The sequence below is a fragment of the Coregonus clupeaformis genome, chromosome 3, assembly GCF_020615455.1.
Source record: "Coregonus clupeaformis isolate EN_2021a chromosome 3, ASM2061545v1, whole genome shotgun sequence".
NCBI classification, from domain to species: Eukaryota; Metazoa; Chordata; class Actinopteri; order Salmoniformes; family Salmonidae; genus Coregonus; species Coregonus clupeaformis.
Window position 1 is genome coordinate 34,192,886 of NC_059194.1, and position 144,179 is coordinate 34,337,064.

The following is a 144,179-nucleotide window of genomic DNA, read 5'->3' on the forward strand; positions in this document are numbered from 1 at the left end:
CAGCATATGTGGGAACTCCTTCAAGACTGTTGGAAAATCATTCCTCATGAAGCTGGTTGAGGGAATGCAAGAGTGTGTAAAGCTGTCATCAAGGCAAAGGGTGGCTACTTTGAAGAATCTAAAATCTTTGTTTAACACTTTTTTGGTTACTACATAATTCCATATGTGTTATTTCATAGTTTTGATGTCTTCACTATTATTCTACAATGTAGAAAATAGTAAAAATAAAGAAAAATCCTGGAATAAGTAAGTGTGTCCAAACCTTTGACTGGTACTGTACAGTGGGGAAAAAAAGTATTTAGTCAGCCACCAATTGTGCAAGTACTCCCACTTAAAAAGATGAGAGAGGCCTGTAATTTTCATCATAGGTACACGTCAACTATGACAGACAAATTGAGAAAAAAAAATCCAGAAAATCACATTGTAGGATTTTTAATGAATTTATTTGCAAATTATGGTGGAAAATAAATGTTTGGTCACCTACAAACAAGCAAGATTTCTGGCTCTCACAGACCTGTAACTTCTTCTTTAAGAGGCTCCTCTGTCCTCCGCTCGTTAACTGTATTAATGGCACCTGTTTGAACTTGTTATCAGTATAAAAGACACCTGTCCACAACCTCAAACAGTCACACTCCAAACTCCACTATGGCCAAGACCAAAGAGCTGTCAAAGGACACCAGAAACAAAATTGTAGACCTGCACCAGGCTGGGAAGACTGAATCTGCAATAGGTAAGCAGCTTGGTTTGAAGAAATCAACTGTGGGAGCAATTATTAGGAAATGGAAGACATACAAGACCACTGATAATCTCCCTCGATCTGGGGCTCCACGCAAGATCTCACCCCGTGGGGTCAAAATGATCACAAGAACGGTGAGCAAAACTCCCAGAACCACACGGGGGGACCTAGTGAATGACCTGCAGAGAGCTGGGACCAAAGTAACAAAGCCTACCATCAGTAACACACTACGCCGCCAGGGACTCAAATCCTGCAGTGCAAGACGTGTCCCCCTGCTTAAGCCAGTACATGTCCAGGCCCGTCTGAAGTTTTCTAGAGTGCATTTGGATGATCCAGAAGAGGATTGGGAGAATGTCATATGGTCAGATGAAACCAAAATATAACTTTTTGGTAAAAACTCAACTGTCGTGTTTGGAGGACAAAGAATGCTGAGTTGCATCCAAAGAACACCATACCAACTGTGAAGCATGGGGGTGGAAACATCATGCTTTGGGGCTGTTTTTCTGCAAAGGGACCAGGACGACTGATCCGTGTAAAGGAAAGAATGAATGGGGCCATGTATCGTGAGATTTTGAGTGAAAACCTCCTTCCATCAGCAAGGGCATTGAAGATGAAACGTGGCTGGGTCTTTCAGCATGACAATGATCCCAAACACACCGCCCGGGCAACGAAGGAGTGGCTTCGTAAGAAGCATTTCAAGGTCCTGGAGTGGCCTAGCCAGTCTCCAGATCTCAACCCCATAGAAAATCTTTGGAGGGAGTTGAAAGTCTGTGTTGCCCAGCGACAGCCCCAAAACATCACTGCTCTAGAGGAGATCTGCATGGAGGAATGGGCCAAAATACCAGCAACAGTGTGTGAAAACCTTGTGAAGACTTACAGAAAACGTTTGACCTGTGTCATTGCCAACAAAGGGTATATAACAAAGTATTGAGAAACTTTTGTTATTGACCAAATACTTATTTTCCACCATAATTTGCAAATAAATTCATAAAAAATCCTACAATGTGATTTTCTGGATTTTTCTTTCTCATTTTGTCTGTCATAGTTGACGTGTACCTATGATGAAAATTACAGGCCTCTCTCATCTTTTTAAGTGGGAGAACTTGCACAATTGGTGGCTGCATTTCACTGTAATGTCTGCACCAATAAAATTTGATTTGATTTGATTTGACTAAATACTTTTTTCCCCCACTGTATATGACATTCCAGGCATTGTCAAAACATCACTTCCAGGTGCCACAACACCCACCAATGTACAGGCTTGGTTCAGGTGCACCAGCATTTGGACATACAACCCTGATATATTTCAGGAATGTGACTTTGCACCCTCACTAGTCACTGATCATCCTGCTCCAGCTGACACACTGTTCTTGCCAGCTGCCTCCCATGTCACCTCTTCAGCCACCAGTCAGGCCACTGTGCCAACTGTGCCCACTGCTATCCAGCCTACCTCTCCAACTGCCTCCCAGGCCTTCTCTCCAGCTGCCTCCCAGGCCACCTCTCAGGCCACCTCTCCAACTGCCTCCCAGGCCACCTCTCCAGCTGCCTTCCAGGCCACCTCTCCAGCCACTTCACAGGGCACCTCCCCACATGTATTAGGTTGTGGCTGGGTAACACCAGATTACTCTTCTGATTTCAACCCACTTGATGTACTCCCCTTCCCAAAAGCAGGACCCAGGAAAATTACAACAAGCGGTAGGAAGAGGAGAATTTATGTGATTTTGACGAATGCACCCTTCAAGCAGGCACTGGAAGAAGATCATCAAAAGTCAAGCACTCAGAAGGCAAAAATAAACATTGCCCTGCCTAAAAAAACAGCTGGAAAGAAGCAAGACAAGACAAAACCCACTGAACAACAACAAAAACCTGTCCTGCCTAAGAAAAAAGACAAAACGAAGCACATTGAACAAGAACTTTCAGATACCTCCAATGAGGAAAGCTTCTGCATTGTGTGCATAGAGCACTTTAACTATTCCAAGTCCAAGGAGGTCTGGGTGCAGTGCTGGCAATTCAAATGATGGACCCTCCAAGGCTGAACCCCAGGACATCCATACTACTCTCACAACTGTGAACATGTTCAACCTTCAGTCACTCACACACACACACACACACACACACACACACACACACACACACACACACACACACACACACACACACACACACACACCACAAACGTTCAGGTGTTTAGTTTAGCCTAGTTGTTGGTTGGTTGAGAAAGGCCATTTAGTGAAGGGTAAAATAATAAACATGTTATTATTTATATTTATTATTATTTCTGCCAAACAAAATGGCAATGTTGCTCTCATGGTCTCAATAAAGGCGTTCAATAATTTGTTGCATGTCATGATTTATGCACTTTTTCATTCTGTTACAATTCACCCCAATTACTGTTACAACTAATCCAGACCATGGGTTAAATTGTAACACTTCACTCCTTGTATTTAAGACAACACCATGCATTTGCAGTTTGATTTACATATATAATAACCACACCAATTTGTAAAGGACAGATGTAGGTTATTTGTATCAAGTTCTGAATACACTACCATAAACTATCTCTGAGAAACTAACAAAAAGGTCTCCCCTACGAGCAACGAGGATAAAGTCGGTGATTGCATTCCCTAAAATATTTTATTAAAAGTATGAATTACAGCACCCAGAGGAAGGACCGCAGTTGTACAGGACAAACGGGTACAAGTAAGCGTTTTCAGAATTGACATTTTTACAACAATCGACTGATGGTGACTCAATTTGTTGCTAGTAAATCCGCAACCAGTTCTCAAAACTCAACTCCGCCTCGATATAAGAGAACGGAATTGAGCGTTCTTCAGCTAGGCTATACCCAGTTTACAGCCGGTGTAGTGGTATAACTTGAGTTGTTGGAATACGACGATACCAGCCAGTGCTTATTTCAAAGATTGCTCAGTAAACCACACCCCAGTGGGCAGAGAGCTAGTCATGTTGCACTGAACACGCTTGTATATGGAGAAACGCCTCTCATTTTACAGTAGTTGGCCTAAACAGGGAAACAACAAGGAGTCCCAGACAGTTCGCAATATAACATACCAGGGGGGCATCGTTTACCTAAATTATTTGGGTCATCTGGTTACCACCAGTGTTTGGAATACATTAGAAATTTAATTGAATGGCGTTTTCTTTGAAGAGTTGAATTGGCTGAGAATAGAACATTCAGTTTTCTGCCTGAGTGTGGCGCTGTTTACCGCAGTTTTCTGGAAAAGTCCATGATTAACCTATACATTTACATTTACGTCATTTAGCAGACGCTCTTATCCAGAGCGACTTACAAATTGGTGCATTCACCCTATAGCCAGTGGGATAACCACTTTACAAATTCTCTAACAATGTCTTCATTGTGTCTTAATTGAAAATGAAAGCATCGTCTTCCTTTATTCATCTTTTCAGTAAGGAAAGTACAATCCCAGTATTAACAAATTGAGAAATCATGTGACTAAACTGAATAAAAATAAGAAGAAAATACACTATGAAACAAATATTAATGACATAACGAATGATAGTAAAAAGCTTTAGAGCACCTTAAATGAAATTTTGGGAAAAAAGGCAAACTCAGCTCCATCATTCATTGAATCAGATGGCTCATTCATCACAAAACCAACTGATATTGCCAACTACTATTTTTTCATTGGCAAGATTAGCAAACTTAGGCATGACATGCCAGCAACAATTGCTGACACTACACATCCAAGTATATCTGACCAAATTATGAAAGACAAGCACTGTAATATTGAATTCTGTAAAGTGAGTGTGGAAGAGGTGAAAAACGTATTGTTGTCTATCAACAATGACAAGCCACTGGGATCTGACAACTTGGATGGAAAATTACTGAGGATAATAGCGGATGATATTGCCACTCCTATTTGCCATATTTTCAATTTAAGCCTACTAGAATGTGTGTGCCCCCAGGCTTGGAGGGAAGCAAAAGTCATTCCGCTACCTAAGAATAGTAAAGCCCCCTTTACCGGCTCAAATAGCCGACCAATTAGCCTGTTACCAACCCTTAGTAAACTATTGGAAAAAATGGTGTTTCACCAGATACAATGCTATTTTACAGTAAACAAATTGACAACAAACTTTCAGCATGCTTATAGAGAAGGACATTCAACAAGCACAGCACTTACACAAATGACTGATGATTGGCTGAGAGAAATTGATGATAAAAGATTGTGGGGGCTGTTTTGTTAGACTTCAGTGTGGCTTTTGACATTATCGATCATAGTCTGCTGCTGGAAAAACGTATGTGTTATGGCTTTACTCCCCCTGCTATATTGTGGATACAGAGTTACCTGTCTAACAGAACACAGAGGGTGTTTTTTAATGGAAGCCTCTCCAACATAATCCAGGTAGAATCAGGAATTCCCCAGGGCAGCTGTCTAGGCCCATTACTTTTTTCAATCTTTACTAATGACATGCCACTGGCTTTGAGTAAAGCCAGAGTGTCTATGTATGCGGATTACTCAACACTATACATGTCAGCTACTACAGCGACTGAAATGACTGCAATACTTAATAAAGTGTTGCAGTTAGTTTCAGAGTGGGTGGCAAGGAATAAGTTAGTCCTAAATATTTCTAAAACTAAAAGCATTGTATTTGGGACAAATCATTCACTAAACCCTAAACCTCAACTAAATCTTGTAATAAATAATGTGTAAATTGAGCAAGTTGAGGTGACTAAACTGCTTGGAGTATCCCTGGATTGTAAACTGTCATGGTCAAAACATATTGATACAACACTAGCTAAGATGGGGAGAAGTATGTCCATAATAAAGTGCTGCTATACCTTCTTAACAGCACTATCAACAAGGCAGGTCCTACAGGCCCCAGAGAGCTAATATTAATAATATGCATGTCAATCTCTCCTGGCTCAAAGTGGAGGAGAGTGACTTCATCACTACTTTTATTTATGAGAGGTATTGACATGTTGAATTTACTGAGCTGTCTGTTTGAACTACTGGCACACAGCTTGGTCACCCATGCGTACCCTACAAGTCATGCCACCAGAGGTCTCTTCACAGTCCCCAAGTCCAGAACAGACTATGGGAGGCACACAGTACTACATAGAGCCATGACTACACTAAAATTGTATGAACTGCCTTCATTTTGCTGGACCCCAGGAATGGGGATCCATAATAAATACAAATACAAATGTCTATAGAGAAAGTACTAACACTTCAAGACCCTATGGTCAGATTGCTTTTCATAAAGACGTCATGGTAAGTAATGGAATCCAAGTTTCTGGGTGTATGGGGAGTGGGGGGGTCAGTGACTTTAAGGGGCGAAAGAACCAGTGAAGGCAGCAACAGGCAGGTAGCCAGGTACGTCCAGGTGTCAGGCCAGGGTGTCCTCATTCGTGGTCGTTGAGCCTCAGGCCCTCCGAAAGGAGAGAAAGAGAAAAGATTAGGGTTAGTTAGAGCATGGCTAAGACCATAGTACACCACATGCACTGGGGTAGAGAATAATCAGTAGTGTTGCTGTGGACACTGGATAATCTGACTAAGACACACACACCTGTTTGATCTCACTGTGATACTGTAGGCCTACTTAAATTACCTTTCTGAGTCAATTAAGGTAGCATTTAATGTTCTGTGTTTGTGTTAACCATGGAAGACAGCATTTCAAATAAAGAGATGTGCAGAAAGACAATCAGCCTCTGTGTCTTTTTTTAAATGTTTTATTTCACCTTTATTTAACCAGGTAAGCCAGTTGAGAACAAGTTCTCATTTACAACTGCGACCTGGCCAAGATAAAGCAAAGCAGTGCGATAAAAACAACAACACAGAGTTACATATGGGGTAAACAAAACATAAAGTCAAAAATACAAAAAGAATATATATATATACAGTGTGTGCGAATGTAGTAAATTATGGAGGTAAGGCAATAAATAGGCCATAGTGCAAAATAGTTACAATTTCGTATTAACACTGGAATGATAGATGTGCAAAAGATGATGTGCAAATAGAGATACTGGGGTGCAAATTAGCAAAATAAATAACAATATGGGGATGAGGTAGTTGTCCGTTTATCCTTTTCCCTTGATGTAGTGTTCATGTCTGCCAGGCCCATCTTTTAAAAAGAAACACCATTTATTTTAATCGCTAGTTGAGTAAAATAACTGGTTTTGTTCTAGTCACAAAATAATCCAGACAATTGCGGTAAACAGCATCACGCTCTGGCAGAAAACTGAATGTTTTATTCCGACACTGTCTAATCCCGAAATTTCCTCAGGCGGCAGACTGGCGGCTTCATGGATAGAAGTATATGTTTAATAACATTTACGTCTATTTGAACAGACTAACGTTTTCATAGCAGTAACAACACAGATATGCCGCCTGAAACACCTCAGCTAAAGGGTCGGCGTAGCGGTGACACAAACTGGTGTGAGTGCGGATGCTGCCAGATAATGGCTAGAGTGTGTGTGTGTGTGTGTTGTAGAGAGATGGTGGCGATACAGCACAAAATCCCAGCGGATGGTGCCTGTATTACATTCAGTCAGACGTTCCTGTCAGTCTGTCTAGATGGCGATGTATTTCAAATAAAATGTTATTGGTCACATACACATATTTAGCAGATGTTAATGCGGGTGTAGCGAAATGCGTGTATTTATTGGACGTGTCACTAATCCTTATGAAGGACTTCCTGGCAGAAGAGGTTACTCGACCAGTCAGCAGCCGATATGCCAGTTAAATAATTGCTGAAATGTAGCTTGATTATAAATTATTCCAAGATTAATATCAGTAGTGGGTAGGTGCTCAATATATAAAGACAGTATCCTATAACGCTGTTTATCACCGGTGCTGTTTGGCGCAATGGGAACACATTCACCTTTTGATTAGACGACCGGAGTTCGAATCGCAGACAGCATCTTGATTCATGAAATCTCATTCTAACCAATAATGGGTCGTGCTCATTATAAATACATTGTGTTTTAGTTTCGGTATCAGACTAACTTTTCTTATGATTTTGTTTGCAGAGCATACAGGCTAGCAGTTTATCGCCAGTTCACCCTATGGGCACAAGGGAGAATTGGACGAGGTGTAAAGCGTCTCATCCCTGCGTGTGTCGTTTCTTCCATAAAGCGCGCATACCCAGAAGCAGAGGCACTTTACATAGGATTTGAGTTTGAATAAAACCAGTTCATTTAGTAAATCTAGCCTGCTGTAATTTTTTCAAGACATAGACCTAATGCCTGCGCCTTATGTAAAAATAGTATTAGTTAGCTTGTCCACTATAACAACAGGTTCAAGCGTAACCAGATAAACTTGCTTTGAAGATAAAACTACTTTCAACGCGTACTACCCCGTGTCCCCTGTCGCTAGAGTAGTAACTTAGACTAGCTTTGGTTGCCATCTATTGGAAAGGAATGGTAACTACACTGGGCAGCTAGTTTGTAGAGTCAAAGGAGACTAATAATATATGCCATTTAGCAGACGCCTTTTTCCAAAGCGAACTGGGTAGATAGTAGTGGAAACAGATCATAGAAACAGGATTACAATTTTGATATCATGGATGGTCAGTCCTTGCATCTATAGCTCTGTCTATGATTTCGAGAGTGGTTACATTTCTCCAACCCCATCCCTCTGCTTTTTACCGAAAGAGGAGCAGGGAGTCACTTTGTTATTGTTTCTACTGCTGATTGCCACTTTAAAAAGTTAAAATGCAGATTAAATACACACCAAAATATGTTAGATAATATAAAAATGTCCCATCACTCAGACAGTTAGTGAATACACAGCATCCAGCACAGCAAACAATCAATCAAATGTATTTTACAAAAGCCCTTTTTACATCAAAATAATAACCACAGTGGTTATAGAGGGTGCAACAGTTCAGTTCAGTCTGGCTTTCGCTAGACTCGGAAGTCAGCGATGTTGATTATGATCGGTCGGTAACCCCTACACCAGGGTTCTTCAATTCTGGTCCTGGAGGGCCGAAACACCTCTGTTTTTCATCCTCTCCTTCTAATCAGGGGCTAATTCAGACCTGGACACCAGGTGAGTGCAATTAACTACCAGGTAGAAATAAAAAACTGAAGTGTTTCGGCCCTCCAGGACCAGAATTGAAGAACCCTGCCCTACACCAGAACATAACCCTCAACATGTAAAATGGAGGCGCAAGCAGAGGGCTTCAGAGGGCTTCAAATCCCCGCCTTATCTTAGCTCATTGGTCACCATAGCAGCACCCACCCGTAGTCTGCGCTCCAGCAGGTATATCTCACTGGTCATTCCCAAAGCCAACACCTCCTTTGGCCGCCATTCCTTCCAGTTCTCTGCTGCCAATGACTGGAACGAATTGCAAAAATCTCTGAAGCTGGAGACTCTTATCTCCCTCACTAACTTTAAGCATCAGTTGTCAGAGCAGCTTACCGATCACTGCACCTGTACACAGCCCATCTGAAATTAGCCCACCCAACTACCTCATCCCTATATTGTTATTTATTTTGCTCTTTTGCACCCCAGTATCTCTATTTGCACATAATCTCTTGCACATCTAGCATTCCAGTGTTAATACTATTGTAATTATTTTGCACTATAGCCTATTTATTGCCTTACCTCCATAACTTGCTACATTTGCACACACTGTATATATATTTTCTGTTCTATTTTTGACTTTATGTTTTTTTACCCCATATGTAACTCTGTGTTGTTTTTATCGTACTGCTTTGCTTTATCTTGGCCAGGTCGCAGTTGTAAATGAGAACTTGTTCTCAACTGGCTTACCTGGTTAAATAAAGGTGAAATAAAAAATAAAATAAAAAATAAAAACAACGTAGGCCTACGACTCCTTTCCATTCGGAAACTACATGTTGTTGCCATCTTCGATTCACTCTCCGCGCGAAAACTCAATACCACAGACAATTTTCTGATTCCTGCCAGTGACTCACTGGCGTCAGTCGTTACTATGGCAATTTAAAATGGCGCTGACCATCGCTCAAATAAACCTTGTCAACGATCAAAATACTAAATATAGAGATGTTTTTATGTTAAATGCACATGTTTAGTGTTAGTGGATTGAATACATCTCTTTGCTTCTATTAACTAATTTACCGCCTGGTGATGTCACCATGCAGGCCAAAACTCCATCCCACCAAAACAGGCTGATATGTCAGGCAGCCTTTTCAAACAGCTCTCACACTAAAGGAGCGTTATCATCATTTTCACAATTTCACAGTATTATTCAAACCTCATAGTGTGGAAATACATATAAAACACAGGAAAATCACGTTTTTGACTGCACTGGGACTTTAACCATTTTGACATCTCTTTGTCATTCCCAGCGGTGGTAATGCTATTGAGGGCAAGGACTGCAGAGAAGCAATGAAGTCTATTGCAGAAAATGCTGCCCTCCCTGAAGAGCGGTTGAGTTTGCACTTAGTGGGACTATCATTTGTTTTTCAACAGGACAATGACCCAAAACACACCTCCAGGCTGTGTAAGGGCTGATTGACCAAGAAGGAGAGTGATGGCGTGCTGCATCAGATGACCTGGCCTCCACAATCACCCGACCTCAACCCAAATGAGATGGTTTGGGATGAGTTGGACCACAGAGTGAAGGAAAAGCAGCCAGCAAGTGCTCAGCATATGTGGGAACTCCTTCAATACTGTTGGAAAAGCATTCCTCATGAAGCTGGTTGAGAGAATGCCAAGAGTGTGCAAAGCTGTCATCAAGACAAAGGGTGGGCACTTTGAAGAATCTCAAATATAAAATATATTTTGATTTGTTTAACACTTTTTTGGTTACTACGTGATTCCATACAGTGAGGGAAAAAAGTATTTGATCCCCTGCTGATTTTGTACATTTGCCCACTGACAAAGAAATGATCAGTCTATAATTTTAATGGTAGACTTATTTGAACAGTGAGAGACAGAATAACAACAACAAAAAACAAAAATGTTTTGAATTGATTTGCATTTTAATGAGGGAAATAAGTATTTGAACCCTCTGCAAAACATGACTTAGTACTTGGTGGCAAAACCTATGTTGGCAATCACAGAGGTCAGACGTTTCTTGTAGTTGGCCACCAGGTTTGCACACATCTCAGGAGGGATTTTGTCCCACTCCTCTTTGCAGATCTTCTCCAAGTCATTAAGGTTTCGAGCCTGACGTTTGGCAACTCAAACCTTCAGCTCCCTCCACAGATTTTCTATGGGATTAAGGTCTGGAGACTGGCTAGGCCACTCCAGGACCTTAATGTGCTTCTTCTTGAGCCACTCCTTTGTTGCCTTGGCTGTGTGTTTTGGGTCATTGTCATGGTGGAATACCCATCCACGACCCATTTACAATGCTCTGGCTGAGGGAAGGAGGTTCTCACCCAAGATTTGACGGTACATGGCCCCGTCCATCGTCCCTTTGATGCAGTGAAGTTGTCCTGTCCCCTTAGCAGAAAAATACCCCCAAAGCATAATGTTTCCACCTCCATGTTTGACGGTGGGGATGGTGTTCTTGGGGTCATAGGCAGCATTCCTCCTCCTCCAAACAAGGCGAGTTGAGTTGATGCCAAAGAGCTCAATTTTGGTCTCATCTGACCACAACACTTTCACCCAGTTCTCCTCTGAAACGTTCAGATGTTCATTGGCATACTTCAGACGGGCATGTATATGTGCTTTCTTGAGCAGCGGTACCTTGCGGGCGCTGCAGAATTTCAGTCCTTCACGGCGTAGTGGTGTTACCAATTGTTTTTTTGGTGACTATGGTCCCAGCTGCCTTGAGGTCATTGAAAAGATCCTCCCGGGTAGTTCTGGGCTGATTCCTCACCGTTCTCATGATCATTGCAACTCCACGAGGTGAGATCTTGCATGGAGCCCCAGGCCGAGGGAGATTGACAGGTCTTTTGTGTTTCTTCCATTTGCGAATAATCGCACCAACTGTTGTCACTTTCTCACCAAGCTGCTTGGCGATGGTCTTGTAGCCCATTCCAGCCTTGTGTAGGTCTACTATCTTGTCCCTGACATCCTTGGAGAGCTCTTTGGTCTTGGCCATGGTGGAGAGTTTGGAATCTGATTTATTGATTGCTTCTGTGGACAGGTCTCTTTTATACAGGAAACAAGCTGAGATTAGGAGCACTCCCTTTAAGAGTGTGCTCCTAATCTCAGCTCGTTACCTGTATAAAAGACACCTGGGAGCCAGAAATCTTTCTGATTGAGAGGGGGTCAAATACTTATTTCCCTCATTAAAATGCAAATCAATTTATAACGTTTTTGACATGGATGTGTTTGTTGTTATTCTGTCTCTCACTGTTCAAATAAACCTACCATTAAAATTATAGACTGATCATTTCTTTGTCAGTGGGCAAACGTACAAAATCAGCAGGGGATCTGTCACGCCCTGGCTCTGGGGACTCTTTAATGTTGAGCCAGGGTGTTAGTTTCTATGTTTTGTGTTTCTATGTTGGCCGGGGTGGTTCTCAATCAGAGGCAACATGAATCAGCTGTTGCTTGTTGTCTCTGATTGGGAACCATACTTAGGTAGTCGTTTGGCATTTGTGTGGTGTGGTATCTTGTTCCGTGTAGGTTTGTGTTGGTGAACCTGTGGACATCACGTATCGTTTGTTGTTTTTGTTCGTGTGTTGTACATCTAATAAATCATGTACGCTTATCACGCTGCGCCTTGGCCCGTTTCATCTAATGACGATCGTGACAGAAGATACCACCTCGACTGGGTCAAGCAGCGTGAAGAGGAGAGAGGTTGGACTTGGGAGCAGAGGATGGAGAGTCTGGCGAGAGCCATGGAGGCCATATCCACGGGGGAGAAACAAGCCCAATACATTTTTAGGGGGCTCACACCGTGGACCGACGGGGCTGCTGGAGGCAGATAAGGGCGAGTTTGTGGACAAGGAGAGAAGGCCACCGGGTTACGGGAGCCATTGGTGATTAGAGGGAAGGAAAGTGTAGAGGCACGGCGAGAGGTACTGAAGTGTGTTGCCAGTCCGGTCCGGCCCGTTCCTGTTCCCCGTATAAGGCCAGTGGTGTGTGTTCCCAGTGCGGTCCGGCCTGTTCCTGTCCCTCGCACCAAGCCTGTGATGCACGTCGCCAGCCCGGCCCGGCCTGTTCCTGCTCCCCGCACCAAGCCTATGGTGCGCGTCGCCAGCCCGGCCCGGCCTGTACCTGCTCCCCGCACCAAGCCTATGGTGCGCGTCGCCAGCCCGGCCCGGCCTGTTCCTGCTCCCCGCACCAAGCCTGTGGTGCGCGTCGTCAGCCCGGCCCGGCCTGTTCCTGCCCCTCGCACCAAGCCTATGGTGCGTGTCGCCAGCCCGGCCCGGCCTGTTCCTGCTCCCCGCACCAAGCCTGTGGTGCGCTTCGTCAGCCCGGTCCGACCTGTTCCTGCTCCCCGCACCAAGCCAGTGGTGCGCTTCGTCAGCCCGGCCCGGCCTGTTCCTGCCCCTCGCACCAAGCCTTTGGTGCGCGTCGCCAGCCCGGCCCGGCCTGTTCCTGCCCCTCGCACCAAGCCAATGGTGCGCGTCGCCAGTCCGGTCCGGCCTGTTCCTGCTCCCCGCACCAAGTCAATGGTGCGCGTAGCCAGCCCGGCCCGGCCTGTTCCTGCTCCCCGCACCAAGTCAATGGTGCGCGTCGCCAGCCCGGCCCGGCCTGTTCCTGCTCCCCGCACCAAGCCTATGGTGCGCGTCGCCAGCCCGGCCCGGCCTGTTCCTGCTCCCCGCAACAAGCCTGCGGTGCGCGTCGTCAGCCCGGTCCGGCCTGTTCCTGCTCCCCGCACCAAGCCAGTGGTGCGCTCTGTCCAGCCCGGTTCGGCCCGTCCCTGCACCAAGCCAATGGTGCGGCGTCGTCAACCGGTCCGGCCCGTCCCTGCTTCCCCGCACCAAGCCTGTGGTGCGCGTCGTCAGGCCAGCACAGCCCGTGCCCGTTTCACAGGTGCCTGGTCAGGTACCGGTCAGCTGCTCCACACCGGAGCCTAAGCAATCCGCTCCACCGATGTCCAGTCCAGCTCCAGCCAGCGGGGCCAGATCAGACCAGGGGCACTACGGGGGGGTTGTTAGAGGGTGGGGGTCACGCCCGGAGCCGGATCCGCCGCCGAGGTGGAATGCCCACCCGGTCCCTCCCCTGTGGTGTTTGGTTGGCGCGGTCGCAGTCCGCGCCTTTGGGGGGGGGGGGGTACTGTCACGCCCTGGCTCTGGGGACTCTTTAATGTTGAGCCAGGGTGTTAGTTTCTATGTTTTGTGTTTCTATGTTGGCCGGGGTGGTTCTCAATCAGAGGCAACGTGAATCAGCTGTTGCTTGTTGTCTCTGATTGGGAACCATACTTAGGTAGTCATTTGGCATTTGTGTGGTGTGGTATCTTGTTCCGTGTAGGTTTGTGTTGGTGAACCTGTGGACTTCACGTATCGTTTGTTGTTTTTGTTCATGTGTTGTACATCTAATAAATCATGTACGCTTATCACGCTGCGCCTTGGCCCGTTTCATCTAATGACGATCGTGACAGGATCAAATACTTTTTTCCCTCACTGTATGTGTTATTTTATAGTTTTGATGTCTTCACTATTATTCTACAATGTAGAAAATAGTAAAAATAAAGAAAAACCATTGAATGAGTAGGTGTGTCCAAACTTTTGACTGGTACTGTCACGATCGTTCATGAACGAGAAGGACCAAGGCGCAGCGTGATATGCATTCATATTTATTTCATGAATAAACGCACAACCAAAACAACAAACGAACGTGACGTCCAAGGTAGACAAATAACATACCTCACACGGAACAAGATCCCACAACTGACTGGTGCCAAAAGGCTGCCTAAGTATGGTCCCCAATCAGAGACAACGAGCTACAGCTGCCTCTGATTGGGAACCACCCTGGCCAACATAGATCTAAACGATCTAGAAACTAACATAGACAAACCCAACACAGAAAATACACACCCTGACTCAACAAATACAAGTCCCTAGAGTCAGGGCGTGACAGGTACTGTATATTGTGGTTGGAATGTACAGACTCCTAAAAGAGGCATTACGTATCCCCACATCATCTTTAAAACAAGAAATAGGGTATTTTTATGTTGTATTAAATCCATACTCTCATACATCATGCTCATGTCATATTTTTAGATGACGTCTGATTTCATGACTCCTTCATAAAACACAATAACATTGTTGTTTCCATCTTCTAGGTCTTCAAAGAAGATCTTAGGGAAGTAAGGCATGTTCTTTAATTTCCTTCATCACCTCATCATCACATCTCAAAGCTGTGAAGATGCACAGTTTTCTCCTGCCTATATCAAGGAATTGAACAATTGCTTACTATAGGCAGTCCAAGATCCCCAAAACGTGGCAACCACAGAAGGAGCAGGCGGTATATTAGCTTACATTGTAACAAAATATAACATTTATTCTCTCATTGTAGGATACCTGAGGAATTCATCACAGACTTTGCAAGTGTGGTGTTTGGCAATCAGTATGTTGACTGTTTGTTATGGCTTAACATTAGCCTATATTCCCACAATTATTTTTGTTGTTAAATAACGTTATTGACACAAACATAATGAAAAGGTATATGTCTTTCTTAAACTAAAATCCAGGTTTGCCAGCACTTTATTGTGCACAGAAACACCTTTGGTGCTCTCTCTGTGGCTGTGGCTCAGCTCACTGTCCCTTGCTTTCCCTGTGGTTGTTTTCAGATTAACAGCACTGGAGGCAGTGGCTACACAGCAAGGGCCTCGATTACCCTCCGTTGATGATCTCAGATGGAGAGTGGACATGGCCATTTCAACAAGGTACACTATACTTCATTCACTGTAACAGAGGCGGGTCAACTGTTTGTAATATAAATTTAACTGAGATAAAAAATACTTTGAGAACTGTAAATGTCCATGAAATGCATGCAGTGTTATCGTTTTACATTAGTACAATACATGGTTTGATAAATAGTAAACACTTTTCATTATTGTTTAATGAGGATTTAAAAACCAAACAGAATCAATTAGAAAACTGATTAATAATATCAATAGTATTAAAATATATTTTGTTTTATTGGAAGCTCCCTAGCTCGTGCCCTGCAACCTCCTTTTTAATGTCGATGAAGCTCTCTGATGGAAGTGCCCATCACTTTGAGGTAAAAACACTGTAACAACTTGCTGTATATGGCTTTGATATGCATGTCTCCTCACCAATGTATTACTACACTCTTACTTACAGTTGCACAAAAAGAGCTGGGAGGAAACCACACCCCAAAATATTATAATATGCCGTCATCCCTACATTTTTATTGAACACTTAAAGGGCTCCAAGGGTTCTTTGAGTCATTAAGGTTTCACATAGAAACATCACCCTTACCAATAACCCTATTTTCTAAGTGTGTAAGTGTAGGGTGAGGGAGGGGATGGTTGATTTAAGTTTGTCTAATGCATGTAAAGATTGATATGTGTAATTACACAGCCTGCAATTATGTATCACAGTTGTATGTAGGTTATTACTGTATGTAGCAGTGTGTACCTACACTGTTCCTGCTTATGCAACTGTAGCTACAACATGGTTTAGACTAGAGAATATGGGTTAAATCGTATGGTGAAGGATTATGAGATAACACAGTCTGGTATGCCCAACACTTTCCTCAAACATAAATATTGTACTGTGTTCACATGCTCCATTTCAATGCAGATTTGGAATGCTAATATTTTGTCATCATCAGGGCTCTCTCGGGTCAATCTGCTCCAGTTGCACAATCAGATCACAGGAAAGTTGGCCTAAATACTACACTAAGTGATCAGACATTGCATATGTTTATTTTAATCTCTAGGTGCCTGTTTCCACATTTATTTGATAACTGGAGGTATTAGGGAGGCAGAACAAATACAGTATTTAATTCAGGTGTTTACAGTAAATGTAATGTTTGTGTTTCATTATGGTACTTATAACCATGTGATTACCTATAGGACCATTAAAAAAAAGTTGCCAGAGAATTGCAAATGACATTGGAAAAAGGTCTAGACGAGCTGACTGGGTCACACCGATGGCCAACTTTCAGAGTCACTGCAATAATGTTGCCCTGGCCCTGATATTGAACCCTAGCTGCCTGAAAGTGGGATTGAGTTCATATGCAAGTTTAGAAGACCCATTTGTGGAGCAATTTGGGTAACCCCCTAGCTGTATTTAGTCCAGCGTTTCCCAAACTCGGTCCTCGGGAACCAAAGGGGTGCATGTTTTGTTTTTTTCCCTCACACTACACAGTTGATTCAAATTATCAAAGCTTGATGATTAGTTGATTATTTGAATCCACTGTGTAGTGCTAGGGCATAAATCTAAATCTAAACGAGTTTGGGAAACCCTGCTTTAGTGCTTGATTGATTGAAAACAAATGACTTATTCTTCAACTTCTTATTCACTGGCTCGAGTACATTGCCTAATTATGTGTCACAATTGGTAAAAAGACCTCAAGAATGTGTAATTATGGCTACTGTAGCCTATATATATATGTCACTTTACAGCTTACTGCGACATAGAATGTATGTGTCCATTGCATGCATAGAGATATGCTCTACTGTCCGAGCGTCCTGTTATGGAATGCCTTCTGCCTACATAAATCTATTACGCATTAGTCCCATTTCAGGACATTTACCGACTTCTATCCACAGTATAGACGCTTTCTGTTTTACAACTGAATTATTAGGTAACAGGGTTAAAAACCTGTCCAATTGGAACAGCTGGCCGTGGTCACATGACACTTTTGTTTACGTAATATATATATATTTTTTACAATGATTGTATCATTCATTGTGTTTTATGATATTGTCTCAAAGTAGTGAGTTGAACAGAGGGGAAAGACTTCAGAAAATAAGATAAATACAAATCGACCAGTTACTTCTAAAAAGGGAAGATTGATTTAGCGACTATACTACACAACCGCAGTCATTATGGGAACGGATAATACCGATTGTATGCTGCTTCTTGCGGCAGAAGCTTTTCAATCTAAAAACGTCGGGCTCGCCGCGGACATATACGAATGCCAACTGCTGAACCTCTGCGACCCAAGTACGCAGCAACATCTCTTGGTGAAACGGGCGGATGCCCTGGCATTTGCTGGCAAATTGACCGATGCCTTCGAGATCTACCGAAAAGCCGCTGAAATCGAGAGACTACGACCAGTCCATCTGGATAATCTTATTGAATATCTCTCTAACAGTATTAAAAGACAAGATGGGACAGACAGTCAAAACAACAAGCAGGAGACACGCTCTGATTGCGTTGGATATGATGCAATTACCTGCAAAATATGTTATGGATTTCTATACGAGCCAGTTACCTTGCCTTGTGGACACTGCTTTTGCAAAAAGTGCCTGGACAGAGAAAAAATGCCTGTCTGCTGCAAAGAATGTAATGACAGAAGGCACACCAAACTCAATGATGTGGACAATTATAGAGTAAATGTTGTTCTTAGTAACTTGTTGTCAAAGTGGTTTCCAATTCAATTACTTGCTGTTCAACTGAGACGTGAGGGGAATGGACTATATTCAGATAAAATAATGGATGCTACTTTGGAAAAATACAACGAAGCAATACAAATAGGTATGGTATTTTAACTTTTCATTTAAACTAATTCTAAATGCAATTAAACATCTGAAATGGATGGCCTATATCTTATGCAATGTTGCAACAGTATGTAGGCTTCTGTTTCCATGGGCTGGTTTAATTGACAGCTGAATCAGCAGGTGTGTGATGTAACGTCCGTGTGGTGTAAGCTGCTCTACATTTTAGAAATTCTGTGGGGAAATTATTATAACAATGTATCCTGTTTATTACTAGGCTATAAATGTCCCCTTAATTCAGAGACATTCATGCTTATGACATACATGGGAAGATGTATGGAGGGTGATTAGGGCCAGTTCGAAACTGCTAAATAGGAATGTGAAATAATAAATCCCTTTTTATTTTCATATCAGTGCGTATGATTCATGCTACAATTAAATTGCAAAGTTTTAAATGAAATCCAAAAAGGTTAAAGGAAAATTGTAAATGGTAAACATAAATTCTAAATAAAAATGGTAAACGGAAGAAGCCAAATGGTAAACAGAAATTCGTAAATGCAATGTGCATAGTGAGATTGAAATACCTATTTTCATTTTTCAACTACCCAATTCAGCATTCTCTTTTCAATTAATATTTTCAAAGTGTATGCACATTTCTTCTTGGAGGCGTGAACCAGGATAGCACCACCACACCCACATGTAGTAAGTAGTACATCCTAGCCATGCTGTGTTGTAGATTGATTTGAGACTAGTGTAACCAACACCCGGTGCGAACCCAGGTCTTTTGCGCACCAAAAAAAGCATAGGCGTACTAAGCTGAAGCCTAGGCATTGACTCTGGGAGCCAATGCAACTCTTCAGGTCTCAGGCAAGGTTAGGCCTACTCATCATGCATGTGTGGTAACTGAACCACCCCAGTTACCGATCACCATCCTTTGACCTCCTCCTCCTCCTCCTCACAGAGACCCATCTGAGTCACGGCACAAATATGATTGACAGGGTTCAAACAAGTGTCTTCTGCACATCAGAAGAGCACATTAGTACGCTAAACCAACGCTTATAGCCAAATCTTAAGGTATCAGGTAAGGTTACTCATCATGCGAACAACTAGGAAAAAAGTGGTTCGGTGACCACACACGTGATGAGTAACTTTGCAGAGTGTTGAGTAACTTTGCCTGAGACCAGAAAGATTGCTTTGCCTCCTAGGATTTGGCTTAGCAGGCTCATATGTTCTTCTGGTGTACAGGACACCAGGTTCGAACCCCGTCGGTTACACTAGTCTAAAATGAATGCACAGAGAGCGTGTCATGTTTCTCTCCTGGTTCACGCCTCCAGGAAGTAATTTGCATACATTTTACAAATTAAAAGAGAAAAGAGAATGCTCAATTGGGCAATTGGAAAATGAAAAAAGCCACTTTCCATTTCACTTTGAACATTGCATTTACCATTTTCTGTTGACCATTTTCATTTAGAATTTCTGTTTACCGTGTCATGAATCATGTGCACTGATATGAAAATATGAATGCATTTATCATTTCCACATTTCAATTGAGCATTTAAGCATTTTCAAACTGGCACTGATCACCCTACATACAGATGGGCGTGTGAAGGTTGAATAAGATGTTATGTAGGCTAGGGGACCAAACATTGCTTAAGGTAACAAACAGTAAAACAAATCTAGGTCAAGGGTAGTAAAAGTTAAACAGCAGACACAGTTGTATTGGTTTCACTCTCGTGTGCCGCACTGATATTGTTATTGATTAGAGATATACGCTACCGGTCAAAAGTTTTAGAACACCTACTCATTCAAGGGTTTTTATTTATTTTTACAATTTTCTACATTGTAGAATAATAGTGAAGACATCAAAACTATGAAATAACACATGGAATCATGTAGTAACCAAAAAAGTGTTAAACAAATCAAAATATATTTTATATTTGAGATTCTTCAAATATTCACCCTTTGCCGTGATGACAGCTTTGCAGACTCTTGGCATTCTCTCAACCAGCTTCATGAGGTAGTTACCTGGAATGAATTTCAATTAACAGGTGTGCCTTCTTAAAGGTTAATTTGTGGAATTTCTATCCATCTTAATGCGTTTCAGCCAATCAGTTGTGTTGTGACAAGGTAGGGGGAGTATACAGAAGAAATACCTATTTGGTAAAAGACCAAGTCCATATTATGGCAAGAACAGCTCAAATAAGCAAAGAGAAACGACAGTCCATCATTACTTTTTTATTTATATTTTTTGTACCTTTATTTAGCTAGGCAAGTCAGTTAAGAACAAATTCTTATTTACAATGACGGCCTACACCGGCCAAACCCGGACGACGCTGGGCCAATTGTGCGCCGCCCTATGGGACTCCCAAACACGGCCGGTTGTGATACAGCCTGGAATCGAACCAGGGGGTCTGTAGTGACGCCTCAAGCACTGAGATGCAGTGCTTTAGACCACTGCGCCACTTGGGAGCCCAAAACTTTAAAACATGAAGGTCAGTCAATACGGAACATTTCAAGAACTTCGTGCAGTCGCAAAAACCATCAAGCGCTATGATGAAACTGGCTCTCATGAGGACCGCCACAGGAATGGAAGACCCAGAGTTACCTCTGCTGCAGAGGATAGGTTCATTAGAGTTACCAGCCTCAGAAATTGCAGCCCAAAAAAATGCTTCACAGAGTTCAAGTAACAGACACATCTCAACATCAACTGTTCAGAGGGGACTGTATGAATCAGGCCTTCATGGTGAATTCCCGCAAAGAAACCACTACTAAAGGACACCAATAATAAGAAGAGACTTGCTTAGGCCAAGAAACACGATCAGGAAATGTGTATTTTGGTCTGGAGTCCAAATTTGAGATTTTTGGTTCCAACCGCCGTGTCTTTGTGAGACGCAGTGTGGGTGACCGGATGATCTCTGCATGTGTATTTCCCACCGTAAAGCATGGAGGAGGAGGTGTGATGGTGTGGGGTTGCTTTGCTGGTGACACTGTCTGTGATTTATTTAGAATTCAAGGCACACTTAACCAGCATGGCTACCACAGCATTCTGCAGCGATATGCCATCACATCTGGTTTGGGCTTAGTGGGACTATCATTTGTTTTTCAACAGGACAATGACCCAACACACCTCCAGGCTGTGTAAGGGCTATTTTACCAAGAAGGAGAGTGATGGAGTGCTGCATCAGATGACCTGGCCTCCACAATCTCCTGACCTCAACCAAATTGAGATGGATTGGGATGAGTCGGACCGCAGAGTGATGGAAAAGCAGCCAACAAGTGCTCAGCATATGTGGGAACTCCTTCAAGACTGTTGGAAAAACATTCCTCATGAAGCTGGTTGAGAGAATGCGAAGAGTGTGCAAAGCTGTCATCAAGGCAAAGGGTGGCTATTTGAAGAATTTCAAATATAAAATATATTTTGATTTGTTTAACACTTTTTTGGTTACTACATGATTCCATATGTGTTATTTCAATATGTTGTTGTCTTCACTATTATTCTACAATGTAGAAAATAGTACAAATAAAGAAAAACCCTTGAATGAGTAGGTGTTCTAAAACCTTTGACCGGTAGTGTACTTCTTCAAATGTTGAACAACAATTATCACTTTCAACAATAATCCAAAATCTGCACATTTTCACTGTGAACTAAAGAAAACTAGTCTTGTGTGACATAGAATGATGGTTTAATGAATAGATGATCAGTTTCAGCCCCTATTTCAATTTCTATTGAATTTGACCATGTACAGTTATAGTTCTGGTACAAAGTAAATCTCTGTCTATCCAAGTAAATATATGTTTTATTTATTTTCCAGCTCCACGGGACCATGTGCTGTACAGCAACCGATCACAGATCAATTCCAGTCTGAAGAATTACGAGGATGCACTTCATGATGCAGAGATGGCATGCAAACTCATGCCTCTTTGGTCAAAGGTGAGGGTTGGACTTTTTCCTCAATGTTTAATTTAGATCTACCATCAGAGCTTCACAATGCAATATAATGGTATGGTTGTTCTGATTACTAAACATGTGTTTATTTTTCTTCCAGGGACATATTAGAAAAGCACAAGCTTTAGTCAGTCTGGGAAAATGTGAAGAAGCGTTAAGAGAGTACCTGGTCGTCATTACATTAGATCCTGAAAGTAAACTGGCAAAAAAGGAAGCGGAAAAGCTTCTGAGTGATCTTCTGTCCCCTGTCACTGATCAAGTACACAACAGACTCCTGGACGGCACAAGTCTACTATCTTCCAGAAATAAAATTAAAGGTGGCATCCTGAACACCTCAACCTCAAGCTGCAACACCACCACTTCCTCCAAGTCTTACAAGGTAAGATAAATCCTCCATCTTTTAGGTTTTTAAATATAATAAAGTATTATCATCTAGTGCATTGAGTTGAAATCATGAACTAATTTAAATGTCCTATCATCACCTTTCTCACAGGATTACAAGAATATCATCGCCTCTGATGAGAAGTTGACATCGTATGTCTGCCATCCTACCGTCATCGACAGGAGCGTCTTCCTCAAACGCAAACGTAGCTCGTCCGAGGACAGCCAAGTGGATAGTAGTGACACCTGCAAGTGCTCCAAATCTGGTAAGTTTTAAGACTTTTTGTCTCGCTTTTTAAAATGCCCTTCAATTCAATGGAGCTTTATCGGCATGATATTTACTATAAGGGAAGCAGTTGTTGAGATTCACTATCTTAACTCAAATGTTTCTCCTCCTTAACAGAAGTGACCCAGAATGAAGAGGCGACTTCCTGGAGTACAGTGCTTTCTGACCTCATAGACCCGACTGACCTGGAGTGTTCTCTTTGTATGAGGTGAGAACATCTCCATGCAGCCATCCATCCGTGACAAAACTTGTAGCTGAATTGTAGTATTTTCCACTTTGCGAAGGATAGTAATATAGTATTCTGCTTTTGAATCAGATTTTCTATGATTACTGAAACTCATTTTCTCATAGCCTCACAAAAGTCATAGTTATTTTACAAGTGAACACAAGATATTCATCTTCCTTTCTGATAGTATGAAGCAATAAAGATTCAGTATGAACCAATAAAGATTAATAGGTAAACATTTAGCCTTTTTTTCACGCTTATAGCCTACATTTAATTATCAAACAATGTAATGAAAATGCAATGAGCTATATGTAAATAAGAACCTGAAAGTAATCAATAATAGAGTAGCGAGAGACATTGTACCACTCTATTGTACAATATTGTGTCCTTTCTCTCCATGGTATACCCTAGGCTCTTTTATGAACCAGTCACCACTCCTTGTGGCCACACCTTCTGTCTGAAATGCCTCGAGCGATGCCTGGACCACAACCCCAAGTGTCCCCTCTGCAAGATGGAGCTGGAAGAGTATCTGGCAGAAAGTAAATACAACAAGACTGTCTTGATGGAGAACCTCATCTGCAAGTATCTGCCAATCGAGCTCATGGACAGGCAGAAAGTCAACGCGGAGGAGATTGCAGATTTATCCAAGTAAGATTAAAAGCAGCATACAGACATTATCCGATTGCTTCCGTACTGTGTAACAATGACATCAGAAACTTTATAAAATGTTACTTCATCTGTAACTTTGGATGTATTAAATCCTCAAACCTTCTTCTTTTGCAGTCTAAACAAGAACGTGCCTATATTTGTTTGCACCATGGCCTTCCCCACCGTTCCATGCCCTCTTCACATCTTCGAGCCCTGCTACCGGCTGATGATCCGCAGGTGTATGGAGATGGGTACCAAGCAGTTTGGAATGTGCCTCGGCGATAACCTCAAAGGGTGAGTAAAGCCTGGAGAAAGCAGAGAAACATTGTGTTTTGTGTTCCTTAGTCAGGCAGGGGATATCGGTGCCACCTGGCAGTAAATTTGAATAGCTGTTTGAGGGCCTTAGGCTATTATCAGAGCTGAGCAGGTTTTACACGTTGTATTGCAGCGTATCCCAAACTCAGTCCTGGGGAGAGGTCTTCTCAAAAAGTTGTGCCCATTCAGAAATTGACCCGGGGCTTTCCTCCCAGGACCCTACCCGATACATTTATGTTTTAAATATGGAGACCCGGTCCGAATGGATCCGAGGACAACCAGACCCGGCCCCATATAGAGCCAGTCGGGTCCAGATCCAGTCCCGATCAGAGTCAGGGAAGCAGCAGAAGATATACATTTTTAGCTACGTTATTAACTGAAGCTGTTAATGCACACACTGAGGAATAGAGGAACAGAGCTATTATCAGGCGGGGGGCGGCACCATGCTGTGTGGACCGAGTTGTTTAAGCAGATAGTTTATATAGCCTACTTTGTTGTTTCTGTCCTCCTGTGAATGCCTTAGACACATTTTGGGTCTTATTTGCTTACCATATCTACTTATTTGCCTTCCCCATAGATTTGCAGATTACGGTAGCCTCCTGGAGATCCGAAACGTGGAATTCTTTGCAGATGGCCGCTCCATTGTGGACACCATTGGGATAAGAAGGTTCAAGGTCATTGAGCACAACCAGAGAGATGGATACAACACAGCAAACATTGAATACTTGGAAGACGTTAAGGTCATTATTAATCACAAACTAAAGGATTGCATGAATGTTGTCTGAATTTTTTTTTATGTGTATTAGTGTATCTCGTTGTGCTAATAAAGGCTTTTCTTGTTCTGTATAGGTGGAAGTTGTGGCAGAGAAGGAGCTTCAGAGTCTCCATGATGCAGTGTACGACCAGGCCTTAATCTGGGTCAACTCCCTCGAAGCAGAACAGAAGGAGAGGATTGTGGTGCACTTTGGGCGCATGCCAGAGAAAGACTCTGAGCCACAGGTAAATAAGTGAATCCTGGATATACAGTGCATTCGGAAAGTATTCAGACCCCTTGACTTTTTGCACATTTTATTACGTTACAGCCTTATTCTAAAATTGATTAAATACTTTTTTTCCCACATCAATCTACACACAATACCCCATAATGACAAAGCGAAAACAGGTTTTTAGAAATGTTTACAAATTTATTAAAAATAAAAACAGAAATACCTTATTTACATAATTATTCAGACCATTTGCTTGAGATGATCTGCACAGAAGAATGAGAGACACTCCCCAAATATGTGCCAAGCTTGTAGCATCATACCCAAGACTCGAGTCTGTAATCGTTGCCAAAGGTGCTTCAACAAAGTATTGAGTGAAGGGTCTGAATACTTATGTAAATGTCATATTTCTGTTTTTTTAATGAATTTGCAAAAATGTCTAAAAACCTGTTTTTGCTTTGTCATAATGGGGTATTGTGTGTAGATTGATGAGAAAAAAACACACAATTTAATCAATTTTAGAATAAGGCTGTAACCTAACAAAATGTGGAGGGGGGCTGAATACTTTCCAAATGCACTGTAGATCACACATATGTTAACTCTATTTTGATTTGACACAGTTTATGTTGAACAGGTTATGGCTGGATTCTTAAGGTTATTCTCCTGCTCTCTCCCCCTATAGGCCAGTCCCAATGGGCCGTCCTGGTGCTGGTGGCTGCTGGCAGTCCTGCCCCTGGCGGGTCGAGCCCAGCTGCCCTTCCTGGCCCTGACGTCTCTGAAGGACCGACTCAGTGGTATCCGCAGAGTACTCCTCTTCATGTCCCGCAACCGCTCTTCTCGGTGACTCCAACCCTCACACAACCATCCATCTCCTCCATGTGGGTTTCTGTTTTGTCTGTTTTTTGTTTTTATCTGAAAGACCACATTTTAACGAAAGCCTTTGTGTAAATGGGTTACTATTGGCAAGTGGGCTTTGAATAGATTACCAAAATGTGATGAAGATGATTTCTTCCTTCCAAGGATTAGAAGAGGCTGCTTATGGACTGAATCTTTTAAAGTGTGCTTTAAAGACGATAATGATTGATTTTGTGTTTTGACTTTGTTTTTGTTATTATTGTGAACGTCGCGTGTGCATGCAACATGTTTACACAACTGGGTGTACAATGATGACTTATTATTTCCAAAGGGTTTATTAACCACAAATTACATATTATAAAACCCAAAACCCCTTAGAATATGTAGAAAATTAGAGGGGAAAATTACAATACAGAACAGTACAAGTTCTGATGACACTTTAGCTGTATCATTCAAAGGATAATGCGATTTTCTCCCTGTTTTGGTGTATATGAGTGCAATACACCTTCAGTTAAAATGAACCATCTCCTATATGTATTGGTATTTATATGTTCTACTTAGCACTGTAGTTGCATCAACAGCATAACTGATACTCACTGTTTTCCATGCATGGTGAGCAAAGATAGGTTGTGAGCTTTGCCTTCAAGAAAGGAAAACATTTATAGTTTTGTTGGATTTGACATATTTCTTTGTCTGCCAGACTTTTTTCATAGTTTTCTACAGTTCTTTTTATGTTATAATGATCACATTTTTATACAGACGATATTGAACCAGGATGGTTATGCTGTGAAATCTTGGGCAAATGTGTTAATTAACAAACATTACATTTTTTATTGCAAGGGCCAATTTTAAGTTATTGCATTTATATAGGGCTTCCTTGGCTCTGCTATTATTTGCATCATAATGTAGGGACGACACAAGTGACAAACAAACAAAAAGTGATTGCAATAACGGTTACCACTTGTGCTGCGTGATTCCTGGCTATTATACAAAAGACAACGACGTGAATGTGAAAATGCAAATAATTGTAGACAAAGGAAATATAAACTTTTAGAGTGTAGAGAGTGCCGGATTTATCAGCCCTGCTGCTTTTACCACTTTCCAATATTCTCTGTTTGATTTGAGATGTTTTACATTTGGTTGTCTTGTCCTAAGCCAAAGACACTCTGAAATGATTTTCCTAACATGCATTACATTCAGTTTAAATAAGCAGCAATCAAACCATTCTAAAAACTCACGAAGGAGTTGGAAGACTGCTTTCTGTCATTTGAACCTCATCATGTTCTCTTTCAAGCTATTGTCCACTGGAATCATAAACTGTAGCATCAAACACTGTGATTTCTAATATTTTTCTACATTTAGTGCCTTTAGTTGGATTTCTTCCATGATGCCAGTACCATGAACTAAGTAGAAGAATTTAGACAAAGACATCATTCCAGCGAGGAAGACTTCAAAAGTTCAAACTATTTAGCTGAATATGTGGTCTTCTCTTTCGAGGACACAAACAGTAAATTAAAAACATTCCAGTCCTGGTTCATTGTATGACGAGTCTTACGGTTGTGGTTACAAATATTGGTAAAACTCCAATCCTGGTTCATTGTATGACGAGTCCTGCGGTTGTGGTTACAAATATTGGTACTATAGTTCTTATATCGTATCACAACTAAATGAAAGTCATCTCATTGCAAGAACACAATGTGAATATTTTCTATTGACTTTCATATACAACAACATTGAGACTTGGTTAAGTCCCGTGTAGCTCAGTTGGTAGAGCATGGCGTTTGCAATGCCAGGGTTGTGGGTTCGTTTCCCACGGGGGACCAGTATGAAAAAATAAATGTATGCACTCACTAACTGTAAGTCACTCTGGATAAGAGCGTCTGCTAAATGATTAAAATGTTAAGGGGATTTTTTTGGGATAAAAGTTAATTGATTGGCATGTCAATTCAAGTAGCTTATATTTCCTCACCAAAACCTCACACATTTACATGTATATTCGTTTGATCTGGCAGTTGCATGTTAGCCAAGTTGTCACTCATCAAAGGTAGTATCTTCCTGACCTTTTTGAATTCCACATTGAACCTTGCACTAGTGATCTAAGTCAATCTACCTCTGACACTCCGGTAGCTCTTCCACCACAGAACATGCTAATTTATTCATATTGACATGTCATTTGTTTCTATGGAGATGAAGTGACCATGTAGTCTTACTTTGGTGGTTGTGTAACACTTGTATAATTGCCTCTAACTGTATGTGTTTACAAAAATGAATGTATGTTGTTGGCATCTTATCCAATGTTATATTTCTGTTTTTATAGAAATGTAGTCATTGCAATGTTATACGAATAAAACTAATGAATAAAAAAGGTTATGCTCTTAATATGTGGAAATAAGAGCTAAACCGATGGTCTTTAATCTGAAGCGTCCCTAGTCCTTTGTTCTATATTTCTCTCCTTTGGTTGCGTGTATCAGTGTAGCTCTTTATAAACGTCTAGAATCTTGGGACATAACGAAAAGCTTATGAAGCGCTGCATTGAGTTTACGTAACACTGTGAATGTAGGTCACGGTTAGAAGGAAAGAAATGCTATTCCACTCCCCCTGCCCCACTGCCTCACATTCTGCAGCCCTGCCTTTTTTTCTGGAGGAGATGACCTGACCCATACCGCACCGAACCGCACCGGGAGGAATGATGGACTCGGAGGGAGGGGGGGACAAGTAGCACCAATGTAATTTGCAGGCTGTCTGTCTGATGGGAGTGAGGGAGAAGCCAGTGGGGATATGTTTAATAGGGCTTACATAACGGGGGCAGCGTCAGACGTTACGTAAACTTTAGGTTAGCGTCTGCAGAGTATCAGTGTATCTTGTTCTCCTGCCTTTGAGAGAGGGCATGTTTCAGCAGTAGGTCCAGGAATATTGCCAAAATGGGAAAGGGAAAGAAAATTCCCGGCATTGTTTTTGTATAAGGTGTCCTGCTCTGTTTATTCAGGACAGAAAAGAAAGTGGGATCTCAAAGGCATGAAGCAAGGTATTATTAAACTACCGGGGGTCCCACTGGAAATAGATAGTATAAAGATACTATTTTTCAGCATCTGCCTTAAATCAGATCCTTCATCAGTGTGCCCTGGCCAGAGACTGGCCACATAACACTAATCTAATGTTACACGCCAAGTAAGGTTATAACTGAAAGGTTAAGGTCACTAGATGAAGGGGTTGCTATGGGAACTTGGCAGATACACCTACCCCCGATTTTATAAAACGTAGCACACTGACAGAAGTAGGGCAAAGCAGTGCATTGTGGGAAAACTGGTTACCTAACTCACCCAGAAAAGGCATCTGGGAGGTTAAGTTCCCTGTGTTGATGTGATGACAGAACACCCGCTTAGTGCTAGTTAGCCCATCGTAAACCGTGTGGGAAACTGCGTGAGAAGGCTGTGTCAGAGGGCTTGAGTGTGCCCATGTGAGAAGTGCATGACTGTGTGTGCCACAAGCGTATGCTGCCTGTGGATGGATGGCACAGAGGTTGGGCTCTGGCTGCAGTACTGTCTCCTATCGCCTCACTTCTGCAAACACTTACATACTGTGAGACTAACTGTGCTGTGCTTGTGTAATGTGCAGACAGCCTGCCCTCATGTCTCAGCCTTAAGCTGCTGGCGAGGCTGAGGCATCATTGCGAATTAATGCATAATAATGTTAATGTGCTTGAAGTGTTGTATAATGGTTAGACATCACATTGCAGCAGATATTGCAGGGTTTGTCTTTGTAGTCCTCAATGGAAAAGAAAAGCACAAATCCTATAGACCTGCAGCTTGCTCCTCTAAAAATCTTTACACAATCATTGGGCGGTGTCTCCACGGCTGTGTAAACTTGTTGAGTGTACACTGAGTGTGTACAGGCCGGGCCCCTGTGGCGGTCATTATACAGTCATTATACACCTACTGTGTAAGGACCACCACAGGGGCCCGGCCTGCACACATTCAGTTTGTAAAACTGATGTACAACACATTTTTAGGGCAGTTGAATTGTGGGTACATACCACAATGTTGTTGTGTTGTAATTTTAATCACAGACAGATTCCCCACAATGTTGTTGTGTTGTAATTTTAATCACAGACAGATTCCCATTCTATGTTTGATTTTAATAAATACTTTAAGATCAGAAGGAGCGAGCTGCAAAGCGACAGTCACCTGCTCCTGCCACTAGCCTTGCCCCTGTCCAATGGATAGAGAGGGACAGCAGAGGGATCATAATTCACCAAAGACCTGGACAAGAAAGGTCTAAGAAGACCTCAAGACGTAGTACATGTTATGTACCTATTTAGTTTTGTCTGTTTGTTTACGCATGTAAAGTGTAACCACTTTTTCTAAATAGATAGCATTGCCAGCCCTGGCTGCCTCATGTTAATTGTATGTTATTGTCATCAAAAGTCACAGCGGAGGACATGGACCTTACCGGAACAGGTGACCATATTGCAGCTAATGTCGGGGGTGAGTATCACCCTAAATAGAGCTTGACTCTGGGGCATCTGACCCTAAAACTGTGTTTCCCAACCCTCTCCACCGCCCACCCCAGATGTTTCACATTTTAGTTTGAACCCAAAACTGCCACACCTGATTTAATTAGTCAAAGGCTTGATGATTATTTGACTAACTGAACAAGGTGTGCCAGTTAAGGGTTAAAACAAAAATGTGAAACGTCTGGAGGGGCCTGAGGAGAGGTTTTGGGGAAACCCTGCCCTAAAGGAACCCCAAGGGAGATGCCAAGAGCGAGATCTCCCATGGGGGATTTCTTAACAGACTTATCAAGGCTAGGATTGTTACACTACTCCCTTGGTTTAGAAAACACAACCTGTACTTCTCTATCACAAATCCCTCACGCCTTAACAGGACATGCTTTTGACCCTCATACACTATCCTACTTTTGCTCATCAGAGTAGCAAATGGTAGGAGGGGGTATCGACCCGAGGTAGGCTTGAAGCCAGGTCACTTGACCCTAAGGAAATCACGCTACAAACAACAACCCCAAGAGAGTAAGGGCCTCATCAAGGCTAGTGTCGTTGAACTTGTCATGCAGCATGACTACCTTGTTAGGAAATGTCTAACTAGTGCTAAATGCAGTTGCAATATACTGACCAATTTTAGCTGGCACGCTGGCTTTCATTTCAATGTGGGATTAAATACAAAGTAGTGCTATAAAACATTCAAATCCTCAGACCGATTGACTGTAACCTAAGCCTCTGTCTTGCAGGAATTAACTCTTAGGTTGCATGTATTGAAAATAGATTCAAAATATTATATTACTCTCAAAATAAGACGAACCACAACTAATGTACATTAAAACCACATAGTTATGCACATGTAATTTAATGACATACAGTGCCTTCGGAAAGCATTCAGACCCCTTGACTTTTGCCACATTTTGTTAGGTTACAGCCTTATTCTAAAATTGATTAAATCGTTTTTTTTCCCCTCTTCAATCTACACACACTACCCCATAATGACAAAGCATAAACAGGTTTTTAGAAACGTTCACTAATTTATTACAAATAAAAAAGAGAAATATTTCACATTTACATAAGTATTCAGACCCTTTATTCAGTACTTTGTTGAAGCACCTTTGGCAGCAATTACAGCCTCGAGTCTTATTGGGTATGACTCTACAAGCTTGGCACACCTGTATTTGGGGAGCAGCGTCGCTGCACAGATATTTTCAGGTCTCTCCAGAGATGTTCGATCGGGTTCAAGTCGGGGCTCTGGCTGGGCCACTCAAGGACATTCAGAGACTTGTCCCAAAGCCACACCTGCATTGTCTTGGCTGTGTGCTTAGGGTCATTGTCCTGTTGGAAGGTGAACCTTCGCCCCAGTCTGAGGTCCTGAACGCTCTGGAGCAGGTTTTCATCAAGGATCTCTCTGTAATAATAATAATAATAATATGCCATTTAGCAGACGCTTTTATCCAAAGCGACTTACAGTCATGCGTGCATACATTTTTGTGTATGGGTGGTCCCGGGGATCGAACCCACTACCTTGGCGTTACAAGTGCCGTGCTCTACCAGCTGAACTACAGAGGACCACACTGTACTTTGCTCCATTCATCTTTTCCTCGATCCTGACTAGTCTCCCAGTCCCTGCAGCTGAAAAACACCCCCACAGCATGATGCTGCCACCACCATGCTTCACCATAGGGATGGTGCCAGGTTTCCTCCAGACGTGACGCTTGGCATTCAGGCCAAAGAGTTGAATCTTGGTTTCATCAGACCAGAGAATCTTGTTTTCCATGGTATGAGAGTATTTAGGTGCCTTTTGGCAAACTCCAAGCGGCCTGTCATGTGCCTCTTACTAAGGAGTGGCTTCCGTCTGGCCACTCTACCATAAAGGCCTGATTGGGGGAGTGCTGCAGAGATGGTTGTCCTTCTGGAAGGTTCTCCCATCTCCAAAGAGGAACACTGGAGCTCTGTCAGAGTGACCATCGAGTTCTTGGTCACCTCCCTTTCCAAGGACCTTCTCCCCCGATGGCTCAGTTTGGCCGGGCGGCCAGCTCTAGGAAGAGTCTAGGTGTTTCCAAACTTCGTCCATTTAAGCATGATGGAGGCCATGGTGTTCCAGGGGACCTTCAATGCTGCAGAATTGTTTTTGGTACCCTTCCCCAGATCTGTGCATCGACACAATCCTGTCTCGGAGCTCTTCGGACAATTCCTTCGACCTCATGGCTTGGGTTTTGCTCTGACATGCACTGTCAACTGTGGGACCTTATATAGACAGGTGTGTGCCTTTCCAAATCATGTCCAATGAATTGAATTTCCCACAGGTGGACTCCAATCAAGTTGTAGAAACATTTCAAGGATGATCAATGGAAACAGGATGCACCTGAGCTTAATTTCGAGACTCATAGCAATGGGTCTGAATACTTATGTAAATAAGTTTTTATTTTTATTTTTTATAAATGTGCAAATAAAAATCATTATGGGTATTGTGTGTAGATTGCTGAGTATTTTTATTTTATTTAATCCATTTTAGAATAAGGCTGTAACGTAACAAAATGTGGAAAAAGTCAAGGGGTCTGAATACTTTCCAAATGCTCTGTATATGGTATGTGTCTTGTGCAATGCTGGACGGTTTTGTGCAATCACATACTCTGCTTTAAATTGAGGTAATAGCAATGTGAAACAAAACGTGGCAGGGTGTGCTTTAGGACCATGTGGATGCCTCCGAGCGGTCGGTTAGGCTGTTTAGAAGTCTGGATTTAGGACCCTGGGAACACCACAGAGCTGGCTGACAGGCTGTGTGAAGTCAAAGCTTCTGGATGGCTGGCTGGACCAGCATGGGAGAATTTAGCATAGTTCAGTCAGTGTGTACGTGTTGAGCTCTTTCACCGAGTTGTAAAAGGAAGCAGAACAGATAATTGTATTTTACCTTTATTTAACTAGGCAAGTCAGTTAAGAACAAATTCTTATTTACAATGACGGCCTACACCGGCCAAACCAGGACGACGCTGGGCCAATTGTGCGCCGCCCTATGGGACTCCCAATCACAGCCTGGAATCGAACCAGGGGGTCTATAGTGACGCCTCAAGCGCTGAGATGCAGTGCCTTAGACCACTGCACCACTCGGGAGCCCAATAATGGCTACTCTTTAGCTGACTGATGTAGCTGGCAAGGTAACTGCTGTTTAACTCAACAGAAAAAAAACGAAACTAGTGTTTATTCGCAGTGCTGAGCTAGTATTGTAACTGACATGTAACATTAGCTAATGTTTCATCCCCTCTTGACTGAGGTGTATGAATAAGCTACGCTAGCCAGTAGCTCCCACAGCCAGGTCAGCTCTAGCCTCTAGTTATCTGTCAGATAGTAATAATAGCCACCTCATATCGCTATCTAACAGCAGTTGTTTGTATGGAAATGTCTGTAGCCTTTGTTTTGTCCCGTTTCAAAAGTAAATGAAGAGTGAGCGAGAGAGAGAGCTAGCCAAAAGTTGGCTTACATTAGCTATTATTTTTGCCTCAATCAAACTAGACCTAAATCAAACGATGAAACAATCGGCCAACTCACAGGCAGATTAAGGTATAAGCACATGCTGGCTTTCTGTCTGACTCCCACCCGCTAACACAAGAACTGGTCCCAAACCCAACCACAGTCCCGCAATGTTATTTTAGGCGTATGTGACGCAGCTCACTTGCCAGCCATGGTCCCAGCAATTTTGTGCCCTATAGGCAATATCAAATGGTCAAAAATAACTTAAGAAATAGGTTAAATTACCAGAGATTCTCACATGGCCCTTACATTGTATTAATGGGCTATATCAGCCAAAATGCTAGATGTAGTTTGAAGAGAGCAGAGTTGGAGAGACTTGGATTTTCTCGAGCTATTTTTATAGCCTAACTTTTAGGAATTGGGAGATTTTCAGACGGAGAAATATGGGTGATCAATATTTAGGCCTATTTAGGCCTAAGTGCGTGGTCGAATGGCAGCCCGCTGTCTACCTTGGCAGGAATATGGTGTGGTTCGGACAAAAGTTTGATTCTGACATTTATTTGATAGCGAGGGACACATTTCACTTTACGTCTGGTAAGTAGAGTTCCTAGTGATTATACTATACATATGCTTTTGTTGACAGGAAACATTGTCGGGTGAAACTGGCTATATTGTGGTTTGGTTATTTTCCATCGCCAACCAGAATGACGCACAACTTAGGGAGTCCAACCAATACACAGACTCCCAATGTTGTGTCCCAAAGCTAGAAGAATGTATGAGAATTTAGCATAGACATTACCCCTACTTCTCATCATCATCAGATTTCTACAGTTTAGGCATATAGCTAGCTAGGCCTAGCTAGTTGTTGTGTTATCCAGCTAGCTTGTGTTGACACAAGTAGCTAGCTAGCTAATGTTAACATGCTGGGTGTGTCTCATGCAAAACCCTTGGGGAACGGATACCCTGAGAACAAGGTTCAGGGATGATAAGACCATCGAGCCCAGTTAACGTTAGCTAGCTAGCATCAACCATAGCATATTTGCCAGCTTTAGGTAGCTAGCTAGCTAGTCAAGGTTAGAAAACTAGCTAGCTAGCTAGAGTGCTAGCTAATCCATAAAACTGAACAGATTGCATAGAAAGTATATTCTGTTGATGGTAACTAGTTAGCTAGCCTAAATGGTAGGCTCAACAAAAATGCCAGCTAACGATAGCTAGCTAGCCAACACTAGGCTAGCTAGCTACAAAGATTGCAGATATACTGACAAGATACATGTCTTCTCCGCTCTAACAATGGGAGTAGTTGTCCACAAAGCGGCACCGCAAGCTGTTTAGCTCCTCCTGCCTATCCTTTCTTTGGATTGGTGGATACATCTCATTATTGTAATCCTTTTTTGAATATTCGATGAGGGTTGCTGACGTCAACGGCCTGTATTCAATGGAGATGCTATGCTTCTAGCCTCATACCATGAATATGCATAGCCATCTCGAGACAACGCCAATATAAAAGTGTTTTTTAATCAAAGTTGCCGGGATGACACGTGTCCTACTTATATCAGTACACTGGTAACAACTTAAACATTACGAAACTTCTGTTAGATCAAATAAACCTCACATAGTAAATAAGCCATTCATTTTTTTGTTGACCAAATTCAACACTCTCTCATTGACAATCATACAAAAACTCCTTGCTTGGTGGGCAAAACAATGAAAACCGTCCAGTAAAATTCATGTATCCAAAAAAGCAAAACAAATTGCATGGAAAACTTACTTTCTCTCTCCTGTGTTGACATTTCTGACCTATAACACTTTGTTTCATTCACGGCAAGCTTTCATGTCTGGATTTTGTGCAAGGCACTTTCCAAACTGTGATTTTGCTGCCTTTCACAGTTTGGAAAGTGCATTGCACATTTGTTCACAAAAAAAAGGAAATGGGGGAAAAAAGAAAATTGCACCGCCATCTAACAGAGCATTGGGAAAGTATTCAGACCCCTTGACCTTTTCCATATTTTCTTTTGTTACAGCCTTATTCCAAAATGGATTAAACACTTTTTTTTCTCATCAATCTACACACAATACCCCATAATGACAAAGCAAAAACAGGTTTTTAGAAATTGTTGCAAATGTATTACAAATAAAAAAAACTGAAATACCTTATTTACATAAGTATTCAGACCCTGCTATGAGACTCGAATTTGAGCTCAGGTGCATCCTGTTTCCATTGATCATCGATTAGATGTTTCTACAACTTGATTGAAGTCCACCTGTGGTAAATTCAATTGATTGGACATGATTTGGAAAGGCACACACCTGTCTATATAAGGTCCCACAGTTGACAGTTCATGTCAGAGCAAAACCCAAGCCATGAGGTCGAAGGAATTGTCCGTAGAACTCAGAGACAGGATTGTGTCGATGCACAGATCTGGGGAAGGGTACCAAAAAAAATTCTGCAGCATTGAAGGTCCCCAGGAACAGCCTCCATCATTCTTAAATGGAAGAAGTTTGGAACCATCAAGACTCTTCCTAGAGCTGGCCGCCCTGCCAAACTGAGCAATCGGGAGAGAAAGGCCTTGGTCAGGGAGGTGACCAAGAACCCGATGGTCACTCTGACAGAGCTCCAGAGTTCCTCTGTGGAGATGGGAGAACCTTCTAGAAGGACAACCATCTCTGCAGGACCCACCAATCAGGCCTTTATGGTAGAGTGGCCAGACAGAAGCCACTCCTCAGTAAAAGGCACATGACAGCCCGCTTGGAGTTTGCCAAAAGGCACCTAAAGGACTCTCAGACCATGAGAAACAAGATTTTCTGGTCTGAGGAAACCAAAATTGAACTCTTTGTCTTGAATGCCAAGCGTCACGTCTGGAGGAAACCTGGCACCATGCCTACGGTGAAGCATGGTGGTGGCAGCATCATGCTGTGGGGATGTTTTTCAGCGGCAGGGACTGAGAATCTAGTCAGGATCGAGGGAAAGATGAACAGAGCAAAGTACAGAGAGATCCTTGATGCTCCAGAGCGCTCAGGACCTCAGACGGGGGCGAAGGTTTACCTTCCAACAGGACAACGACACTAAGCACACAGACAAGACAATGCAGGAGTGGCTTTGGGACAAGTCCCAATGTCCTTGAGTGGTCCAGTCAGAGCCCGGACTTCAACCTGATCGAACATCTCTGGAGAAACCTGAAAATAGCTGTGCAGCGACGCCCCCCATCCAACCTGACAGAGCTTGAGAGGATCTACAGAGGAGAATGTGAGAAACTCCCTAAATACAGCTGTGCCAAGCTTGTAGCGTCATACCCAAGAAGACTCTAGGCTGTAATCACTGCCAAAGGTGCTTCGACAAAGTACTGAGTATAGGGTCTGAATACTTACGCAAATGTAATATTTCCGTCATGTAATATTTGGGGTATTGTGTGTAGATTGAGAATGGCAAAAAACAATTGAATCAATTTTAGAATACGGCTGTAACGTAGCAAAATGTGGAAAAAGTCAAGGGGTCTGAATACTTTACGAATGCACTGTACATACACCACTATCCCCAACACACCCCACCACCCCTTCCCAGTACTTTGGCCCCAACAGAACCTACTCCAGGCAGTCGGCCTGGGAGGCAGGAACCCCTTTTCTTTTTTGAACTGTGCCTTTATTACTCCTGTTTTTTTTGGAGAAAAAAAAGTCCTCTGCACCCCCCACCCCCACTCCACCAAGTCTGCGTCGCACCAAACAGCGTGCATCACAGACGCTGGGGATCCCCAACTTCAGTTGATCCACCTTAACACTCAACCCCACCCCAATTATCACTCCTTTCAGCGTCGCTCTGGTCCAGAGAGCAAAGCAGGCCACCGCTTTCGTCCTGACTCTCGAAAAGTGCAGTGCCCTCTCCCTCGCAGCAGAAGACAGAAAACAATCAAGCTCTGTCCACCTCTGGATACTTTGACCAAAAAGGCATGGATCTACTTCCTCCACAAATCGTACTCCCATTGGGTCAAAGTCATCTCGGAAGCCTTCACCTCACCTGATGACGCAGGTTCTTTCTCCTTACTTTTGTCAGGGTCAATTTCAAGTTCACTATCCATCGACTGCTCAGGGCCTTCAGGCACGTAACATGTATTTTTATCTCCTGTACTTGTCTCAAAGGAGAAGGTACCCGGCTTGTCGGTTTGGGTTTGCCTTAATTCCTGGGATAAATAAATAATTGCACTAATGCATCCCATCCAAAAGTGAGAATGTTCCTCAACAGTGAAACCCTTGCAAGGTTGTATGATGAAATAAGATTTTGTCTTGTGACCCTTTTAAGTGCATTTATAAACCATTACAATTTGGCAAGCACAAATGACTGTCTCACAATTTTAACCATAACTGTTTATTAATGTGTCTAAGAAAATGTAATTGATGGTTAAAGTAATTGACCCATTGTCAAATGCACCGTTAAATTATTTAACAATAAAAAATATAAAACATTATGTGAACCGTTTGTGAACTGATTTCTGCCATTGGGCCTGAGCATCAGACTCCAGATCTTTATGGCAGAGTTGTGTCAATGAGGTGGTCGGTTTTCAATTGGCTAACACTCATCACGTGGTTTGTGCATGCTGTAATATGGTGCGTTGGGATGCATATCGGAAACGTTAACATTTGTAACAAGCATAGTAACAAGCATTCGTTGTTACACCCCTGTAATTACAAACTGCAATTACCACCAGTTACATGTTCTTACAGTGTAAATATTAATTATTACAATTACAATACTTGTTAGTGTAATTACATATGTAATTGCAATGTAATAAGGAACCCTTAAAATTAAGTGTTACCACAAGTTCTAATTTTTCTGTGCCCACTATAACAAAAACAATACTTAAATACATGTAATTTTGTCCTTGAAACATTTCATTGAAATACTGTAGAATTCCATTCATTCCTATGGAGGACTGCTTCTTCTGAGGAGTGCCAATATGGCCGACCGGTGGCTTCAAAGCCTCTCATTGGCCAATACATAACATCAGCAATCCAGGGTTTATATAAATCAAAACACTCACTCAAAATAAAAAAGGTGCGTAAACACCGTTTGTGTGTTTACCCTCCACCACTCCACTGTACGAAGCACAGGTACGAGGCGGAGAACAACTGATCAAGGAGGAATTCAGTGGTATTTACCACCAGTGGAGTTTTGAGAAGGGTCCGACTGCTGCATGCATCTTTGCATGGGGGTTTCCTGCCATCTCTCATTGGCTATCCACAGGGCTGGCCTTGGCCAATAAGCGACACAAGCCGTCGTTGCTAGGTGCACCCCCCCCCCCATTAGCTAATGTTTACAGTTATCCTCACTAGGGCCATACACATTCAATTAACTGTTTAACAGATTTCATTTTAGAAAAGTGAGGCGAGTGAGAAAATAAAAAATAAAAAATAATAAGTATTTGAACCCCTTGTAAAAAATCCTAAGCGTACTGTTCGCAATCCACAAATGCTTATTTTGATTCCCATGATTCGATTCACTCGGATTGAACTGAATCCCAACTACTAAAATATATAATATATAAAAATATCAAAGTGATTTGTTCAATTCATCTAAAATAATTGTTTAAAAGGAATCGTTCATATGAATCAAATAATAAACATTTTTGGGGGTAGAAATGTGAAGCGGGGCATCTGTTTAACAGTAAAACAATATTATACGGCCTAAGTATGCCTATACCTTTCAGATTAAACAGATGGCTATGATTATATCTTTGGTGCACTATTGGCAGTAGGTACAAAGAAGAGTAACATTCACAGTTTTTTGTATCTTACTGTTCTTAAGGAGAGATGACAAAGAGAAACAACGATTACATTTGTTATTTTCTGCACATTTAATGTACACATGTTCAAAGGCCATACAAAAATAAAACAAAAATACATAAAACATACATGAAAGAGATTTAATAAATACAAAGAAAAAACCTTCAGTTCTTTCTCTCCATCTATGCTTTTTCATCCTCCAAATCAAAGATTAAGGCTAGGTTTAAAGATTTGACACACCGGACCCACACTCATACAAGGAATACTGACAATAACACTTAAGAAATTAAAACAAAAAACTATCATTCAATCATTGGTTGGTTTTACATAAAGATATATAATGTCAATGAATTCAATCTTATGCCATAACTTTTAATAATTTGGCCCATTTCCCAACTGACTCCTTTCACCGCGGCACGTGATTGGAGGGTTTCAGCATCTGTCCAATCAGAAACCCGAAGGTATTAGAAGACAAAAGATATACTCTGGTTGTGCAAATGCATTCTGATCCATCAGTGGACGGATGGTTCGGTTTGAGACGGCCCGTCTTTACTGCACTATCTGGGGCATCTCGCTCCAGGCTTTGGCTTTCTTTTTGGCCAGGGCCATCCATGGGGGCTCCTCCTGGGCCAAGGCTGTAGGTGCAGGGTGAGCCAGGGCTCTCTTCCCCTCATTCTCAACCACGGCAGGCTGGGAACACAACACTATGGACAACGAGCAGAGAACAACATCTTTAGTGACACAATCACTCCGCATTCTCCTAAAGAGACTGTAGGTGTGATAAAATGAAGTCTCAGATACAGAACATTTTAAACGGGAACATTCTATTCACACGTTTCATCCACATGGGGGCAGCAGTGTATCAATCGCACTCAGTACTTCGTGAGAACAATGAAAACACTCTTTATAAGAAAGAGATATATGTGTGGTAGCAGAGTGGGATACTGATGAGTCAAACCTTTTATAGGAGGTCCTGGAGGCTTGGCTTGGTCTTTGTTGACAGGACTCGTCAATGTAGGAATGGAACCTTTTCTGTTAGGCTCCTCCTGGAAAGAGATTGAATGAACTGCTTATTCATTCCAACATGTATAACATAAAGTAAATGGCACTTACACAACTTCACAGTCATATAAAATCTGGATATTGCGTCAAAAGGTGGATCCTGTTGTGATAGCAGAAGAAATGCTAACAAGAGCTGAGGACTGGATGAATAAATGGATGGATGGGTTGATGACAAGTCAACTGTTTTCCTCTCTGAAACAGTGGGCTTCTCGTTAAACAAAAGAACACATGAAACAATGTGCACCATCCCTACCTTCTCCGCAGGGACCTTCTTCTCCGTGGTTTCCTCCAATGAGTTCTCTTTGAAGATCCTTTGCTTTTGTCTGGCCACTGAGATCCAGCTTGGCGATTCAGATCCCCCACTAGGCACTCGACCCACAGACAGATCTGAAACAGAAGAACACAGGAGAATGTCTTCAAATGGTGTGGAATATGTTATGAGTGGCCTGGTAATTTAATTTGGCATAATGTTTTTGTTTAGAGTGGAAATGTAAGATAAAGAGGTGCGAACCAATGAAAGACCAATGCAGAGAATCAATAGCATTCGAATACAGCTAATTAGTTGATCGAAATAGTCATAGGGATTTAGAGGAATCTCTCCTTGGTGTTTATAGGTCTCTTTTTAGATAGCTCTCAATAAGTCTGCTCTCAACAGCACTCATGGACCTGTTTCAGTATGAATTGTTAGTCCAGCAGGAGTCCATATTCCTAAAACATACATACACAGACTAAATGTTTTGTCATCTGAAGTCTATTGAGCTCAACATTTTAAAAATAGATATAAACAAAGCTGACATTGCGAGTGAAGGATATGCCATATATCACGTGTGTCTGTAAACACTGTGACTGGAGTGATGGTGACTAAGATGGTTTTAGTACCTGGTGTTCTCTTGGGCTTGACGATACCGTCCAGCTCTGAGGGCTTTCTGAGCAGGGCAGGTTTGCTTTGTGGCTGTGGCTGTGGTTCAGTGAACGAGACCCTCTGTGGTTCTATGGGAAGTGAGTGTCCTGGGGATGAGGGGGGAGTTTCACTCTCTGATCCTAAGCGCAGCATACCCACAGAGGTCTTCCTCAGCCTAACACCAAACGGATTCTCAGGGGTCCCTTCCTCCTGGGCTGCAGGGGGAGTGTCTTTAGGGGGAATGATGGGTGCCGTGGTGCTCTGTGTTCCGCTGGGACTAGCAGGGACTTCAGCCACCACAGGGCTAAGTGGCTCCACTCTACTTGGGGGATCTGTCTTTGCTGTAACCCCCGCTTCCACAGCCCCAGGCACAGTGACAGAGGGGGAGGGAGCGGGGGAGGGAGATGGAGAAGGGGAGGTTGGCTCTTTGGTGGCCAACCTTTGCCAGGCGGGGGAAATGGTAAACCTGTGTCTACTCTGCTCAGAGCCACAAGATGGCTTCCCATGATCCTCTGTGGCAGTTGGTCCACTACAGGGCTCCTGGGGGCTCTGCTCTGGGCCAGCAGCTGCACTGGGACTGGTTATACTGGGCTGGTCAGTCGTTACACTGGGCTCTTCCTGGTCCTGTGTGGTGTGTGTAGGGGACTCAGGCTGGTCTAGGGACTCTGGAGAAGGTGTTCTGCTATTTGGCAGCTGGGAGACACAGGCTTGGTCCCTAACTGTTTGGTCAGGCAGCTCAGTGGGGCACTCAGAGCTCTCACAAGCTCTCTCAGGGTCTGTGTCATTGTCTGGAACCTGCTGTGCATCATCCTCCACAGAGGTTGGTGTTACATCCTCTTCCTCCAATAAGGCTCTCTGCACTGGCACCTCTGAGATTGGCTCTGTTTTTTCCTCCTTCTCCCTCCTCTCATCTTTCTTTTCCTCCTCTGCCTCCTCTTGCACAACCTCCTCTGCTTCCTCTACTACCTCCTCCTCTATTTCCTTTTCCTCTACGTCTGCCTCCTCCCTCTCCTCTTCCTTCTCTTCTTCTTTCTCTTCCTCACTATCTTCTTCTTCCTCATTTTTCATATAAACTGAAGGAATGTCCTGATCTTCTTTGGTTAAGTATTCAGGGTTGATTTTCTCTGCATCCTCCTCTTCCTCCTCCTCTGGTTTGAAATGTTGTACCACTAACTCCTCCTCAGACTCATAAGGCTCACCCTCCACCTCTTCTTGGGACTCTGCTGGGCAGTCAGGTCCATCACTGGGGAGACAGGCTTCTTCCTGTTGGTTTGGGTCTGAAGGAAGGGACGGATGCTCAGGCTCATCAGCCAGCTCATCCACCCGGATCTCAGGGTCTGAGCCCTTCGCATTCACCTCCACCTCCAGGGGCACAGCCTCCATCTCCAACCCCAGGACAGACGTCAAGGGACACTTGAGGGAGCTCAGCACCTCCTGGAGTAGAGAGCTACCCTCCTCAGCCGCCTCACACCCAGTAGGGGCCAGGAGGAAGTCATCGTAGTCTCTAGTAGGGGGCTCCAGAGAGTCCAGGGAGCCAGGCAGGGGGGCAGTCTGGGTCTGCAGCCGGGGCTGGGGAGTTGGAGCCTTAGCCAGGCCTGAGAGACATTCCTCAGAGTCAGACTCATTCTGTATGGAGGGGGATGGGGATGAGGAGGAGGCATCCTGAGACACTTCCTGTTGGTCCCCCTGCTCATCCTCCTCCTCCTTATCTGGGGCTGATCTCTCGGCCTGCTGGGATACCACGGCACCATCTGGCTGCTCCTTCTCCTCCTCGGCAGCACCAGCCTGCTCACGTTTCACATCTGGAACACACATAACTACGTCTGAGCAGGGCCACTATAAGCAAGTCACTATAGCATTTTATCACATCATTCATTGTATTGAGTAAGAATGGTTATCTTTCTGATATTTCACCAATATGTTGTGTAATGTTACTGTAATAAGGATAATTTATATTACCTTCCTCCTTGTCCTCCTCCACAGATTCTGGAATGACAAAACTCAGTCTTTCCTCTTGGAATGATTCTCCCTCAGCCCTGCGATCAACCCTCTGAGCAAAAGAAAGATGGCAGAGATGAGTCATAATGTAATCTTAACGATACAGTTCATTTAAAGATAATTAATCTTTCCAGCTTCATATGGGGCACATGTTTTACACAGATCTGGTAGACTCATCAGCCATGCATGTTGACGGCAGGCTGGCGCGTTGTGGTTGGGCTAGATGGGCTGGACACTTGGCTCATGGGATGGATTTTTATGGGGTTCTGCTCTGGTGATCAGAGGGGACTTGGGCTGGGTATGGAATAGAAGCGGGTGGGTTTGGTGTGTGTTGGCCAGGGGAGTCGGGAGAGGGGCTGGTTGTGCTGGAAAGGGATGGGTATGTATATCTTACAGTGGTGGGTTTCCTCATCTTGGAGCAGGCCTTGTGTCGGACGGCCAGGCGGTGGCGAGCAGCAGTGTTGTCCAGGCAGCCCATGGGACTTGCAGGCTGGCTGAAGTCTACAGGCAGGGAGACCAGGGGACTGACCGATCTGGAGCCCGCCTCACAGGACATCTACATATGAGGGGAGAGAGCGGCCATTTTAACACAGTAAATAATATAATTATTACAACCTCTTACAACTTACAACCTCAATGTCTTCAGACATCTCTGTCCACACACGTCATTTACTCTCTGCTGATGCCAGGTGCCAGCTAAACAGATTCAAGAATACTGTATTGTGGATCAAATATAGTTTATCTCCTGAAACGGATTAACCATATCCTAAGACATGGGTGAGTTTCCTACTCAAGACTAAGGAAAAGCATTAAGACACAGAGAAGAGGAGAGGAAAGGGAGGACTGACTGTCTGTCTGTACAGCTGGATAAACAATGTCAGGGACACCATTATCAAGACCTAGTAGTTTCGAGCGTCACAAAAAATTCCCAGCCTCTGAAGTCCCAGGCAGAGCTACATCCTGGCATGTTTCTGCCTGGCTCCCCCTGACATTAGCTGAACAAATACAGGCCTCTGCTCTCAGTGCTCTGGAATGTAGGTTTGCTCTACTGTTTCAGACAACAATTCACTCTGAAAGGTAAATAGATTGACAGAGGACTGGAGAGTGAATGGTCTTCAGTGACACCCTGATTTACTTTAAGTCACCTGTAATGACAACTTGTCTAACCTGAAGTGAGGAAGCTCAAAAGAAGACGCAAATGGGTCACCTCTGACCTAACATCTTGCTTTCATACTAGAAGTGGATTCTTACGATAAATAGCCATTTGTCATATACAATACAGATTTTACACAAACATGGAAATATTAGCAAATAGGATTGCTGCCATTATGGGCATCAAAGTATTTGTATTTGCCCTGTGTAACCAGAGACAGGTTGTCATAAGTGAAACTACCTATGTGTTTGTATTGTATCCAGCAGAGTGGATTAGATATACAGTCAATTAAATGTATTGTTTGCTCTATAGCCAGAGCTCGGCTTGGCAGGGCCTCCTGACTCTGTGAGTGGTGTAATATCCCCATTTGCAGCAGACAGCCTGACTGCCAGAGAAAACCAATGGAATGCATTCAGACCACACGGAAGACTCAATAGCAACCCCTTTCTCCGAGTCAAACAATACATCCTGTAGAAACAGACCAGCAGAATGACATGCAGCATTATTACTGTCAGGTCATCATCTTCAGCTGAAGATTTGTGGTGGGATTCTCAGTGGTGTTTGCGCAGGCAGACGAAGGGAGTGTACTGCCACCCCTTCCCATTTCAAAAGAGGTCAAACCAACAGCACGCTGCCTTTTATGGCTCGAAAAACAATCTTCTAGCTTGTTACAGCTCCGGGTCCAACTGAAGGCATCACAAGCGAGGCAAAACACAAGCGCATGACAACTATTTGGAATTCCGGGAACAAACAAGTGCATCTGTGTGTGTGTGCCTGCGTCATGTTTGTCATTCAGAACGAACAGTCAGCAACTACTGAAAATCACACATGGTAAGATAGTACACCAGTTCCTATGGGACTTTCCCCCCCCCCCATCTTCCTGTCATCCCACGAGGCAGCAATTGGAATGCTGAGTGGAGTGATTTACTCTGGAGGTTTTTCATTTTATTCTGACCCCTTTTTAAACTCGTGGAAAAGACAGCTCAAGAGAAAAATGGTCTACTATCGTATATACAAAAACAATAGAAGCTACTGTTGAATGTACTATTGGAGGTCTGTGTAAGTATTTTTAAGTCCATCAAATGCCAACTGTGGTCTTCCTTTTTAGGACATTCCTTTCACAACTTCAGAGGATTATTTGGAGTCCCTTGGCAGATTCCTTTCAATCAAATTCAATTGAGAAAGGATTAAAAGATTCAATCAACATTCATAGAAACTAGCCAAGTATCTATTCATCCCATTGGTCCCATTGTGCAGAGTGTGAGCGTGCCAGCTGAGATAATAACACCAGCTACACTTCACACAGCATTATACCACTGACTGTCTTGTTTACGCTAACTCATTAATAAGTTGCAGTAATTACATTTGATCATGAGACTCTTCTGCCAAATAATTCACAGACAGAGAGAGGCAGAAAAGAGCAGTATCTAAGGATCCTAAATTCTGATGTTTATAACAAACCATTGTGTACATGTATGGTGTAAATATGGCTTACACAACTCATGTAGCTGCTCTGAGCCTGTCGCATATGGTATACATATCATCGATGTATGAAGCTCAACAATGCCTCCATCCTGATTCACTCCTATTGCTTAACACTGCATCTGACATGGAAGCTTTCATTTCTCGAAGAGTACAAACTTCATCAAAAGACACACAGCTTTATACTTCATCAAAAGACGGATGTACTCTAAGACATCAACTTGTGTAATACATCTGGGGAACATTTATTCTTCTTAAAATCAAATGACAATACAACCCACTCATCTTGATCCACATCATGTCCTTTTACAGACGATAGAGGAGCCTCCTCTCCTCCTCTTTGGGCTAATGATGCATTCTGATTGGTCATGATGGTCAAATGACCAGGAGGATCCTTCACTGTGTCCACTGAATAGGAAGCGCATGACTAGATTAACAAAATAGCATACTGGAGACATGGATAACGGGTTATTACCTGGTCTTCATCGCTGTCTGTTCCCTCCAGACTCAGGGAGCTGTTCCTCTGCACCAGTTTGGAAGGAGAGACCGACAGGATGAGTGACAATGCACTTATAAAAGGGTGATAGACAGTAATAGATCTGTAGACGTAAGCATGAGTGCATGGAGTCATCCTCACGGTAGCTTTCATGAAACATGAATGTGTGGTATGTGCAGGTATGTATGGTATTGTACAGTGAAGGAAAAAAGAATTTGATCCCCTGCTGATTTTGTACGTTTGCCCACTGACAAAGAAATTGTCAGTCTATAATTTTAATGGTAGGTTTATTTGAACAGTGAGAGACAGAATAACAACAAAGAAATCCAGAACACCATCCCAAGAACACCATCCCCACCGTCAAACATGGAGGTGGAAACATTATGCTTTGGGGGTGTTTTTCTGCTAAGGGGACAGGACAACTTCACTGCATCAAAGGGACGATGGACAGGGTCACGTACCGTCAAACCTTGGGTGAGAACCTCCTTCCCTCAGCCAGGGCATTGAAAATGGGTCGTGGATGGGTATTCCAGCATGACAATGACCCAAAACACACGGCCAAGGCAACAAAGGAGTGGCTCAAGAAGAAGCACATTAAGGTCCTGGAGTGGCCTAGCCAGTCTCCAGACCTTAATCCCATAGAACATCTGTGGAGGGAGCTGAAGGTTCGAGTTGCCAAACGTCAGCCTCGAAACCTTAATGACTTGGTGAAGATCTGCAAAGAGGAGTGGGACAAAATCCCTCCTGAGACTACAAGAAACATCTGACCTCTGTGATTGCCAACAAGGGTTTTGCCACCAAGTACTAAGTCATGTTTTGCAGAGGGGTCAAATACTTATTTCCCATTTTATATATAACATGCGTTTTTCTGTATTTTTTTGTTGTTATTCTGTCTCTCACTGTTCAAATAAACCTACCATTAAAATTATAGACTGATCATTTCTTTGTCAGTGGGCAAACGTACAAAATCAGCAGGGGATCAAATACTTTTTTCTCTCACTGTATGTGACAGGTATCAAGTGACTGCAGTCACGTAGTACATACCACACAATTATAATCATAATAGGGACAGAAGACCAGAATTAGCTATGTAGCTAATCTGGTGCAATGATCGCTAACATGAAGTTGACCCCATGAATCCATGAAAACTATGCCAGTCCTGGCTGCATAATGATGCGTACCCTGTGGGACACCCCAGCCAGGACAGTGTGCAGGGTGGAGTACTCTGGTGGGCTGCAGGGAAGGCCGTCATCCTCAGACAGAGTCTCTGCGTCATCCCCCTTCTTCACACACAGAGACGGAGGAGAGCCTAGCCTGATTGCCTGTTTCAGCTGGAGCTGCAGGACAATAGCATACATATCAACCTTGATTTTGCAATGTGTTAATGGCAAACTCCTTTACAAATATGACCCATGTGCAGCAATAGTGTACTAAGATTGGCTTTTCCCTTTCAGATCACGTGTTTTCTGAGAGCATGCTACCCTACCTAGTGGTTAAGAACTCTTGTCAAAGTGGAATGATAAGTAAAGTGAAAGTGAGTTAAGCAGCAATAGGTCCATTCTAGCTGAAAAATAGACTTTGGGTGGTGAAAGAAAGCAGTATCACAGATACACACACTGAATGAACACTATCTGTATGAGCTCAGCTGCTCTCAAGGACACAGTCTCTGCTCTGTCTCCTTCCAAAAAAGGTTTTAGAATCCCTATCCTTCTCCAAATGGACTTATTATAGGCTGAACAACACCAGCCAAGTCGGTTTCTGTTCTCTCCTCTGTTTTAGCATGTTGTTGTGCCTAGCCAACACTAACTGTTGTGCATCAGACTGCTGTATGTATTAGCCTGCGCGTACACTCTGGCCCTCTGTGGGAGTCTGTCCAGAACACTCCAGGTAGTAAGACCTAAGGATGAGCCTTAGCTAGCTAGCGCCCAGTCTACCCGGCTTATGACCAGACTGGCACATTTTATACCCAGGTTCTACAGACAGAGTGCCTACGCTAATACCGATTAAGAGAGCTGAATATCGGATACTAACACGAGCCACGGAGACACATTGTTTTCACTTGTTGTGGGTGTATGATATAGGACTATAGGTACAACAGCCAGAATTCCAGTCAGTCCCAGTATGGAGGAATGGAACACAGGCTTAACTACCCACCTGTAGAGACTTGACTTTCCCATGGATGCTGTCCTGAGAGGCTCCCAGACCCTCGTTTACCTCTGACAGGGGCAAATCGGAGACAAAGACACTGTCATGTGACAGAGCCTTATTTCCCATGTAGATTTTTGACCTTGGAAAGAAAGAAATAGAGCAATTGAGTATGAGATTTCATGTTAAATGACAAATCAGACCATTTGGGGCCTCATTTACAAACGCTACCCCAAAACGTGCAGCGCAGGTTCACGCAAAATTTGGCATTTATAAACATTTTACTTGATGTGAGAATGTGCTTAACTTCCCACAAACATTAGACCATGCGTGCACACAATTCCTGATAGTTGAAGTATTGCCTTGCAAGCAGGCAAGTAGTATATTGTGCAAATGGGGGAAATGATGACATGCTTATTCATAAAAACCAAAAAACATGATGCAATCATTTGCCGTTAGTGAGAAGAGCGAAAATCGATTTATTTGTAATATAAAAATAAATAATGTATTTTCTGATTATTGCACAGAATAGGTTCCTCACCTTTTCTGACTGTGATGGTTTCATACTCCCGAAGTAGCTTATACAACAAATTAAGATACAATTCATCCCATCTCTCATTTAATTGGAACTACTTCACAGTAGTAAATAGATATGTTATTTTGGTTATGTTGGCTACATTAGTTAGCTACATTACAATGTTAAAAAAAGTTGGCTACTTTAGAACAGACAGTTCACCTTGTAATTTCAAATGCATCGAGTAGGCCTAGACAATGTTTCAGAATTTGCAGGCAGTGCACCATAGTTAGGTTGGGGGACATAGTCAATGCAAAACATTGTTAAATAAAATGTTCAGCAAATGTAAAAAGATTTCATTGATTTTTTATTTCAGAAATAGTCACAGTCCTTTGCTGAATACTACAGCGATAGTCTGAGTCACTGCAAAACATTGTTAAATAAAATGTTCAGAAACGTAACAACAATTTGTCATAGATTTTTAATTTCAGAAATAGTCACTGCCCTTTGCTGAATACTACAGCGATAGTCTGAGTCACTGCAAAACATTCTGGCAACACACCTTAGAAAATGCTGTGGCCTAATTCCAAAAGTTTCAAATCAAACTGCAAATAGGGCTGTTATTGTCAACATAAAAAGGTCAGCTGGCCGTTTTCCAGGCGGAATTATAATGCTCGTTCATGATGCACACAATTTACGACAGGTCTGATTTATAACAGGAAACATGCGCATGTATGGCGTGATCTCAATATTTGTTGACGTATGCAGTCTTTTCAGAAATGGCACACGCAGATATTTAGTGTGAAATTTACACAATGGTTATAAATGAGGCCCCAGAGCTCTCCTCTAAGTAGCAGGCAGGCCGTGGCTGGGTCATCTCCATTCAAACATGTAGGAATACATCGAATAACATTTGTAGAAAAACCTAAAGGAGCAGTAATGACAAGTCAATAGTTCTGCCTGTGTCCCAAATGGCACCCTACTCCCTGTATAGTGAAATACTTTTAAACCGGAACCCTATGGATCCTGATCAAAAGTAGTGCACTAAATAGGGAATAGGGTGCCATTTGGGACTTAGATCCTGTCTCTGGGCAAGATGTCTGCAGCAGGTAATTAAGGGAAATTCACTAAACTCTAAAATTAGCGGACAAGACTTGGTTTATTATTCAGGTGACTAAATGGTAGGCAGAATGTTAATTCCCAGCTTTCCACTCTATATTAGGACAAATATGTGCCTTTAAAGTAGTAAACATACTTAGAGGAGAAATTCAATGACACATTTGTACTTTGTTAAGGATTAAATGAAATTGCTTGTATTTTCTCATTTAACTGTAAGATGTGAACATTGTGTTTATTGTTTCTGGAGGCTGTTGCCATAGTGATAACCAAAAGATACCTGTGAGAAGAATATAATCTTACCCAGAGCCCTCGTCTTTCTCAGAGCGGATGAGGAGTGCTGGTTCAGGGGCATTGACATTGTCACTGGACTGGCTAGACTTCAACCCATTGTCCCCGGCAGGAGTGGCTCCCTCTTTTCTCTTCTTCTTAGCAAAAAAGTTCTTGAAGGTCTGGAACTTGGACTTCTTCTTGCCTACAATGGAGATAGATAACATCATGGTTAAAGCATGACAGAGGTTAAACATCTCCAGTTGACAATGGGAGCTATTCCTTCACTACCTTTGTCTTTTCACCACCAAACAAAGAAGACCACCTTATGAAAGCTTTTAAACGAACATCTATCATTATTTACATTTGAACTTCTCCCTCATGTGAGCTCAAGTAAAGTGAGAGTAATTTACCCTGTGTTGGTCAAAACCCATGTAGCATTACTGAGTGAGAGGGGTAGTAAAACACTTCAAGTGTTCCATTTAAATTTAGCACCACAGTGGAAAATCTCAACACCTCTTTTTAACTACTTATTTATTTTTCTTCTGTAAAAAAACTCTGTCCACTACCCCAAACCTTTGTTGAGAATAATAGCAGGCAGAGATCTTAAAACACGTTTGCTAGGGTGCCTGTGAACAATTCATAATACAACACATAATCACACACTATTTTAGAAAGAATATGACATTACGCCAAAATAGCAGCAGAAGGAGAAACAACGCTGCAGAAAGGCCAATTATCAAGGAGAAGGTCAAGTTAGTTGGATCCATAGAAATGTTGCCAATATTTGAGAGGAGATGACTGCAACATGAACAATCCTAGGATGGAGACCTTTAGCAGCCAGGAATGCAATTGTCTGATTAAAGAGCAAGCACTGCCTTGGAGGAGTGAAGGTTGGCAGTAGTGACAGACTATATTTATATATAAAGCCACACAATCCTGTGGCTCACATGCTCTGGAAAACACTTGAGATCCAATTACAGACAAGACCTTGAGCTGGCATGATCACACACTTTGAATTGGGCCATTCAGTATGGCTGAAGTCAACAATCAAGGGAAAACTCAATTCCTGTAGGAGAGGGACTACTACAGATTTATGGTTGCATATAGTAGATGAAAATGTTAAAAAAAAGTATCCTATAGCTGAGACCAAGATATTTTGTCCAGAGAGGGTATTTTTGACCAACAGGCCATATTTGGGCTTAGATGGGACATAAATAAACAGTCAGACACAATAAAAACTTCTCTCCCACTGAATATCCTCATTGATCTAGTGAGCACTGCTGTACCCAACAACAACTTACTCTCCTTGAGTTTATGTTAATTCTATTACAAACTGTAACCCTGGGAAGAGGCATGGCCAAGACCCCTCTAACACCATGGGCGTAGTACATACAGGGCTTCTATCTTGACTGCAGCTTAACCCCCTCCCCCTCTCTCCGACTATCAGGGCACGCCACATTATCCCCTGGCCCGCCGCCTGGCCAGCACACCTCCAGCCATTGACAAATTATTTACTTTAATGGACTTCGCCCTCCGCTTTAGAAGTTCAATCCAATAGAGGAGATTACCCCCCTTGTCAGTGTGATTTATTCCTGAAGGAAAGGGCTAATCCACGTCCTGGCTAGCCCTCCAGAGACAGGGCCGAGCCTGACCTTGCAGTCCCTGACTTCCTCGTTTCCAGAGCACATCACAGCAGGGGTGAAGGGTTGGCGGACGGACATTGGAAAAATATGTTCTTCAGGGGTGCTGAGATGTATCTTGTTGTACTTACTTTCCTGCCAATAAAACTGTAATAAAATATATTTCTTAAGCTTGGCCTGATCCTCCCTGAAGCCCAATGCTTTCTGAGAGAGCTTACAGCACATGGGTCTAGAAGAAACACTAATAATTTTGCATGGATCATGTGGAGGGATTCTCACCATGATAAAATTCTCTCACTTCAACTTGCAATGAACCCCAAGGCTTCTCAGACATAGATCCTCAGAGGAGGCATAGATCCATGTCAACTGTGTGGACAAGGAGTAGTGTTGCCATTCCCTCCCTACAGACTAGATACTGTAAATCTGATCAGATAGGATCTGCCGTAATGCAGTCATAGCACTACCAAAGACAGAGTTTCCTATTTACCAATGACAAGAGAAAAGTGAAGAGCCCCTTTAAAGGGATATCAAAGCCTGTTAAAGTGTGGGTTTACCTGTCCACTCTTCTGTGGTGTCTGCTGGATCCTGGTTGGGCATCACATCTGATGGTCCAGAGGCCATGATGCTGCAGTCACTGCTGCGAGGGAGAGGGAGAGACGGGCATTTACTATGGAGCAGAGGGAGAGACTGTTAACTATATTACAGAGGGAAGCCTTCCAGGGATTTGGGCAACTAATAAAATAGACCACAGTAGATTCAAATCAGGCACTGCATTTTATTCATCACTATTTACTGTAACTCAGCTGTGTGTATCTCCATCGATGGCAACAACCACTTACATAACCCTTTGCTCTATATAAGGAGAGATCAGGGAGGGTCTACCACAATGCCCTCCATGCCACCGCCCTGCCGTGGCACAGGAAGAGGCTGAGATAAGCAGCCTGTGCCTGGCTGGGGCAGATTACTGGAGGGGGCTGTCTGGAGGCTGGAGCTAGCTCTGGTCTGGAGCGCCCAGCAGGATAGCCTCAGACGCACCACGCCAACCCAGCAGGAGGAAGTCATCAGCGGGTCACTGACAGCCAGTCCCAGCCCCTGGCCCCACAGAATGACTAAACAGGATGTGGAGGCAATTTGGAGTTCGACCACACATGCAAAACTAGTTACTCCATTAATAAAGATGATTCAAATGCAATTACCTCCTCGGCATGTATGACTTCCTGCCAACCTTATTAAGGGCATGATGAGGGGTTAGAGCTTACGAGAGTGGCTATGCTTTGTGCAAATCAATATTCCTGGCTCGGGGGCAGTCTTAATAAAGTATTTTCAAATGCAATTACTTATGAGTGACTTGTTCATTTCCACATTATCTTAAGTCTGGATGTAACGATTATAAAAACAGGGAACATCAACAGAATGAGTGAACGAAAGGGAGAGAACTTACAATACTAACACTTTCAATCATCACACTCAGCAGCATAGTACAAATACCTGAGGCAGTCAGAGAATAAATGGGTGGTTGACGTGCCACTGCTTTTTTTCACTCCAATGTGTCAAAAACATGCATAACTTACTTTCATTTGTGAAAACTCTTTATTGTATGGTTAAGAAGATACTGCTTTGTTTGGATCATCTGCAGACTCATACAATGAATAACATTTGTATAATGTTATTTTCAACTAAATGTGTAAAGTGTTCCAGAAAATTCAAATATACATAAAAAAAACAAAAAATAAGCGAATCCCTTCTCTCCAATATGTAGCATGTTAACACAGATGTCGATTTGTGAGAATTATATTTCCCAAGTCCATCCATATAAAAATAAATAAATATTTATAATCAAATACATTTGTTCAGAGAAAGTTATGTCCACCGGTGTGGCGGAATATTGTGATATTAAAATGAGCTATTATCTGGAAACCATTGCGGTTGGAGGGTCCTTGCTCAACCAGGAAGTGCAGAAGACATGACTGGAGCACATGGCATGATCTGAGGGTGAGTTTTTGATTACGAATGTATCAATATATAGGACTTTTTCGACCCTCCCACATTAGTACCCATTTTATTTTCATTTGGTGCAACCCCTTTTACATGACAATGCTTGAAAGCGTTAATCTGTATGAAGTAATGTGAACATATTTTAGTGGGTACAGTAGTAGAATGCTAGCTAAACCCCTCACGGCTCCAGATTGCCCAAACTGCATGAAACATCCTTTCCTCTTTTCCCTTTCCACTTCACACTTGTTCTCATGTCACACTAGAAGGACACTACTGTCATTTCATGGACAGCTTTTTTCCATCTTCATAACATTGCTGAAATCAGAAACTTTTGCAGAAAAGCTAATTCATGCTTTTGTCACTTCTAAATTAGACTACCGCATTGTTCTACTCTCCAGCTACCTGGCTAAAGCACTAAATAAACTTCATTTAGTGCTAAACACGGCTGCTAGAATCCTGACTAGAACCAAAAAATTTGATCACATTACTCCAGTGCTAGCCTCTCTACATTGGCTTCCTGTTAAGGCTAGGGCTGATTTCAAGGTTTTACTGCTAACCTACAAAGCATTACATGGGCTTGCTCCTACCTATCTCTCCGATTTGCTACGGTCACAAGACGCAGGCCTCCTTATTGTCCCTATAATTTCTAAGCAAACACCTGGAGGCAGGGATTTCTCCTATAGAGCTGAATTTTTATGGAATGATCTGCCTATCCATGTGAGAGACGCTGACTCGGTATCGACCTTTAAGTCTTTACTGAAGACTCATTTCTTCAGTAGGTCCTATGATTGAGTGTAGTCTGGCCCAGGGGTGCGAAAATGAACGGCAACGCACTGTAGCGACGAACTGCCCTTGCTGTCTCTGCCTGGCCGGCTCCCCTCTCTCCACTGGGATTCTCTGCCTCTGACCCTATTATGGGGGCTGTGTCACTGGCTTACTAGTGCTCTTCCATGCCGTCCCTAGGAGGGGTGCATCACTTGAGTGGATTGAGTCACAGACGTGATCTTCCTGTCCGGTTTTGCATCCCCTCGGGCTTGTGCGGTGGAGGAGATCTTCGTGGGCTATACTCAGCCTTGTCTCAGGGTAGTAAGTTGGTGGTCTGTTGATATCCCTCTAGTGGTGTGAGGGCTGTGCTTTGGCAAAGTGGGTGGGGTTATATCCTGCCTGGTTGGCCCTGTCCGGGGGTATCGTCGGACGGGGCCACAGTGTCCCCCGACCCACCCGTCTCAGTGTCTGTATCTATGTATCTATGCTGCAATAGTCTATGTGCCGGCTAGGGTCAGTCTGTTATATCTGGTGTAATTCTCCTGTCTTATCTGGTGTCCTGTGTGAATTTAAGTATGCTCCCTCTAATTCTCTCTCTCTCCGTCCCCTCCCGGAGGACCTGAGCCCTAGGATCATGCCTCAGGACTACCTGGCCTGATGACTCCTGGCTGTGCCCAGTCCAACTGGTCGTGTTGCTGCTCCAGTTTCAACTGTTCTGCCTGCGGCTAGGGAACCCTGACCTGTTCACCGGACATGCTACCTTGTCCCGGACCTGCTGTTTTCGACTCCCTCGCTACCGCACCTGCTGTCTCGACCTCTGAATGCTCGGCTATGAAAAGCCAACTGACATTTACTCCAGAGGTACTGACCTGTTGCACCCTCTACAACCACTGTGATTATTTTTTGACCCTGCTTGTCGTCTATGAACATCTGAACATCTTGAAGAACAATCTGGCCTTAAATGGCCATGTACTCTTATAATCTCCACCCGGCACAGCCAGAAGAGGACGGGCCACCCCTCAGAGCCTGGTTCCTCTCTAGGTTTCTTCCTAGGTTCCTGCCTTTCTAGGGAGTTTTTCCTAGCCACCATGCTTCTACATCTGCATTGCTTGCTGTTTGGGGTTTTAGGCTGGGTTTCTGTATAGCACTTTGTGACATCTGCTGATGTAAAAAGGGCTTTATACAGTGAGGGAAAAAAGTATTTGATCCCGTGCTGATTTTGTACGTTTGCCCACTGACAAAGAAATTATCAGTCTATAAATTTAATGGTAGGTTTATTTGAACAGTGAGAGACAGAATAACAACAAAAATCCAGAAAAACGCATGTCAAAAATGTTATAAATTGATTTGCATTTTAATGAGGGAAATAAGTATTTGATCCCCTCTCAATCAGAAAGATTTCTGGCTCCCAGGTGTCTTTTATACAGGTAACGAGCTGAGATTAGGAGCACACTCTTAAAGGGAGTGCTCCTAATCTCAGCTTGTTACCTGTATAAAAGACACCTGTCCACAGAAGCAATCAATCAGATTCCAAACTCTCCACCATGGCCAAGACCAAAGAGCTCTCCAAGGATCTCAGGGACAAGATTGTAGACCTACACAAGGCTGGAATGGGCTACAAGACTATTGCCAAGCAGCTTGGTGAGAAGGTGACAACACAAAAGAACAGTCAATATCCCTTGGCCTGGGGCTCCATGCAATATCTCACCTCGTGGAGTTGCAATGATCATGAGAACGGTGAGGAATCAGCCCAGAACTACACGGGAGGATCTTGTCAATGATCTCAAGGCAGCTGGGACCATAGTCACCAAGAAAACAATTGGTAACACACTACGCCGTGAAGGACTGAAATCCTGCAGCGCCCGCAAGGTCCCCCTGCTCAAGAAAGCACATATACATTCCCGTCTGAAGTTTGCCAATGAACATCTGAATGATTCAGAGGAGAACTGGGTGAAAGTGTTGTGGTCAGATGAGACCAAAATTGAGCTTTTGGCATCAACTCAACTCGCCGTGTTTGGAGGAGGAGGAATGCTGCCTATGACCCCAAGAACACCATCCCCACCGTCAAACATGGAGGTGGATGGGTCGTGGATGGGTATTCCAGCATGACAATGAAACATTATGGTTTGGGGGTGTTTTTTCTGCTAAGGGGACAGGACAACTTCACCGCATCAAAGGGACGATGGACGGGGCCATGTACCACCAAATCTTGGGTGAGAACCTCCTTCCCTCAGCCAGGGCATTGAAAATGGGTCGTGGATGGGTATTCCAGCATGACAATGACCCAAAACACACGGCAAAGGCAACAAAGGAGTGGCTCAAGAAGAGGAACCAGTCTCCAGACCTTAATCTCATAGAAAATCTGTGGAGGGAGCTGAATGTTCGAGTTGCCAAACGTCAGCCTCGAAACCTTAATGACTTGGAGAAGATCTGCAAAGAGGAGTGGGACAAAATCCCTCCTGAGATGTGTGCAAACCTGGTGGCCAACTACAAGAAACGTCTGACCTCTGTGATTGCCAGCAAGGGTTTTGCCACCAAGTACTAAGTCATGTTTTGCAGAGGGGTCAAATACTTATTTCCCTCATTAAAATGCAAATCAATTTATAACATTTTTGACATGCATTTTTCTGGATTTTTTTGTTGTTATTCTGACTCTCACTGTTCAAATAAACCTACCATTAAAATTATAGACTGATCATTTCTTTGTCAGTGGGCAAATGTACAAAATCAGCAGGGGATCAAATACTTTTTTCCCCTCACTGTAAATACATTTGATTGATTGATTGATTGATTGACTTCATAAGTCATGATTTACTTTTCAGACATCTCCGTTCCCAAATGACTAGTTTGTTATTTTCGTAAGTAAGTTCATTATTAGCATTTTTTTCACAACATCCTAAAATAATAAAAGCATGCACGCACACACACACACATATTCTGAACAAAAATATAAACGCAGCATGCAACAATTTAAACCATTTTATTGAGTTACAGTTCATTTAAGGAAATCAGTTAATTGAAATAAATTCATTAGGATTTCTATGGATTTTACATGACTGGGAATGCAGATATGCATCTGTTGGTCACATATACCTGAAAAAAAAGGTAGGGGCATGGATCAGAAAACCAGTCAGTATCTGGTGTGACCACCATTTGCCTCATGCAAATGGTGGTCAACACATCTCTTTTGCATAGAGTTGATCAGGCTGTTGATTGTGGCCTGTGGAATGTTGTCCCACTCCTCTTCAATGGCGGTGCGAAGTTGCTGGATATTGGCGGGAACTGGAACACACTGTCGTACACATCAATCCAGAGCATCCCAAACATCCCAAACATACTCAACGGGTGACATGTCTGGTGAGTATGCAGGCAATGCATTTTCAGCTTCCAGGAATTGTGTACAGATCCTTGAGTGCATTATCATGCTGAAACATGAGGTGATTGCGGCAGATGAATGGCACAACAATGGGCCTCAGGATCTCGTCACGGTATCTCTGTGCATTCAAATTGCCATCGATGCAATTGTGCAATTGTGTTCGTTGTCCATAGCTTATGCCTGCCCATAACCCCACCGCCACCATGGGGCACTCTGTTCACAACGTTGACATCGGCAAACTGTTCACCCACACAACGCCATACACGTTGTGAGGCCGGTGGGACGTACTGCCAAATTCTCTAAAACGACGTTGAAGGCGGCTTATGGTAGAGAAATTACCATTCATTTCTCTGGCAACAGCTCTGGTGGACATTCCTGCAGTCAGCATGCCAATTGCACGCTCTCTCAAAACTTGAGACATCTGTGGCATTGTGCTGTGTGACAAAACTGCACATTTTAGAGTGTAATGATCATGCTATTTAATCAGCTTCTATATATTCCACATCTGTCAGGTCGATGGATTATCTTGGCAAAGGAGAAATGCTCACTAAAAGGGATGTAAACAAATTTGTGCACACAATTTGTGAGAAATTAGCTTTTTGTGCGTATGGAAAGTTTCTGGGATCTTTTATTTCAGCTCATGAAACATGGGACCAACACTTTACATGTTGCGTTTATATTTTTGTTCAGTACAAATCAAGATCCTGGGTACATTGTTAGATAGACTTGTTTTCTTTTTGCAAATTTTGTCTGCTTGAGACAGAGAGATGTGGAGTGCAGAGAAAACACGGAGATACAGGGAGCGACAATATAGTAAACAGAAAATATGAAAAACAGAAGCTTGATAGTTTAACATACTTGAAAGTTGTAATTCATTATGTGAATCTAAATGATTGTCCTAATCAGGGGTGAAAGTAAGTCGGAATGGTCCGGTAGGAAGTACTGTATGCTATTACACTATTTATCATTACCGCATGTCAGTCGCATTAGAAATGAGCAAAGACACTCCAAAATGTGGTGTGGTTCAATGATAATAAACATTTTGCTGAAATTCTGCCACTGCAGAGATGAGTGTCCGAGAGCGAAACACGCGTGGACAGCAGTGTATGCATCAATTCAGGTTACAAGACTTGTGTAGGCCTAATGAATGATGACAAATCACTGAATGTCATTCATAACACTTTTTGGTGTTTTGTAAGTAATGTCTCTTTTTATTTATCAAATGGCACTGTATGGATGCCGTACTTATTTTAAAGTGGAGTAGCCTAATAGTTGGAATAGTAACTCAAGTCTGGACACTGAATGTAGGCCTTACATGTAGCCTATTATAATATTAACTCCTGCAGAATTAAGTGTTCCTCGCAGTAAAATTATAGACCAAATGCTAATTTTGTCTCGCTAACAGGAGTGGAGCATCATGATTTATTTATTTCAGCATCTTGAGAGAATGCGAATGTGCACTTAAGCACCTGTTGTGTAGCATTAACATGCAATTTCATTCAGCGACATAAAAGCTGACAGTATTTCATTTTCAACCACAAAAACAATGCATCCAAGACGAACTGAAATACTATCAGAAACATGTTGGATCTATTTCCACAGCTTTTAATTTCCTTAAAACCGGTCAAACTGATGTCATTTGGAAATCTCCCTGGTCACTAAACGTCCTCGCTCTGTGAGAGAAGCAGAAATGAAAAGATAAAACTTTACCGATGTCAACTAGATTGTTGATGATGCATTGATCATTCTATCGATTTATGACATTCTGGTGAGCAAAGCTTTATTTAGTATTCTAGACAAGGATCAAGTAATGAGAGAAGAGAATAGAATATAATAATAATATGCCATTTAGCAGACGCTTTTATCCAAAGCGACTTACAGTCATGCGTGCATACATATTTTTTTTTTTGTGTATGGGTGGTCCCGGGGATCGAACCCACTACCTTGGCGTTACAAGCGCCGTGCTCTACCAGCTGAGCTGCATGTATCTAATTATAGACAAGTTGATCAATAAATAGCCTACCAAATGTCAGAAATTATGAGCAGAAAAATATCTACAGTGCATTCGGAAAGTATTCAGACTCCTTCACTTTTTCTAAATTTTGATATGTTACAGCCTTATTCTAAAAATGATTAAATTGTTTTTTCCCCCTCATCAATCTACACACAATACCCCATTATAAAAAAGCTTTTTTTTGTTGCTAAACCCACCCCCCCTCAGAAAACATAAATATTACATTTACATCAGTATTCAGACCCTTTACTCAGTACTTTGTTGAAGCACCTTTAGCAGCGATTACAGCCTCGATTCTTGTTGGGTATGACGCTAGAAGCTTGGCACACCTGTATTTGGGGAATTTCAACCAATCTTCTCGGCAGACCCTCACAAGCTCTGTCAGGTTGGATGGGGAGCGTTGCTGCACAGCTATTTTCAGGTCTCTCCAGAGATGTTCCATCAGGGTCAAGTCCGGGCTCTGGCTGGGCCACTCAAGGACATTCAGAGACTTGTCCTGAAGCCACTCCTGCGTTGTCTTGGCTGTGTGCTTAAGGTCATTGTCCTGTTGGAAGGTGAACCTTCACCCCAGTCTGAGGTCCTGAGCACTGAAAACCTGTTTTCCCTTTGTCATTATGGGGTATTGTGTGTAGATTGATGAGGATTATTATTTTTTAAATATCAATTTTAGAATAAGGCTGTAATGTAACAAAATGTGGAAAAATTGAAGGGGTCTGAATACTTTCCGAATGCACTGTAAATGAGGCTTAAAAACTATTTTTTTCTGAAACGGTCCTCTTTCCGCCGTCCCTGAGTAACATGTACAGGTAGCCTACATTATCCTTTTGAAGTAATTGTTTGACAATAAGTTGAAAATATCATGACTTGTTGTGTTAATACCACATTAAAAGGTAGGCTAATACATTTTAAAAGTTAAGACAAATCTTTACTATTAGGCCCATAGACATCCTATTAAACTAATAGGGATTATATATGTAATTCTATGATTAGGCCCATAAAAAAAGTGCCTGCACACATAGGAGGTCCCCATTCTGGGAAGAAATTAAATCTACTTTCACCCTTTATCCTAATTGAATATCAGGCCTACTTTTGAGACTGTAATTTTATTTTCTAGATATCAAGAGCAGAAATCCAGGGGGGAAATTGAAAGAATTAGAATGAAGCCTTTGTGACCGTCACAAAGAGAAAAGCTTCAGGAGAAATGGAGAAACTCAAAGAAGAGGAGAAACTCAAAGAAGAGGTGTAGAGAAAGTTTAGAACTGTTCAACTCATTCACTCACTACAGTAATGTTGTTTTAAGATGAACCAATTCAAGTGTTTTTTTTAAAACTCTGAACATGAGAATGATTTATATGTTCACTTTTTAGCATTGTTAACGGGTGATTGTATTAACACCAGAATGTTCTTCACTGGTGCTGTCTCCTTGATACCTATGAGCTTTAACATTTTACAGCACAATGCTGCTTAATGGAGCAATGTTCTTGTTTTTTTAAGTGTTTTATTTGAAGTATTTAATGTTGTTCTATAACAAATATTTTTTATTTTTTTTAGTTGATACAATATACTTTTTTAAACATAATCTGACTGCTTCTTTTATTTTGACCTATGTTAAGACATCATGTCCTTTGGTGTGATATTAGAAATGTTGAATGAAATGTTTTCCCTGCATGGCAAAACATAAAAATCACAAATGGAACATGTGGCAAGTGATCTCAGCATGCCCCACGAGCAGATTTGTGGATTCATAAAGTTTGTCAAAATTAATGTAACCCCCCCCCCTCATAATTGACTTTGCCTTATTTTACTGAATTTCCACAAGGTAATACATTATTGTGAGATCGGAATGACAGAGAATGATGACAAGCAATTTCTCATACAAATTACATCATTTTTTATATTTTAACCACCCAAATATAAACCATGCTGAGAAAATGCAGAGGCTGTACTGTCTCATGGGAATAAGCAGCTGCAGAGTGTACTGAACTCCACTTCCTGGTGTGACATAAGCTGCTGTGAGCATCCTGTGTGTCTGCTGTCACATCTACAATTACAGTTGAAGTCGGAAGTTTCAATACACCTTAGCCAAATACATTTAAACTCAGTTTTTCACATTTCCTGACATTTCATCCTAGTAAAAATGTCTTGTCTTAGGTCAGTTAGGATCACCACATTATTTTAAGAATGTGAAATGTCAGAATAATAGTAGAGAGAAATATTTATTTAAGCTTTTTTTCTTTCATCACATTCCCAGTGGGTCAGAAGTTTACATACACTCAATTAGTATTTGGTAGCATTGCCTTTAAATTGTTTAACTTGGGTCAAACATTTCAAGTAGCCTTCCACATAATTCCCACAATAAGTTGGGTGAATTTTGGCCCATTCCTCCTGACAGAGCTGGTGTAACTGAGTCAGGTTTGTAGGCCTCCTTGCTCGCACATGCTTTTTCAGTTCTGCCCACACATTTTCTATAGGATTGAGGTCAGCGATTTGTGATGGCCACTCCAATACCTTGACTTTTTTGCCCTTAAGCCATTTTGCCACAACTTTGGAAGTATGCTTGGGGTAATTGTCCATTTGGGAGACCCATTTGCGACCAAGCTTTAACTTCCTGACTGATGTCTTGAGATGTTGCTTCAATACAGTGAGGGAAAAAAGTATTTGATCCCCTGCTGATTTTGTACGTTTGCCCACTGACAAAGACATGTTCAGTCTATAATTTTAATGGTAGGTTTATTTGAACAGTGAGAGACAGAATAACAACACAATAATCCAGAAAAACGCATGTTAAAAATTGATTTGCATTTTAATGAGGGAAATAAGTATTTGACCCCTCTGCAAAACATTACTTTGCCACCAAGTACTGAGGTCAGACGTTTCTTGTAGTTGGCCACCAGGTTTGCACACATCTCAGGAGGGATTTTGTCCCACTCCTCTTTGCAGATCTTCTCCAAGTCATTAAGGTTTCGAGGCTGACGTTTGGCAACTCGAACCTTCAGCTCCCTCCACAGATTTTCTATGGGATTACGGTCTGGAGACTGGCTAGGCCACTCCAGGACCTTAATGTGCTTCTTCTTGAGCCACTCCTTTCTTAACTTGGCTGTGTGTTTTGGGTCATTGTCATGCTGGAATACCCATCCACGACCCATTTTCAATGCCCTGGCTGAGGGAAGGAGGTTCTCACCCAAGATTTGACGGTACATGGCCCCGTCCATCGTCCCTTTGATGCGGTGAAGTTGTCCTGTCCCCTTAGCAGAAAAAACACCCCCAAACCATAATGTTTCCACCTCCATGTTTGACGGTGGGGATGGTGTTCTTGGGGTCATAGGCAGCATTCCTCCTCCTCCAAACACGGCAAGTTGAGTTGATGCCAAAGAGCTCGATTTTGGTCTCATCTGACCACAACACTTTCACCCACTTCTCCTCTGAATCATTCAGATGTTCATTGGCAAACTTCAGATGGGCCTGTATACAGTATGTGCTTTCTTGAGCAGGGGGACCTTGCGGGCGCTGCAGGATTTCAGTCCTTCACGGCGTAGTGTGTTACCAATTGTTTTTTTGGTGACTATGGTCCCAGCTGCCTTGAGGTCATTGAAAAGATCCTCCCGTGTAATTCTGGGCTGATTCCTCACCGTTCACAATCATTGCAACTCAAATATTAAGTTATGCTTTTCTGATGTATCAAATACTTATGTCATGCAATAAAATGCAAATTAATTACTTAAAAATCATACAATGTGATTTTCTGGATTTCTGTTTTAGATTCTGTCTCTCACAGTTGCATTTTATTGCATGACATAAGTATTTGATACATCAGAAAAGCAGAACTTAATATTTGGTACAGAAACCTTTGTTTGCAATTACAGAGATCATACGTTTCCTGTAGGTCTTGACCAGGTTTGCACACACTGCAGCAGGGATTTTTGCCCACTCCTCCATACAGACCTTCTCCAGATCCTTCAGGTTTCGGGGCTGTTGCTGGGCAATACGGACTTTCAGCTCCCTCCAAAGATTTTCTATTGGGTTCAGGTCTGGAGACTGGCTAGGCCACTCCAGGACCTTGAGATGCTTCTTACGGAGCCACTCCTTAGTTGCCCTGGCTGTGTGTTTCGGGTCGTTGTCATGCTGGAAGACCCAGCCACGACCCATCTTCAATGCTCTTACTGAGTGAAGGAGGTTGTTGGCCAAGATCTCGTGATACATGGCCCCATCCATCCTCCCCTCAATACGGTGCAGTCGTCCTGTCCCCTTTGCAGAAAAGCATCCCCAAAGAATTATGTTTCCACCTCCATGCTTCACGGTTGGGATGGTGTTATTGGGGTTGTACTCATCCTTTTTCTTCCTCCAAACACGGCGAGTGAAGTTTAGACCAAAAAGCTCTATTTTTTTCTCATCAGACCACATGACCTTCTCCCATTCCTCCTCTGGATTATCCAGATGGTCATTGGCAAACTTCAGATGGGCCTGGACATGCGCTGGCTTGAGCAGGGGGACCTTGCGTGCGCTGCCGGATTTTAATCCATGACGGCGTAGTGTGTTACTAATAGTTTTCTTTGAGACTGTGGTCCCAGCTCTCTTCAGGTCATTGACCAGGTCCTGCCGTGTAGTTCTGGGCTGATCCCTCACCTTCCTCATTATCATTGATGCCCCACGAGGTGAGATCTTGCATGGAGCCCCAGACCGGGGGTGATTGACCGTCATCTTGAACTTCTTCCATTTTCTAGTAATTGCGCTAACAGTTGTTGCCTTCTCACCAAGCTGCTTGCCTATTGTCCTGTAGCCCATCCCAGCCTTGTGCAGGTCTACAATTGTATCCCTGATGTCCTTACACAGCTCTCTGGTCTTGGCCATTGTGGAGAGGTTGGAGTCTGTTTGATTGAGTGTGTGGACAGGTGTCTTTTATACAGGTAACGAGTTCAAACAGGTGCAGTTAATACAGGTAATGAGTGGAGAACAGGAGGGCTTCTTAAATAAAAACTAACAGGTCTGTGAGAGACTGAATTCTTACTGGTTGGTAGGTGATCAAATACTTATGTCATGCAATAAAATGCAAATTAATTACTTAAAAATCATACAATGTGATTTTCTGGATTTTTGTTTTAGATTCCGTCTCTCACAGTAGAAGTGTACCTATGATAAAAAATTACAGACCTCTACAAGCTTTGTAAATAGGAAAACCTGCAAAATCGCCAGTGTATCAAATACTTGTTCTCCCCACTGTGTGTGTGTGTGTGTGTGTGTGTGTGTATATATATATATATATATATATATATATATATATATATATATATATATATATATATATATATATATATATATATATATATACACATACACATACACACTACACACACACACACACACACACACACACACACACACACACACACACACACACATACATACATACAGTGGGGGAAAAAAGTATTTAGTCAGCCACCAATTGTGCAAGTTCTCCCACTTAAAAAGATGAGAGAGGCCTGTAATTTTCATCATAGGTACACGTCAACTATGACAGACAAATTGAGAAACAAAATTCCAGAAAATCACATTGTAGGATTTTTAATGAATTTATTTGCAAATTATGGTGGAAAATAAGTATTTGGTCACCTACAAACAAGCAAGATTTCTGGCTCTCACAGACCTGTAACTTCTTCTTTAAGAGGCTCCTCTGTCCTCCACTCGTTACCTGTATTAATGGCACCTGTTTGAACTTGTTATCAGTATAAAAGACACCTGTCCACAACCTCAAATAGTCACACTCCAAACTCCACTATGGCCAAGACCAAAGAGCTGTCAAAGGACACCAGAAACAAAATTGTAGACCTGCACCAGGCTGGGAAGACTGAATCTGCAATAGGTAAGCAGCTTGGTTTGAAGAAATCAACTGTGGGAGCAATTATTAGGAAATGGAAGACATACAAGACCACTGATAATCTCCCTCGATCTGGGGCTCCACGCAAGATCTCACCCCGTGGGGTCAAAATGATCACAAGAACGGTGAGCAAAAATCCCAGAACCACACGGGGGGACCTAGTGAATGACCTGCAGAGAGCTGGGACCAAAGTAACAAAGCCTACCATCAGTAACACACTACGCCGCCAGGGTCTCAAATCCTGCAGTGCCAGACGTGTCCCCCTGCTTAAGCCAGTACATGTCCAGGCCCGTCTGAAGTTTGCTAGAGTGCATTTGGATGATCAAGAAGAGGATTGGGAGAATGTCATATGGTCAGATGAAATCAAAATATAACTTTTTGGTAAAAACTCAACTCGTCATGTTTGGAGGACAAAGAATGCTGAGTTGCATCCAAAGAACACCATACCTACTGTGAAGCATGGGGGTGGAAACATCATGCTTTGGGGCTGTTTTTCTGCAAAGGGACCAGGACGACTGATCCGTGTAAAGGAAAGAATTAATGGGGCCATGTATCGTGAGATTTTGAGTGAAAACCTCCTTCCATCAGCAAGGGCATTGAAGATGAAACGTGGCTGGGTCTTTCAGCATGACAATGATCCCAAACACACCGCCCTGGCTACGAAGGAGTGGCTTCGTAAGAAGCATTTCAAGGTCCTGGAGAGGCCTAGCCAGTCTCCAGATCTCAACCCCATAGAAAATCTTTGGAGGGAGTTGAAAGTCCGTGTTGCCCAGCGACAGCCCCAAAACATCACTGCTCTAGAGGAGATCTGCATGGAGGAATGGGCCAAAATACCAGCAACAGTGTGTGAAAACCTTGTGAAGACTTACAGAAAACGTTTGACCTGTGTCATTGCCAACAAAGGGTATATAACAAAGTATTGAGAAACTTTTGTTATTGACCAAATACTTAATTTCCACCATAATTTGCAAATAAATTCATAAAAAATCCTACAATGTGATTTTCTGGATTTTTTTTCCTCATTTTGTCTGTCATAGTTGACGTGTACCTATGATGAAAATTACAGGCCTCTCTCATCTTTTTAAGTGGGAGAACTTGCACAATTGGTGGCTGACTAAATACTTTTTTCCCCCACTGTACATACATTTCCTTTTTTAAATGTTTTTCCCTTTATTACTTTTCAACCCCACCACCCCTTCCCCAATTGGAGTAAACTAGTGAACAACAATGCTTAGGCCTCTATGTCACACCCTGGCTCTGGGACTCTATATGTTGAGCCAGGGTGTGTTCATTCTATGTGTTCTATTTCTATGTTGGGGGTTCTAGGTTGTGTATTTCTATGTTGGCCTGAGTGACTCCCAATCAGAGGCAACGAGTGTCAGCTGTTGGCTGGTTGTCTCTGATTGGGAGCCATATTTATACTGTCTGTTTTCCTTTTGTGTTTGTGGGTTCTTGTTCCGTGTTCGGTCATTGTCACCGTGGACTTCACGAGTCGTTTCTTGTTTTGTTTATTGTGTATATTATCACTTAAGATAATAAAGTTCGCCATGTTCGTTCAACACGCTGCGCATTGGTCTACTTCTCTCCCTGACGATCGTGACAGAAGAACCCACCATAAAAGGACCAAGCAGCGTGTCCAGGAGCAGGCAGACTGGACATGGGAGGAAGCGCCGGGAAAAGAGATGGAGAGGTTGGCGATGGCCCAGGTGGGCAAATCGTGGTCCTGGGAGGACATGCTCGGGGGCAAGGGACCTTGGGCTAGGATTAAGGCCCTGGCGAGAGAGGAGCAGCGGCGTCAGCAGTGCCATCGTCGGACGGACGAGAGGCAACCCCAAAAAATTTTTAGGGGGGGGCACACGGCATGGGCGGCTGGGCAGCAGGAGGCTGCCACAGGGCGATTTGGAGAGGAGGCCACCGGGTTAGGGGGGCCAGAAGACAGGTTGGCGGAGCCTGGATGGAGAGCGGAACCAACTTCCCGTACTCAGGCATGGCAGCATGGGACGGGGCAGGTTCCGCGGTATGCGGAGCGGCGTACGGTGCCACGAGTGGTCCGGCATAGTCCTGTACGTCCTGTGCGAGCACCCCGCACGTGTCGTGCGAAGGGGGGTATGCAGCCAGGACGGAGTGTGCCGGCTCAACGCTCGTGGTCTCCAATAACTCTCTGCGGTCCCGGATATCCTGCTCCAGTGTCACGTGCTGTTATGCCAGTATGGGTACACAGCCCTGTACGTCCTGTGCGGATGCCTCACACAGAGTGTGTGAGGGTAGGCATTCAGCCGGGACGGGTTGTGGCCGCTCTTCACTCCAGGTCTCCTATCCGTCTCCACAGCCCGGTTCGGCCTGTCCCTGCTCCACGCACCAAGCCTACGGTGTGCGTCGCCAGCCCAGCCCGGCCTGTCCCTGCTCCACGCACCAAGCCTACGGGGTGCGTCGCCAGCCCAGCCCGGCCTGTCCCTGCTCCACGCACCAAGTCTACGGTGCGCGTCGCCAGCCCGGCCCGGCCTGTTCCTGCCACTCGCACCAAGCCTACGGTGTGCGTCGCCAGCCCGGCCCGGCCTGTTCCTGCCACTCGCACCAAGCCTACGGTGCGCGTCGCCAGCCCGGCCCGGCCTGTTCCTGCCACTCGCACCAAGCCAGGGGTGCGAGTCGCCAGCCCGGCCCGGCCTGTTCCTGCCACTCGCACCAAGCCAGGGGTGCGAGTCGTCAGCCTGGTCCAGCCCGTTCCTGCTACTCGCACCAAGCCAGGGGTGCGAGTCGTCAGCCCTGTAAAGCCCGTTCCGGCTCCACGCACCAAGCCAGGGGTGCGCGTCGTCAGTCCGGCACAACCCGTGCCTGGGTCATCGGTGCCAAATCAGGTACCGCTCAACTGCTCCACAACGGAGCTGAAGCTAGCCGTTCCTGCTACGTTCAGGTCAGCTCCAGCCAGCGGGGCCAGACCGGACCAGGGGCGCTATGGGGGGATTATTGGAGGGTGGTGGGCAAGGCCGGAGCCAGAACCGCCGCCGAGGAGGTATGCCCACCCAGCCCTCCCCTGTGTTGCTCTTATTGAGGCGCGGTCGCAGTCCGCGCCTTTAGGGGGGGGTACTGTCACACCCTGGCTCTGGGACTCTATATGTTGAGCCAGGGTGTGTTCATTCTATGTGTTCTATTTCTATGTTGGGGGTTCTAGGTTGTGTATTTCTATGTTGGCCTGAGTGACTCCCAATCAGAGGCAACGAGTGTCAGCTGTTGGCTGGTTGTCTCTGATTGGGAGCCATATTTATACTGTCTGTTTTCCTTTTGTGTTTGTGGGTTCTTGTTCCGTGTTCGGTCATTGTCACCGTGGACTTCACGAGTCGTTTCTTGTTTTGTTTATTGTGTATATTATCACTTAAGATAATAAAGTTCGCCATGTTCGTTCAACACGCTGCGCATTGGTCTACTTCTCTCCCTGACGATCGTGACACTCTACTTCCAGCTTATACATACTACCGGTATATACATTTAATGGACACAGTCAATTTTACAATAATTATATTTTGTTTGTTTTTACTCCTGAACTTCCTCTACCCTCAACCTCTCCGATAATTTTCATGATGTCCATCCGGTTTGCTTCTGTATGCCATATCTTTCTAACTGTGCTCTTTCACAAAAGCTCTCAACCTATAACATATATACTTATTATGGACACAGTATGCTTACATTATTAGTTATCTTGTTTTTGTTAGTTGTTGTTATTAGTCCCATCCTTCAACTCCATTTAATGACTCCATCATAAGTGTATGTAAACTTCCGACTTCAACTGTATATCCCTGCTGAATTCCAAGGCCCTGTCCCAATAGCTTGAAGAACAATCTGAGATACCAAAAATATTTTCCGCTCCCGCTGGCGTGAAATCGGCCAGTTGAAACATTCCACAGCGTTCGTCAGGCGACAAAAGCAGCACAGTCATTGACTTCAACACATGAGAGCAGAGAGAGAGAGAGAGAGAGAGAGAGCTCCGATCTAATGAGAGTCTGACTTCTCTGAACGACGGCCATCTTTACCATTACTCTCCCATCTGATACTGCCTATTCATTTCCTCTGTCATACTCGGAGAAAATGTTCCCAATCCCTGCTTCACAGAGAAATAAAGCTTCAAAAGATACAGAGGCATTATTACCTAGGTAGACAATGTGTGACTGACAAAAACCACCACCAATACAAAGAGATGTACATATACAACACAAACACACCACCCACAGTTGATTTAGACTACGGGATGATAAAAGAGATTGGGGACTGTGTGGATGTGGGGACCTGTATAGACTAGACCAAAGGGAAGCATACTAGTTTTACTTATGAACAACAGCATTCTGGGGGGAATATGCCACCTGGGGTTGCTGTCACAGTTAGCCTATGGACCATAACCTCCCAGGGTCTGACCACGTGACCAACCCGTCACACAGTTTTGCTTCCCCAGAGGAACATCCTCCAGAAAAGCAGAGAGCCCAACTGAGTACGCACTACTCAGTGGGGCAGCATGGTTCAGAGGCAGCAGATTTCAGCTGGGCTAACGGACTGACCTTGGACTGCCTCCAATACTGACCAGCAGCGATGACGTCCGCCGTTTCATGTCTTAACTTTTCAGGGGGGGTTGAAAGGGAGGAGAGAGAGTTGGTGGAAAGGAGCAGCATTAAATGATAGAAACAAAAGACTGTTAGATAAACATACAAACAAACCATTATTTAGAAGATGAGAAAGCATTTGAGCACAGGCAGTTGTAGGGAATTTAAACCGATGAGTCTGCCAGTTCCATATAAGGACACAGCCAGGTTTGAGTATTGTTTTTGAACTAGAGATCCCCTATTTCAAAGCCAGATGTGAGGAGTCACCTATGTTATGCAATCGAGGATTAAAGGATAGCAACTAGCAACGTGTACGAGACAAAGACAACACCTTGATTATAACTTTCACACACACTCTTCAGCTGAGTCAGTGGAGAGCCATCTGGTTTTCACAGCTGATGTTGACAAAACTGAGGCCCAAATCCAGACTCAAAATCCATATTTGCTGTGCTGAACATATTGTTCGATTGAACTTATAGTGTCCTTTGAGACTGTCTTCTTGTCAACATCCAGGATACTTCTAATATTTGTGGAATAGGAAGTAAAGGGCTCTATTTTAAAGGTCCAATGTAGCCATTTTTATCTCAATATCAAATCATTTCTGTATCTTACTGTGATTGTTTCCAATAAAAATGATTAAAAATAAACAAAAATAGCTTCTTAGCAAAGAGCAATTTCTCAAGTAAGAATTTTGCTACGACTGTCTGGGAGTGGTCTGAGTGGGGAAGGCAAAACGGAAAACTAGCTGTTATTGGCAGAGAGGTTTGGAACTCTCTTTTTTATTGGTCTATTAAATAATTTACCGGTGATGTCACCAGGCAGTCCAAAACTCCATCCCACCAAAACAGGCAGAAATTTCAGGCAGTCTTTTTAAACAGCTATATATATATATTAAAAAGGGCATTCCCACTGTGCACACACTGGTTGAATTAACATTGTTTCCACGTCATTTCAATGAAATTATGCTGAGCCAATGTGGAATAGACGTCGAATTGACGTCTGTGCCCAGGATTATCCTAATTGTCACAATTTCACAGTATTATTCGAAACCTCAGTGTGGAAATATATATAAAACACAGGAAAATCATGTTTTTGACAGCACTGGAACTTTAACAAATCTAACTCAATGGCAAATCTTAGCGCTCCTCAACTAGAAAATACTAGGCTCCCGTAAATTGTATTGTATCTGTGAGGCACGTTCTCAATAAGCAAGATATAGCCTAGGCCTACCGTTGATATGGCATTATAGGACTGAATAATTTGAATACGTTAGGAGGAGCGTGTCTTTGGTAAACAGACAAGAGGTGGTCTTTGAAAATGGGGATGGATACAAAACTAATGGAGTATGCATTGCAGGTAGGCCTATGTGAATTGTAAATAATGCAAAAGCATGACGGCAAAAGCCTCACGAGTAGACCATTTAGAAACCTTTTACAGTGGCTTGCGAAAGTACTCACCCCCTTGGAATTTTTCCTATTTTGTTGCCTTACAACCTGGAGTTAAATTTGATTTTTTTGGGGTTTGTATCATTTGATTTACACAACATGCCTACCACTTTGAAGATGCAAAATCATTTTTATTGTGAAACAAACAAGTAATAAGACAAAAAAACAGAAAACTTGAGCGTGCATAACTATTCACCCCCCCAAAGTCAATACTTTGTAGAGCCACCTTTTGCAGTTGGATTGAGGTCTGGGCTTTGACTAGGCCATTTCAAGACATTGAAATGTTTCCCCTTAAACCACTCGAGTGTTGCTTTAGCAGTATGCTTAGGGCCATTGTTCTGCTGGAAGGTGAACCTCCGTCCCAGTCTCAAATCTCTGGAAGACAGAAACAGGTTTCCCTCAAGAATTTCCCTGTATTTACATTTACATTTACATTTACGTCATTTAGCAGACGCTCTTATCCAGAGCGACTTACAAATTGGTGCATTCACCCTATAACCACTTTACATTTTTTTGTTTTTTTTTTGGGGGGGGGTAGAAGGATTACTTTATCCTATCCCAGGTATTCCTTAAAGAGGTGGGGTTTCAAATGTCTCCGGAAGGTGGTGAGTGACTCCGCTGTCCTGGCGTCGTGAGGGAGCTTGTTCCACCATTGGGGTGCCAGAGCAGCGAACAGTTTTGACTGGGCTGAGCGGGAACTATGCTTCCGCAGAGGAAGGGGAGCCAGCAGGCCATTTAGCGCCATCCATCATTCCTTCAATTCTGACCAGTTTCCCATTCCCTGCCAATGAAAAACATCCCCACAGCATGATGCTGCCACCACCATGCTTCACTGTGAAGATGGTGTTCTCAGGGTGATGAGAGGTGTTGGGTTTGCGCCAGACATAGTGTTTTCCTTGATGGCCAAAAAGCTCAATTTTAGTCTCATCTGACCAGAGTACCTTCTTCCATATGTTTGGGGAGTCTCCCACATGCCTTTTGGCGAACACCAAACGTGTTTGATACTTTTTTTCTTTAAGCAATGGCTTTTTTCTGGCCACTTCCGTAAAGCCCAGCTCTGTGGAGTGTACGGCTTAAAGTGGTCCTATGGACAGATAACCCTGAAGGAGCTGAGATTGGAGTATCTTTGGTCTCTTTGTTGCCTCTCTGATTAATGCCCTCCTTGCCTGGTCCGTGAGTTTTGGTGGGTGGCCCTCTCTTGGTAGGTTTGTTGTGGTGCCATATTCTTTCAATTTTTTTCATAATGGATTTAATGGTGCGCCGTGGGACGTTCAAAGTTTCAGATATTTTTTTATAACCCAACCCTGATCTGTACTTCTCCACAACTTTGTCCCTGACCTGTTTGGAGAGCCCCTTGCTTAGTGGTGTTGCAGACTCTGGGGCCTTTCAGAACAGGTGTATATATACTGAGATCATGTGACAGATCATGTGATACTTAGATTGCACACAGGTGGACTTTATTTAACTAATTATGTGACTTCTGAAGGTAACTGGTTGCACCAGATCTTATTTAGGGGCTTCATAGCAAAGGGGGTGAATACATATGCACACACCACTTTTCCATTATTTATTTTGTAGACATTTTTTAAACAAGTAATTTTTTTTGTTTAACTTCACCAATTTGGACTATGTTGTCCATTACATGAAATCCAAATAAATATCAATTTAAATTACAGGTTGTAATGCAAAAAAATTGGAAAAACGCCAAGGGGGATGAATACTCTTGCAAGGTACTGTACAGATAGGGGCAATTCCACGGTAACGGAATTGCGCTGAGACTCAGATTTTTCACTTAAAATGTATGCGAAACAAAAACCATTGATTTCAAAGTTTAACAAACCATCCAACAATTTTAACAATTTACACTAAACATTTGACAAAAACACATTTGCTGGAAGAACTGTGCAGATGTAAAGTTTGGTAACAGAATTACGGTAAAATATCCCTCAGTTTATATGCTCCGAATTAAGATTAAAAGATGTGTGCAGAAAGAATGGGGTGTTAGCTATGACATGACACAGTGAGTTTGAAAAAAATCTATTTTGGTTATTGAACTACAGTAAGTGAAGTGGATTTACACACGGTGACATAATTGCGGTATCGGAATTTCATCATGGGTCCCTGATCTCTACTACACAGAAATGTATAATGATGGATATGAATGTCATTCTCTTCATGGTGATGTACCCTAAATAGGTACACTAAGGTAGGAATATGCAATATCCTTTGCATATTTAGGTATTATTCCACACACTGGCTATTAATGCAATCAGTCACCAAACATGACCAAATGTTGATGGTCCGAACCAATCATAGACATCTATGTTTCACAAGTCTGGACATCAAAGTACAGCACAGAAGAGCTCAGTAGAGTACAGTACAGCACAGAACAGTCGAGTAGAGTACAGTGAGGTACAATAAAGTTCAGTACAGTACATTATAGTGTAGTCAAGTCTAGTGTGCTCTACTGTGTACTGTACTCTACTCCACTCTACTTTTATTTACTGTACTATACTGTAATTGACTGTACTGTGCTGTCCAAACTTGTGAAACACAGACATTATGATTGGTTTTATTTGGTCCGCAGATATGCCTCTTTTCTTATTTGTCGGAATACTTGGTGAACAGATTTCCCAAATGAAACAAATGTGTTGCTGAATTCCTGGTGATTTTAGTCTTTTTTTTAGCAAAAACTAAAATCAAATTTTTATTTTATATATTTTCTTGCAAAAAACTTTGGGGGGTCAAAAACAATCACTCGTGGGCTGGTTTTGGCCCACCAGCCTCCTGTTGCCAACCCCTGCAATATAGAGTTATCTGTCAATGGAACCAGTGCAAACCATCAACTGGGTTAAATAAGTGACTACATTATCTTAAGCCACAACAAATTTCAACAGTTATGTTGAACACAAGAATCCCCTGAAACTTCAAGGCCTTCATGCCTATTTTTTAAAGGTAAAAATAAAATGCTCCATGTGAATATTGTTACTGAACGGCAGTGCCAAGCAATGATACTGGGCATTTTGTTTAGTAGTTTATACTTTAATTTCAACTGGCAAGAGAGTCCTCTGACAGTCTAAATTATACACAGCCTGTGGAGCATGGAGCACTGAGGACAGATATAGATTGTGTGCAAGTCAATTGCCCACATTACTGAATGCAATGTGGGCAAACGGATCCCAATTATTTTCCTAGCGTCCATTTTCAGCCCCGTGCAGGAAACCATCACAGAACAGAACTATGTTTGTATCATATCAAGAGGGCCACAACAACCAAACAGGATATCCAATAAAACATAGTAAGAGAAGAACAGTAACCAGCCCATTCCAAACAAGGCTACTGCAGGGCAAAGCTGCCTGGAAGGAAGAACTACTTTAGTATTTACAATGGACAGTTGTCTATTTTTTGAACCCAACTTTATTTGCTATACTGAGTGAACACTTTTCAGTGGGTGGAGCCCCCATATGAGGCTACATTTCTAAAGTGGTTGGTCAGCTTGTCACAGCACAGTTCTTCTTTTCCAAAGTTATTTAAGCTGTTGAGTAAAACCTCACATACCTTAATGTTTGTCTAGAACCAGAGGCACAAAACCATGGAATTTCCTTAACTTCTGGTTTCTAAATGAAAGGAGTGACTAAGTCTGACTATGCAATAGGTATCATGCATTTACAAGTTGTATCAAGGGTGCATTCACACAAGTAGAAGCCTGTCAACAAAAGGGTTAGGCTGCACATCTGCCCCAAATACGAGGCGTATAGCAAGAAAGACATTCTGTGACAACATTGATGTTGTGTGCAACAGGGCATAACATGCTTCAATGCATTAAATCTAACTTGAACATGTTAATCCAACAAGGAAAAAACAAACATTAGGTGTTAGTATAGTACAGTTCAAAACAGCCCTTCTTACTGACTTGGAGGAGTATTAGCATTAAACCAGATCCATCTGGAAAAGGTAAGAAGGCTTCAACTGTCCAGAGAAGACTGCTTAAAAGAGCACCATGTGAAACAGTGCAGGTGTCCCACACATCTTAGCCGAGTTGTTTACTTTAGGATGGTATGTCTTGTACTCTACTGTGCTTGGCATCCATACTGTATATGGTCTCCATTTCTAACTTGGTCTGTGTACAAGATGTCACATGAAAGCCAGTTCTTAGCCAGACTGCTACTAAGAGGAACTTAGTTGGGACAGCTGACACATTTACATTTTAGTCATTTAGCAGACACTCTTATCCAGAGCGACTTTACAGTTAGTGAGTGCATACATTTTTTTTTTTCTTTCCATACTGGCCCCCCGTGGGAAATGAACCCACAACCCTGGCGTTGCAAGCGCCATGCTCTACCAACTGAGCTACACAGGGCCTGAAATGGGTGTTTGGGATGTGGGGGTGGGGGTGGGGGTGGATGGATGTGAATAAACCGTGGCAGTCAGGGGAGAATAACTGATCCCTTTCAGGCTGAGTTACTGTTAAGTGAGTCAGTTCACAGGGTTAACAAAAGGGCTGCCTGGCTCTCTCTCACATTTTTTCAACTAACTAAGTGAGGGGTTAATAAAGCTTTTATTGTCTTAAATGTCATGAGACCGAAGGATAAAGGGTTTCCACTAGATTCTACATCCACAAAGTCAAAACTGGCTATATCATACAAATTAATGAAAACAAAAATGTGCTTTTTGGTCTGAATTTAAGGTTAGGCATAACAGTGTGGTTAAGTTTAGGGTTAAAATAAAATTTTAAGAAGATACATTCTACAAATAGGCAGGGTTTATGACTTTGTGGATGTAGAAGCTAGTGACGACTAGGATAAAGGGGGAGATGGTTCTCTGACACTGCAAATAAACAGCCCATATACAGAGTATTCACAATCCAGTCCTCGCTACAGTTTCAAATGAACCATTTATTCACATGCTATGACTTGCAAAACCAATGCAGGCCTACTGTGTCCTAATATTAGGGTTAGTAACATAATTATAGCCCTTATCTAAGACATACATGTACACACACCATGTACTTTAAGCCGACTGCCAGAGACACATATCATAAATGAGTATGTTCCCTTGAGATAAATGCTCTGGTGATAGATATATTTCCTCAGACCCTGACAGGATATCAAACATCTCTAACCAGAAAAGCAGAGCACACTTACGTTTTCCCCCGCAAACAGCCGTAAAATCCAGCCATGGTTTCTAGATGGGAATACTCAAGCAATACAAATGGCAGCAGATTCCCTCTTTAGTACATCCTTTACCAGCTTGTCTGAGTGATGATGGCACGTTGAAGTCCCTGTGCAAGCCCCGACTGCAATGTTGAAGGCCAACAGTCCACTAAACATAAATACCCCTCTTCTTAATGCACATGAATTAAGACAGAAAGGGCAGCTGGTGGCAAGACAAAGATAAAGACAGAGCTAACTTTGAGTTGAGGCTGCCTGCCTGCCCTCCCAGTGACTAGCCTACAGTGGGAGGACATGAGTGTGAACTAACAGCCCGCCCCAAGCTGCTCTTCCCCACCCCCCTCCACCTCCCACTCCCTCCCCGTCACATAGCCTAATCCCAAGCGGTAGCCTGCAGCTATTGTCTCAACCAGGCAGCTTACTTCCAGCCGATCTGACCCGTGTCTCTGTGATAATTAGCTAGGGGCGTCGTGAGGAGATGTGGGGATTGTCCTGGCTGGGAACTCACTCATCTCATCCCCATCAGAAAAACAAAACACCCCAACAAACAGTGCCACCCTGCCATAGAGCCTGAGTCAACAGATGTCTAAATCTCAACCTCTAGGTTCAACCTTTGTGTCAGTCATGTTGGGATGTCAAGTCATATGACTAAGGATGACTAAGTAGAAAATCAATATGGTCTATTAATGTACAGGTTTGATAATAGGCCTAATTCTCAGATAACTATGTTATTGCAGAATGCCAACATGCAAAACAATACAAATGTGAATTGAACGACTACAACAATATATATTTTACTTATGGATAATTTAAGTCAGAGGAGCCTGAAAGTTTTTTAATAAATAAATATCTCTATGTGAGATTGGAGGCTGCAACTCCAGCTGACTAGTTTCATTTTCCGGTCTGTAAAGGATTTGGTAAAGCTCAATCAGAATACAACCATACAAAATGGCCAGATCTGCTCGGAGAACAATCCAAGTGGCCCATTTTCCTGGGAATAAAGAAAGTAAACAATCATCGACTCAAACTCTTTATTAACTCCAGACCTCTGAAGCTCCTTTTCAAAATGAAACATTTCCTTTGACCTAAAAGTGTAAACACATTAGAAGACTGTGGCCACAGAGCGTGATAACAGCACTTCTACCCAAATAACTTTTACTCTACTAAATGGCATTTCAAATAAATATGATTTGGGTGAATACAAACAATTGATTAAATACATCATTAGAATCAATACATTTAGCTTATCAACTCAATATATACAGTCTGGTATGACTATCAGTATGCTAAAGAGATTTTCCAGAGGATTGAAAACTAACTCGTTATTTTTAAAACCTCCAGTTTTGGACTCGACGTGTAAATAAAATAAAATCTATAGCTCATACATGCATAATAAATGATCTACAGTCCTCCCAGTGGGAAAAGGCACCGAATCCTTACATTCTATCATGCCATCATTTAGTGTATGAGACCTACGCGCTCGTTCTTGTCATGTAGTGAACATGCTCTCTGAAGCAAGTGGGATGAGTGGCTGCATGCGTTTACCATTATAAGAGCAACAAATACATTGAATGCGTCGATCAAATCCATGAATCAAATATTAGAAAGCATCTGAAATGAGAAGTTAGATCTATTAGACCTCGGTAGTAGCTGCATTTCTCTCTTTCAATGCATTTCTCTGCACACCAGAAAATATTGTGCGCTAAAGATGGCATCGTAGCCACACAAATACATTAGAAGATAATTGTCAACCTGATCAGAAACACTGTGCTGACAACCTTTAGCTCCTAAATGGTGTCGCTGGTGAATTTTGAAATATACAGTATTTCACAATAGGCTAAGGTTGTTACCAGGCGCGCCTCCATCCATTTATCCCGATCGCCATTCACGACACAACACACATATTGATGTGCTCATGAAATGCATACTGAAGTGTTACAGGAGGGGGTCGCAGTTCCGGACCAATCCACTAGGTGTCCTCCTCCGACAACCTTAGGCACCTCCTCACTTCCTCACTTACAGTCTGGACTAATCATGATCCTATTGGTGTCACCTGTGTCTACCTGTTCACCTGTGTCTACCTGTTCACCTGTGTATTTATGCCCTCACTTCCCAGTGTTCCATTGCTCAGTTTTCTCTGCTAGTTTCTCTATGCCCAGCAGTACTAATCAGTGTCTGATCGGAGACGTATGTACAGGTACTTGAGAAGTGTTCTCCCTGTTTCTTTATTTGTTTCAGTCGTAGTTAGTATTTCGTATTTTGGCTGTCAGCCTGTTTTTGGAGACTTATTTGTTCCACCTTTCTTTTATCGTGTTAAGTCCGTTATTTTGTATTTTGGCTTCGGGACCACCAGTAAAGATCCTTATTTCACCATCTCTGCCTACTGTCTATCCTGCACCGCACCTGGGTCACACCACACACCAACCCTTACACTAAAGCAAACTTTCATCAACTTTTTGTACAAGAAAATATTGGCCTACCTTTCTGTTGTGTCAACCATCAATCCAAATCAAATAATTTCATGTGTCCACCTTTTGTCCTTATATACGTTCACACAGATATTCCATGATATGGGGTAATCAAAAACTGCAGTTGATTGCCAGCGATCATTATTCATCACGTAGGCAAATGCTATATATAATCAATACACGACTTTCAAGGAGTAGGACATCTGACGCTAACATATACAGGTAACTGCCAAAAAAAGGAAACACTTAAGTAAATGAGGGATACAAAGTATATTGAGAGCAGGTGCTTCCACACAGGTGTGGTTCCTGAGTTAATTAAGCAATTAACATCCCATCAAGCTTAGGGTCATGTATAGAAATACCCAGTTGCCCATTATTTTGGCTACCATGGCTAGAAGAGATCTCTGTGACTTTGAAAGACGGGTCTCAAAGGAGCATAAGGGGTTTAAAGGGTGTGTGTGTGTGGACGTGTTTAGCTATTCCAGAAGTCCCCACAAGAATAGTAAACAAACTTAAATTTGACCAACTGGGGACATTTTGTTAGCATTTGACCTTGTGGGGATTATTTCCAGGGGGTTTAGAATTAGTGTTAGAATTACGTTAAGGGTTAGGGTTAGGAGCTAGGGTTAGTTTTAGGGTTAGGAGCTAGGGTTAGGTTTAGGGCTAGGGTTAAGGTTAGGTTTTTGGGTTAGGGTTAGGGTAAGAGTATGGGTTAGGGTTATGTTTAGGGTTAGGGATTAGGATTTTGAATGGGACTGAATTGTGTGTCCCCACAAGGTTAGCTGTACAAGACTGTGTGTGTCAGTCTCAACCCAAATGAACACTTGTAGGAGATTCTTAAGCAGCGCCTGAGACAGCATTTTCTACCATAATCAACAAAACACCAAATGATGGAATTTATTGTGGAAGAATGGTGTCACATCCCTTCAATTGAGTTCCAGACACTTGTAGAATCTATGCTAAGGTGCATTGAAGCTGTTCTGGCGGCTTGTGGTGGCCCAAAGCCCTATTATGTTGGTGTTTCTTTTATTTTGGCAGTTACCTGTAAGTATAACAATTATCACAATCACTTGCTTGCCATACTAGTCACGGAAACTAGCCACAACCGAACATTAGGGAAAATGTTGATTGGCAAGTGGAATGAAGATGTACAATGAGTTTGCAAGTTTAAAGTGGGAGGCGGAATCAGATCGGCACAGCATTGTCAAATTAGGTTGCGGGGTGAGCCCAAGCACACACACTCTGCAGGGGGCTCGAGAGCAATTAAGTTACGACATTGTACAAAATGTTGCACAATTTACTGGGACCCTTTTTGTCTATTGGGCGCTACTTTCAGAACTACTGGCTAAAAAGTATACAAAACTTCTGGAAAATCTCTTTAAAAAGGTCCAATGTAGCCTTCTTTATCTCAATATCAAATCATTTCTGGGTGACAATTAAGTACCTTACTGTGATTGTTTTAAATTAAAATTGTCAAAAAGAAACAAAAACAGCTTCTTAGCCTAACAGCAAATTATCAAGCAAGAATTGTGATAGGACTGTCTGGGAGTGGTCTGAGTGGGGAGGGGAAAATAAAACAATTAGCCTTTATTGGCAAATAGGTTTGGAACTCTTTCTTATTGGTGTATTAACTAATTTACCACCTGGTGATGTCACCAGGCAGGCCAAAACTCCATCCCACCAAAACAGGCTGAAATTTCAGGCTGTCTTTTCAAACAGCTCTCACATTAAAAGGGCATTATCATTTTCACAGTATTGTTCCAACCTTAGTGTGGAAATATATATACACTATATAAAACACAGGAAAATCATGTTTTTGACTGCACTGGGCCTTTAAGATGTCTACTATACACCAATAGCAATCACAAGTAGCTTTCATCTTAGTATTCAAACATCCAGACAGACTACATCAGAGTAGAATCTCACGCATGGGAAATCTCCATTCATACAAACTATGTGGACCCATTTGAAAAACACATCTATCCCTGTTTTTAAAGCTATGAGGAATGTCGGTCAGTTTTCCTCCTTGAAAAAAATGTTGGTATTTCCTGAAACATTTTTTCACTGCCCCCACAGAATCCCATGCTTGCTTGGGTCATAACTGAGAAAGTATAGAAACTCCTGATAAGGAGAATATGTACAATGACGGTTAGTGTATGAGATAACTTGCAAAACACATGTAAGCATTGCTCAATCCTTAAAACACACCGATTGTCATAAACTTTGTGGTTCACCAAAATACTGTAGGGTAAAAGAACATGCTGTTTTCAACTCTAGATAGTTACTAATATAAAGCTGAATTCTGAAGAGTTAAATCTGTGCCCATGATTGAGCAAGAGGCCCCTTTCCCCCTGCTCTCTCGAATCCCTCGTCCCCTCAACAGTTTGCTCTGACTCGAGTTTCTTTAGTCAACTCCTGCAGAGTACGGTTTCTTTTCTTTACAAAGCGCTTGGAATTCCTACTCACATCTGGAACACATCTTCTGTGAGCAGCGAGCTCTCTGGTCCAAACTCTTATTAAGACCATGTATGCAGAACTGTAAATAACAAAACAATTATACCCCAGAGCTGAGCTAGGGAGCTTGCCATGCTGGGTGGGAGGGTGAGGCTGAATGTGTCACGGATAGACAGGGATGTGTATACAGCAAAAACAACACACAGTCCTCCTCTCCTCTCTGCCTGCCTGCCTGTGGTTATCTTCTCATGGTGCTGGAAACCTGTCAGAGCTGACCCTTGAAATGACCCACTCTGTTCTCCCGCTCTCCATATGAAAAGGGATCCTGCTGGGTTTTACTGCTTGATAAACTGCTAAAAGGCCCTCTAGTCTGCCATTTACCTACAGTTGGGACCCTTTTCACAAGGCATTCCTTATACTACAAATCATTTGCTGCACTGTATGTGTGGGCCGTGAGGGCATGCGAGAAGTGATTTATCTGAAGGATTTAAATGCATGGTGATAATCAAATAATTGTGACACATTTTTTAAGTGTTTTGCTCTTCGCTGTATCCTAAATTCCCAGTTGGCCCATTTAGAACATGTAATTAGTGCTATGGCTCAATCTGGTTGGTCCTACTGGTCAGCTGTGTGTGGTTTACAAGGCTAAGGACAGCTGTGACCACTATACTGACCCCTGTTCAACTTTGTGACATTATGCTCAGATATAATGCTATGCATCATTGTAAAAAAAAAACACTCACGGTCAAGAACAATCCAGATTAAACTTGTTGCATTCAATTTGTACAATAAACTGCTACAATAATCCAGATGGCACAGGGAGACTATACTTGAGCACGTTTATCCTTTGATGTCACTATATAATTCCATCATTATAAAGAGATATACAATGGGATATTTCTTCAAGATTTGCCGATATTCGTAATAATAACAAAACTGGACTGGACACACCATGCATCATCAGATGGCCACGGGAGACTTTCTAAAAGCCCTATGATGGAATTTCAATGTATTTGCCATAAATGTGCCACCCAGTTCTGCTGACATAAGTACAGTAATTAGGTATTATATATGTATAGATATTTCCTTTATAATGGAAAATTCTAGGTTGGAGCTCCTGCATTTGCATGCCTGGAACATCTGCAGACAGATTTGACAATATTCTTTGTTTTTATTCCACACAGTGGCTCAAGTCAACACCTTTCTGCCCTGCACCAAACCAGGGACATAAAGTATATTGATTTATGTGCATCAAATAAGGAATTATGTAGTTATTGATGGACATATCATACCAGATAGCTGCTGGGAATATGCAACTGAGGTGGACAAAATATTGACTATCTAGTATCTTAACCATAGCCTATTGAAACCGTGTAAAAACAACAATCACCATTATCCTTCTGTGTTGTCAAAGAGGAGCAGACAATTATAGCCTACAGGCCATTGAAAATCGGACTAAATTTTTAAGAAAGCAATAGCTAATTGTCTTTAAAAAGTAAATATAAGTCAAATATATTTGTAACCAAAATCAACTCAAGAGGATGACGAGTCACATTATGCTAAAGATAACACATCAGATTATGTGGGAGTTACTTCAAGTGAGAGGTATAATTCAACAACATCGCATCCGTAATAAAGAAGAGCGCAGTTTATGGTAACAATCTTCCAAGAAAGGTTGGACCCCACCACCAACTGAATTCAACAGTTTTTTTTTTGCGAATCCTACAAGCAAAATAGAAAAAGCAACTGGTGCGAACCATATTCAATCTTATCAAACAATATGTCTCTGTAAGTTCGTCATGAAAGAAAATGTTACTTACAAACTGAGTTAGGCGCTATATTTTAAAGTATGCAGTCATCCATCAAAAAAGTCAAAAAGACGTCGGTGATTTGTGATGATTAGATCTGGCCCATTGAGGTCTCGTGTCTTTCTTCAACTAGCCAGCAGAAGCACTAGAGTACCGCGCATGCTTTCTCTTCGAGGAAGTAACTTAATTGTGTGCAGGAGTTGACTCACTGAGACTTTGCTCTCAAAGGTCTATAGATAAAGATCAACTTTAAAACCAAGCTAACATTGATGGTGTATTTTTAACAACTCCATTTAGGTCTGCTTTATATGCTCAGTGTATGGTGTAGGAGAATTTGATCATGCTGAAAAATGAACCACCTGATTGGAAACAATATTGCTGTTAGTCCTTGACCAAAACCCCTAAAATAATGAAACTATATTTTAGGACTATTGTAGTCGGCTCAAATATTATACACCATTTGTAATCTCTGTAACAACAGGTATCTTTCAAAATGATTTTATGGTCAAATACCCTCATTTTATGTCCATAGAAAAAGTCAAATAGTTTTTGGGGAAATCTGAGAATTGAGGGGTAAATCTGTGGGCAGCTATGCTCTCTAGTGGTAGCTTTTTTGTATGCATTAGAGGATGTTTGCTTAAAATAGGAAACGTCTATGAATTATAAAAGTTGACCAGTGACCACACAATGACATTTCCAGTTGATGTATTCAGAAAATAGAATGTATTTCACAGCTTTGATTTATTCAGAGAAGTAATTTTACTGCTTTGATTTATTCAGAAAATAGAAGACATGTACTGAATATTTTCACCATAGGTAGAATCAAAGACTGGTGTATATAATGAAGAGACTCTTCAATAACCCTGGCTTTTGAACCATTGAGATCTGGCAACAACATCATTGGAATAGTCACCCCCAGTGGTGCCCACGTCCATTCGCTCATAGGTGCGGACATTTTTGTCCCCAGCATTGTAGGCTGAAATTCCCCCTGAAAAGATATACAATAGGTTTTTGCCATGGTATCCATGCATTTGCATACACAACAAACATGTAACTCCTCACTTCTATCAAACTACAGAGCAAAAAGGTGGGTGAGCAATATGGTACCTTTAAGCTGGTGCTCCTTGGGCCACGCAGGGAATTTAGCCTGGATCCTTTGGATAAACTCAATTAGAATCTCAGTGCCTTGACTGATATGCTCCTCACTGTCCCATGCCCCCACTATCTTGTGGTAGCGCTTGTCAACCTATGAAAATAAAATATTTAGAAATAAATCACGGCACTTTTATTGCATTACAAAAATATCCTATAGTACAATCTAAAAGAGGAAGAGAAAGATGCTATCAAACTTCTCAGATTTCAAGAGAAATCCCCTTGGTAAGTTCTGCTTCCTCATTCTCACACACAATCAACGACACATGTACACAAATGTTGTGCCAACTGCCAACCAACCTGCATGAGCCCAAAGCCGTTCCCATGATCTCCCCAGCCATGGTCAAGCACTGCCCCCGCCCGGGACTCTCTGGAGATGATGCCAGCAATGATAGCTGGGTCCAGGCCATGCTTCTGCCCCACCCTGGTGATGAGCTCCTTGTACTGCTTCATCCTCACCAGGTCATGCTCAGCCAGTTTATGAGAGGCATCCACCCCTTTAGAGAATTAGGATTGATAGTAAAATAAATATAAAATATTAACTTTGTATGTAATTTGTTTCCTATAAAATTATATAGATTCGATGGATGGACTATTATTGATTATTGGAAGGTTCTGAATTCCAGTCACTCACATACCTTGGACAGTTAGCTTGTCTTGTCTAGCGGTTATCTCTGAAGCCCCACTGGTGTCAACCTTTGTAATGTCTCCAAAACGAGAGGCTAAAGTCAAGAAAGTAATGAATCCACCAATTCCAACTCCTATCCAAATTAGAGAAATACAGATACAATAGGTTGTTTTAGCTGGTGCCCTTTTTAAAATAGTTTATGTTAAATAAATATAGTTATATGATTACAAATGATCATACAGTTGAACAGAGCTCACCCATGTTGCTGTCTTTCTCTTGGTGATTTCCTGTAAATGAAAGTTCCTCAGATTGATCTATTGCACGTGACAGTTGTGGTTGAGCCTGCCAAGCAGCTCCCCCGGGACTGCGGAGCAGAGTGCAAAATAAATATCAGCCTATGGAGAGAAGAACGAGATTTAACTTCTCAACTTTCCTTTACAGTGGCAATTGTGATGAATCAACGCGATACGATCCAATGAAACATACCGAAACAAAACGAACTATGCAAGAGATGTTGTTGTAGGCAGAACGCATCGGAGTAGGATTCTATTGTGCATGACTCAGCCTGTACTCTACACAGACCGGTGCAGCATAACCAGTTAGAGCTGCAGTAGGCCTATATGCAAATAGACAATTTCCTATTATGGATCTGTCTCATTTACTTTGAACTGGACAGTGTTTACAGCTGTGGTCATGAGTAGATGTGCTTGTTTTGAAATCAAAGCAAGAGCTCCATGTAGCCATGTGTGGACATTTTGTTCAAATCCTTTGCTAGTTAGTGAGTTATTAGCCCAGTTATAGATAATTTGTAGTCAGCAATAGGGGAGTGATTGCTTCCTACAAGAGCACAAAATGTGTACATTTCTAGACATCTTTGAAAAGCAAGTCAGATAAAGAGCTTTTTTTGTGTCTTAAAGGGGCACTGTTGTATTTTGACACAGGCCTGAATAAGCTAAGTAGCCAATAGGCAGAGGGTAGCATTTTTTTCAGATTCTCAAATAATGGTATGGGAATAATAATGCATTTTATTTTGTAAAGTGGTTTCTTGCATCAAACAACACAATAACCATTCAGTCACCTCCTTATCTGAAGGACAAGTGGATAAACAGGTTAATGTCAAGGCCTGCATATTTTTTTCAAAAGTCTCATGGAATGTAAGCCTACATTGAACACCACACATTGGCTGCTGCTGTAGTCCGAGCTTTGACTGGACCACTCAAGGACATTCAGAGACTTGTCCTGAAGCCACTCCTGCATTGTCTTGGCTGTGTGCTTAGGGTCGTGGTCCTGTTGGAAGGTGAACCTTCGTCCCAGTCTGAGTTCCTGAGCACTCTGGAGCAGGTTTTCATTAAGGATCAATCTGTACTTTGCTCAGTTCATCTTTCCCTCGATCCACCACCATGCTTCACCGTAGGGATGGTATTGGCCAGGTGATGAGCGGTGCCTGGTTTCCTCCAGACGTAACGCTTGGCGTTCAGGCCAAAGAGTTCAATCTTGGTTTCATCAGACCAGGGAATCTTGTTTCTCATGGTCTGACAGTCCTTTAGGTGCCTTTTGGCAAACTCCAAGCGGGCTGTCATGTGTCTTTTACTGAGTAGTGGCTTCCGTCTGGCCACTCTACCATAAAGGCCTGATTGGTGGAGTGCTGCAGAGATGGTTGTCCTTCTGGAAGTTTCTCCCATCTCCACAGAGGAACTCTGGAGTTCTGTCAGTGACCATCGGGTTCTTGGTCACCTCCCTGACCAAGGCCCTTCTCCCCCGATTGCTCAGTTTGTCCTGGCGGCCAGCTCTAGGAAGAGTTTGGTGGTTCCAAACTTCTTCCATTTAAGAATGATGGAGGCCACTGTGTTCTTGGGGACCAATGCTGCAGAAATGTTTTGGTACCCTTCCTTAGATTTGTGCCTCGACACAATCCTGTCTCGGAGCTCTACGGAATATTCCTTTGATCTCATGGCTTGGTTTTTGCTCTGACATGCACTGTCAACTATGGGACCTTATATTGACAGGTGTGTACCTTTCCAAATCATGTCCAATCAATTGAATTTACCACAGGTGGACTCCAATCAAGTTGTAGAAACATCTCAAGGATGATCAATGGAAACAGGATGCACCTGAGCTCAATTTCGAGTCTCATAGCAAAGGGTCTGAATACTTATGTAAATAATTAATAATTTCTGCTTTTAATTTGTAATACATTTGCAAACATTTCTAAAAACCTGCTTCCACTTTGTCATTATGGGGTATTGTGTGTAGATTGCTGAGGATGTTTGTTTATTTAATCAATTTTAGAATAAGGGTGTAACGTAACAAAATGTGGAAAAAGTCAAGGGGTCTGAATACTTTCCGAAGGCACTGTACAGGTATGAGCTCCCTATGAATAATGTAAATGATCAATAAGACATCAAAGGTGAAAATATTCTGAACATGGGAGTCTGGTACATCACAATCTTGTCATGTAATCAGACATTCATTTATGTTATTTGTAAATAATAATTTTGTGCATATTGAAAATGAAAGAAAGATGATAAACAGCAACATACACAAAGGAAGGCGGGGAGTCTGTATTTCAGAGCGTGACGTAGCCTTTCAAACGACCAATGGAAACAAAGTGTGTGGGGGGGGGGGGGGGACTTAACCTGACTAACAGGTTGTTACAATTTCAACATAATCATCAGAACTGTGTATACGTTGAAATTGCGTTAAATTCCAAGTGGAAATGAAACTAATATTTTTCATCCTATATTCAGTACTAAGTATAGTGGATTTAACAAGTGACAATCAATAAGGGATCATAGCTTTCACCTGGATTCACCTGGTCAGTCTATGTCATGGAAAGAGCAGGTGTTCCTAATGTTTTGTACCCTACTTTAGCAATGTCATCGTATTTCCATGTCACTCTAAGTTAGTGTAATTTAGACGAAACAGTCACATAAGCCTCCGAGGTGCAACCCAAGTCTAGGGCCCAAATATATATTGGATGCAGCTATGGTGGTATTAGCTAACTTATGTCGATCTACAACAGTGTACTAACTAGCAGCAACAAACTCAAACCAACCCAGGGCCATGGCAAAACATGTCACAGTTGGTTGAATAGTGTAACGGCGTCACCGGCCTGAATCTAATCAAATTTGGAGCCAGTCAGTCTGCAAAGCATAGAATTACCTTCCAAAATGAGAGTACGTTATTTCTCGAGCTACACTACATAACCAAAAGTTACACTACATAACCAAAAACCTGCTCATTCCAAAATCAGGGGCATTCATATGGAGCTGTCATGCTGAAACAGGAAAGGGCCTTCCACAAACTGTTGCCACAAAGTTGGAAGCACAGAATGGTCTAGAATGTCATTGTGTGCTGTAGCGTTAAGATTTCCCTTTACTGGAACTAAGGGGCCTAACCCGAACCATGAAAAACAGCCCCAGACCATTATTCCTCCTCCACCAAACTTTACAGTTGGCACTATGCATTCGGGCAGGTAGCGTTCTCCTGGCATCCGCCAAACCCAGATTTGTCCGTTTCCACTGCTCCAGAGTCCAATGGCGGCGAGCTTTACACCGCTCCCTTGTTGCTCCCAGACTTTTCCAATTCACAATAACAGCACTTACAGTTGACCAGGGAAGCTCTAACAGGGCAGAAAATTGACTAACTGACTTGTTGGAAAGCTGGCATCCTATAACGGTGCCACGTTGAAAGTCACTGAGCTCTTCAGGAAGGCCATTCTACTGCCAATGTTTGTCTATGGAGATTGCATGGCTGTTTGCTCGATTTTATACACCTGTCAGCAACGGGTGTGGCTGAAATAGCCAAATTCACTAATTTGAAGGGGTGTCCAAATACTTTTGTTTTATAAACAGTACCTTCGGAAAGTATTCTGACCCCTTGACTTTTTCCACATTTTGTTACGTTACAGACTTATTCTAAAATTGATTAAATAAATACAAATCCTCAGCAACTCAACTCGCCGTGTTTGGTGAAGGAGGAATGCTGCCTATGACCCCAAGAACACCATCCCCACCGTCAAACATGGAGGTGGAAACATTATGCTTTGGGGGTGTTTTTCTGCTAAGGAGACAGGACAACTTCACCGCATCAAAGGGACGATGGATGGGGCCATGTACCATCAAATCTTGTGTGAGAACCTCCTTCCCTCAGCCAGGGCATTGAAAATGGGTCGTGGATGGGTATTCCAGCATGACAATGACCCAAAACACACGGCCAAGGCAACAAAGGAGTGGCTCAAGAAGAAGCACATTAACGTCCTGGAGTGGCCTAGCCAGTGGAGGAAGCTGAAGGTTCGAGTTGCCAAACGTCAGCCTCGAAACCTTAATGACTTGGAGAAGATCTGCAATGAGGAGTGGGACAAAATCCCTCCTGAGACTAAAGGAGTGATATTAGTTTTTTTGTGTTTTTACAGTGTTCTTCCTGTACACCAAGTCAGAACCATAGAATAAATGAAGGGGGCATATAAGCAGACAATGAAAGCTCTTACAATATTCAATGATTACATTTCTCTAAAGGTTATAGGTTATAGGCTACATGTGCACCACCAAGTCAGAACAGTAGGTGAAATTAAGTGGGGAAAATAGACCAAATTACTAGGGTGAGGCACATGGGCTACTAACAGCTTACTACACAACATACACTTAGTATTACTTTCTTAGCTACAGTATACATATCTCCCTGACATATTACATAATTTATGCAGCAGCATACAATACATTTTTGGACTCACCTTGTTGTGCTGTGCTCACTTGAACAGGCAAATATCGTCATCAAACTTTGTCATCAAAGTCTGGCATTCTCTGGATTTATGGTGCTTTCAAGGCAACTGGGAACTCGGAAAAAAACAAGGTTGAATCATGATGACGTCAATGATCTTCAGTTTGTAGCTCTAGAAAGAGGCCCGATTTCCCGACTTACAATTCCGAGTTGGATGACCGTTCAAAGCATAGTTTTTTCTAGTTTTTTCCCGAGTTCACAGTTGGGTGTACTCACTGAAGTCAGATTTCCCAGTTCCGAATTAACAGTTGTGCTGCAGAAATCATGCTGGATTGACAGCATGGCCAATGTTGAAGGTTTATAATTTTAAGCTTGGAAAAGAGACCCTTAAACCCAGACTTGGGACCACACAGCCACTCCACTGAATAGCAGGCTAGTGATTGCTTTGCAAAGCTTGCAGTTAGCCACTGATTCCTTCCAAACCGCTCATTGTTGAATTTGCGATTTCCAACTTGTTGTGTAATGTTTATAATAATAATAATAATATGCCATTTAGCAGACGCTTTTATCCAAAGCGACTTACAGTCATGCGTGCATACATTTTTTTGTGTATATGTGGTCCCGGGGTTCGAACCCACTACCTTGGCGTTACAAGCACCGTGCTCTACCAGCTGAGCTACAGAGGACCACATAGAGTTACATGTGGTCCTCTGTAGCTTTATGTCCAATGGCCGATGAGCATTGATAGATTTTATCTATAATTTCTCTTAATTATTTATCTTCACATGACAAGGATTAAAAAGGATTTGCCAGTAGATTGTCGACTTGATTCCTGATGATGACTGCTAGCTAAGATTTTGAAAGGATGATGTTGACATGATCAGTCCAATCAAAGCTACTGTAGATATAATGTGATTTGACGTCATTTTATCTGTGGCCATTGACCTTGAGCCTTCTTGGATGGGCACTTCCAATGTAACTCTATGGCAGCACCCAAGGGGCTTGAATTTTCGAGGTCTACCCTTAGATTTGGCGGTGTAGCGTCCCAATGAGTGACAGAACACTGAGCCAATCACGGCGCAACTAGAGAACATTACCAACCCCTACGCGCCATATTTTCCACTGGCTGCCCCACCACCACCACAGAAAGCACTGAGCTAGGCTCAAACACCTGCATTTTGGAGCTGCCTTTCTCAAGAAAGCAAAAAATAGACCATGTTAGTATGCAGCTTTATTAACTCAATTACTTATTTTTATTTTTGACATTGTTTGCAAACAGATATGTGACACATATTAATGCCAAAATAACATGCCCTGAAAGACGGGTTGCCACTGGTGCTAGTACAGAGGGATAGGCCAACAAATGATATGTGCGTCAGTAAGGTTGGCTCTTAGCGTTCATAGCAATGGTTATCAATTGTACTGCAAAAATGGAATGTAAATCACAGAAAATAGATGTTGTGGTGCCAGCTGCAGAGAAGTACTTGGGTGTATGAGATTTAACTTCAGAAGAGTTACAGGGTGTGTTGAGTGGTAGTGTCCCATCCTACCAGGCCTCTGCCTGGTGTAGGATCAGATAGGGTCAAAGTAGTGAAGGTTTAGTTGGCAGGGTCATTTCTTTTTCCCCTTTTCCCCTTTCCCCTTTTTGTTTCAGCATAATGGATTTACACTCCAGTCCAGTTGGTGGCGGTAATGCACCTTTTTGGTTTTCAACTGCCATTTAAAAATCACAGAAAAAAATGTTTTTCAAGCAGACACGCTGCTATGTTTTGACAGAGAAACACCTTGAATACTTTGCGTCCTGAGTTTGTGTGTAATTTTCTCCTATCAAGTTGGTGCAAGAAGTAAGTAACTAACTTTTCACAAGCTTTCCTAACCCAACATCAACAACAATACATGTTTTGAAATACTTATTATTGCCTAATTCCTGCTCAGTAACACACTGTTGCAATTTAGCTATGTTGCTCAATGTCTGATGTGTGTTCAAGCTGCTTGCTACGTTTCTTCTTCGTCTTTGATGAGGTTTAACGGCGGTTAGCATCCAATATGTTGCATTACCGCACCCAACTGAACTATAGTATAAATCCATTACACTTGGGAAAAATGGGGAAACGGGAAAAATAAAATAATATTTTTAATTACCCTACCACCTAAACCTACACTCATTATTCCACTACTTTAACCCTATCTGATCCTACCCCAGGCCAACGACCTGAGAGGATGGGACATTACCACTCAACACACCCTGTAACTCTTCTGAAGTCAAATCTTGTACCCCAAAGTACTTCTTTGCAGCTGCCACCAATGTTCTGTGACTTATGTTCCATCTCTGCGTTACAGTTGATAACCATTGCTATGAATACTAAGAAGCCAACCTTACTGAAACATATCACTCATTGGCCTATCCCTCTGTTCTGGCACAGATCTACTATTCACAGGGATCCTCTCAGAATCCCTCACCCTTGATCCACCCTCCTCTACTTTCTTCACTGCCTCAGCATACAACATGTTCTGCACTACTCTGACCCTGTCCACCTCAACCTGCCTTTTTTCGCACCGGACACCTCCGATCCCCAGCAACATGGGCACCCCTACAGTTGACACACACATATTTTTCCACTGGAACTACACATTCCTCTGTCCCATGTGCTCCTGCACTCTTCCACATCTTGGATTCTTCCTCATATTCACTGCTGCAACATGCCCATAAACGTGACACCTATAATACAGCAGTGTATTCGGCACAAATAGACCCATCTGTCTATCTCCTCCTTTGAATTCCATGCTGTCACAGTCACTAGCCCATTCAAGCTTAACATCCTTGTCATTTATCGCCGTCCAGGTTCCCTTGGAGAGTTAATCAATGAGCTTGACGCCTTGATAAGTTCCTTTCCTGAGGATGGCTCACCCCTCACAGTTCGGGGTGACTTTAACCTCCCTACGTCTGCCTTTGACTCATTTCTCTCTGCCTCTTTTGACCTCACCCTCTCACCGTCCCCCCCTACTCACAAGGCAGGCAATACGCTTGACCTCATCTTTACTAGATGCTGTTCATCTATTAATCTCACTGCAACTCCACTCCAAGTCTCCGACCACTACTTTGTATCCTTTTCTCTCTCGCTCTCCTCCAACACTACTCACTCTGCCCCTACTCAGATGGTAATGTGCCGTCGCAACCTTCGCTCTCTCTCTCCCGCTACTCTCTCCTCTTCCATCCTATCATCTCTTCCCTCTGCTAAATCCTTCTCCCTCCGATCTCCTGATTATACCTCGTCAACCCTCCTCTCCTCCCTTTCTGCATCTTTTGACTCTCTATGTCCCCTATCCTCCCGTCCGGCTCGGTCCTCCCCTCCTGCTCCGTGGCTTGACAACTCATTGCGAGCTCACAGAAGAGGGCTCCGGACAGCCGAGCGGAAATGGAGGAAAACTAGACTCCCTGCGGACCTGTCATCTTTTCACTCCCTCCTCTCTACATTCTCTTCCTCTGTTTCCGCTGCTAAAGCCACTTTCTACCACTCTAAATTTCAAGCCTCTGCCTCTAACCCTAGGAAGCTCTTTGCCACCTTCTCCTACCTGCTGAATCCTCCTCCTCCTCCCCCTCCCTCCTCCCTCTCTGTGGATGACTTCGTCAACCATTTTGAAAAGAAGGTTGACGACATCCGATCCTCATTTATTAAGTAAAATGACACCGCTGGTCCTGCTCACACTGCCCTACCCTACGCTTTGACTTCTTTCTCCCCTCTCTCTCCAGATGAAAACTTGCGACTTGTGACGGCCGGCCGCCCAACATCCTGCCCGCTTGAACCTATACCCTCCTCTCTTCTCCAGACCATTTCCAGAGACCTTCTCCCTTACCTCACCTCGCTCATCAACTCATCCTTGACCGCTGGCCATGTCCCTTCCGTCATCAAGAGAGCGAGAGTTGCACCCCTCCTCAAAAAACCTACACTCGATCCCTCCAATGTCAACAACTACAGACCAGTATCCCTTCTTTCTTGACACCAATCTTCCTCGACATACCCTCTCCCTTGTTATTACTAGCTTCAACAGATACAAACCCATCCCCTCAGTCTTTTCAACCTCCTCTCTCTTTCCCTCCAATCCTCCTCCCTTAACCAATTACCCGACTCCTGAAAATATTCAACTTCTCCAAGTCAAAATCTATTTTTAGCCTCCTCTAGGGACATGCTAAGCCCTGTACTCCCTCCACTTCCGCTTGCTACATTTGTGTACGCTTGCTACATTTGTAGCTGATAAAGGTGGGGCAACATTGTACCACTAATTTGTTTTCCTTTAGACAGGCAAAATGTAAATTTTTTGGAGGTAGATCAGCTTTAATATTGCATATAGATTGTAACTTCCATCAATGTAATTGTCTGCATCACTTCCAATCCCCCATATGTTTTTTTTCTCTCGAAAAAAAATAAATAAATATATATATATATATACATACATACATATATACATACATACATACATACATACATACATATATATATATATACACATATCCTTTAAAAAAATATATTTCCCTTTATTACTTTCCAACCCCACCACCCCTTCCCTAATTGGAGTAAACTAGTGTACAACAATGCTTAGGCCTCTACTTCCAGCTTATAAATACTATTTTATGGACACAGTCAATTTTACAATAATTCTATTTAGTTTGATTTTACACCTGAACTTCCTCTACCCTCAACCTCTCCGATCATTTTCATGATGTCCATCCGGTTTGCATCTGTATGCCATATCTTTCTAACTGTGCTCTTTCACAAAAGCTCTCAACCTATAACCTATATACTTATTATGGACACAGTATGCTTTACATTAGGCAAAATGTTATTTCCATCATGGCTGATGATTCGAGACCAACATTAGGATACTACGGAGATCCTGTTGTGAAGTCACCAAACATTGATCAACTTTCTCTAAAAGCAATGTCTTTCTCAACGCATATGCCCAGGTAGGCCTACAGCAGATAAGTCATTTAATTCTGTAGCCCAAGCCAACTTAAATTGGCAATCCATTGTAATTGTATGATTTAATCTCCTATTTTTCTTCTTCACCTTTATATTTATCTTTCTGTCATTCAATTTGTAGCAAGCAGTGTGTGCACCAAGTCGGACCTCCTTACTAACAAGTCGTAGACTTGACACAACCAAGTTATATGACTTTAACTCCTACTGGAGGGCAGGTAACTACACAACTCTCCCCCAGTACTTCAAGTCAAAGGGCTACACCACTATGTCAGTTGGGAAGGTCTTTCATCCAGGTAAAATATCCTAGCCATTTGTCTCGACCAACTTAATGTTTTTAGTGGTTGGTGAATTTATTGCATCAGTCCACATTGAAACATTTGTAACAATTCTCTGGTTTTCTCCGCTTTGTTTAATATCCACTGTGTTCAATGTTTTAAAATATCTCCCTGCTTATTTTGTGCAGTATATCATGTGAGAGCTTCCAAATTGCCAGAGGCTGTTTCCTTTGTGTTGTTAATACTTGCCTCCTGCTAATATCACTGTTTTATGTGCTTATGTTGAAGGCATAGCCTCCAATCACTCAGATGATTACCCGTACAGCTGGTCTGTACCGCCTTATCATCCTCCATCTTTCAAATATGGAAATAGGAAGGTCAGTGGTTGCCTTGACTGCTGCCATGTCTCCCTAGTCTACAGATGCTCTGGTCATGTATAACTTCAATGAATGTTTGTATATTTAATGGGTTCTGTTTAGTATAGTGAATGGATTCCATTCAGCATACAAACATTCATTTAAAGCTGGAATCCTTAATTGTGAAACTGCCAAGTCCGTTTGCGATATTACTACAACAACAAAGAAGTTATTGCAAACAGTAGTTCATTGTGTAGTATACTCCTCTAAGAAAACCAAGGTTTCCGTTAGCCGGTAATAGCCAGGTTTTGGACAATATATTTTTTGCTTGTTGAAAAGCTGATAAATAAAATTGCTGGCAGCCAATTGTCTACCGGGAGAGAAAAAAGCCAATTGCGAAATAATGCTTTTTAGCCTATTAATTGATGGAAATACCAGTGGATGTAAATACATTTGACTGGTCATGCTTATCGGTCTATAGGTTAATTTGCATAATTTAGTGGAATTAAATTGGCGCATGTGTACAGCATATTCGTTATGTCTCTTATTTATCACGAGTACAGCATACAGATACAGAGCCTTTGAGCGGAATATCTGTCAGACAGAGCGAGAGCTGCTGCTACAGCATCTCAAACAGCAAATGCATATGCAACAGAAGGCAGGCTTCATCAGCGCACCAGCTTTTGAGGCAGTATGCATTTTGAAAACATATACTTAATTGTTTGAAACCTGAACATTTTACTACATATTATGAGGCATGTCTTACCTTGCTTCAAAGAAGCCTAGCCAAAATCTGACCATATCCGTGGAGGCAATTATATTATATCAACTTTCTTTCATTGTCCAGTAGCCAAAGGCACAATCCTAGTCATATTAGCAACCCATGCTACATCTTGCATATTAGATCTCCCCTCTTTCTAAATGTCTAACAGATATTTTCATCTCTGTCACATGAAACCTCTGTCATATGCGGTGTGGTTTTGACAACTGTCTTTTCCCCGCTAATTGCATTATGGTACGAACATTCACGTGAAGCCTACTGCCTTGTGCGCGTTGCTGCACTTATAATGTGAATAAATAATCGTTTATCAACATTTTGAGCAGAATTTTCTGATCTGTTGCATCAGACTCTTTGCTTTTTCAAGTTTTTTTTTGTATATGAAGCCTAGGCCTACTGGTTGTATGAATTTGGGATCTATCGTCCTACAGCTGTACCAGAGTCTGTTTGGAATAGGCTATTTCTTTCTCAACAATCACACCAATAGAATAGGTAAACTTTTCTACTATGGGGGATAGTAGATTGACATAGGCTAGTGATTTTGCTGTTCGTTATTCTTCTTGTTGGCTGAGGAAAAGTAAATGTGGACAGTTATTCTAACACCTTCAAAGTGCACGTCAGAATTTGGTAAGAAGGGCCGCACATCATTGCATCCTCCACTTGCATGTTCTGTTAATATGAATTACCTTCATCTAAATGTGATTTCTGTCATTCTGAGCACAATGGGTGGATGCCCTAATCAGGTTACTCATCCAATGCTTATGAGTCCGGTACATTTCTGAAATGTCTGCTAAATAAAAAATTCTGCTGGTCAAATATCCAGCGCCACATTTTCCCTAGTGGACACCGTAAAACAGCGAAGCACCGTTTTTTCCCTCTGATGTCATTGCACAGGGATAGAACAGCAGAGTAAGTACCGCAATAATTGTGTACCACATTGTGGGAGGCTTGTTACCTCTGCTTCTTCAACAAAACAAAAACAACATTGGTAGGGCGGACAGTGGCGCTGTTTCCCCCTACTGCGGATTCCATTTTTAAGATATAATGGCTAAAGATGCTTCTGCCTGTTGTCTGATTTGAGCCATATCTCTGTGTATTGCTCAAACTGCTTATCGTAAGATGTTTTTCTGCATTTTCACAAATTCAAAAACGTAAAATGTTGTTTAGCAAAATAAAATGTGTTGGTTTGTTTAGGTTTGCAAGGGAATTGATGGCCAACTGCATGTCAACCTGCTGTGCTCGATGAATGTGTCAGAAACCCCTCTGGAGACACTACCAGACATGGAGAGCACAGAGGAGGCCGTCAGACTGCTCAAGTCCACAAGGGATTTTGACTAGCACTTCTTTCTGGCTGTTGGATTCCACAAACCTCACATTCCCTTCAGAATCCCACAGGTACCGCACCTGAAGCTGCCCTTCTTATTTTCAGACACTGAGGGGTTTAACTGTGCAATCAGAAGACATAGATGAGCAAGTATGATTCACTCAATATAATTTATGATTCACTCAATAGAAAGTAGATCAGGCTCTCCAACCCTGTTCCCTTTACTCAGAGGGTTCTAAATTACATGGAACCCAAAAGAGTTCTACCTGGAACCGAAAAGGGTTATCCTGTGGGGACAGCCAAAGAACCCTTTTGGAACCATTTTTTGTAAGAGTAGTTCCATGATTGTAGGGGCAAATCTATATTTTTTATATGTGGCTCTAGACGCTTGAAGCACAAAGAAATCTACAAATAATCTGTTATGATTGGCTACATACATACCATTTAATATTTGGGATAGTGATTCAGCATCAGAAGTTATGTCATGACACTCTCTCATTATAAAAAATATATTGTTTATTATAAATTATAAATGACGTTTCGGTCAGAGACCTTCATCAGACAATGTTTGTGACTCAGCTCCAGATTCGACAGCACTATTATGTCTCTGTGAAGTACCTGGACTCCCAAGTGGGCAGGTTGTTAAATACTCTGGATGATCTGGGCCTGGCTGAAGACACTGTTGTGGTCTTTACTTCAGACCATGGTAAGACAACTCTACCCTTGGTCCTGTTTAAATATATTACGTACAAATTTGTAGATCTGTTGCATACATCTAACTGGTGTAGGCCTGGATGATATACCGTATTGTAAGGTATACCGGTATGGATCCACATAGGGGTAGGGATTTGAACTATGTTGTCTATAACTGTATTTTGATACAGTGCTAAATAAATGTCATTGACTGTCAGTTTTGTCCTAGTTTGGTTGAGAATTATAAAACAATCAGAATAGAGAAAGACCATTAAACCTCTTAGAATTCATTTGTTGCCTTCCTAGGGTCATTACTCATAAAAAATGTAGTACTTTTATTATTCGGAAACATAAAATACCATAAAAAATTTGAACAATATTGTGTTCTGATAGTTTGACCATATCGCCCAGTCTAAACTGGGCTGTGTTCAGTATGAAAAAATGGTGTGCAGCATTCAATTGAATGGAAACGATGCTGTTCTGCATGACAAGTTGAAAAACAGGGAGGGTTTGGGTTGTGGGTTGGTATGACGATTCAAAATACACCGCTGCCCTTTAAATACGTCATTCATTGCTCCAAGCCACACCCCACCACACCCACCAAACGGAGCAAACATACCTCAAAGTTTGTTCAAGAACGTGGGGAAACATGTCGTTCAGTACAAACCGTCACGCAATGTACCAAACGTTTAATTGAACTGAACGAACCCCTAGTGTCTGTAATGGTCTGTCAATGGCTTTGACTTTTCAACAGGCAAATTACTTGAGGTACTCTTTAGCCACTAGATGGGGGTGTGACAACATAAACATTCTGCCTTAACCTTCCTGAGTTGACAAAGACTTACTTCACCAGCCTCATGCTTGGATCTATTCATATCAAATATCAGTCCCTCCAGGATTCTGCGATCACATTTTTTTGGGTGCAAAATCAACAATTCCCTCCATATTATGCGAGGGCTTGCAAATTTGAACAATCACCGCACTATTTCTACATAAAACAAAGTGAAATCATCGCATAAAACTGACCCATCACTGCGGTAAAAAAAAGAGGGTTTGTATTTTCAACCAATCACCACACATTTACCACATAATATGGTTCAATCAAGCCACACGTCAACACATTTTTTCCCTCGTCAGCGCATTTCCACGACAAATTGGACAAAATCATTGCATATTACCGTGCAAAATGTCAGAATTTTGGCCTGCAAATGTCACATAAAATCCCTGCGAAATCCTGGAGGGACTGATATGTTGACTTGACTACGAATTGTCTGTTGATTTACAGGAGCATTGTATGTAAAATGAGTGATAGTTACAAATTTTTTATTCTATACCTGTATGTTGCATACCATGGCCAATATTAAATGTTATATTGTCTGATTGTTTAAATACATTGGCGTTTTTGTAAAATATTATTAATGTCTCTTACAGGATGGTCACTTGGGGAGCATGGGGAATGGGCCAAATACAGCAACTTTGAAGTGGCCACTCGCGTTCCCCTAATGTTCTATGTACCAGCTGTGAATGCAGTCTGTCCGTGGCCAGGGGATAAGGTCTTCCCCTACATAGATGTGTTTGGTCCAGCACAGCATCACTTTACACAGGGTTTTCACTCATATACAGTTGAAGTCGGAAGTTTCAATACACCTTAGCCAAATACATTTAAACTCAGTTTTTCACAATTCCTGACATTTAATCCTAGTAAAATGTCCCTGTTTTAGGTCAGTTAGGATCACCACTTTATTTTAAGAATGTGAAATGTCAGAATAATAGTAGAGAGAATGATTTATTTCAGCTTTTATTTCTTTCATCACATTCCCAGTGGTTCAGAAGTTTACATACACTCAATTAGTGTTTGGTAGCATTGCCTTTAAATTGTTTAACTTGGGTCAAACGGTTCGGGTAGCCTTCCACATGCTTCCCACAATAAGTTGGGTGAATTTTGGCCCATTCCTCCTGACAGAGCTGGTTTAACTGAGTCAGGTTTGTAGGCCTCCTTGCTCGCACATGCTTTTTCAGTTCTGCCCACACATTTTCTATAGGATTGAGGTCAGGGCTTTGTGATGGCCACTCCAATACCTTGACTTTGTTGTCCTTAAGCCATTTTGCCACAACTTTGGAAGTATGCTTGGGGTCATTGTCCATTTGGAAGACCCATTTGCGACCAAGCTTTAACTTCCTGACTGATGTCTTGAGATGTTGCTTCAATATATCCACATAATTTTCCTTCATCATGATGCCATCTATTTTGTGAAGTGCACCAGTCCCTCCTGAAGCAAAGCACCCCCACAGCATGATGCTGCCACCCCCGTGTTTCACGGTTGGGATGGTGTTCTTCGGCTTGCAAGCGACCCCCTTTTTCCTCCAAACATAACGATGGTCATTATGGCCAAACAGTTCTATATTTGTTTCATCAGACCAGAGGACATTTCTCCAAAAAGTACGATCTTTGTCCCCATGTGCAGTTGCAAACCGTAGTCTGGCTTTTTTATGGCGGTTTTGGAGCAGTGGCTTCTTCCTTGCTGAGCGGCCTTTCAGGTTATGACGATATAGGACTCGTTTTACTGTGGATATAGATACTTTTGTACCTGTTTCCTCCAGCATCTTCACAAGGTCCTTTGCTGTTGTTCTGGGATTGATTTGCACTTTTCGCACCGAAGTACGTTCATCTCTAGGAGACAGAACGTGTCTCCTTCCTGAGCGGTATGACGGCTGTGTGGTCCCATGGTGTTTATACTTGTGTACTATTGTTTGTACAGATGAACGTGGTACCTTCAGGCATTTGGAAATTTCTCCCAAGGATGAACCAGACTTGTGGAGGTCTACAATTTTTTTTCTGAGGTCTTGGCTGATTTATTTAGATTTTCCCATGATGTCAAGCAAAGAGGCACTGAGTTTGAAGGTACGCCTTGAAATACATCCACAGGTACACCTCCAATTGACTCAAATGATGTCAATTAGCCTATCAGAACCTTCTAAAGCCATGACATAATTTTCTGGAATTTTCCAAGCTGTTTAAAGGCACAGTCAACTTAGTGTATGTAAACTTCTGACCCACTGGAATTGTGGTACAGTGAATTATAAGTGAAATAATCTGTCTGTAAACAATTGTTGAAAAAATGACTTGTGTCATGCACAAAGCAGATGTCCTAACCGACTTGCCAAAACTATAGTTTGTTAACAAGAAATTTGTGGAGTGGTTGAAAAACGAATTTTAATCACTCCATCCTAAGTATATGTAAACTGTAGTTAGTAACTAGTTTTAATTCCTTGTGTGTACTTATCTTATACTTGTCTTTATTATATCATTATCACTGATCTGGCAAGGTGTGACAGATGAAAGCAGCATGGTGGAAACCTATCCAGTCTTTTTTCCCCCTATCTAACAGTGGTATCGTAAAGGAAAGAAAGCCATTGAGTAATTTGAGACACACTTTCGTATTCCTCTGGCTCCTTCCTGTCCCTGTGACAATCATTCTCCCACAGGACAGATTGGTGCAAGAGAAGTTTGTTCTCTACTATGTAACATTGTTATTCCCAGTGTAGTACATTATATGTTGATGGGTTGTGACTCTACCTTACTCTCCTCCACAGGAGGAACAGTGAGGAACGTGAATGAGCTGCTAGATGTCTTCCCCACAGTGTCCAACCTGGCTGGGCTGAAGCCCCCACACCCCTGTCTTGATGACTCCTTCGACGTGGAGCTCTGTACCGAGGGAGACAACCTGGCCTACACCTTCAAGCACCTAGATGACAGCATGGACTTGGAGTCCATCGCCTGCAGCCAGTACCCTCGGCCTGCAGACACCCCCCAGGAGAACTCTGACCTACACAACCTGAAGGACATTCGGGTGATGGGCTACTCTCTGACCTCCTGGGACTACCGCTTCACCCTGTGGGTGGGCTTCGACCCTGCTAGCTTCCAGACTGACCTGGTGGTCCACGCTGGGGAACTGTACCTCATGGAGAGAGACCCAGGCCAGGACCACAACCTGTACAACGGCTCTGAACACAGCCTTCGACTCCGCAAGCTGGGCCAGGGCTATCATCAGCTGCCCTGGGCCCAGACCCTCAAACAACACCTCTACCTCACTGCAGAGACTAAATCTAAAGGGATGGCATGATGATGCCTTGTTTGGATAATTAACTATTTAGAAGGGAATATCTGAATTGTTGCTATATTCATAAGGGACTCAACATTGTGTGTCCCATTATGTATCCCCTGTAGCTCAGTTGGTAGAGCATGGCGCTTGCAACGCCAGGGTTGTGGGTTTGTTTCCCACGGGGGGCCTGTATGTACTCTGGATAAGAGCGTCTGCTAAATGGCTAAAATGTAAATGTAAACATTTTCCTTCTAGGCAAGCGCCTGTAATTAAGATTTTGATTTTCCCACAGTTACTATAAAGGCACTTAATGTAGTTTGTAGTTAACCATTAGGATATTAGTTGCTGCTGTTATTGTTAAAACCTGTCGTATCTACAGTACGTAGGTTTTTAGGCACACGCATTGTCTTAGCGTTTCATCTTTCTGAATATGGGTGGTCAAATTCAGTGGCAAGAATTTGACTCCAGCTCTAAATAGAACCTAACTGAGCTCCATGGAAACCACTAAGGTGAAAAGGGATCTGTGGGAGTTATCAGTGTGCTAAGTTTGATCAAATCACAGATGAGACCAGTAAGGTTTGTTTTGCAAGCAGAAATATTTCTTACAGTACTGAAACAAAACCTAAGGTTATGTGACGAGGTGTGAATGAAGGAGTCAGGCGCAGGAGGTAAAATACCGAAGTCCAGAGTTTATTCCATTTACATAAATCAAACGTCCAAAGTGTCAAACGAAACTATTACAAGGGAAAACATCCACCTTGGCATAAACACAGTGAATAGTAGCTCAACCGAGCTACACGCTCTCACAACAAACAATCACTCACAAAGGCAAGGGGAACAGAGGGAACACTTATACACATACTAATTAGGGGAATGAGCACCAGGTGTGTGTGATTGACAAGACATGACAAGTGGAGTGATGAGAATGGGATCGGCAGTAGCTAGTACTCCGGTGACGACGAATGCTGAAGCCTGCCCGAACCAGGTTGGGGGGCAGCCTCGGTGGAAGTCGTGACAGGTTACTTGCGTAAACCCGGATCTCTGATAATATGAGTGAGATGTATCACAGTGAGATTCGCTAGGATCACCTATACTCTCGAAAGAACCTATCAAAAGCATCTGAGACCGACAGACAAGTAGAGTGGCGAAAAAGGTGAGCCCCTCATCTCCTTATAACGAGCCACTCTCCCGCCCTCTGGTTATTCTCAAGTATGCTTCTCTTCCTCGTGCTCTTCCTCACAGGGGAATACGGTGATACATCTCACTCATTATCAGAGAACCGGGGTTCCACAAGTAACCTTAAGTTGTCTTTCAAGTGCTCATTTCGCTGTAACACATGGGATATGGCCAACTCCCATATCGCAAAACATGGTCTCTGAAGCCAGGGTAGTCCCAACATCAGCAACCCTCAGAGGCTCCGAAACTGAGGGAGTACTCACCAAGAAGGTGCAGAAACAACCCGTCGGGAGAAACCTCATAACTAAGTGAGGGGAAGCCCAATTTGTGCCACACAAAATCTAAGTTCAGTGTGATATGTCCCAAAAACAGTGCCCAAGAGGTAAACTCCTCTGAAGGATGGGCCCTTTCAGACCCCTCCGAAGGCTGTCACCCTCGCAATTATAAATAAATGTAATAGTCCCCATGATCCGGCAGGATACCGTCGAAGATAGAAGGGTCCATTGGTTTCCCAATGAGTGAAGAGCATGATAACCTTGCCTGAGCTCTCATTCCATCCAAGTAGATGCACAACACGCATACTGGACAATGATAGGGACACCCTTCTGGGGAAGGCGACAGGCAACAAGCCATAGGCTCCAAGGTGTGACAAACAGAAAATCTCTTTAGGGACGCCAAGGGCATCTCCACGCTTCTCAGCGGCTAGTAACTGCTGTGAAAGCACAATACACACGTCCCAGGACGAGCTGAAGACTTAGAGTCTGGGCGTAAGCGACGTGCCCCCTTAGAAACGACAACAGTTTGGATAAACTGAATTCCAGTTGGGGCCCTCGCAGCCCAAGAAAGCGACCTTAACTATGATGAAACCTTTCCGTCCAAAAAAGTCCTGCATTTTTAGCAGCATAGGATGATGGAAAACCGAGTGTAGGAACGAACGCTCTGTTTAGTCATATCATTTTTCCAATAAAACGCATCAACTGTAAAACAGAGAGCATGCCTAAGGGGGCTGGCACTCTTTTCCAGAAGTCGCGGGCCTGCTATGCTCCGAGGGCTATAGCATCCGGGTGAGGGTATAGAATTGCTTTGTTTGCTAGGGTACAAATCCTGCATGATGATAGCAGCCTGGACTGGTCGTGAGCAGCGTGTAACTGCCAACCGGAATGTCTCTGGCCATCGAGGGGCTCGAAGATGAGGGGGAGGTCCAATTTCCTTGCTCCGTATTGACGGAGGAGGAAAAGCATATACGACCTCACCCTATTTCAAGGGTGTGTCAGCTCTCCCACCCCAAATGGCATGGTCACCGTTTTGAGGATGGGGTCTCCCAGGGCCCTCACAGGGTTGTAGCTTCTACCAGGCTGCAGCAAGTCAGGCCGGATAGATGTGGGAAGCGTGCTCTCTCGGTCCAGAGTCGCCGGTGGCATGATTTAAGACAGGGGTGTCAAACGTCCGGCCCGCGGGCCAGATCAGGACCGCAAATGGGTTTAATCCGGCCCGCGAGATGATTTTGTAAAGTATAAAAATGCGCTGCAATTTTTCAATAAAATAAGCTGCTGTTCCAATTGCGTCCACTGGATGGCGCAATAGCAATTGTGTTAAGCAAGCAAACTGTTTATACCGGGGCAGAGCAAGTAGGTCAAGTCTGTGTTTACTCACAGCCGAGACATCAGTGACGCTGCAGTGAAAGCTAGCTACCTCATTGCTAATGAAATCGCAGTGGCTTCAAAACCATTTAGTGAGGGTGAATTTGTAAAAACATGCATGATGAAGGCAGCGGAGATTGTGTGCCCTGAAAAGCGTCAGGCTTTTGTAAATATCAGCCTGACAAGAAACACAGTTGCAGACAGGATTTCCGATCTTTCAGTGGATTTGGACAGCCAGTTGAAGCAAAAAGTAAAGTCATTTATTGCGTTTTCGGTTGCAATTGATGAAAGCACGGATATTACAGATGTTGCACAACTGGCCATTTTCATCCGCGGAGTTGATGACACATTGACCGTCACCGAGGAGTTCGTGGAGTTGGTGCCGATGACAGATACAACGACAGCAGCTGATATTTTTACCGCACTCGTCGGCGCGCTGGACAGGGTCGGAGTGGACTGGTCCCGCGCTGTCAGCCTGGCTACAGATGGTGCGCCCTCAGGATGTGACGCCTGATATTGATGCGCTGGTGAAAGCTAAAAGATGCCAGGTATCAGGAGTCAAATAAACAATGCAACCCCACTTAAAGTGCTACATGAGACACCCTGATATAGTTCTGTGATCTGTGATATACTTCTGTGAATCACTGAGGCATTGTGTGTTTGTGTGTTCGTTGTCCTCAGAACTTTCAAATAACTTGAGGTGTTTTATGATTAATAGTGATGTTGTGCTTTTGGACACAGTGTCCTCAGGCTCCAGCTTTATGTTTATATGTTTTTATGTTGATGTACTATTGTTTTTAATTGTTTTTATTTTATTTGTATATTTAACCTATTCTTGACTCTGTGGTTCTTGCACTTGTTTGGGGAACAGGATTTCATTCTTTTTATCTACATTTCTGCCTGAGAAATGACCCCCTGATATAGTTCTGTGATCTGTGAAACAGTTCTGTTAATCACTGAGGCATTGTGTGTTTGTGTTCTTTTTCTTTAGAATTTTCAAATAAACTTGACGTGTTTTATGATTAATAGTGATGTTGTGCTTGTACTATTTTGGACACACTGTCCTCAGGCTCCAGCTTTATGTTGTATGTTGATCGTATTAAAACAAAGAAAACAATCTGAAGTTGTTGTTTTTAAGTTATATATGCCATGATTTTTCCGGTCCGGCCCACTTGGGAATAGATTTTCCTCCATGTGGCCCCTGAGCTAAAATGAGTTTGACACCCCTGATTTAAGATGTCAGGCAATGTAGCCGAAGGAAGAAGGAAATGACTGCAGTGCATTATTCCTAATACAGTATTCCTAATCCTGGGCAGTAGGATATGACTGGTATGTCTTGGCCCTGCTCCATTGAGGAGTTAGCGATCTAGGTAAGTGGTTAGCTTCTTTCAAAATCAAGCATTAACTTGGTAACAGCAGAGAATCCCCTCCTGGTTCAAGAGCCTTGCTGGCTAATTTTTGTTTTGTGAGTAGCATTTTTGAGTTACATGTATACTTGTATAGTTTAGGTCAGAAACTACAAAATGTTTGCAATGCGCACATTAGCATTTAGTTAGCATTCTCTATGGGATTGTACATGTACTTGTTGGCATTGCTAACCTTTGGATTACAGAGTATCAGTGGGGTTTGAAAACAGCGTCCCACTGTGTTCAGTGCCAGTATTGCAGAATATCCCATTATGGTACAAGGTCGGTATGAAGGTATGATGATCTGGATACCGCCCAAGCCTAATAGGTGAAACTTGTGAATCCCACGTGGTACATCAAAACAAGTATTTGAAAGAGAACCAACTACAATGGTGAAATGCATTCTGTAGCCTGTTCCTTCAGCTAGGGAAAAGAGATGGAAGAGAAAAGAGATGTTGCTGTTGTTGATCATTAGGGCCAACATATTAAGGGAAGATCTTGCAGCGCTGTACTGTAAAACTCTCTAGTTTCATGCTTTGCACAAAGATATGTTATATTTATTGATACACAATATATAGATCATTGTTTGAAGATAGATAATCTGTTATACAACTATGAATTTTTAAATAAATGTATATATCCAATTCAAATAAGCCTCTCTATCTCTCTCTTTTGGGAATATATTCTTGTCAATGTGCAGGAGAAGCGGATACTGAGGTGGATCCTTAGGGAGCACCAATGTATTCGGCTCCAGCAGACAGACTTCATTGCCAGCTGGGCCGGAAAATTCCACTGCCTTGTTTTTTGCCTTCTGAAAGCAAGGTCAGGCCAGTTGGAGATGGATCCATGGGCTAATTGAAGCTGATATTTTAATTGCTCGTGCCAAAGCAGGATTGCGTTTGTGCTCGCAAACTTTGTATCTTGGATTTGAACTCTCTTTCAACTCCTGTTTCCAAGTTCTGTAAATTTTTTCACCATGAGGCCAAACAGTTACAGAGTTTAATGGCTGTGATAGGAGAAAACTGAGGAGGATGGATCAACAACAATACTAACCTAAATGACAAAGTAAAGAGAAGGAAGCTTGTACAGAATTAAAAATATTCCAAAACATGCATCCTGTTTGCAATAAGGCACTAAAGTAACCTGCAAAAAATGTGGTAAAGAAATTAACATTATGCCCTGAATACAAAGCATTATGTTTGGGGCAAATTCAACACAACACATCAAATCACATTTTATTTGTCACATGCGCCGAATACAACAGGTGTAGACCTTACCATGAAACATGTAGTTACAAGCCCTTAACCAACAATGCAGTTCAAGAAATAGAGTTAAGAAAATATTTACTAAATAAACTAAAGTAAAAAAATAAAATACAAAAGTAACACAATAAAATAACAAGGCTATATACAGGGGGTACCGGTATCGAGTCGATGTGCGGGGGTACAGGTTAGTCGAGGTAATTTGTACATGTAGGTAGGGGTAAAGTGACTATGCATAGATAATAAACAGCGAGTAGCAGCAGTCTAAAACAAAGGGGGGGGGGGGGGTCAATGTAAATAGTCTGGGTGGCAATTTGATTAATTGTTCAGCAGTCTCCCTCGGCCTGGGGCTCCATGCAAGATCTCACCTCGTGGAGTTGCAATGATCATTTGCAATACTAAACAATAGCTGGAATGACCTAGCGAACAGACGCGAACTGGCTGAGTCAATTCAGTGGCTAGCTTTGCACTTGGCTAGCTAACAGTAGCTGCTAGGGGTAAGTTATAACCTACATTTGTGTTTTGTTTTTACATACTGGTAGCCAGAGTCGTTCATGGGAATTTGGGACATGGGTGACTAGTTAACGTTAGCTTGGCTCTCTCTGTGTGTTCGTGCCGTGGGAGGAGGGGTTTCTTCGTTGTCTGAAAGCAATGGCTAGCTAGTATGCTAACTATTCTAGCTAACTAACTGGCTGAATAAGTTGACGACGGACTCGCTCAAGCTGTCGGGACTAACCCACAACGTTAGACACGGACACAAATGATCTGCTTGGTGTGTTGACACACTGGTGGTTTGTTGTGGCCGATTATTGGTGCTAAACCGTGTTGTTGGAGTCCGGCATGCAAGTTGGCTGTGGCGTCATATGACTAGGTGCCCTGGACGATTTTCACGGAAGAATACTGTACCAAGTTAGCTAGCTGAATAAACTAAGTTAGTCTTTTCCTAGAAAACATTGAACCGCTGTAGTTTACAACAATTATAGTTTCTGAGGTGGAAGTTGGGAGAGTTATATTTGGGTGTTTCAGTGAAAGTAAGTGAGGGAGGCCCCGCTCTCTCCTTTCCCAGATGTTTAGTTCATTTCATTCCGATCTCCTTTGCATTATTGTAGCCATTTTCTGTAGCCTGTCAACTATGCCTCTGTCTATCCCTGTTCTCTCCTCTCCACACAGGCTATACAAATGCCTCACACCGCGTGGCTGCTGCCTCTCTAACATGGTGGTAACTGCACGCACCATCCACGTGGAGTTCCAGGTCTCAGGCAGCCTCTGGAACTGCCGTTCTGCTGCCAACAAGGCAGAGTTCATCTCAGCCTATGCTACTCTCCAGTTCCTCGACTTCTTGGCGCTGACGGAAACATGGATTACCACTGAAAACACTGCTACTCTTACTGCTCTCTCCTCGTCTGACCATGTGTTCTCGCATACCCCGAGAGCATCTGGTCAGCGGGGTGGTGGCACAGGAATCCTAATCTCTTCCAAGTGGACATTCTCTCTTTTTCCCCTGACCCATCTGTCTATCTCCTCATTTGAATTCCATGCTGTCACAGTCACTAGCCCATTCAAGCTTAACATCCTTGTCATTTATCGCCCTCCAGGTTACCTTGGAGAGTTCATCAAGGAGCTTGACGCCTTGATAAGTTCCTTTCCTGAGGATGGCTCACCCCTCACAGTTCTGGGTGACTTCAACCTCCCTACGTCTACCTTAGACTCATTTCTCTCTGCCTCCTTCTTTCCACTCCTCTCCTCTTTTGACCTCACCCTCTCACCGTCCCCCCCTACTCACAAGGCAGGCAATACGCTTGACCTCATCTTTACTAGATGCTGTTCTTCTACTAATCTCACTGCAACTCCCCTCCATGTCTCCGACCACGACTTTCTATCCTTTTCTCTCTCGCTCTCCTCCAACACTACTCACTCTGCCCTTACTCAGATGGTAATGCGCCGTCGCAACCTTCGCTCTCTCTCTCCCGCTACTCTCTCCTCTTCCATCCTATCATCTCTTCCCTCTGCAAAATCCTTCTCCCTCCAATTTCCTGATTCTGCCTCCTCAACCCTCCTCAACCCTCCTCTCCTCCCTTTCTGCATCCTTTGACTCTCTATGTCCCCTATCCTCCCGGCCGGCTCGGTCCTCCCCTCCTGCTCCGTGGCTTGATGACTCATTGCGAGCTCACAGAACAGGGCTCCGGGCAGCCGAGCGGAAATGGAGGAAAACTAGACTCCCTGTGGACCTGGCATCTTTTCACTCCCTCCTCTCTACATTTTCTTCATCTGTTTCTGCTGCTAAAGCCACTTTCTACCACTCTAAATTCCAAGCATCTGCCTCTAACCCTAGGAAGCTCTTTGCCACCTTCTCCTCCCTGCTGAATCCTCCTCCCCCTCCCCCCATCCTCCCTCTCTGTGGATGACTTCATCAACCATTTTGAAAATAAGGTTGACGACATCCGATTCTCGTTTGTTAAGTCAAATGACACTGCTGGTCCTGCTCACACTGCCCTACCCTATGCTTTGACTTCTTTCTCCCCTCTCTCTCCAGATAAAATCTTGCGACTTGTGACGGCCGGCCACCCAACAACCTGCCCGCTTGACCCTATCCCCTCCTCTCTTCTCCAGACCATCTCCGGTGACCTTCTCCCTTACCTCACCTCGCTCATCAACTCATCCTTGACCGCTGGCTATGTCCCTTCCGTCTTCAAGAGAGCGAGAGTTGCTCCCCTTCTCAAAAAACCAACACTCGATCCCTCTGATGTCAACAACTACAGACCAGTATCCCTTCTTTCTTTTCTCTCCAAAACTCTTGAGCGTGCCGTCTTTAGCCAACTCTCTTGCTATCTCTCTCAGAATGACCTTCTTGATCCAAACCAGTCAGGTTTCAAGACTGGTCATTCAACTGAGACTGCTCTTCTCTGTGTCACGGAGGCTCTCCGCACTGCTAAAGCTAACTCTCTCTCCTCTGCTCTTGTCCTTCTAGACCTGTCTGCTGCCTTTGATACTGTGAACCATCAGATCCTCCTCTCCACCCTCTCCGAACTGGGCGTCTCCGGCGCGGCTCACTCTTGGATTGCGTCCTACCTGACCGGTCGCTCCTACCAAGTGGCGTGGCGAGAATCTGTCTCCGCACCACGTGCTCTCACCACTGGTGTCCCCCAGGGCTCAGTTCTAGGCCCTCTCCTATTCTCGCTATACACCAAGTCACTTGGCTCTGTCATATCCTCACATGGCCTCTCCTATCATTGCTACGCAGACGACACACAACTAATCTTCTCCTTTCCCCCTTCTGATAACCAGGTGGCGAATCGCATCTCTGCATGTCTGGCAGAAATATCAGTGTGGATGACGGATCAGCACCTCAAGCTGAACCTCGGTAAGACGGAGCTGCTCTTCCTCCCGGAGAAGGACTGCCCATTCCATGATCTCGCCATCACGGTTGACAACTCCGTTGTGTCCTCCTCCCAGAGTGCGAAGAGCCTTGGCGTGACCCTGGACAACACCCTGTTGTTCTCCGCCAACATCAAGGCGGTGACCCGATCCTGTAGGTTCATGCTCTACAACATTCGGAGAGTACGACCCTGCCTTACACAGGAAGCAGCACAGGTCCTAATCCAGGCACTTGTCATCTCCTTTCTGGATTACTGCAACTCCCTGTTGTCTGGGCTCCCTGCCTGTGCCATTAAACCCCTACAACTCATCCAGAATGCCGCAGCCCGTCTGGTGTTCAACCTTCCCAAGTTCTCTCACGTCACCCCGCTCCTCCGCACACTCCACTGGCTTCCAGTTGAAGCTCGCATCTGCTACAAGACCATGGTGCTTGCCTACGGAGCTGTGAGGGGAACGGCACCTCCGTACCTTCAGGCTCTGATCAGTCCCTACACCCAAACGAGGGCATTGCGTTCATCCACATCTGGCCTGCTGGCCCCCCTACCTCTGCGGAAGCACAGTTCCCGCTCAGCCCAGTCAAAACTGTTCGCTGCTCTGGCACCCCAATTGTGGAATAAGCTCCCTCACGACGCCAGGACAGCGGAGTCACTCACCACATTTCGGAGACACTTGAAACCCCACCTCTTTAAGGAATACCTGGGATAGGATAAAGTAATCCTTCTACCCCCCCTTACCCCACCCCCAAAAAAAATAAATAATAATAATAAAACGTATTTTAAAGTGGTTCTCCCACTGGCTATAAGGTGAATGCACCAATTTGTAAGTCGCTCTGGATAAGAGCGTCTGCTAAATGGCGTAAATGTAAATGTAAATCATGAGAACGGTGAGGATTCAGCCCAGAACTACACGGGAGGATCTTGTCAATGATCTCAAGGCAGCTGGGACCATAGTCACCAAGAAAACAATTGGTAACACACTACGCCGTGAAGGACTGAAATCCTGCAGCGCCCGCAAGGTCCCCCTGCTCAAGAAAGCACATATACAGGGCCGTCTGAAGTTTGCCAATGAACATCTGAATGATTCAGAGGAGAACTGGGTGAAAGTGTTGTGGTCAGATGAGACCAAAATGGAGCTCTTTGGCATCAACTCAACTCGCCGTGTTTGGTGGAGGAGGAATGCTGCCTATGACCCCAAGAACACCATCCCCACCGTCAAACATGGAGGTGGAAACATTATGCTTTGGGGGTGTTTTTCTGCTAAGGGGACAGGACAACTTCACCGCATCAAAGGGACGATGGACGGGGCCATGTACTGTCAAATCTTGGGTGAGATTTTTCTAACATTTTTGACATGCGTTTTTCTGGATTCTTTTGTTGTTATTCTGCCTCTCACTGTTCAAATAAACCTACCATTAAAATTATAGACTGATCATTTCGTTGTCAGTGGACAAACGTACTAAATCAGCAGGGGATCAAATACTTTTTTACCTCACTGTAGGTCCTGGATGGCATGAAGCTTGGCCCAAGTGAAGTACTGGGCCGTACGCAGTACCTTACGGTCAGATGCCGAGCAGTTGCCATACCAGGCGGTGATGCAACCGATCAGAATGCTCTTGATGATGCAGCTGTATAACTTTTTGAGGATCTGGGGACCCATGTCAAATATTTTCAGTCTCCTGAGGGGGAAAATGTGTTGTCATGCGCCCTCTTCACGACTGTCTTGGAGTTTTTGGACCATTATAGTTTGTTGGTGATGTGGACACCAAGGAACTTGAAACTCTCGACCCGCTCCACTACAGCCCCATTGATGTTAATGGGGGCCTGTTCTGCCCGCCTTTTCCTGTAGTCCACAATCAGCTCTTTTGTCTCACATTGAGGGAGAGGTTGTTGTCCTGGCACCACACTGCCAGGTCTCTGACCTCCTCTCTATAGGCTGTCTCATCGTTGTCGGTGATCAGGCCTACCACTGTTGTGTCGTCAGCAAACTTAATGATGGTGTTGGAGTTGTGTTTGGCCACGCAGTCGTGGGTGAACAGGGAGTACAGGAGGGGACTAAGCACGCCCCTGGGGGGCGCCAGTGTTGAGGATCAGCGTGGCAGATGTGTTGTTGCCTACCCTTACCACCTGGGGGCGGACCGTCAGGAAGTCCAGGATCCAGTTGCAGAGGGAGGTGTTTAGTCCCAGGGTCCTTAGCTTAGTGATGAGCTTTGTGGGCACTATGGTGTTGAACGCTGAGCTGTAGTCAATGAAAAGCATTCTCACATAGGTGTTCCTTTTGTCCAGGTGGGAAAGGGCAATGTGGAGTGTGATTGAGATTGCGTCATCTGTGGATCTGTTAGGGCGGTATGCGAATTGGAGTGGGTCAAGAGTTTCCGGGATGATGCCTTTCTAAGCACTTCATGGCTACCGACGTGAGTGCTACGGGGCGGTAATCATTTAGGCAGGTTACCTTCACTTTCTTGGGCACAAGGTTGTCTGCTTGAAACATGTAGGTATTACAGACTCGGTCAGGGAGAGGTTGAAAATGTCAGTGAAGACACTTGCCAGTTGGTCCATGCATGGTTTGAGTACACGTCCTGGTAATCCGTCTGGCCCTGCGGCATTGTGAATGTTGACCTGTTTAAAGGGCTTGCTCACATCGGCTACGGAGAGCGTGATCACACAGTCGTACGGAACAGCTGGTGCTCTCATGCATGCTTCAGTGTTGCTTGCCTCAAAGCGAGCATAAAAGGCATTTAGCTCGTCTGGTAGGCTCACGTCACTGGGCAGCTCGCGGCTGGGTTTCCCTTTGTAGTCCGTAATAGTTTGCAAGCCCTGCCACATCCGACGAGCGTCACAGCCGGTGTAGTAGGATTCAATCTTAGTCCTGTATTGACGCTTTGCCTGTTTGTTGGTTCGTCTGATGGCAAGGCGGGATTTCTTATAAGCATCCGGATTAGTGTCCCGCTCTAGCCTTCAGCTCGGTGCGGATGTTGCCTGTAATCCATGGCTTCTGGGATATGTACGTATGGTCACTTTGGGGACGACGTAGTCGATGCACTTATTGATGAAGCCGGTGATTGAGGTGATATACTCCTCAATGCCATTGGATGAATCACGGAACATATTCCAGTCTGTGCTAGCAAAACAGTCCTGTAGCGTAGCATCCGCGTCATCTGACCACTTCCGTATTGAGCGAGTCACTGGTACTTCCTGCTTTAGTTTTTGCTTGTAAGCAGGAATCAGGAGGATATAATTATGGTCAGATTTGCCAAATGGGGGGCGAGGGAGAGCTTTGTATTTTTCTCAGTGTGTGGAGTAAAGGAGGTGTAGAGTTTTTTTCCCACTGGTTGCACGTGACATGCTGGTAGAAATGAGGTCAAACGGATTTAAGTTTGCCTGCAGTAAAGTCCCCGCCCACTTGGAGCTCCGCTTCAGGATGAGCATTTTCTTGTTTGCTTATGGCCTTATACAGGTAGTTGAGTGCGGTATTTGTGCCAGCATCGGTTTGTGATAGTAAATAGACGGCTACGAATAATATAGATGAGAACTCTCTTGGTAGATAGTGTGGTCCACAGCTTATCATGAGGTACTCTACCTCAGGCGATCAATACCTCGAGACTTCTTTAATATTAGACATCCCGCACCAGCTGTTACTGACAAATAGACACACACCTCCGCCTCTCGTCTTACCAGACGTAGCTGCTCTGTCCTGCCGATGCATGGAAAACCCAGCCAGCTCTATATTATCCGTGTCATCGTTCAGCCACGACTCGGTGAAACATAAGATATTACAGTTTTTAATGTCCCGTTGGTAGGATAGTCTTAATCATAGAACGTCCAGTTTATTTTCCAATGATTGCACGTTGGCCAATAGTACGGATGGTAGTGTAGGTTTACTCACTCGCCTACGAATTCTCACAAGGCACCCCGACCTCCGCCCCCTTTTTCTCCATCTTTTCTTCACGTGAATGACAGGGATTTGGGCCTGGTGTTGAGAAAGCAGTATTTCTTTCGTCGGACTCATTAAAGAAAACATCTTAATAAGAGATGATAGCAGCAACATTATGTACAAAATAAGTTACAAAAAATACGAAAAAACAAACAGGTGGTTAGGAGCCCGTAAAATGGCAGCCATCCCCTCCAGCGCCATCATCAGTTCACTGAGTACCACTCTTCATATTTTCAAGCATAGTGGTGGCTGCATCCTGTTATGGGTATGCTTGTCATCTGCAAAGACTAGGGATAAAAATAAACGCAATAGAGCTAAGCACAGGCAAAATCCTAGAGGAAAACCTGGGTCAGTCTGCTTTCCAACAGACACTGGGAGACATTCACTTTTCAGCAGGACAATAACCTAAAACACAAGCCCAAATATACAGTGGAGTTGCTTACCAGGACGACATTGAATGTTCCTGAGTGGCCTAGTTACAGTTTCGAATGAAATCTGCTTGAAAATCTATGGCAAGACTTGAAAATGGCTGTCTAGCAATGATCAACAACCAAATTGAAAGAGCTTGAAGAATTTTAAAAAGAATAATATTAAATATTGTAAAATCCAGGTGCACAAAGCACTTAGACACTTACCCAGAAAGACTCACAGCTGTAATCGTTGCCAAAGGTGATTCCAACATGTATTGACACAGGGGTGTGAATACTTATGTAAATGAGATATTTATGTATTTCATTTTCAATAAATGTGCAGAAAAATAAATAAAACATGTTTTCACTTTGTCATTATGGGGTATTGTGTGTACATTGATGAGAAAAAAATATATTTAATCCATTTTGATTTCAGGCTGTAACAACAAAATGTGGAATAAGTCAAGGTGTATGAATACGTTCTGAAGGGACTGTATGTTTCCTAAAACGATGTTGTTCCTTTTAGAATAGATCAAACCTTGAATGTAGTGTATGCACTATTTAAACAGGTTAATTTCACTTTTATCTGTCACATACTAACACTCAACCTTGAGTTGCACCACAGTCACAATGCAGGTGGACAGAACAGAGCTTTATTCACAGACGAAGGAATGTAATTACCCTTAAGTAGACAAACATGAACTGAAATACAATGTGTGACCTAACGCTGAAAGATGAGGAGTATTTACCATGTAAAACTTAATATGATTACAAACAGGTGATCAATGTAGAAGTGGTCAGGGATCACTGCTTCAGATAATAAATAGTGATCTGATACAACAACCATTAGGGATGAGCTATCAGTGTGTGGTGAGAAGAATAGCCCTTCTCACATCACATCCAGTTGGTTTTGAGAATCACATGCAGATAGGTTGGTTGTGTTTAGGCTTGAACAAATCCATATAAAATTAGTGTCACTTTATTATCTTGATTCAGATGCACCTTGTTAGAGTAACGGGTGTAGTCTTATGGTAATGGAAATGTATTCACATGCTCGACAATGATGATCAATAATTGATGGATTTAGAGGAAACTGCTTAAATCTTTGTTTTGGAAATTCCACTCCCAAGTTGCAGCAGCCAGCAACGTGCTGGAGGATATGTAGAGAGTAAAGATGTTATGTTTATATCAGCCCTAACGTTGGACCCATAAAAGACAGCTGGACTTTGATATGTACTAGTCTGCGGCCTGTTACACTGGCAATCAAAGAGACTTGGAGATTATGAGCACGCTCGCGCATCGTGAAGTGGAAATTGTTTTGAGTGCTGTCTGTCTGTCTCCACTGTCTGGTCTTGAGATTGGTTATGGCTCACAACAAAAATAGCCATTACACAGCCTGGAGGTGTGTTGGTTCATTGTCCTGTTGAAAAACAAATGATAGTCCCACCCACTAAGCCCAAACCAGATGGGATGGTGTATCGCTGCAGAATGCTGTGGTAGCCATGATGACTAAGTGTGCCTTGAATTCTAAATAAATCACACAGTGTCACCAGCAAAGCACCCCCACACCATAACACCTCCTCCTCCATGCTTTATGGTGGGAACTACACATGCGTAGATCATCCATTCACCCACACCGCGTCTCACAAAGACACTGCGTTTGGAACCATAAATCTCCAATTTGGACTCCAGACCAAACGACAAATTTCCACCAGTCTAATGTCCATTGCTCGTGTTTCTTGGCCCAAGCAGGTCTCTTCTTCTTATTGGTGTCCTTTAGTAGTGGTTTCTTTGCAGCAATTCAACCATGAAGGCCTGACTCACACAGTCCCCTCTGAACAGTTGATGTTGAGAGGTGTCTGTTACTTGAACTCTGTGAAGCATTTATTTGGGCTGCAATTTCTGAGGCTGGTAACTATAATGAACTTATCCTCTGCAGCAGAGGTAACTCTGGGTCTTCCATTCCTGTGGCAGTCCTCATGAGAGCCAGTTTCATCACAGCGCTTGATGGTTTTTGCGACTGCACTTGAAATGTGCCGTATTGACTGACCTTCATGTCTTAAAGTAATGATTGGCTGTCGTTTCTCTTTGCTTATTTGAGCTGTTCTTGCCATAATATGGAATTGGTCTTTTACCAAATAGGGCTATCTTCTGTATACCACCCCTACCTTCTCAACAAAACTGATTGGCTCAAACACATTAAGAAGGAAATAAATTCCTAAAATTAACCTTTAACAAGGCACACTTGTTAATTCAAGGTTACTACCTCATGAAGCTTGTCGAGAGAATGCCAAGAGTGTGCAAAGCTGTCATCAAAGCAAAGGGTGGCTACTTTGAAGAATCTCAAATCTCAAATATATTTTGATTTGTTTAACACTTTTTTGGTTACTACATGATTCTATATGTGTTATTTCATAGTTTTGTTGTCTTCACTATTATTCTACAATGTAGAAAATAGTAAAAAATTAAGAAAAACCCTGGAATGAGTAGGTATGTCCAAATTTTGACTGGTACTGTAAGTAATGGTGTCCTGCTTGTAAAGTACATATGTGTGTTCTATACAGAACCCTGACAAACAGCCTCATGTCAACGATGAATATGAAACGAAACAAAGGAAAGAGGGCCTTTGAGGTCTCCAATCTTTGCAACGTCATTATAGGTACAGTGGAGTCCAAATCATGACATTTTACATGACATTTGAATACCTTCTCTAGCTAATATTTGTTTTCCCCCTTTACAGCAGTTGTGAGTCTTGGCGAATCAAAGGCTACATAGGCAGAAATACTACAGGCCATGTCAACCTGCCTGAAATATGCACCTGACCACAAGGTGGGTGGTGGGAGGGCCAATGAGTAAGGTGATGAAAGTGTTCTTAAGATGTTAAACGCATCAAAGCCTGCTCTGACAGTGCCTTCTTTTAAAGCCTCTGCCAGAAAATATTATTTGTATTTAAAAAATAAAATAAAAATTGTGGTGCAATAAATGTTCTTGACTTTAACAAAAAATGTTTGCATAACAGTTTTTACATGGACATAGGTTTACACAATGCTGTTCCAAGTTCTAATTGTGTTACACAGAATGACAATAGCCAACATTAGTATACAGTGCATTCGGAACGTATTCAGACTCCTTCCCTTTTTCCATATTTTGTTACGTTACAGCCTTATTCTAAAAAGGATTAAAATAATTTTCCCCTCATCAATCTACACACAATACCCCATAATGGTTAAGCAAAAACAGGCCATGAGGTCGAAGGAATTGTCTGTAGAGCTCAGAGACAGGATTGTGTCAAGGGGGTAAGGGTACCAAAACATTTCTGCAGCATTGAAGGTCCCCAAGAACATAGTGGTCTCCATCATTCTTAAATGGAAGAAATTTGGAACCACCAAGACTCTTCCTAGAGCTGGCCGCCCGGCCAAACTGAGCGATCCGGGGAGAAGGGCCTTAGTCAGGGAGGTGACCAAGACCCCGATGGTCACTCTAACAGAGCTCCAGAGTTCCTCTGTGGAGATGGGAGAACCTTCCAGAAGGACAACCATCTCTGCAGCACTCCACCAATCAGGCCTTTATGGTAGAGTGGCCACACGGAAGCCACTCCTCAGTAAAAGGCACATGACAGCCCGCTTGGAGTTTATCAAAAGGCACCTAAAGGACTCTCAGACCATGAGAAACAAGATTCTCTGGTCTGATGAAACCAAGATTGAACTCTTTGGCCTGAATGCCAAGCGTCACGTCTGGAGAAACCTGTTCATCCACTGTGACGCAGTTGCTGTGGATGAACCTTCCTCTACAGTTTGCTAGGAGACATCGCAGCTTTTCTCCACGCCGGTGAGGAGGGTTAAATCAATAAAGGCCTTTAGTTCCTCTTTGTTGACCTCTCTGCACTCTTTCCCTTTTGCTGTCGCTGTTCTCCGTCCTTCTAAATTTGTACACTTTAGGACCTCCTCAATGATGATGTCATTAATGAACAGCTCCCAGGCATCTTTTGGTGACACAACTGTTGACCCCGGCACAGGCCCTGGGCAGCTCCTCAGGATGTTATGGCTTCTGGTCCTGCCTTTAGTGGGGGGGATGTTCACTCCAGTAAGACCCCTTTTTACTCAGTCTGTTTGACTGGTTTTCACTCTCCTCAGAGGAGGAGTCCTCCCCATCTGTAGAATCATCGAGGACAGCTGGACTACCAGGTGCATCCACAACTCCAACTTGACCCATAGACACAAAGTCTGTGTCATCTGAATTGGATACCTCAGATTCTGAGTCAGAGGCACCAATGGCTTCCTCATCCAGCATCTGTAAAACCATTTTGGTTGTATATCTGGCAACATTCACATGACCCTCCTTATGAAACTCCTTTTACTTAACGAGTTAAAAAGGAGAAATTAAAATGGTGATTAATGAACATTAAAAACAAGATATTTAATAAATACTTTATTAATTACATAGATTTTATTGTTGTAGCAAAAAGGTCAGTTTGACGAGTGCAATGCAGTGAATTCCATATGAAATACATACGGGTCATATTTGACCCACATATGAAAACTTGGGTTAGTGATGCAAAAACTATTTTTACTTAAAAAACAAGAAATTAAACAACAAAACTAGGATGTTGCAACATTAAAGACACATTATTTAAGGAATTCCTGGAATATTAGATTCAAAAAAATGTTTTTTGGAGGATCAATAAAGCAAAAAAACATTAGGCCGGGTCATTTTGACCCGGCATATGCATCCTATGGTCAATGTAAAGAAGCCTACATCACAAAATGTAACTACTTCTAAAACACACTTCATGGAGTGTTTTGTCAAATCAGATTACAATGTGTTCTCAACCTCACTCCAATATTTAAATGTAGTTGATTATTACTCAAGTATAGTTTTCAAACTCAATAGAACCGAAATTAAAAATAACTGTTGGCTGTCTTTTTGAGTGGGTGAATAAAGGTTGAAATCTCATTGACTAACGTCTCAACCAAATATTACTCACATTTCCACGTTGAAATGACATGATGTGCCTAGTGGGTTATTTGCCCTTGCATGCATAATATGGTAATTAGAAGCTACATTCCTCAAACTCAAGCCTGCATGATACCTATGGTATGTTTGTTTACATGGAATGCAACATTTCTCGAGGGCAAACGGAGGTCAGTGCCTGGTCCTTGTAGCTTGGCAGAGATGAGTGGCTGGTAGACTGCGTTTAGCTCCAGAGGGTGTTGTGTTGTAGGGCATGGCTGGCAGGCTGCACAGCTCCAGTGAATGGTGTGGCTGAACCCCAGTGTGGCAGATATTACAGCCCAGGATCTGATGCCCTCCATCTGGCCCAGTGAGGGAGAGGTGCCAGCCAGGCCAGCAGAGAAACTATGCCCCCCTCCTCCCCTCCCTGTTTCTCCATCACCCCCTATCTCCTGGCACACTGGTTAGTTACCCAGTCAGCCAGTGCAGCTGAGGTGGAGAGGATTAGTGTAGTGAAGCTGTTGCACTACAGCCAGAGGACTCAGTAGTGAACATGTTGACACACAGCTATGTTTATCAGAACAGTCTGGGATGGAGGAGACAAGTGGTCACTACTATGGTTTCAACATGCAGTAGGCTCAAAACGAGAAAAAAATATGGCAAAAGCCTCTGTAGCGAAAACGGTTACATTTTTGAGCATAGGCCTATTTCTTTTTGCAACAACACACTCACTCATCATCACAAATTGTAAGCAAGCTAGTTACAGTGCCTCCTAAAGACATGGAGCGGCAGGTAGCTTAGTGGTTAAGAGCGTTGTGCCAGTAACCGAAAGGTTGCTGGTTCTAATCCCCGAGCCGACTAGGTGAAAGATCTGTCGATGTGCACTTGAGCATATACACCTAATTGCTCCTGTAAGTCGCTCTGGATAAGAGCGTCTTCTAAATGATGTAAATTAAGTATGATTGACATCAAGAGAAGAGGGTGGGTTATCAGCTGATGATTTATGTAAATCTGCTAGTTATACAGCTTGATTTCTTTTACTGATTGTGATTTATGCCTCTCTCTACTGCGCGTATTAGCCAACCAGACGGAATATTGATGATGATGTAGGCTAAATCAAGTGTTATCAAGTGGTAATCATGCTGCTGTAAAAGTACTGATGATATTTAAACTATAGAAAACAAAAATATAAACGCAACATGTAATGTGTGGGTCCTATGTTTCATAAGCTGAAATAAAATATCCCAGAAATGTACCATACGTACAAAAAGCTTATTTCTCTCCAATTTTGTGCACAAATTAGTTTACATCCATGTTAGTGAGCATTTCTCCTTTGCCAAGATAATCCCACCCACCTGACTGGTGTTGTCACACCCTGATCTGTTTCCCCTGTCTTTGTGCTTGTCTCCACCCCTCACCAGGTGTCTCCCATCTTCCCCCATTATCCCCTGTGTATTTATACCTGATTTTTTCTGTTTATCTGTTGCCAGTTTGTCTTGTCAAGCCTACCAGCATGTTTTGCCATTCTCCTGATTTCGCTAGTCCCTGTTTTCTAGTCCTCCCGGTTCCGACCGTTTCTGCCTGCCCTGACCCTGAGCCCGCCTGCCATACCATTCTGCCTGTCCTGACCCCGAGCCTGCCTGCCGTCCTGTACCTATCTGACTCTGACCTGGTTATGAACCTCTGCCTGTCCTCGACCTGCCCTTTGCCTGCCTCCTGTGGTTTAATAAACTACTCTGTGTATTGAACCTTCCGTCTCCTGTGTCTGCATCTGGGTGATATCCTGAGTCATGTAAGGTGTGGCATGTCAAGAAGCTGATTAATCAGCATGATCATTACACAGGTGCACCTTGTGCTGGGAAAATAAAATGCCACTCTAAAATGTGCAGTTTTGTCTCAAGTTTTGAGGGAGCGTGCAATTTGCATGCTGACTGCAGAAATGTCCACCAGAGCTGTTGCCAGATAATTGAATTATCATTTCTCTACCAAAAGCCGCCTCCAACGTCGTTTTAGAGAATGTGGCAGTACGTCCAACCGTCCTCACAACCGCAGACCACGTGTAACCACGTCAGCCCAGGACCTCTACATCCGGCTTCTTCACCTGCGGGATCGCCTGAGACAAGCCACCCGAACAACTGATGAAAATGTGGGTTTGCACAACCGAAGACTTTCTGCACAAACTGTCAGAAACCGTCTCAGGATAGCTCATCTGTATAAGAGTGTCTGCTAAATGACTAAATCTCTGTGCTCGTCGTCCTCACCAGGGTCTTGACCTGACTGCAGTTCGGTGTCGTAACCGACTTCAGTGGGCAAATGGTCACCTTCGATGGCCACTGGCACACTGGAGAAGTGTGCTCTTCATGGATGAATCCTGGTTTCAACTGTACCGGGCAGATGACAGATCACTCTACTATGGCATTGTGTGGGCGAGCGGTTTGCTGATGTCAACGTTGTGTACAGTGCGCCCCATGGTGACAGTGGTGTTATGTTATGGGCAGGCATAAGTTATGGACAACGAACACAATTGTATTTTCTCGATGGCAATTTGAATGACGAGATCCTGAGGCCCATTGTCGTGCCATTCATCTGCCGACCATCACCTCATGTTTCAGCATGATAATGCACAGCTCCATGTTGCAAGGATCTGTACACAATTCCTGGAAGCTAAAAATATCCCAGTTCTTCCATGGCCTGCATACTCACCAGACATGTCACCCATTGAGCGTGTTTGGGATACTCTGTATCTACGTGTACAACAGGGTGTTCCAGTTCTCGCCAATATCCAGCAACTTCGCAGAGCCATTGAAGAGGAGTGGGACAACATCCCACAGGCCACAATCAACAGCCTGATCAACTCAGTGAGACAAATGATGGTCAGAACAGATACTGACTGGTTTTCTGATCCACACCCCTACCTTTTTTTTAAAGGTATCTGTGAACAACAGATGCATATCTGTATTCCCAGTCATGTGAAATCCATAGATTAAAGCCTCATTTAAATTGACTGATTTCCTTATATGAACTGTAACTCAGAAAAATCTTTGATATTGTTGCATGTTGCGTTTATATTTTTGTTCAGTGTAGGTAGCTAGCTCGACTGGTGTCCGCATCTCTCAAGCCATGCATGTTTGTATACCGGTAGCTGTGTAGGCAACAGGCGCAACCAACGGACGGGATGGCGAACTTCACACGACTTGCGGGCAGCGGATTCCGAACAACAATGACATTAAATGTATTAAAACATATATACCACCACCCAAAGGCCACTTTGGAGACCGGAAGGGCAAAGGGGATGTGCTCTGCAGTCTGCACAAGTAGAACCCTATCTGTGCAAGTGCATGAGCTACAGTAGCAGTAAGGGACATACAGTACCAGTCAAAACCTACTCATTCCAGGGTTTTTCTTTATTTGTACTATTTTCTACATTGTAGAATAAAAGTGAAGACATCAAAACTATGAAACAACACATATGGAATCATGTAGTAACTAAAAAAGTGTTAAACAAATCAACATTTATTTTATATTTGAGATTCTTCAAATAGCCACCCTTTGCCTTGATGACAGCTTTGCACACTCTTGCCATTCCATCAACCTGCTTCAACTGGAATCCTTTTCCAACAGTCTTGAAGGAGTTCCCACATATTCTGATCACTTGTTGACTACTTTTCCTTCACTCTGCCATCCGACTCATCCCAAACCATCTCAATTGGGTTGAGGTCGGGTGATTGTGGAGGCCAGGTCATCTGATGCAGCATACCATCTCTCTCCTTCTTGGTAAAATATCCCTTTACACAGCCTGGAGGTGTGTTGGGTCATTGTCCTGTTGAAAAACAAATGATAGTTCCACTAAACCCAAACCAGATGGGATGGTTTGCTGCAGAATGTTGTGGTAGCCATGCTGGTTAAGTGTGCCTTGAATTCTAAATAAATCACAGACAGTGTCACCAGCAAAGCACCCCCACACCATAACACCTCCTCCTCCGTGCTTTACAGTGGGAAATACACATGCGGAGATCCTCCGTTCACCCACACCGCGTCTCACAAAGCCACGGCGGTTGGAACCAAAATTCTCCAATTTGGACTCCAGACCAAAGGACAAATTTCCATCGGTCTAATGTCCATTGCTATTGTTTCTTGGCCCAAGCAAGTCTCTTCTTTTTATTGGTGTCCTTTAGTAGTGGTTTCTTTGCAGCAATTCGACCATGAAGGCCTGATTCACACAGTCTCCTCTGAACAGTTGATGTTGAGATGTGTCTGTTACTTGAACTCTGTGAAGCATTTATTTGGGCTGCAATTTCTGAGGCTGGTAGCTCTAATGAACTTATCCTCTGCAGCAGAGGTAACTCTGGGTTTTCCATTCCTGTGGCGGTCCTCATGAGAGCCAGTTTCATGATAGCCCTTGATGGTTTTTGCTACTGCACTTGAAGAAACTCAAAGTTCTTGAAATGTTCCGTATTGACTGACCTTCATGTCTTAAAGTAATGATGGACTGTTATTTCTCTTTGTTTATTTGAGCTGTTATTGCCATAATATGGACTTGGTATTTTACCTAATAGGCATATCCCCTACCTTGTCACAGCACAACTGATTGGTTCAAACGCTTTAAGGGGGGGGGGGGCTCCCGAGTGGCGCAGCGGTCTAATGCACTGCATCTCAGTGCTTGAGGCGTAACTACAGACCCCCTGGTTCAATTCCAGGCTGTATCACAACCGGCCGTTATTGGGAGTCCCATAGGGCGGTGCACAATTGGCCCAGCGTCGTCCGGTGTAGGCCGTCATTGTAAATAAGAATATGTTCTTAACTGACTTGCCTAGTTAAATAAAGGTAAAATAAAAAGAAGGAAAGAATTTCCACAAATTAACTTTTAAGAAGGCACTCCACGTGACTACCTCATGAAGCTGGTTGAGAGAATGCCAAGAGTGTGCAAATCCGTCATCAAGGTAAAGGGTGGCTATTTGAAAGATCTCAAATATAAAATATATTTTGATTTGTTTAACACTTGTTTGGTTGCTATATGATTCCATATGTGTTATTTCATAGTTTTGATGACTTCACCTATTATTCTACAATGTAATAAAAAAAAATAATAATTGAGAAATATCCTTGAATAAGTAGGTGTGTCCAAACTTTTGACTGGTAGTGTATATATTTCAGTTTTGATAATGATGTCTTCCGAAACACCTCACACATCTCAAGGAATACCATACTTTTGTTTGTAAGATTATCCACATTTCAAATTGATATGTGATATGACTGTATATACTGTAAATGCCAAGAAAGCTGGAAAGCTCTACTAACACTATTGTACTGGTCAGTCCTTTACATAGGCATATATACATTTGAAGTCGGAAGTTTACATACACTTAGGTTGGATTCATTAAAACTCGTTTTTCAACCACTCCACAAATTTCTTTTTAACAAACTATAGTTTTGGCAAGTCGGTTAGGACACCTACTTTGTGCATGACACAACTAATTTTTCCAACAATTGTTTAGAGACAGATTATTTCACTTATAATTCACTGTTTCACAATTCCAGTGGGTCAGAAGTTTACATACACTAAGTTGACTGTGCCTTTAAACAGCTTGGAAAATTCTGATAGGCTAATTTACATTATTTGAGTCAATTGGAGGTGTACCTGTGGATGTATTTCAAGGCCTACCTTCAAACTCAGTGCCTCTTTGCTTGACATCATGGGAAAATCAAAAGAAATCAGCCAATATTGTAGACCTCCACAAGTCTAGTTCATCCTTGGTAGCAATTTCCAAACACCTGAAGGTATCACGTTCATCTGTACAAACAATAGTACACAAGTATAAACACCATGGGACCACGCAGTCGTCATACCGCTCAGGAAGGAGACGCGTTCTGTCTCCTAGAGATGAACGTACTTTGGTGCGAAAAGTGCAAATCAATCCCAGAACAACAGCAAAGGACCTTGTGAAGATGCTGGAGGAAGCAGGTACAAAAGTATCTATATCCACAGTAAAACAAGTCCTATATCGACATAACCTGAAAGGCCGCTCAGCAAGGACGAAGCCACTGCTCCAAAACCGCCATAAAAAAAGCCAGACTACGGTTTGCAACTGCACATGGGGACAAAGATCGTACTTTTTGGAGAAATGTCCTCTGGTCTGATGAAACAAAAATAGAACTGTTTGGCCATAATGATCATCGTTATGTTTGGAGGAAAAAGGGCTTGCAAGCCGAAGAACACCATCCCAACCGTGAAGCACGGCGTGGCAGCATCATAATAATAATAAATAATAATATGCCATTTAGCAGACGCTTTTATCCAAAGCGACTTACAGTCATGCGTGCATACACTTTTGTGTACAGGTGGTCCCAGGGTTCGAACCCACTACCTTGGCGTTACAAGCGCCGTGCTCTACCAGCTGAGCTGAGCTGTGGGGGTGCTTTGCTGCAGGAGGGACTGATGCACTTCACAAAATAGATGGCATCATGAGGAAGGAAAATGATGTGGATATATTGAAGCAACATCTCAAGACATCAGTCAGGAAGTTAAAGTTTGGTCGCAAATGGGTCTTCCAAATGGACAATGACCCCAACATTCTTCCAAAGTTGTGTGAAAATGGCTTAAGGACAACAAAGTCAAGGTATTGGAGTGGCCATCACAAAGCCCTGACCTCAATCCTATAGAACATTTGTGGGCAGAACTGAAAAAGTGTGTGCGAGCAAGGAAGCCTACAAACCTGACTCAGTTACACCAGCTCTGTCAGGAGGAATGGGCCAAAATTTACCCAACTTATTGTTGGAAGCTTGTGGAAGGCTACCCAAAACATTTGACCCAAGTTAAACAATTTAAAGGCAATGATACCAAATACTAATTGAGTGTATGTAAACTTCTGACCCACTGGGAATGTGATGAAAGAAATAAAAGCGCTCTACTATTATTCTGACATTTCACATTCTTAAAATAAAGTGGTGATCCTAACTGACCTTAAGACAGGGAATGTTTACTAGGATTAAATGTCAGGAATTGTGAAAAACTGAGTTTAAATGTATTTGGCTAAGGTGTATGTAAACTTCCGACTTCAACTGTATATTATGTGTGCTTCTGCTTATCCTTACTCAAAGATGCATAATTAATCATTTTTGACCTCCTTTTCTAGTGACAGCTGCCATATGTTTACTTTCAGTCATAATCATCTCCATGGAGATGCATTAAAAAGTAAAACAGATCCAGAGTTGGCTCTCCATGTGAAAACATTCCATATCAGACAATGAAGTCAAGTTACTGCTAAAGCCCACTACAATGTTTATACAAATATAGAATTCCTGTTTGAAATTGTTATTCAAATGCTTAGGACAATATTGATTAATTATATGCAAAAAAAAAAATATATATATATTTTTTGTTTTATGCATAAAGATGAACACATTTTCTAAACCTGTCTAGCTACTTAGATTAATCCACTTAGTTTCCACTAGGGTACTATATGAGAGCATCCCTCTGGACCTTGGGGACACAGGGAGGAGAAGGACTGGAGGGTTAAGGTCATTACCACATTGTTCAGCCCCTGGCTCTGTTTCCACCCTCCTATATGACAAAAACACTATCCTCTCCTCCCTCTCTCCTAACCATGGTGATGTGGGGGCTTGTGCCCTTCAGACTGCCATCTGCTGTGATGGGCTGTCATCTCCAATGGTATAGGGCCATCTGTCTACGCTTTACCAAGTCAGGGAAGGAGGTACTGGTGGTGGCGCAGGCAGGGCGCTAAAACAGGAATCATAATGACCTCTGGGAGTTGGAGTTAGAATGAGGACACTACTTCTTTGCTCCCCTCTGAATAAACACTGCGGCTAATGATAATAATAAGAAGAAGCTGTTGAATTAGAGGGAAATGCATCCCAGGGGGATTGTTAGATTCCTTAATGCACTCATGCACATTAAGTGTAATGAAATAGCCATATATCACACTGCTGCTTTAAAGGACAACTGGCCGCTTCTGTCTTAAACATGCAATTAAAGGATATTTTGTGGTGGAGGAACTGTGAAAATGACAGCACAGCATTACAGCAAGTAGCCATGATGTAATTGGAGGAAATGCATCATCTATTTTTGCAGCATCAGAAGCAGCTAGAGCACTTATCATCAAGGGAAGACTATCCAATATATTATTGAAAGAAAGTATGGCTACCAAATATTATTTATACAATACACAGTTATTGTTAAGGAAAATAACACCCTAATCGGAGTAGTGAAATGTTTATATTAATTTGTCGCTTGTGCTAAATGTCATCCCCTAAAGCTAAACTAAGGAGACTGATTTGCTCCCCTTTAATTGTCCCAAACTAATATGCATTGTACAGCCAAACATAAATATGTATTTTCTAATTCAAGAAGAACCTTTTTCCATAGTTTTGTGTCTTAACCACTGAATTAGGGTACAGATGAGTGTTTTGTGACACATATAGATAATGCTCCTATCTGTACAGTCTATAATCACATTATGATAGATAAGAGAACGCTTCATTCTTCCCTGCCAGGTAGATGAGATAACGCAGTTATGAGTGATGGGAGTGTTAATCTTCAGTAAACAGTGATTGAAAGTGAATAAAGGTTGATTGTGACTCATTAGTGATGGTAAGAGAAGTGTCTATACCGTGACAGTAACATAGCAACACAGGGACACCACTCTGAGAAGGACATAAGGGACCTGGAGTGACTGGGGAATGACCATCTAATTGATGGTGTTCATTTCGACTAATTATCTGTTCCTCTGAGTGGATGCTATTTGATCTGCTGTGATTTCTATCTCATATATACATGCCATTGGTGCAACAGGACCTTGTGTTCATCCATTTAGGCCTGTTCCCCTTTTAATCTTTTGAGTCCCTTTTTAGAACATCCCACTGGATGTTGTTTCCACGTTATTTCAATTTAATTGACTTCTGTGCCCAGTGGGATATTATCTTGCTTGACGCTGAAGTATACCAGAGTTCATCCTCTAAACAGGCTTGCCCAAAGGGGACAACATTTGACATTTTCTCTTCTTCTGTGCTGGAGGTCTCCCCGTTTCATCTTGTAATAATCCGGATAGATTTTTGATTTACTTTTCCTACGACTGCTCTCCTTTTTGTTCAACTGGAAATTCCTATTACACACTTCTTCTTCAACTGGGATACATTACACGGGGACATCACTCTGACGATGACATTGAGACCTGGAGTGACTGGGACAAGACTAGCTCATTGATGGTCTTAACTTGGATTAATTATCTGTTCCCTTTTAATCTTTCAGGAGTCTCTTAATAACATGTAATCCTGCTTGATCAGTCCATCATTTAAAAGCTCACCCTGAGGGGATGTTTCTAAAGGAAGGAAAAATAAGGAAACATTTGTATTTCTTCCTTAAGAAGTTAAATATACAGTGTATCAATTGGAAATACCCCCACTACTATTTCATGATCAGTGGAAAGGTTCATAATGAAATGTACAGTAGTTAGAAAATATTAAATCAATTATCAGGTAGACAATTATAAAGCATACATATGATGCACTTTTCAACTTGAATCTCTATAAATGACAGAATAGACAATGGGTTTAGTACGGATCTGGCTAGACTAACTACCAATCTGCTCAAACATTAAAATGTTAAAGTAGGGAAAGGCAAGTCTGTGACCATGTTGATGGAATTAATTTGGTTTGTAAATGCATTTGAGGATAATGTATTTGAGCTACCAACCAGCGTCCAATTCCCTTCACTCCCATGCCTGCCCATTTGAATTATGTTCTGTCCCCACGCTAGCACATCAGGATATGGCAAACATGCCGTCTGTGGCGTAAGTGAACCATAGTCCAGATTAGCAGGCTTGGAATGGTGTGACTGTGATCTAGGCCACCCTTTCTAATGGCACTTCAAAATGTTCCTGAATAGGGTCACTCCTCCGGCAGAGAGAGAGAGCAGAGAGAAGATAGTGTGATTGGTAAGTCCCTGAATCTGATTATGCCCTTCGCTCATTATCAACCTCTTTCCCAGCGCCAAGTGTGATCATTACAACTGAAAGCAATAAAAATGCAAATGACCCCAAAAACTATCACTTTTAAGACATTGGACTGTCTTTGGATATAGTGGCTAAGAGACTAGAGGGTCAGCCCTTTTCCCATGGGCAAGGGCCTCATATAAAAACAATGCAATAACTATTAGGAGCATTTTGCACATCACTCGAGGACTACATATTGCCTCCCAAATAGATTGCATACCTACCCCAACTCCCTATTCCCGCTTCAAACAAATTGAAATTGAGAGAGAGAGAGAGAGAGAGAGAGAGAGAGAGAGAGAGAGAGAGATCACCCAACATGGACCTGTTCCAACCTGCAGTGTGGACAAAGGGGGACATCGCTAATTGGACACCACAGATCCAGTTGCAAAGTGCAACACAGGTTTAATTGTTATTATCCAATTATGACAGTGTGTTGTTAACTAAGTGTGACTGGTAAGGTGAATAGGGGTGCCATTAGAACTTGTCAGGGGTTAAGCAGTACTGAGGGTTCCGCCAGAGGAATGCTGTCGGACGCACTCTCGCATGTCTCCCTAATAAAGCTGAACCCTTATTAATTGATGAACTGTCACAACAGCTATGAGGAGGATTTAATTGGGTGCAGGGATGCCATGCTGTAATGACCACTTCTGGGACCTGCTGGCAAAAAGTATTTGTTATTGGCAGGTGGTCGTTCAACATTGGTTACTTATTTCCTGTAAATAATTAGTCATCTGATTGATTAAAAGTGTGGGGTAAATAACCAAACGTATAAATGATACTTTATGGTAGCCTATATGTCTGGGGATTTCTCTGCTACCATCATTTTTGAATAGGTGATAATCATACTATCATAATCATAATGTATAGATAGAGAGGCTTGCGCTAAATCTGGTGCAAACCAATGCAATGCATATTAATAGACAATCCATAGATTATCTATAGTTGTGAAAGATGCTTTGAGCAACATATTGACATTGAGCTAAACATCAACATATCATCACCATATTATAAATAATTGCTTCCACTTCCCCTTTTCCTCAGTTTGACTCTTTTTGTTTGACTGTTCAAGAACATTGTTCTTGTTGTTTTGGAGGAGGTAGCTAATCTAGTTTCTGTGCATAAGTGTTGAGAGTGCAGTTTCATTAGGGCCTGCTAAATGAGCCCCATTATGATGGGCCCTAGGGCCCAGCCTGGGAGTCTAATCAGTCTGCAGCACCCGGCCCCTGGCCCCCGCCCACGGCCACAATGCGGTCTCCCTTCCCTTCTCTTCCCCGGTGTAATTAACCAAGTGGCACGTCATGGAGAGGAGGAGAGGAGGAGAGGAGAAAGCTGCTGTTCCAAAGCCCAGTAATGAGCCTCTGCTGCTCCCACAACACACATTAAACATTTACTGGCAGAGCAAAAACTTTCAGCTCCCTCTCCTCTCACACAAGAAGACGGCTGTGTTTTATATCTAGTGTTTATGTAGACAGGGACACATTATTTTAACAGGGACATTTCATCACAGTTTGTATGAGCGTATATGTGTGTATGGTCCGTTGTCATTGCTTTCAGTTCGGTTAGTGTTTATGGATACACTGTGTAGAGTCAACTCACTTTATGTCAAGGTCAGATGAGACACGTTTTCTTGAATAGCAACACTTGAGTGGTAACATCCTGTACTCACCTCTCACCTCAGCAACAGGTAAGGCTAATTCTAAGAAGATGGTCAATAACGATGTAGGACGGCTATAGTTTCCTACAAACCAGGTTCCCTGGTTTTGTCTCTGGTAACAAAATACCACTACTACTACATTTTTAACAAGGCAATAATGTTGTGCATTGCGTTACCAATACAAAAAACCTAGCTTAGGAGTGCAGTAGCAGGTCAGCCTGTTTTTTTTTAGGGGAGTAGAGAATATTGACTCGGCACCGCAGCAGACTTCTGTCTTGCTAAACTAGAGAAGAGAATAGGAAAGTGGTTTCCATGGCAACAACCCAGAAAGCATATCTGTTTTTCCAAGAGTTGCGAACCCTCCTTGTATTTCATTGTCTAAAGATGAGTGAGTAATGGAGCATCAGTTAATAGGGTGAAACAATGAGATATTTGCAGTTTCATATTCCTCAGTAGAATTTGGCCTAATTAACTGCACAGCCTCAATCAAAGTGTTTTTATCAGAAAACTGCTTTAGAGGGGGCAAAATAGAAATTATGAATGAATTACAGGTTGTCTGCCAGAATAATGTTTCACAGACTCTGGGCTCTACATTTTAGCAGACACTCTTATCCAGAGCGACTTACATTTAGTGAGTGCATACATTTTCATACTGGCCCCCCTGTGGGAAACGAGCCCACAACCCTGGCATTGCAAGCGCCATGCTCTACCAACTGAGCTACAGGGGACTACCCGCATTACAGTATTTGAATCAATGTGGTTTCCACCTCATTCCAACCCAAATAATCAATGTGATGACTTTAAATCAACATGGAAAACTGACTGGTTTTGCAAAAAGTCATCAATATGAGGGCATTTTGTATTTTTTTCACCCAACTTTTAACCTAAATCCAATGACATGGTACATGTTTTGTTTTTTTCATGATGAATGCACGTTAGTTGACAACTCAACCAAATGAAATTCAAAACTAGACGTTGAACTGACGTCTGTGCCCAGTGGGTAGTATTTTTTTTTAATGTTGCCTAGGGGTCTTGTTTTCGAGACTACTCAAATACTGTAGATTCACCTAGCAGGCAGATGTTGATAGTTTTCAGTGTAAGATACAGTACATGTGTGCACAAGCAGTAGTTTGTAAACAAAGATACTTCATAAACATTGCTAAGGCAGCTTTGATTGAATCCTGAAAGCCCTGTAACAACCATTAATACTGTCCATCAAGACATCAAAATAATTTGATGACCATTGTTATCTACATATTACTATTAATTTGACCGGGTAGGTACTTTACAACAACGACCCAGTGAACGTTTGATAAAGCACATTTCTATAACTGCAAAGTGTTTAGAGCTTCACCATTCCATTGTCATCGCTCAAAGCCCCTCTCTGCCAGTGTGTAGGCCTATCCCTCCAATGAGATGAGGAATGATAAAGAGCAGGATGATGTTAATGTAGGTCACCCTGTAGCGAGGAGCCGCTAGGAGCAGGGATACTGGCTAATGACATTACAGCAGGATAGGAGATGGTTATGATCAATACCAGCACTTCATCATCAGGCCTCTCTGCCTGCACACACACACACTCACACACCCACACACACGTAGACACACACACACACTGGGAAAAGGTCAGTGCACTGCAGGAGCTGTAGCAGAGATCAACCTTAGGGCTCTATTCAATCTGTATCACAGAAATTCAGCATTACAGCTCGCTAGAAATTTTAAGGTAATGTTCCCGCGTTGGCTGAGACGGCATTCACGGTAAACGCTGCATATGTCGGCTCAATCGGAAACGCTTCAGCGATACGGATTGAATAGAGCCCTTAGTCAAAGGACTCCATCTGAACAACTTAATCTCTCACCATGACTGGACTAGCAGATAACAACAGATATGATAAACAGCCAAGTAGGACAGACACTGTTACTAAAATAATACAAAAACATGATAATATTGTGTCATTTACGTTTTTTGGTCATAAAAAGGGGAGTGGACAGTGACAAAGAAGAGGGGATGGGAAAAGCAATGAAAGGAGAGACACGGGAGAGGAGGGAAATGGGGGTCTGAAATGTTTGCATGCAACTAATCGTGAATGGCATGGCAATTTTGTCAAGGGAGGGATTGGCACTGATGATGTCGGCTTCTCTCCCAAGATTGATTAGGCACATCAAGGGAGCCACTGCCTCACCAGAGCCGAGACAGAGACTAATATGGATTTGTCTCGACGCTCATATTTCTTCATTTGTTTCCATTACACCACGTCTACATGGAGCCCTACAAACAACAGTGGCCAGATATCATCCCGGCTGCGACCAAGATTGGCCCAGCTGATTAATCGTTTTTGGGAGGTTTCCTCTCTCCGAGGGGTTTGAGTCGCCCGTTTGTCCTGTGTCCCATCGGAGGGCGGTCCGGAGCAGCGATGGATTATGGGTCACAGCTCAGATACTCCATACTCCAATAAGACAGCAAGGACATCAATAAAAGCAAAATAAAACAAAAATCATATTTCATCCAAATCTGAGCATTGTCAATTTACACATTTTAAAGCCTGTCATTGTTTTGACTCAGAGTTCAGGTACAGATTGGCAAAAACAATAATATTGATTCTAACACAAGAACATTTAAAAACAACAGACCTCTTTTGTACAGAAAGCACTCATACTTCTGTGTTATTACGTTGTAATCCTCCATGATTAAAAATATAAACGCAACATGAAACAATTTCAACAAATTCATTAGGCCCTAATCTATGGATTTCACATGAATGGGCAGGGGCGCAGCCATGGGTGGGCCTGGGCCACTGGGGAGCCAGGACCAGCCAGTCAGAATTAGTTTTCCCCCACAAAAGTGCTTTATTACAGACATAAATACTCCTCAGTTTTATCAGCTGTCCGGGTGCCTCGTCTCAGACAATCCCTCAGGTGAAGAAGCTAGATGTGGAGGTCCTGGGCTGGCGTGGTTACACATGGTCTGCGGTTGTAAGGCCGGTTGGACGTACTGCCAAATTCTCTAAAACGACGTTGGAAGTGGCTTTTGGTAGAGAAATGATCATTCAATTCTCTGGCAACAGCTTTGGTGGACATTCCTGCAGTCAGCATGCCAATTGCATGCTCCCTCAAAACCTGAGACAACTTTGGCATTGTGTTGTGTGAAAAATCTGCACATATTAGAGTGGCCTTTTATTGTATAAGGTGCACCTGTGTAATGATCATGCTGTTTAATCAGCTTCTTGATATGCCACACCTGTCAGGTGGATGGATTATATTGGCAAAGGAGAAATGCTCACTAACAAGGATGTAAACAAATTTGTGCACAACATTTTAGAGAAATAAGCTTTTTGTGCTTCTGGAACATTTCTGGGATCTTTTTTTTCAGCTCATGAAACATGGGACCAACACTTTACATGTTGTGTTTATATTTTTGTTCAGTATATATAGTGCAATAACATTGAAACTCCCGTTTGATTTCAAATAGATGCAGAGAAACCAGAGATGCAATCTGTTTTTCTGATTCTCCACAGTTAGATGTAAAGGCCCATTTAGAAGCGAACAAAACGCACACTGCTGAACAGTCAATGGTTCCCTCCCTGCGCCTTGAAAATGGCATATCAGTAATACATTGCAAAATGCATAGTGCACAATGTTCCCTGCATTCAACATACTGTTTCAAAGAAAATGACTTCCCCAGGCAGCGCAATTGGTAATGTCTCATTGATCAAAGAATATAAGATATTAGGTAGACAACCCTTTCCATGTGAAGTGAAACTTCTCGCTCTCAGCCCATCCTAGAATCCACTTTGCAGAAACTCAATGAAAATCATGTTTCCATGTGGGTTTCACAAAGAAGGCCCTTGTACATAACCTGTTTTTACAACCAACTAACACCTTACTATATTTTTGGGACCATTACCTTATGTTTTAAGAAAAGTTGTATGATCAATGTGGTTTTTACAAAACATGATATCCAATCCAGTGGTTTTTGTTGTTGCCATGGTAGCCTGGGAAAGCAAGCGTGGGGTCCTGGGGGATGTGAGACGTGTGAGTTTGTAGGTGAGAACAAAGGAGGGAAGCATTGTAGAGTAATTACTCTGTGTTTTCATACCAGGAGGCTCAGAAGTGAAAAACTCTCCGCTGGATTATCTTTCAGCGCTCCGTTTTGGAATGAGTTTCAAGTCAGTGACCCCCAATTCAGATTTCTCTCCTGCAGACAGAAGACCTTGGGCTCTGGAGTTCTTTCAGGGAATTAAAAGGAAGGTGCCTCTTTGGTGCGAGCAACAGATTCACACACAGCCACATTTGTTCATGTTTTTTAAACATTGAATTTGTCTGGAAGCAACAAAGTTGTTTTCTCTATTTGTGTTTGTGGTACAAAGCAAAAATTCCTTCCAAAATAAGTAATTTTTCTCTCACTGTGAATGCCTAAACTTGTTTATGCTGGAGAAATGTCTAAGTCAAACAAAGATCAAACCATCAAGATTAGTGTTTTTTTATGTTCACAGTGAAACTTAAACATATTAATTCTGTAGACCAAAGACTAGTCTCAGAGTCCTTTGCTACAACCTCACTGTTCATGCCATGTCAGCTCACTCTCAGTGAATAGACTGTCGCAATGTAGCCACATTTTCTCAGATGCATTTTCACCCTTTTCCTTTGGGGCTTGTCACCATGAATGAGGTTACCATATCTCCGGTACAGTCCCATTAATCTCTGATAATGACTTCATTTTAGGCATGTCAATAGCGCCATTTATACCTGGTTCTAACATGTATCCTTTGTCCTGATCTTGTCAACATTCTGATTGTGCCCACATTTTCAGACAGGTGTAGACAATTAAAAGACACATTGTGATCTGATTGTGATCAGATCTTTCTGACCATCTCCGAAGGTAGTCAGGGACCCATTGTGTCTGGATATATTACAGGTGTAGACAGATCTAGACAGTAAAACCTTCTAAAATCATTGACAGGTGGCACCATTGACTTATGGCATCAATAAGTCTTAAAATAAATATACTGAACAAAAATATAAAAGCAACATGCAACAATTTCAACAATTGTACTAAGTTACAGTTCATATAAGGAAATCAGTCAATTGAAATAAATTAATTAGGCCCTAATCTATGGATTTCACATGACTGGGAAGGGCCGCAGCCATGGATGGGCCTGGGAGGGCATAGGCCTCCCCACTTGGGAGCTAGGCCCAGACAATCAGAATACATTTCCCCCCAACAAAGGGCTTTATTACAGACAGAAATACTCCTCAGTTTCATCAGCTGTCCGGGTGGCTGGTCTCAGATGATCCCACAGGTGAAGAAGCCGGATGTGGAAGTCCTGGGCTGGCGTGGTTACATATGGTCTGTGGTTGTGAGGCCGGTTGGACTTACTGCCAAATTCGCTAAAACGATGTTGGAGGCGGCTTATGGTAGAGAAATGGACATTCAATTCTCTGGCAACTGCTCTGGTAGACCTTCCTGCAGTCAGCATGCAAATTGCACGCTCGCTCAAAACTCGAGACATCTGTGGCATTGTGTTGTGTGACAAAACAGCACATTTTAGAGTGGCCTTTTATTGTCCCCAGCACAAGGTGGACCCGTGTAATGATCATGCTGTTTAATCAGCCTCTTGATATGCCACACCTGTCAGGTGGATGGATTATCTTGGCAAAGGTGAAATGCTCTTTAACAGGGATGTAAGCAAATTTGTGCAATCATTTTTGAGAAATAAGCTTTTTGTGCATATGCAACATTTCTGGGATCTTTTTTTTCAGCTCATGAAACGTGGGACATACACTTTATATTTTTGGTCAGTATACAGAAATAATATTTTGAAAATACAGCTGTCAAAATAATTTGCATACAGGGAGGGACCAGGAAATCTGGTCATAATGTGGACACAGTGGACGGATATGAGACACATTTGAACCTTTTCACACATGAGTTCTAAATATCTCTAACAGGCGCCCCAGCGTGATTTCAGAATGCACTCACTGTTCCAAAACATGATTGTTACGCAACAAGACATTAATCCACGCTGCCCTCAAACCAAGGCAAGCTGCCTCCTAATTATGTATCGGCTATGTCTCAAAAATATCTAACAAGTTTGATTTTCTAACAACAGTGTGAATTGAGGTGTGTTCCGTCTCCCATTTCACTGTTGCAGACTATTTATGTTTGAGGCTTTACTGAGCCAGACAAACTTCTCTCTTTAACAAGAGCCCAAGCACTTTCCCAGTGTTTCTCCAGATGAAGACTATGAAGACATTGCGCATCTCTAGTCAAAACAGGCCTTGCACAAACCTTTTCCCCCTGGTACATTTTCTGGCTGGCGACCGCATTGCCTTCATTGTTGTTTTCCTTACAAATAATAACTTTGGACATGTGTGCGTTCCTATCAAAGTAAGTGCCTTATTTTCTGTATATTGTGTTGTCGTTTCTACTGTAGCATACCGTATGTACAGTACCAGTCAAAAGTTTGGACACACCTACTCATTCAAGAGTTTTTCTTTATTTTTTAATATTTTCCACATTGTAGAATAATGGTACTGTATGTCTGGAGCATAATGTATTTACTGTTTTATTCACATGCTTACAAGTACTGGTGACAAATCATGCATTTCGAGTCTTGCATAGATTGTAATGGACACATATTATGTGTGTAAAATACTTTTTTGCAGGTTGTAATAATTAAGATTAGCTAACGGTAAGCTATTTGACAGCTATGTGTGGCGCCATGTTTGTTGACCTCATACAATGCATTTTGGTTGTCACATATGTGTCTGTCAGACCAAGGATGTCATAAAAAATTAGGTAAAGGGATAGTTCACTCATTGACTTATGGTGCATTCAAGACAACTGGGAACTCAGAAAAATACTAGTTCAAATGATGTCAGTGATCTTCAGGTCGGAAAGTCGGAGCTCTAGAAAGAGGCCTGAGTTCCTGAGTTGGAATTCTGAGTTGGATGACCTTTCAAAAATGTGTTGAACTCACTGAAGTCGGAAGTTGGAGATATCCGAGTTCCCAGTTCGCAGTTGATTTGAACGCGGCAATCGATTGTAACTATGGTACTTCAGGGTTGCCAGCTCAGACTTTCCTTTGCCCTCCATTTACTGATAAATCCCCCATCATAGTAATATTTCCTGCATCATATCCCCCCACGATACCTTCCCCCATTTCTACCCCCATGGACTTGAAAACCCCCCCACAAATGAAATGAACGAAGGTTACGTATGTAACCACGGTTATGTGAGCTAATGGATCACTCCAATATGCCCTCCCAGGCCCATCCATTCCGAGTAAGAATTTCAGGTTAGTCCCGTGTACCGGGTAGTACTGCGGCTGACCCCCTTAAATTGCTGCCGCCACACTACTTCCACCTCGTTTCCTTTTCGAGGCGCCGTAGATCACCAACAAAGAGGATTGGAGTGATCCAATAGCTCACATAACCATGGTTACATACGTAATCTTCGTTATGTAGCACTATATTGGATCAATCCAACATGGTATCACAATACCAGATTACTCGATGAACTAGGTAAGGGCCAGACAGAGAGCAAAGTCAGGGCAGTCATAGTTGCTATGTCCCTCCGTACCCACTTAGGGAAGCGGAGGCAACACCCAGCACATTGGCAGGGGCAACAATGACTCGATAGTACCTAGAAAAAGGTGCTGGCAGTGCCCACAATGTAGCTACTCCTCTAGTAGAATACGCCACTACAGCAGACGTGGAGGCAGAGGCCGGCTGGCCAGCCAATATGCTGCAGTAGTAGTAGTGTCCACAATCCAATGTGAGGGTCTTTGTATCGATAGGCTCTGGCCCAGAACTCTCTCACCATAGCAAACGAATTGCCGATCAGACTGTCGTATTGCCTGTGTCTGTGTAATGTAAGTGTCCAAGGCCCTGACCCGGGCAGAGCACACTTGGGGGAAAAAACACCCAGCTTACCCGCAGCTGCAGGAGGAGCACATGCGGACAGATGTAAGGGCCGGTTCACATGACGTTCGGCAAGAATGAGGGGTTAAGGCGGAGGGTGACACTCCTCTTGTCTGGACCCATTCTGCTCACTGAAAAGGCATGACGTTCACTCACTCTCTTAGTGAAGGTAATGGCCAACAGGAATGCCACCTTCATGGATAGGTGCTTCAAAGTCATCCACTCTAGGGGCTTGAGGGAGGCTTAGCAAGCGCTGACAGCACCACTGCAACGTTCCAGTTTGGCACCGTGAGGACCATTGCTGGACACAGACGTCGAACTCCCTTCATAAATTTGGAGAGCAATGGGTAGCCAGTCATGGGTCCCTCTTGGCCTACGTCATGGCATGCCGAGATAGCGGCTAAATTCACTCTCAATGTGGATGCCGCTCGGCCCGCATTGAGCAGTGACAGTGAAAACCGTAAAAAAATTAGCACATATGGCTCTTAAACCAGGTACAGAATATGCCCCACCACATTTGATATGACACATTGGTGGAAGAAACCATGGCGCTCCACAAAATGTTTACCACATTGTCCTGAAAGACTGGTCCACTAACGCCTCTCAAGGGCTAAGCCCGAAGCTGGAGGCGGTGCGGTTCCGGGTGCCACAGTGTCCCCCCGGCTTGAAGAGAAGGTCGGGCCTCAGGGGCAGCTGCCATGGGGTCCCCGATAGGAGAGACAACAGAAGGCTGAACCATGGTAGTCTCGGCCAGCATGGAGCTATCAAGAGCAGCTGGTGGCCAATCAAGATGACCCTGTCTAGCGTAGCTGTGATCAAGGGAAATGGTGGGAAAGCATAAAACGGCGTTGCCAGCCAATCGTGAGCGAGGGCATCCAGACCCATAGGGTCCGACATTGAGAACCAGCTGGGGCAATGAGTGTTCTCCTGAAATGCAAACAGGTCCACCTGTGCTCTCCTGAACCTGTCCCAAAGCTATAGCACTACCTGAAGGTGTAGACTCTAGTCCCACCACCCCCCCCCCCCGGTGGGCCGTCTCTCGAAAGCATGTCCGCTGCATTGTTCAGGACCCCAGGGATATGCCAATCGGGTCTGGGCCCATGGCAAGAGCTCCCGAGCCATTGGATAAGGAAATGCTGTTCTACCAGGTAGGGCTGGAACTGTTGAAGAGCTAGGCGAACCACACTGAGCTCCAGCACAGTGATGTGTTGACCACTCCATAGGGGGATCCAACGGCCTGCTGCCTCTGAACACGGCACCTCAACCTGTTAGAGAGGCTTCAGTGCACACCAGCTCACTGTGGTGGACTCTGATCAGGCTCACCCCCTTTATTAGGAAGGAGCAGGATAGACACTTCGATAGGGTCCTCAAACATGTACTCATCACCAACAGTTGACGGTGTCTGTGTTGTTTTGGGTGCCGGCCGTGGGAGTTGAACCATTGCTGGAGTGGCCTAATGGAGAATGCCCAGTGGAACCAACAGTGAAGCCAACGTCAGTATGCCGAGTAACTGTTGGCACTCTAACACCGACATGGCTCGTCCGAGCCGGAAACGGTTGAGGTAGAATAGGATTTTGTTACTCTCACCTCATGAGAGTCGAGTCTATGGAAATCCCGAGGTAGATCACCTTCCGTGAGGGGTCAGGTGACTCTTCTCCTCGTTTAAGTGGCGTGGCGAGAAGCTGTCTCCGCACCACGTGCTCTCACCACTGGTGTCCCCCAGGGCTCAGTTCTAGGCCCTCTCCTATCCTCGCTTTACACCAAGTCACTTGGCTCTGTCATATCCTCACATGGCCTCTCCTATCATTGCTACGCTGACGACACACAACTAATCTTCTCCTTTCCATCTTCTGATAACCAGGTGGCGAATCGCATCTCTGCATGTCTGGCAGACATATCAGTATGGATGACGGATCACCACCTCAAGCTGAACCTTGGCAAGACGGAGCTGCTCTTCCTCCCGGGGAAGGACTGCCTGTTCCATGATCTCACCATCACGGTTGACAACTCCGTTGTGTCCTCCTCCCAGAGTGCGAAGAGCCTTGGCGTGACCCTGGACAACACCCTGTCGTTCTCCGCTAACATCAAGGCGGTGACCCGATCCTGTAGGTTCATGCTCTACAACATTCGGAGAGTATGACCCTGCCTTACACAGGAAGCGGCACAGGTCCTAATCCAGGCACTTGTCATCTCCCGTCTGGATTACTGCAACTCGCTGTTGGCTGGGCTCCCTGCCTGTGCCATTAAACCCCTACAACTCATCCAGAATGCCGCAGCCCGTCTGGTGTTCAACCTTCCCAAGTTCTCTCACGTCACCCCGCTCCTCCGCACACTCCACTGGCTTCCAGTTGAAGCTCGCATCTGCTACAAGACCATGGTGCTTGCCTACGGAGCTGTGAGGGGAACGGCACCTCCGTACCTTCAGGCTCTGATCAGTCCCTACACCCAAACGAGGGCACTGCGTTCATCCACCTCTGGCCTGCTGGCTCCCCTACCTCTGCGGAAGCATAGTTCCCGCTCAGCCCAGTCAAAACTGTTCGCTGCCCTGGCACCCCAATGGTGGAACAAGCTCCCTCACGACGCCAGGACAGCGGAGTCACTCACCACCTTCCGGAGACATTTGAAACCCCACCTCTTTAAGGAATACCTGGGATAGGATAAAGTAATCCTTCTACCCCCCTTACTCCAACCCCCCCCCCAGTAAAAAAAAAAAAGATACATTGTAAAGTGGTTATCCCACTGGCTATAAGGTGAATGCACCTATTTGTAAGTCGCTCTGGATAAGATCGTCTGCTAAATGACGTAAATGTAAAAATGTTAAGGTGAGGCCCAGAACTCGAATGTGGTTAAAGAGGGTCCTCGTGTCTGTTGTGGCCTGTTCCCTGGAAGGCGTAGACTATCCAATCGTCCAGGTAAGGCAGTTACTTCTCCAGTAGAATGTGCCACCACAGCAAAAGGCAAAGGCCAGCGGGCCAGTCACTGCAGGAACTCTCTCACCATAGTTAACAAAAACTGATAAAGCTTTCGTATTGCCTGCGTCTGTGAAAAGTGTCTAGCCGGGCACAACACACTGGTGGAAGCCCTTA

General features: G+C 43.0%; 4 protein-coding genes across 6 annotated transcripts; 2 read left to right on the plus strand and 2 right to left on the minus strand.

The window, feature by feature from the left end:
- Positions 1 to 17,489: 17,489 nt before the first annotated feature.
- On the plus strand, positions 17,490 to 27,703 carry LOC121545490 (LON peptidase N-terminal domain and RING finger protein 3-like). The gene is made up of 10 exons (XM_045209460.1): positions 17,490 to 18,281; positions 22,054 to 22,172; positions 22,288 to 22,566; positions 22,681 to 22,834; positions 22,972 to 23,062; positions 23,492 to 23,728; positions 23,864 to 24,022; positions 24,621 to 24,783; positions 24,893 to 25,042; positions 25,709 to 27,703. The coding sequence occupies exons 1-10, from the start codon at positions 17,630 to 17,632 to the stop codon at positions 25,868 to 25,870; spliced, it is 2,166 nt and encodes a 721-aa protein (XP_045065395.1). The 5' UTR covers positions 17,490 to 17,629; the 3' UTR covers positions 25,871 to 27,703.
- Positions 27,704 to 39,666: 11,963 nt separating this feature from the next.
- Positions 39,667 to 84,510, minus strand: LOC121544913 (CRACD-like protein). 3 transcript variants are annotated; one of them, XM_045208384.1, is made up of 12 exons: positions 84,366 to 84,510; positions 52,954 to 53,036; positions 50,790 to 50,961; positions 48,866 to 48,998; positions 47,893 to 48,048; positions 46,691 to 46,738; positions 43,975 to 44,136; positions 43,542 to 43,632; positions 41,561 to 43,384; positions 40,935 to 41,068; positions 40,578 to 40,665; positions 39,667 to 40,323 (listed from the first exon to the last, which is right to left on the minus strand). In XM_045208384.1, the coding sequence occupies exons 2-12, from the start codon at positions 53,018 to 53,020 to the stop codon at positions 40,169 to 40,171; spliced, it is 3,030 nt and encodes a 1,009-aa protein (XP_045064319.1). In that variant the 5' UTR covers positions 53,021 to 53,036; positions 84,366 to 84,510; the 3' UTR covers positions 39,667 to 40,168. The 3 variants fall into 3 exon arrangements, with proteins under 3 accessions (XP_045064319.1, XP_045064318.1, XP_045064317.1); XM_045208383.1 differs by lacking the exon at positions 84,366 to 84,510 and adding an exon at positions 77,597 to 77,906 and having other exon boundaries at positions 52,954 to 53,033; XM_045208382.1 differs by lacking the exon at positions 84,366 to 84,510 and adding an exon at positions 77,597 to 77,906.
- A 565-nt stretch (positions 84,511 to 85,075) lies between these two features.
- LOC121546989 (lysozyme g) lies at positions 85,076 to 86,499 on the minus strand. Its single transcript, XM_041858106.1, has 5 exons — positions 86,391 to 86,499; positions 86,144 to 86,266; positions 85,806 to 86,002; positions 85,461 to 85,599; positions 85,076 to 85,341 (listed from the first exon to the last, which is right to left on the minus strand). Exons 1-5 carry the CDS (start codon positions 86,392 to 86,394, stop codon positions 85,208 to 85,210), a joined length of 597 nt encoding a protein of 198 aa, XP_041714040.1. The 5' UTR covers positions 86,395 to 86,499; the 3' UTR covers positions 85,076 to 85,207.
- A 9,112-nt stretch (positions 86,500 to 95,611) lies between these two features.
- Positions 95,612 to 103,932, plus strand: LOC121545498 (iduronate 2-sulfatase). The gene is given in 6 exon segments (XM_045206603.1): positions 95,612 to 95,775; positions 95,778 to 95,815; positions 95,953 to 96,124; positions 96,395 to 96,483; positions 98,435 to 98,635; positions 102,680 to 103,932. Coding segments are annotated over 6 exon segments (1,308 nt in total). The 5' UTR covers positions 95,612 to 95,669; the 3' UTR covers positions 103,382 to 103,932.
- The last annotated feature ends 40,247 nt before the right edge of the window (positions 103,933 to 144,179 follow it).

Excerpts from the sequence above, each read along its gene's own strand:
- LOC121545490 (XM_045209460.1), top strand. The coding sequence starts at position 17,630 with ATGGGAACGGATAATACCGATTGTATGCTGCTTCTTGCGGCAGAAGCT. Across the intron at positions 24,023-24,620 it reads CTCGGCGATAACCTCAAAGG|ATTTGCAGATTACGGTAGCC; the intron begins GTGAGTAAAGCC and ends CCTTCCCCATAG. Across the intron at positions 24,784-24,892 it reads AATACTTGGAAGACGTTAAG|GTGGAAGTTGTGGCAGAGAA; the intron begins GTCATTATTAAT and ends TGTTCTGTATAG.
- LOC121544913 (XM_045208382.1), bottom strand. The coding sequence starts at position 77,631 with ATGGCTGGATTTTACGGCTGTTTGCGGGGGAAAAC. Across the intron at positions 53,037-77,596 it reads GGCTGTTTGCGGGGGAAAAC|CAGTGACTGCAGCATCATGG; the intron begins GTAAGTGTGCTC and ends TCTCCCTCGCAG. Across the intron at positions 48,049-48,865 it reads GGAAAGTCAAGTCTCTACAG|CTCCAGCTGAAACAGGCAAT; the intron begins GTGGGTAGTTAA and ends ATTGTCCTGCAG.
- LOC121546989 (XM_041858106.1), bottom strand. Across the intron at positions 85,600-85,805 it reads ACGGCTTTGGGCTCATGCAG|GTTGACAAGCGCTACCACAA; the intron begins GTTGGTTGGCAG and ends TTATTTTCATAG. Across the intron at positions 85,342-85,460 it reads CAAGGAGCACCAGCTTAAAG|GGGGAATTTCAGCCTACAAT; the intron begins GTACCATATTGC and ends ATATCTTTTCAG.